This window comes from Thamnophis elegans, chromosome 9 (genome assembly GCF_009769535.1).
Source record: "Thamnophis elegans isolate rThaEle1 chromosome 9, rThaEle1.pri, whole genome shotgun sequence".
Taxonomy (NCBI): Eukaryota; Metazoa; Chordata; class Lepidosauria; order Squamata; family Colubridae; genus Thamnophis; species Thamnophis elegans.
This window is the reverse complement of record NC_045549.1, coordinates 30869763-31013941: the sequence shown is the minus strand read 5'-3', so window position 1 is coordinate 31013941 and position 144179 is coordinate 30869763. Positions and strand designations below refer to the sequence as shown.

Sequence of the window (144179 nt, the reverse complement as noted above, 5' to 3'; positions counted from 1 at the left end):
GACATCAGATAAGCAGAACATGTAGAATTAGTTTTAAACATTAAGATATATTTTCGTTGTAACAAAATGTGTGCATTATTCAAAATGTTGTCTGAAATAATTTCATACCACCCCCATGATACCGACATTGTTGCCTTTGCATGTTTTGCTTCAAATACTAACGGAAGATTTCAACTCTTACTTTTTTTTTTTTACAGCAAAGTGTGATCCAGTCTGTCGACATGGTGGTGTCTGCATACGACCAAATAAATGCTTGTGTAAAAAAGGATACCTTGGTTCTCAATGTGAACAAATGGATAGAAACATCCGAAGAGTGACAAGGGCAGGTATTTTTGATCAGATCATAGACATGACATCTTATTTGCTGGATTTAACCAGCTACATTGTATAGTTTCTGGGACTATTTAGAGACACTACATTTTCAATGGGCATATATTTTTGAATCTTCTCTTTCCTTTTATTTGTAAAGACTGTTTTCCTGCTTTGAAACTCCAATGATTCCTTTGGATGTGTAAATCTGTCTTTATTTTCAGAAATGTACCCATTCACTTACAAATATCTGATTGCATAATTAGTGGAACATTAACATTACATTTTCAGGTGGAATAATTTACATGGAAATTCCACTGGAAGCTACAGAAAATATCACTGATGTCACTATGAATTCTTTGATGTTCTACCAATGTTAATCTATCATTATTTTATTATTGCAATCAGAAAGGAGTTCTGAAATTTTTGAAATAATTAGAAAAAAAAGTACAAAAATGACAAATGGCTTCAGATGACCACTTTTCCATCGAATATTACATATGGCCATTTTTTTCTCCCATTAAAACCTTTTTTTAAAGGTTAAGAAAGCTAATATAGCAAGAGCTACAGGTAGTCAGTGATGGGTTTCAAATTTTTTTACTACCAGTTTGCTTGTGTGCATGCACAACACTTCTGCGCATATGCAGAAGCATCTGGGCGGGTGGGCAGAGTCTCCTGCTGCCTCTACTACCGGTTTGCCCGAAGGGGGAGCAACCCACCTCTGCAGGTAGCCCTTGCTTAACAACCACAACTGGGGCCAGCAACTTAGTCGTTAAGCAAAGCAGTCATTAAGCAAAACTATGACTGTGCTTCAAAATTTTTCTTTGCTTTACTGATCTGTGAAGGTCATAAATATGAGGATTGGTTGTAAGTTACTTTTTACCATTGTAACTGCAAGTGGTAGCTAAATGAGGTAATTGTTAAACAAGGACTGTGTTGCAATTGTTCAAATGACTAGAGAAATCACTGTTACTTTGTGAAAAACATGGCCATATGAATCTACTTTTCCCACTCTAGCTCTATTTCACAACTCCTTCATGCATTCTTATATAGGCAGTTCATTATAAGTTTGTAATCTTCACTTCTATCATTGTAAAAGAATGTTATGCACTTAACTGCTTTACCTAACATAGATGCAAGTTTGACTGTCACAGCTTGATTTCCACACTGTTTTAATTTTATAACAATTAAATTATATCCATATATTTTAAAAACAATAATTCTAAAAGGTCTGCTTTTTATTGAATATCTTATTTAATAATGGGCACTGGGTTTGTTTTACATATTTATATGATTTTATTTTATTTTTTATAATATAGATATCACCTAGATGAACAGCATTGTAAAATACTAAAGTTATATGTTCTTTCACTTTAATTGGAGAGTACAAGAGCCAGCACACTGTTTAATGTATTGTGGACTAATATAGACCTATATTATGATGCCATTCTTTGTTTATAATCCACAGAGTAGTAGTACCAACTAATTGGCCCTTTTAAATACTGATAAAATACTTGCCACTGTATCAGGACTGGCCCTCATATGTTATTACAAAATTCACACTAAATAAAACCTTGCCAATGACTGGTCACTTTAACTAAAAAAAATTGTTTGTGTAAGAGAACATGTATAAAAACATCAAAAAATATTATTGCCAAATATGGTTTAAAATGTAAATGCTTCTTGGAGAATAAACAGAATATTGTTTCATTTTTGTAAATGTATCAATAAACTTGGTGTACATGCTGTATTCATAATTGTTAATGTTTTGATTGATATTTTCTCAGAATTTTAAATGTTATTTCTGGGATACTCAGGACAGGTCAGAGTAGTTCATTCTTGCAGCAGATATTAATTTCTCTTTGTGCTATTGTTTTTACAGAGAAATCTTCTCACACTGAGAAAAGGAATGAATTAGTGTGTTCTTCATACCACAATTCATAAAACACCTGTTCCTATTCCAGTACTATGCAAAGATGTTAAGCAATACATTGCTTGAATGAGGCTTCAGTAGACAAGGAGAAAGCCTACAGGCTGAAATAAAAATATTTATTATATTTTAATAATAAATTTGTACACAGAGTCCGTATGATAGACTGTTCTTGATCAAATATTTCTGCTTAAGCAAGAGAAGAAAATGAGTCCATCCACCTTGGGTTTCAAGTAACTTCCTGACAAATGGAAATTGGTTAAGTGCTTAATTAATCCTTAGTGAATAAGGAACTGTAATTAAAAATATGAATAATTATTATAGTAACAGTGGTTATAATGTATTATTGCAGGCTGACTCTGATCACTGCCAAGCCTTCCATCCTTCCAATGTCAGTAAAATACGGACCCAGCTTGTTGGGGGCAATATGCTGACTGTAAACCACTTAGAGAGGGATGTAAAGCACTATGAAGCGGTATATAAGCCTAAGTGCTATTGCTATTATTACATGTTGTAGATCAACTTGTGCTCTGTTCAGAGAAGGTTCAGAATTAAATGAGCATGGAAACTAAATTACTCTTTTACTCCAGGAAAGAGAATGTTCTTCCAATCATACAAGCACCTCATTGGCTAGGTAGTGTGATAGATCTTGTGATGAACCTTGCAAGTGCTTCCATCTGTAGTTTGATAACGACTCTTTATTTCCATGGCTTTTTTTAATTGTCTTTTTACTGAGTTGCTTCACGAAAAGTTTTACCATTAAAAACATGCCCCAAGAACTATATGTGCACATCAGGCTTTATTATCCAATCTTCCTTTGTTCAATATGGCATTGATAGTAACAGAATCTGAGCTTCTAGGGAAAGAGGCAGCTGCCTAGTTCTGTCAATGCTGGAAGCTTCTATACATGCACTTTGTAGCTTTGCCAGAATAAAAATAAGAGTTTAGAATTTTAAGTAATTGAGTCCTTGTGGAGAACGAAAGGAGAGTTATTTCTAAGTTTACACAATTTCATCCATTTTAAGAAAAAAAAATTTGTTCTTACACTACTAAAATAGTTTAAAGAATAAAAAGTTTATTGCACTAATAAGATACCCAGAAATCATTGCTTGGAGATTAAAGTATTGAAACAAGTAAAAATATAATATCAAGGTTCACCTAGTAACTCAAAACTATAGAATAAGCAGAATCAGTCATTTGCAACTGTCATAAAAATAATAAATAATATCTAGTTGTAGAGCCGAGGTGGCGCAGTGGTTAAATGCAGCACTGCAGGCTACTTCAGCTGACTGCAGTTCTGCAGTTCGGCGGTTCAAATCTCACCGGCTCAAGGTTGACTCAGCCTTCCATCCTTCCGAGGTGGGTGAAATGAGGACCCGGATTGTTGTTGGGGGCAATATGCTGACTCTGTAAACCACTTAGAGAGGGCTGAAAGCCCTATGAAGCAGTATATAAGTCTAACTGCTATTTCTATTGCTATTACTGCTTGTATGGTAGTAGTATAATGTCTATTTTGTAATACCAAACTGGTGTAACAATTCATAAAAAGTATAATTGGGATAAAGACACTGAATCTGAATGTCTAAGTAGGCATTCTATCTAATGAAAACAGAACTTCGTCTGCTAGGTTCTTGGGAATATATAGTTTACTGTGCAATCTCATTCATCTGCAACTGAGATTTGAGTCAAAATGATGAAATGAATATGATCTGTGACAAACTCTGCCATTATGTGCTTGTATGAAAACCACAATAAGCAGAAAGAGACAGAATTTATATTGTAACCTGGTGTATATTTCATAATTTGTCTATCATTTCTATAGATTTTCAAAAAGAAAAGATAGACAAATCATTACAACATGCATTTTATTTATTTATGACTATTCCGAATAAGAAACTACAGTACTTTGTTTCTTCATGCCTTCTGCATGCTGATTTAATAGGATATGGTTTTCAGAATTCTCTATTAGCCTTGTTAAAATTGCAATATATCCAGAAACAATAGTTTGTGAAAGGATGTTGTTCAGATATTAATAGATCACATATTTCAGTTGCCTGATAATGATGTAATGAGGTAGAGGATTTCATGGGAATAGAGTGTGGAAAACACATAGAACTAAATTAAATGTTACTTCCCCCTTCTTTTACTCACTAAAATGGGATGGAGCAATTATTTACAGTATGGGTTGCATGATTTTATTTTAATTTTTTTGCACAAAGATTGTATTGGGCACATTGGAAAGGTCAATCTTACAATAGTAGTGGGATTTGGGGATCATTTTCAAGTTTACGGATATTTAATGATACAACCTATGACATAATAAATTTGCAAATTAAAAAAAAATGGCAGCCAAATATAATTTTAGGGTCACAGCAATCTAAACTTTCATGCCTGCTCTATATTTATTATGCAAATGTATATTTGGCTAGAGCCTTCAATCAAGTTATAAATTGAGATGACTTGTAAAAGTAATTTACCATTCTTTTGGCAATTTACTAGGCAGGATGGAAAGAGGAGACAGAGAAAAATAGTGGCGGCTCATTCTCTTTTGTTTCTGGCCTGGCCTGTTGCCATTGGCAAGTTCCTTTCAACACATTATCCAGATGAATATACCTCAACAGGAAAAAAATATTTTCCACTTCTGCTGGTGGTACAGAAAAAACAATTGCCTACAGCTCATCATAAATTAGAAAATATCAGTAATTTTAATTTCATTGTTGCTTAAAAATGGTTACTACTACCTTTGTCAAATGATAAAAGAAGGAAATGTGCAACAAAAAAAGTAACAAAATCCAATTTCTCTCAGTGATCATATTAAGAGGATTTCTTGATTTTTTTGATAGAAATGAAGCAGAAGTACATAACAACTTTTGTCACAATAGTATTATATTAATCTTTTAAGACACTTCTGATCAAGGACTATAATCAAGAACTAAGAAGAAAGCCCATGATACCTGAAACTTTAGACATCACAATATTCCTTACTTTGTTTACATTTTAAAAGCTCATTAACAGACAGGAGGTGTCCACACAAAGTAGTATATGATGTATATGAACACTAATTTAATGTGACTAATGAAAAGCAATCAGATACTCATTTCTACTGAGTGGAATAACAAACAGTGATACTGAAAAATCATCCATGTACCAAGTTTTAATCTTTACCGAAGAAAACTTGCAATCTTGAAAGTTATCAATATCCAAAATCTAAAGACAAAAAGAGAAGATTTTAATGACCATTTATTATTTTAAAAACTACCAGATCCAGCAGTTATTTCTGACCACACATTTATAGAAATCCTTATTCTCTACATAGCACTTCATTATTCAACTCTTATATATGTACATTATAAAATTACAAACAAAAAATAAGGCAGATTTTTTTCAACGAAGAAAGAAGTGTAATGTGTGGATTCTCTTTTGATGGTCTATTTTAAGAATTCTATATTGTTAATTAATGTTGCTTAGCATATTTGTATTTCTTCTACAACTTGTCATGCATTGTTTTCTTCCTTCACAATAAAATATATTACTTTTTAATCTTTTTAAGAATGTTTGCTGTATCACTCATCATTCCCACTCAAAAATATATTTGGATTTTTTTTTTTTTTGAAGGAATTTCATGGAGAAAAATATGTTTCTATTATATCTTGGATAATTGAGAAAACAAAATAGATATTGTTCAGTGCTTTAATGCTATTCAGTTTCCCTTACTTCAGACACTACCATGGTTTATACATTACACTAAATCACAAATCATAGCCATAATTTGTTGAACAAGCTACATACAATAAATCCTAAATAATGTTTTACAATTGCAATGTCTAGTTTCAAACTATATGCCAATCTAATAGTAAACATTATTTTTATTGCAACGTGTTAAGTCAAACACTCTTGTCATAAACAGCTGTGACAGCATTTAACATTTGAGTAGTCCTTCAATTTATTAGACCATCCTGTTGATGGTATGTTATGCCATACTACCACTCTGCAGCAAACTGTGATTAATAGGGTGGAAATAGTACTAGACAGCCTCAGCTAGCCTGACAAAATTTGTTGGACTACAATACCCAGAATTTCAACCAATATAGTTATTATAGTCTGAATTGTATTCTGCAGATTAACTGAAGGGTGCTCTTCAGCAACCAAGGCTGATAACTTGTATACATTTATTTAAGAGCAAGTTCCATTGAAATTAATACATTTTGGATCCTCTTCTTGCCTTTTGGAAATGTCTAAAGACCTGGCTCTGCCATCTTCTTGGGGCTTATAGAGGAACATGCAGTCATGGGGCTGGTTAGTGCTCTGAAGGCCCTCCCCCATCTTTTACTTAACTTTTAATGTTGACCCTTAAATACAATATGTGTGTGTGTGTCTGTGTGTCTGTCTATTTAGAGTTACAACCCCCGGTATGCCCAAATATGGGAGGAAGGTCATTACTTCCATTCTCTGTCCATCGGCTCGTCACAAGAGACCATCCAGACAGAAACCCAATATTTTTACTGTTGCCTTTTACATGTGTTGTATTTGTGCTGATAAATAAATAAAGGGAGACTAGTATAGATCTATTTCAAGCTATTTAGCTCTCATCAGCTAGCCATACCCTTATTGGGATTCGAACCTGTGCTGTATTGCATCTTAGGCAGATGTGTTAACCACTAAGCCACAGAGTTCGACTCCTTATCAGCTAAGCCAGGGTGAAAGGTATCTATTTAGAGTTACAACCACCGGTATGCCCAAATATGGGAGGAAGGTCATTACTTCCATTCTCTGTCCATCGGCTCGTCACAAGAGACCATCCAGACAGAAAAGGTATCTATTTAGAGTTGTAACTCTAAATAGATACCTTTCACCTGGCTTAGCTGCGCCACCCTGGCTCATAAACAAATGCACTAAGATTATATCTTCAAATGTTGAAAGGTTTCATCCCAACCAAAATAAATGAACAGCTGGTGAAGATAATAAATCAGTTTTTTATCAGATAAAAAGCAATATCTACATTTGTGCTGACTGGGAACTTATAGCAGTGGTCACCAAACTTTCTGGGTCCATGGACTAGTGGTAGCAGTGGTGGCAGCAATGGCCTGGGAGAGGGAATGGTTTCACGTCCATAACCCAGTTCCTACGCATGCGCAAATGAAACTTTCCATGCTCACCCACCACTTGCTTGGACTGGTTCCCAATGCTTGGACCAATAGAATAAAATAACCTTTTTTCAAAATCATAAAGCAAGGGATAGCTTTGCAGTTATATTTAAATTTGCTCAAATGACTAGTTTGTATTCTGTTCTAACTTACCTTTGCTGCAAAGTAAATTTCTTATACTTTCTGTACTATAATATAATATAATATAATATAATATAATATAATATAATTTCTGTACTTTTGTCTTTTTTCCCTTTCATTCTTTTTCTGTATTAACTCTTTGCTATCATATTTAGGGAAAAATATGCATGTGACAGACAATATTTTAACTGGAGACTGAATGTTACTTTGCTTTTCCAGATTGCTTCTTTCAAGAGTTCCCACTGTCATTTTATTATATTTAACTAATTTAGTCTGCACACCGTGAGCTGCAATTTTCATTTACAGTCCCTAGAGGTCTCTATATATCACAATTTGAATCTGACAGTTCAACACCAAATCCAATTTTGAAGCACTTTATTTCAAGCCCACAATAAATGAAGTCAGAACTACTTATAACTTTCTTTAATCTTTAATTATGATCATTATAACTATCACTACCCTATTATCATAGTATGTTTATGAATATGACTGGTAAGGATGAGGACAGTGATAAAACACCGTAAATCTTTATTGATGACAATCCTTTTCACCTTGTTCAGTTGAAGATCTGGATTTCTCCATCAAAATTTGGTATTAGTAATATCACTGGAGAGAGAAAACAATGCCAGCCCCAGAAAACTTGCCACCAAACACTTCAGGAAGATCTTACGATTATTTAAATATCATCAATAATCAGCATTATTTTAGTTTATAGGACAATTCTGTCAAATTTCGAAATACGTCATCATGTTCTCGGTGGCTGGTCAGGTGAAACCACCAGGAGGTCCCACCGCGCCTAGACAACTCAAAGAAAAAGACCGCAGCAAACCGGGTCATCAGTATTGCCAAGAATCAACACGAAGGAGCGGTAGGCAGGAGGGAGACTTCATACTGCCTGTGAAAGGCCGAATTCAAGAGAACCGAGTTGTGGAGAATCTGGGGCGTCCTAATAATCGCAGACAGGAAACTTGGGTGCAGCTCCACAATGCAACACCCGGGCGTCGGAGACGACGAACCCTGGCAGCGCGAGCCTTAACCGCGAAAACAACCACACGCTTCACTCCCATCCTTGCCCTCAGCCCGACTCAGAACGGGTTATCCTCCCACTCAGAGGCTCCGCCCATCCCTGAGCGCGCATCTCTCTCTCTTTTCTCTCTCTCTCTCTCTCTCTCTCTCTTCTCTCCCCGCCCCTCTTTCGATCCAGCCAATCCGAGGAAGAAAATCAATATCCCGCGCTCCCAGTAAGACGATGGGTTGGTCTCCATCTATAACTTCATGGGATGAAAAACTGCAGTGGACAAAGCCAAGGGAATGATTTGCCCTAAGGATCAGCCAATCATAGCGGCCTTCTGCTGCGCGTGGCGGAGAGCGGGTGAAAAGGAAGGTTAACACCCACCAGCCAATCATTCTCCGCTCCGATAGAAGGGAACCAATAGGAAGTCAGGCTTTTCCCCCCAGATTTTTGAGGCGAAGGAGACTTTGTCCTAGACTAGGGAGAGAGGCGTGTTGGGTTTCTTGCGCGCCGAGCGGCGGCGACGCACCTGTCTTTGCGAGCCTGTTAACTCGCGTCAGCACATCTGAATCCGGAACCAGGCATTACTATGTGATGGGAAGAACTGGTTTTGTTTTGTTTTTTTGCTCCGTCCAGCTCAGGTCATAATTTTTCCACAGGCAGAAATTAAAAAAAAAAACGGGGGGTTTCAGAAAATGCTGTTTTCATGGAGAGCCCACTGGAGATCGTTCCTTGGCCGTTCAGATTAAAAGATCTGCACCACGGCTGGAATAGATCGCCCATCCTCTCTAGCCGTGGGATCCATTTCTTGCGGGAGCAAAAAACCTGAATGAATGTCAGCCAAGTGCATTAAAGCAGGAGTCTCCAACCTTGGCAACTTGAAGCCTGGAGGGGAAATCTGGGAGTTGAGGTCCTCCAGGCTTCAAGTTGCCAAGGTTGGAGACCCCTGCATTAAAGGAGTTTATTTCATGTTATATGAAAGGAATGATAAGAAAAGATGAAAATGGGAGAGGAAAAGGGAGATGGTCAAAAATCTGAACCTGGACTGGCTGCATCACTCTTTGGCCCCGGTGGCAGCCTCTTGGCTGCACCTAATGTCATCTGCCCCGATGATGTTGCCGCCTCAAATTCTGTGGTTTCTTCCTCTTCTCAGGATATAAATACTTATGTAGTCGTCAAAGCCTCAGCCATTTCCTCATTTTCCCATCATTTTGCCACAGAGTGGCTAACCCTTAAAAAGTAAACAACCCCCAAACCTTAGTTTCCAATAGGATGCTGGATCATTCATGAACCTAACAGGCCAATGCACCTTTCAACTGGACTCAACAATTGTGGATTGTGGTTTTCTTGGCAAATTATTATTGGATTTTTATTCTGCCTTTCTATTTGATCAACCCAAACTAGCAAATGTACTTAATACCCATCTTTATATTTAGCTAAGTTAAGGCAAAAGTTGGCTAAGATACAGAAGATAGGCTCAAGATACAGAAGGATCTTGGCAGACTTGAATTCCTATTTAACAAAATTAAACTCAGTTGTGAGTAAGGTTTATTTAGGCAAGAAAAACCAAGTGCACAGGTATGGAATAAGTGGTAGTTGGGTCAATAGTAGTAACTGTGAGAGAGATCCTGGAGTCCTAGTTCTATCCCTCTGTTAATACTAACCTAGGAATGTTGGCTTTTTTGACAGCTGCAGGACTTAAATACAAGACAGCAGTGTGCCACAGCTTGCAAAAAAGCCAACACAGTCCTAGGTTGCATCAATGGATAGAATCAGGATCACATGAATACATTTCCCTTGGTAAGACCACACTTGGAATATTGATCACCATGATATAAAAAACATGTTGAAAATCTAGAAAGCGTGCACAAACATGGTTAGGGGACTTAAGGCTAAAACATACAAAGAACAGTTGCAGGAATAGGGTATGTTTAGTTTAATGGAAATAAAGATTAGGGATGATATGATAACTGTTCCAACATCCAGTGACGTGCGGTGAGGTTTATGGCTGGTGAGGCAACAATTTTTTTAGACTTGTGGATGTCAACTCCCAGAATTCCACAGCCAGGCATGCTCAGTTCCAATTCAAAGCAACAGCATTTGTTTTTCTCCTTTGCTAAATAAGTTTCCTTCTTTCTTTTTCTTTTCCCTTCCCCTCCTTCCTCCCTCTCTCCCTCCCTCCCCTCTCTCTCAAACACACACACACACACACACACACACACACACAAACAAAGTTGCACTAGGATTCAGAAAATTTAGGTTTTTCTCCTTAGCCCATGTTAGCAATACCACTAGTATTATTTTGGCTGGCAGGTGTAAGTAGAAGTGGAAATTCATTCTACTGAAAACATTGTTTTTGCTTATGATTGGATAATTAAAATTTCAGAAGGCCCAAAGGCATGGTATTGGAGTGTGACATAGTGCATAAACTAAAGAACTGTCTCAATATCCTCCCTCACCCTCTCAAACACACACAAACACACAAAACTGCACCAGGAGGATGAAGTTGGACCATTTTTCACCCTTCCCAGGCTCCTGAGGCTTTCCTGAAGCCTGCAGAGGGCAAAAAACGGCCCAGTGGGCAAACCAGAAGTTTTTTCCCAAACTTCCCATTGGGTCTTTGGGTGATTTTCACCCTTCCCAGGCTCCGGAGACTTTCCTGAAGCCTGGGGGGAGTGAAAAATAGCCCAACGGGCAAACTGGAAGTTCGTTTCCAGAGAGCCGGGGGAGGCCGTTTCAGGAAAGTCTCCAGAGCCTAGGAAGGGTGAACCACCACCACCCCGTGCAGTGGGAGTGTCACGCATACATGCACAGGGGGATGGGAACAATTTTGACACATCTTTAGAAAAAGATTAGCCATCACTGGTACATGGTCTGTTGCTTGAGCAACGGGTTGGACTACAAGATTTCCAGGGTCTTTTCCAATTCTGCTTTTCTGTTATTCTGCTTCTCATACCTGCCATGGAAGTTACATAATAGATAACGATTCTGGGGCCATTGACCAGAAGAGCAAGGTATGTTGTGAATTTCATGAAATTGAACAACCCAACTACTATTTAACCTGTCCAGTTTTGAGTTTTCAAAATAATCAAAAATATCAGTACATTTGGATATCTTGCAGGGGGAGGGAGGGATTTTGATTCAGAAAGAAAATACTTTAGCTTAGGTTTCTCCAGTGTGATCTTACTGCTCCAAAAAAGGTCGGAACTCATTCCTTAGTATCCTTAAATGGAATAAGTGAAGGCTTGCCAAGAGTGAGGAAGCTCAGAGATAAGCATTAATGGCTTTCCAAATGTTTATTGAAAATATCACAAAAATCCATTGGCCATAAACTGTTTTTTAAATAAATTTTTGAATAGATACCTCAATATACCAATATGCTACAAAAAAGAATTCGAATTTTAAAAGAAATATAAAATTATCTCAACCAATAAACAAACATTATTAGGATTGTGTGAATCACAATATAATAGCCTAAAGCTATTAGAGAATCTGTCTATGAGGGAGATGGGCAGTTTCTAAATGTGATAAATAAATAAATTAAAGTTATACCAGGGATTGAAAATGTGTGTAATTAAGGAATATGTAAGTGCTCACTATTCTAAACTATACTCACAGAAGTCCAAAATAAATAATATTTTTAAATCTTAAAAAATCCAAAATCTCATGAAATCAAGAGAAGTTTTCAAGCTTCATGTTATAATCTTTAGATCTTTATAAAGATTTAAAAATTCAGTACAATTGGCACCAAACTCTAGCAATAATAATTTGGAATGTAACAGAAATAAATAAATAATTTGCTTTAGAATCTGTTAACATGTACAATATTTGATACCCTACAGATAAGCCATGGTAAATATATGCTTTCACTTTTTCAAAGATAAAATACATTTTAAGAAGTTTTTCAAACTTTATAAATTATGAGTTGAGCAAGCAGATATACCTGTGGACCGGTACTGAGCCGTGGCATGCCATAACCGGTCCGTGCAAACAAGCAAAGCCTCATCTGTGGATGCAGACAGCACACAAAATCACGCCCCCTCTTGTCCATGGAAAAAGTTCTCCATGGAACTTGTCCCTGGTGCCCAATGGATTGGGGGCCGTTGTGCTAGGGGATTAAAGCTATTGATTTTTTCACATATCCTATGTGTAGTTGGATAGATTATGTGAAAGACTATACCCTCTCCTTTTTATTAAGACCGGCAACTTCTTCTTAGTATCAGTGCTAGAATAAGTTTGCAAAGTAAACAATGAGTGGGTGTTATTTTAGAAATTCTGGATGCTGCTGAAGCATGTTAATTAACATTAGGTTAATTAACAGTTCTGCTTAAGTGGTATAATTTGGTATAAATTGTCTCTACTACTGTGTCATATTTTTAAGTCATCTTATTTGTGATATATTGTTTGGTTAATTATTTCAGTTCTGCTTAGTCCATATGTAATTCGAGAAGGAGGAGACCTCACCCCATTCCTAAGAGGTCAGTAGGAGTGTGCATAAGTGCACCAGCGTGCCTAATGTCCCTGCCCTACTGTCCCCATGTATTTGTACCCATTTCCTGTGTTCTTATTCATGTTTATTCTTATTCCTGTTATCTTGTACACGAGTGACAAACTAAATAAATAAAATAAAATAAAATAAAAAGGACACCCAATGTTTTTTTAAAAGAGTAAAAGTAGGAACTACTTTCCTCCAAACTGGCACATTCCCTTTAATGATTATTTCTCAGTTGCTTCTTTCATAGAAGTTTCATGCAAATTCTTAAGGAATAGCCCGCCACTCAGGGAATTTTTTATTACATCATCAATGTAAACTAAAGCATGCTAATCTGTTAAACTTGACAAGATGCTATTCATTAATCTTTGAAATAGCACCAGAAATCTTCCAAGCAGAGAAAATTTAACACAGTATCCATTGGTGAAGCTATATGGAAGGTTCCCTTCTCTTACCTCATTCAGTACTGTCTGGGTGGAAAATTAACATCACTGCAGAAATATTTGGTTGAAGGAGAAGGGTAGAGCAACTAATGGTCTTACATGTCTTTCAGTTCATTCCCTTTCATTCCCATTAAACCACTCACTCTAGTTGACAGACAACTGTACCTCATACCTGCTTTGACTTGGGTTAGCAAATTTCTCAGATCCTCATCCATACAAGAGAAACTTACAATTGATGCATGATACATTAAATTTTTATTTATTCTTTCTCTGGAAGATTGCATTATTAACTTGGTAAACTGATTCTAGTTCTGAAAACATAATGAAAATATCAGCTTATACGCTGATCTTAACTACCTATAAGGAAGGTAGGATAATATCACTAATGCCCACAATGCATATGTTACCCATGAAACAATACCATATAATGGGGCCGAGGAAAAGCCCAGTGCTGTTCTGTTGTGCTGCCTACCTTTTATAACAGTACACCCCTTGAAATTTGAGTGGTTCCCAACTTTGCTTGCCTTTCATAAGGCTTTAAAAACTTGATCTTCCTCTCCCATCAAAAAAGTAATTCCATTCTTTGGGGATTCTTGCCTCCTGGCTGCTGGTAAGATGCTTGTTAATAAATCAATTTGTGTTTGATTACAATCAGGAAAATATTTTTCTTCTTCTGGCAGCTATACCAATAGCTTAATTAAATATATTTCTAACAAATCCAGATTTACTCTAACTTGCCAAAATCCATAAAAAGATTACTCTCATTGATTTTAATGGATCTGTTTTAAGTCTGGTTTCAGTTCAGATTCTAAGAATTAGTATCCTTTTTTCCCCCAATACACATATTTACAAATCTGATCCTGTTTATCACTACTGAGTAAAAAAATAATATGTGATTGAGCATTTATTAAAAAAAATATCAACTTTGAAAACATTTGGTCATATAATAGTATTTAAAAATGAAAAAACATACATCATAAAATACATATTATTTTTATTTTATTATTATATTATATTGCTATAAACACAAAAAAATATGAGAAAATGCAACTATTTATAAATTGATCATTTGTATAGATTAAACATAATTAATTGATAAATGAAAAGAAATATCACCAGAATCATGTAAGGAACATATCATATACACCAAATTATGGAGAAACAGACCAAAACAATATGATTTATTAATTAGATAAATTGAATACATATAGAACAAATTTTTTAAAAAGGTAAAGGTTTCCCCAGTCCAGAGGTTTCCGGCTCCAGGGAATGGTGATCATCTCCTTTTCCTAACTGAGAGAGCCAGCATTGTCTGGAGATGCTTATGTGGCCATGTGGCCACCATGACTATATGTTGAGGTGCATGGAACGCTGCTAATTTCCCACCAAAGTGGTACCTATTAATTGCGACTGGGTTGCTGAACCGGTAGGGACGGCAGGCTCACCACGCTGCAGCATGTTTTTTTTTTTTGACATTTTTAGTGGCCTGCGCATTTACAGGCAACTGCGCACGTGCGTGCACCGAACCGGCAGTAATGCCAGCAGCAACCCACCCCTGACTAGGTTGGCAGGAGAAGGGCTAACAAACAAAATTCAAATATCTAAATCAGAGAATATTGTTAATATAAAACATTTCCTAATAGGCTCTTTAAACTGAACTCAAATGAACACCAATCATCAGTACAGCCTTATTTAGTGTATAATGCTTTATAATGCTAGTAAAAAATAAAATGAAGATAAAGAACTAAACCTACCAAACTTCCCTATTTCATAAACAAAACTGCCATGCAAAGGAAAAACAACAATAATTATAAGTGTAAAAAGAAAGTCTGCCAAGCTTGGTATCATTGCCTTTTTCCTGATTTTCTCTTTCTCTCTGGAGTGTGTGTGTGTGTGTCCTGTCCAAATATAGATCAGATAATTCTTTTAATAAATTAGGTAATTATTGTAATCAAACTAAGATAGATAAAGCATTTAAATGGATGGTTCCTGGATTTCTTTCCAATCTCTTAAAACTAACTCCATTCTGGGTCCTGTAATTAGAAGACGAGGAGGGAGTTGCTCAGAATACAGCAGTTGGCAACACACCAAATTTCTGTCCCTACTCCCATAAGGAAGCAGTGAGAGAATTTTTCTGGATTTTTTTTCCTCTACAGCCTAATACGGACAACATTGAACTCAAGTCTTTATTTTGCCATTTCTCCCCCTATACCATTAAACCTATCATGTTGAGTTTCTAGAGAGGTATCCTGCTGTCAGACCAACCAAATCCAAAAATAGCTAAAGACTTATTTGGAAGATTGGTATTTTATGACTGACTATGCTCACCAGAATGTATTACCGAATTTAATGGCTCCCCCTTCCTCACACCCTGTGGCACCCACAAAATCTCAAACTTCCAAATGTGCCTACCAGACTCACAAGGTTGCCTACCCCAGAATTAAGCATTAGTGGGATGGGATGCTTTACAGTTTTGGAAGCTTGATGGGTTACCATTTCTTCTCCTGTGGATTCAATGTGCAGTCATGGAATGAAGAGTAAATTGGTTTGCTTCTCCCTTGGAAAACCCAGACCAAAAGAAAGAATGCTAGTAGTGGAAAAGAAATCAGTCCTCTCAAAAGGAATGCCTACGGAGAGCATCTTGTATGCATTTATTGCTTTATCTTCATACCTTCCAGTGGACTAAAATAGCCTAAGAAATAGCAAGGTGACAAAAGTTTATTACAATACCAGCTTCTGAGCATTATATTTCCCCAAATACCTATGAAGAATGAAAAAATAGGTGAGGTATCCCAAAGTTCTAAAATCAAACAAAAAGTAATCACCCACATAAATCAAACTCAGCATCTTCTGGTGGATTATATTGAATAATCTTTAATATTTTTCTATTCTTCATTTTTCATAATAGATTATTTCTTGATGCAGTGTACTTCACTCCTTTATTATGTCGCATCATATCAAACACAAAACCCCAGGTGAACCAAATACTTTTTCATGCAGCTGTGAAAGGTTGTCATATCACTGCCCACAAACTATTTCTGTTTACAGAGCCAAATGCTGTCATGTTTTTGAAAAAAAGGTCTCTACTGAAACTGAATCCATGTCTAAATAAAGAGGTTAACCATATCTTCTTCTTCTCTCTGTGGCCCTTTGCTTTGATTTTTATCTCAAATATTAATTTTTCTGAAGACCACCCATTCACCTAATACATTCCTTTAAGGTAATATAACCCTGAGATCTCTCATCAACATCTGTATCTGCAGACAAGTTCAGCTTCCCAAGTAGATTGATAGCACATTTCACTGATTTGTGTTTTTTCCATCTGTTGAATCTTTTCATCTGACTGCTAGATATTCTCTAGTTCAAAGCCATTATTTGTACTTCATGGTGTGCACATAAGACAAATACACTCTGTGTAACTTGTTGCTACACATTCGTAATGAATCTATAGTCACTGCTGAAAATAATTAAGATATAATTTGTAACCAATCTTTTCTTTGTGTTTTAAATTTTCAGTATCAGGGATTGGCATGGCATGGACTAACATTAAATTTTAAATGTGAATTGGGGATTGATGCTGAAGTCTCACTCCACATATATTAAGGCAGTTCATCAGCTCAATTTTGTGGAACTCAATCTGGTTTTCTGATGGGAAAAAAAGAGATAATTTTGAAATGCTAGTCATTAACTTCATTTGCCAACATTTCACTATTCTGTAGTACATTAATAATTGAATATCACTTCCACTCCTCTATAAAGTTGATAACCAGCAGCAACTTGGATGGATTAGAGTCGAGGTGGCGCAGTGGTTAGAGTGCAGGCCACTTCAGCTGACTGTTAGCTGCAGTTCGGCGGTTCAAATCTCACCGGCTCAAGGTTGACTCAGCCTTCCATCCTTCCGAGGTGGGTAAAATGAGGACCCGGATTGTTGTTGGGGGCAATATGCGGACTCTGTAAACCGCTTAGAGAGGGCTGAAAGCCCTATGAAGCGGTATATAAGTCTAACTGCTATTGCTATTCAATTACAGTAGTGCTAAGTGCTCCATTTGAAGACCTGAAAAACCAGTTGAAGCACAACTTATTATGGAGAAGGTTTATCTACACTGATTTGATGGCGCATACTCAAAATCATCCTTTCCAATAGAGCAGGATAAACAGACAAATGCTGAATCCTGAATTTATTACAAAAAGACTTAATCTACATCAAATTCCAGCTTCTTGGACAATGACTTCACGTGATGTTAGGCAGCATGAAGGAGAAAAAAAATCTAAGATAACAGCTATGGTTAAATCTGCATATTCTAGGATTCATCCTCTTGAAATAATGCATGACTTTAATATTGTATCTTAAAGGTCTATTCTTGAAAGACTTTGGTTATCATGTTCATCTAGGCCAGGGGTATCAAGCTTGCGTCGTCACAGCAGGACTGTTTTTTTCCTTCGCTAACCAGGCGTGGGCATTGCCAGCATGTGACACATCTAGCCCACGAGCCTCAAGTTTGACAGCCCTGATCTAGGCAGTCAAAAATGTAGTTAAAAGTTCTAAAGTATTATCATAAAATCAGACAATTCAAAAATTGTAGAAATCACCGCCTTCTCACTTACTATTCTTCCTACAACAAAATTTAGAAAGCAGAGCCCTTTAGACACGTGTATGAAAATGTTGCTATGCATTTTCACCCCATGCATCTGAAGCATAAGCATATCTTTTAATGTTCCAACTACGTCAGGGATGTAAAACCGTGATGGCACATTGTTGTCATGTGATATATTGCAACTTCTCCCCACTTTGCTAAACCAGGGGTGGGCATGGCCAGCGCGTGATGCATCTGGCCCATGGACCACGAGTTTGACGCCCCTGAACTAGGTAGCCAAACTCTTCTACTCCTGATACCTATCAAGCTTTCTACCTCACCCAATGTTTTAAATTAATGGGAAAAAGTGGTAATTAGCTGGCTGATTATTGTCAATGACTGAGCACATATAAATCCAACATATTTTTTAGTCTGTGAATGCATTAGAGCACTTTTTATATTTGATCAAGTACTCAGTGGCTAGTCATAATAAAATCATTTGCTTTATTAATCAGGCAGCATCTGGAAGCAGGAACAACAGATAGCGATGGACATTTCAATGTGCCACCATCTAAATGTTTTGAAACTGACTAATCAGGCATTGTGGATGATGTTAAGTTGGGGAAAATGCCTTAATAAAGATTCATATAAAGCCTTACACGTCTTACAGAATCACCTAGTTAATACTGGTAGTTCTTGACTTTTGATTTGATTTGACTTGACAACCTTTGATTTAGTGACAGTTAAAAGTTACAACAGCACTAAAAAAGGGGGACTTATGACTATTTTTCACACTTATGACCATTGCAGCATCCCCATGGTCACGTGATCAAAATTAAGACCCTTACATATTTATGACGATTGCAGTGTCCTGGGGTCATATGATCATCTTTTGCGACTTTCTGAGAAGCAAAGTCAATGAAAAGCCAGATTCATTTAACAACTATGTTACTAACTTAACAACTGCAGTGATTCACTTAACAACTATATCAAGAAAGGTTGTAAAATGGGGAGAAAGTCATTTAACCACTGTTTTGCTTAGAATTGGAAATTGTGATTGTTAAGTCAAGGGCTACCTTTATAATATGCTTGATATAGACAATTTTTTAAATCAAAATTTCATTTTTTGCCAGCCTTCTTTAATTATAATCCTATTGGGATTTTCACTATTAAGATATGCAAGTATGTATTCTCATATGCTTGCTATAGCATTAGAAAAAGTGAAGAGAAATGGATAGTGACCAATTATTATTTTTGGAACTGAGACAGAGTAGCACATTTGTATTACAGTATTTATTTGTTTGTTTGCAGTGGAGGTTACTATGTGGTTCCCAACCTTTTTTTGGCCATGCCCCACCTAAGCATCTCTAAAATTCTGATCCCCCCCCATCCGTGACATATAATTCTTACTTTACTCAAAAAGTGAACTCTACTCATGTGGAGAAAGCCTAAAAGACCATTAACTTGGTTTAAACAAGGTTCAAATTGCCTACATTAAAAATCAAGTTGCCCCCCTATGGGCCATGGGCCCCACATTGGGAACCACTGCTATAGTGGAAAACAATAAATTATAAATATGCTATTTTATATTTATTGAATTGCAAATAACCTAGACTCGCTTTAATATTCTCAAAAAAGTGTTTATGTTGAAGGATGCTTCCAGATAATGGGCTTCTGATTGATCATAAAGCACCATGCTCGCTTTAGTGTAAAAACTAAAAGAATAGAAATTTAATAAAGTTAAAAATAGAAGACCATGATGCCTGGACCACCTATATAAAATATGTGAATAAACAATGTAGTATAAACAATAATGTTCAGAAGCATCCTTAATTGTGCCAATATATGAAACTCTAATGAATCAGCAAATCAGTTGTTACATTAGTAGATAAGATCAATTTAAACTGCTATATATTAGGTCTATAATACCAATGGAAAAATAAATGGGAAAGAGGGGGAAATGAAAAAAAGAGGCAGACAGAAATTTACTGTGAAATTAGTACTACAGTAGATATCCAAGTTTTGCTGAATCTGTATTGCATAGCACTGCATTGTATTATATTATATTCCTTATTTATTGTACTTTAAACATGAAAGTTCTTTGAAAATCATTGGATCTCCACCCAGACTAGCTATGTCCAGAACAGAAAAGGGAGCTATTTGTTGAAACAGCAAAGTCTGATTCTGCTTTTAATCTTAGGGATTCAAGGATTGCTTTGTATCATGTACATTGCCTTTCCATGAAATGGATAGTGGCAGTTATGATTGGCTCCATGTGACTGGAAAAGGTGTTGATAACATGATTTATGAGCAGCCAAGCCCTGTAGCATATATATCCCATTAGAGCACATCAGATAAGGTAGCATTATGCTTCCTACTTAAATGATTGTACACCCATGAGCCTATTTTATTGTTTAGTTGGGGGAAGGAAAAAAAAACTATGGATCTTAATATGATCTTTGATGGCAGGGGAATATAGACCTACTATTTTACAAACATATACTGCCCGCTTAGATAGATCTGTTGGAGCCTGGATATCAAGCTGAGGGAAAAGATGCAAAGATTTCAGGGTGCCGTGAATTCACAATATGGCTTTTCAAAGAAAAAGGAAAAAATATATTTGTTTTATATAGCATGCTGTTTCAGCCACAAATTGTTTTGATCTTTGGTAATTGGTTGCAATCTACATTTTGTTTTATCTTACTAGTTTCACTTTTAGTTTTTGTTCTCTCCAGATGCTGTTAGTTATTCTCTATCCCTTTAGTGCACTTTTATCCTTTCCTCAACTCCATGATTTACTTCTTTGCATTCCCAATTTTAAATTACAGACTAGTTCCTGAAAACTTATACATTATTTAATTGTCAAAATTTTCCCCCAATTACCGTTCACCTTTTGTGATAGCAATTTTGATTCTATCAAATGAGCTATCAAGTGTTCATTATACTATTTTTACCCTTTCCCAGACACATTCTGGGCAACTTACTTAAAATACCTACACAATTTCTCATTCACCTACCCAGTTTTGGTTTTATTTTTACAAAATATAAATGTAATGTGAATAAATGTCTGACAAACCCTTCCCTAGTTTTGTATTTGTATTTAGTTAGTTTGTCGAACATGTACAAGATAACAGGTATAAGTATAAACATGGACATGGACAAGGAAATGAGTACAAATAAATGGGGATAGTATGACAGGGACGGTAGGCACGCTGGTGCGCTTATGCAGCACGACCCCTTTACGGACCGCTTAGGAATGGGGTGAAGTCCACGGTAGGCAGTTTAAGGTTGAAGCTGTGGGGGTTAGAGGATATAACAACAGAGTCAGGTAGAGCATTCCAGGTGTTGTCCGCTCTCTTGCTGAAGTTGTATTTTTCTGCAATACAGTTTGGAGCAGTTTATCTTGAGTTTGTATTTATTGTTTGTCCATGTATTATTGAGGTTGAAGCTGAATAGTTGTTGACAGGTAGGACATTGTACCATATATTTTTGTGTATTATGCTTAGGTCAGACCGTAGAAGCAAATTCAGACTAGCAAGATTCTGTTATAATAGCTTTACAATAAAAGTAGTATTAAACCTACATGATATAAGTTTCTTAGTCTGAACTACCTTGAAAGGCTGACAATATGTAAGGCTCCCTAATTTTCTATGATAAAACAACATCTAACAATCTTATGTTCACCTGAAAATATGGAGGAGTCATGTGTGGTACAAAGCAATATCCCACAGATTTGTAGAGCTGGAAAGGACCTTTTAGGCCATCAAGTCCAAATCTATGCTCAATACAGGAATCCAAATTAAAGCATTTCAGACAGCTCTCAGCCTGCACTTGAACTTTAAAGAAAATTATATAGCATGTCAAATCCTAAGGTATTTGAAAACTCAAAAAGTCAAAGAGTAGACATACTAGTTTCATCACTTAATTTCATACATTTCATACTTCTCTCTAGTTTAATGAAGAAAGAACTTTCATGCCAGTTCTGTATCCACTTAATTGTCATACCAGCCCCACCATTGCTTAAGTAAGTTAAGTTAAGCTTGCTAATCAATATGACACGAGATATTCTGTCAAACATTTTGCTGAACTGAACATATGTCCCACAGTCTATCAAGGAACTTTCCCAATTGAAAAGTTAAATAAGATTAATTTGGCAAGTTTTGTTCTTGTCAAATCCATAATTTTGGGTAATTTTGGTAATATATTGAGTTCTTTATGATCTGCACAATTTTTTTCAGGTTATTAGTGTCTGATTGATTTTTAATTCCCAGGATCCTTCATTTCCTTTCTGAAAATAAAAAACTTGTTCACTCCCAGATTTTTCCAAAACATAAAGACTTAGCCAGAATGTCAACTTTTTTCAGTTCCCTAGAACATGCTTCTGAACCTGTACATTAAATTCATTCTAAGTAAACTGGTATTCCTTAACTATTGTTTCAATCTGTCTGAAGCTTCAATCCTGCTCCTTCATCCTACTCTTCACAATGCACATCAAACAACTGGAGAAATTTCCACATGTACATGTTCCACTCTATCCTTGGCCTTCATTGACAACACTATGTCTCCAACTTAGAAGTTCTGCATTGTGGGGAGTCCAAGACAATGACTGGTAAGCTTGTGGTTCTGATAGTTTTGTTCATGTTTTGTTGTATTGTTTAATAAAATGATAAAGAAAATAAAGCTCCTAAGTGATTAAAAAGATGATTTGATCAAAACTTGAGTCAGTGAATGTCTACATTTATGGCTCAGAGTATGAGGGAACCTGCAATTGCCAGGTGATCACAAGTAGCTGTAGAAACATTGGTTCATGGAAAAAAAATGCTGTATATATGTACATATTAGTAAATTCCAGTTCTATTTTTCTTCCAAAGAAAATTGTAGCAGCCTGAATCTTGCATCCAGCTGCCTTTTTGGCCATAATGAAATCAGGGGTGGTTCTATAGAAGAGGTTCCACAAATCTACAGTGCCGTTTAGAACCGGTTCCAGCTCTCTCCCCCCGCCCATCTGCACATCATCAAGATGAAGAACGAGAGGAGGAATTCTGGGAGTTGAAGTCCACAAGTCTTAAAGCTGTCAAGTTTGAACACCCCTGGGGTTTTTTTTCTAAAGGGTTAGGGGTGCAAGGGTCTTGTAACTTGAGAGCTTTAAGACTTGCGTACTTGAAATGCTAGTTTCTGAGCAAACATTTTTGTTGCTAAGCAAGAGCATTATTAAGTGAGTTTCACCATATTTTACAAGTTGGCAATGCCCATCCAGTCACATGGCTGGCAAGTCACTCCCACTTGGTCACATGGCCAGCAAGCCACTCCCACAAAGCAGGCCACACCTACAGAAGAAGTTCTAAAAAAATTTGAAACCCACCACTGCCTGTAATCCATGGAGCAGAAAAAATGTGAAATGTTAAGAAGCACAATTTTTTACACCTGTTGTGATGAAGGATGGAAGTAACTCCTTTATATGATTCTTTTCTTTTGGTTATATTTTTTTATTGTCTTTTTCTTCCTTTTTCTTTTTCCCCACTATATTTTTCCATTGTCTTCTCTTTAAGTTTAATTTGTATTAGTTTTTACTGTTGTACCTAATTTTTTAAAATAAAAAATATATATTTAAAAAGTTAAGTGGGGTTTCTACATAGCCCCCCAGTTTATGCATCTTGACTGGAAGACATCCTTTGGAATATCTGATTTTGTGTCATATCTTTATTTTTAAATAAAGTGTTTTTTTTGTTCTCTATATATACATTCACATAATTATTTATTTATTTTTACATTCATAATTCTAATACATTTGTGATTCCATCAGGGATGTGCAGTCACTGGAGGCAGGGGAGATGGGGCTTCACCAGTCTCATGAGGAAAAGGAAAGAATTTTTAAAATAATTAAAAAGGCCAAGGTAGTTGCTGCCAGATTCCAAGTCACAGTGACTTTGAGTCTGCTTAGTGTTAACTGTAGAGGGAGGTGAGAGAACTATGGGCCTCCTTTGCATAAGGAATTTTTCGCCTTTTAAGCAAGGGTTAAAAGGTGAAAAATTCCGTATGCAAAGGAGGCACGTGATTCTCCCGCCTCCTGATCTGGGAGCAGCAAATCATGCCTTGCAGTTGAGCGACTGTGGAAAAAGAAATCGTTTGTTGGTCAAGAGGAACCACGAGGAAGGCATCCTTACGTTGGGCGAGTTATTTCGGAGGGCACGGAAGGAGCACCTCAATGGCAGCAGCCTCCGCACGGAGTGCCCAAGTGAGCCTGCTGGCTCTCCCCAAATTTGGTCCTCTGGCTGAGGATCTCGTAGGAGCAGTCTTCCCACAGCAGCTGGATATGCTCGGTGAGGAAGAATTATTCGGCGGCGGGCGGGCAGCAGCAGAAAGGAGTAGAAGGGGTCCTATTCACAGCCTCGATCCCCCCTCTCCATTTCTGAGCTGGGGAGGGGAGGCTCGGCACAGCTCTGACCCAGGCTGGGAGGAGATCGCAAAGGCGTGGGGATGGGAAGTAAGGAGGCTGGAAGTCTGAGGCCGGCGTGTGGCACAGAGGGGGAGCCGAGGAGTATGCCGCCGCCTGGTTGAGGGATGAGAGCTGGGAGAGGCGGTCACCGGCGGAGGTCCCGTTCAGCCCATCCAAGTGGTCCTGGTGGGGAACATCAAAGGGAGGGAAAAGTCACCATGTAGCCAACCGCCCTTGGGGCGCAAGGCACAGGCTTTCCCTTGCTCCAAGCAGCTCGCGTCACTAGGTCTCCTGGTTGGCGGCGGCTCCGAGGCCCCGGCTTGCAACATCTGAGCCTCAAGGCAAGGCACAGCTTTCTCTATTACCCAGCCAAGCCCTGCTCCTCTCCTTCTCCCCCCACCCTGCTGGACAAGCAAGCAAGCCAGCCAGCCGAAGAGCGCAACGCGCTTTGGGGCTCGGCGCGGCTCAACCTTCCTAAGGGCGAGCCTTTTGCTTTCTGCCCTCTTCTGTCTACTCTGGAGCCAGAGCAGGCAAAGCTGCCACTGAAAAAGAGCCCAAAGCGTAACCGAGCAAAACAAAATGAGACACCCTTTGCCTGCAATCAAAGGCTCGGATCGGAAGGCAGCAGGGGAATGGGGGGGGGGGGTATGGCAGAGGAGCTGCTTTCAAGCCATTGGAAAATATATCCAATCCAACTTCTGTGTTTGTGTCTGTTTGAGAGTGAGTGAGTGAGAGAGGGATCCAATTTCTCTGTGTGCGTGTGCCTGTTTGAGAGAGGGGGGAGGGAGAAGAAAAAGAATGGGAAAACGTATTTTACAAGGGGGAAAAATGCTGTCGCTTTAAATCGGAACTGAGCATGCCTGGCTGTGGAATTCTGGGAGTTGAAGTCAAGTCTAAAAAAATTGCTGCCTCACCAGCCATAAAGCTCACCACACATCACTGGAGTCCATTTATAGAATTGTAATATTCCATTCGGGTTGTTTTGTTTACTATGCCTCGTCTACTTTGACACCACCTTCTTCTCCTTTCCTTTTCTCCCTCCCTCCTTTCTCTACTTCCTTCCTCTTTTCCCTTCCTTCTTCCCTTACCTCTCCCCTCCTCTCTTCCTCTTCCCCTTCCTACCCTCTCTTCTTCTCCCTTCCATCTTCCTCTCTTCCTCACTATCTTCCTTTCCTCTTCTTCTCATCTCCTGTCCTCTCTTTGTTTGTCTCCCTTCTCCTTCTTCTTTCCTCCTCTCCTTTCCCTTCCTTCTCCCCTACTTCTCTCTACCTCTTCCCCTTCTTACCCTCTCTCCTTCTCTGCTTCCCTCTTCCATCTTCCTCTGCTCACTTTCTCTCTTCCTTCCCTCCTTTTCCTCTCTTCCTTTCTTTTTCTATTGCTGCAGGTGTCTCTTCCAGCTCTTAATTTCTATTTTCTTGGTTTTTTTTTTTTAAAAAGAATATTTTTCTTTTTTGGTCAGACAAAAACAGACAACAAATAACACATAGAACCTTTTTCAATCACGTACAGCATGTCGTTTGGTTGTAAAGTTTTTGTGCATCACTTCCATAGATACTTTCAAATGTATGTAAGATCACAAATTATCAACTCATTTCAAACAAATTCTCATATCATCAATCCAGTATATTATATAAAAATTATTATAATTATTAAACATTCATTTGACTATAAATTGCTTTTACATCCTTTTGTATGAAATATCCTAAATTTGAGGTAAAACTATATAATAGCATTCCATTCGATAACATTTCATCTTTCTAACATATTCTAAATAAAAATTGATTATATTTAATAACAAATAAAGTCTCCTCTTGTAGTCCTCATTTGCAGTTTGTATAAAATTTCATATCCTCAAACTAGTACCAATATATGTATTATTATCAATATTATTTATATGACTATATATAATACTCTAAATTTAACTAAATTTGACAATTTTTATTATAAACTTTCACTACATCAACCTGTATCTTTCCAGTAGTAGTGCAGTTTTATATCTCGTGTCATTTGTGGAATTAATATTCTGGTTGTTTTCTTAGTGGGTCTTTTATGGACTTCTTTTCGCAGCTTGTTGCTCATTGTATATCTTATGAGCACTCGAAACTTTCCATCTGTTCCTTTCATCAACTTATCTTTGGTTATCACCGATGTTTCAGTCAAGATTTTTCTTCTTACTTCCATCAAATTTTCTCTTTTTTCTTCTTCTGTACTTTGAGGTCTGAGGTAGTAGAGTTCCAGTCTACCTATCTCCCCTTTCCATAGTCCATTCTTACTATTTCCAACCACGTATCCACAATTTTCTTATCTCTTTGTTCCTTTTTTCCTTCAATTTTTGGAACTCTGTTCCAAACTTTCTTTTGATAAATATTCTCAATTTTTCCATCTCCTTTTGTTGTTTTTGTTCTGCGTCATCCACTCTCATCAATTTTCTATGTTATTATTAATATCTTTTGAATTTTAAACATAATCATTTGCAATATTAATGTTTCTTTTTCATGTTGCGCCATCCTTCCAACTTATAAACACTGCCACTATAGCATTTGAGGCTTTTATTGTATTCCAAACAAGTTCATTATAATCTTTCAAGTCAAAACTTTGCCTTCACGGCAAAAACTCCAAAACAGCAGCTGTATAAACAAACCATGCTCTTTCCACTATCACTCTCAATAAACAAACTGAAAGGAACTCCGATGATCAAAGAATGGAAAGAAAATAAAATGATTCAGCCCTCAGCCTTAAAGTGGCAGTGTTACTTTTTCTCTCTCTGCTATTACAGTCCTTTTTAAATAGCAGACTTACGGAGAAAAATTCTTAATTAAAAAAAAACCAATCCGATCAAACGTTGTAGAAAAGCAAGAAATTTTTAATCCACAAGTATATATATAGAAAAAGTAAAAAATAAAAAGTAGAAGAAAAACTGAGCCTTCCAATTTGAAAAATAGGAAACATTTGCAGAACTTCCTTTTGTAAAAAGAGAATTTTAAAAAAAGGATAACACACTAAGTTTAATGTAGCTTAATTTTGCCACTTGTTTTCTTTTGTCTTCAATTTTAATTTAGTTTTAATTTTCTTTGGGTAGTCTCTTTTCTAATAATAAAATTTCCTCACGAATCCGATACACTATTCTCTTCCATTTTCTTTCCGTTCCGGAGCTGTCCCAACTTCAGCAGCTTCAGGGTGGGTTTCTGTCATCAGGAAAAAGAGCTTCTCCTGGATCAATCAGAGACTTTGCAGTGTCCCTGAGATCAGCAGGACATACTCTTCTCTATCACTGTATCTTCGGGACAGTTTAGGTCCAAAAGGACCGCCCAGTGGCAGAAATATCAACTGCGATCTTGGAGCTCCAAGACTGCACGTCGTATTGTCAAAATGTCAGCTTTCTCCTCCTGATTCTGTTTCATATCTTGCTCTCGGTGTCTAACAAATCCCCAAATCTCTGCCTAGGCCCAAGTTATACTTGAAATATATTGGTTAACTCTATTTATTAGAATCAGTAATGCAACATGCTTTTACATTAAACTTTGGCCAACTTAATTCTTCTTTGGAAGTTTGCTCTGTCATAGACCATTAGCAAAATAAAATAAATGTAAAGTAAGTAGTGAAGCAAAGTGGAAACTGCAATTCAGGAAGGTCACGTGCAAGTTATTTGCCAATGCCTAATGTGCTACATAAAGGAAAGATAATAAGAGAGTCCAGATTTTGGTTCTTCATATAAATGCCAGCAGAGAAGACTGATCTTTAAATAAATATCTGATGCATTATCTATCTCCCTTTCTCCCCATTACATTTTCATGATAGCAATATGCCATCTACTATTATTTTAACGTGAAGTTTTTTTCATTTTAGAGATGAATGGTTTTGAACCTTCTTGAAAACTTCAAAAATTTCAAGATTTCCTTAAGATTCCATCGACATAATGCTTTGGATATGTCACACATGAAATGAGGTAATGAAGTAATAGATCAGAAGATTAAAAATATACCTTTATTCCTGTCTAAACTGACAAGTTGTTGCTATTTTGTTTGACAAAATTGTTAAATCTATGCTTATCTCAGGGGAAGGCGTCAAGATGGCAACACATCAACAACTTCTGAAAGAAGCTGTTGGTATGACAGTCCTTACCAATTCTGGCTTAACATAATATCCTCAAAATGCCACCCAAGGGTAAAAAAAAGAACCCTGAGCAGGCCCAGCAACAATATTAGGACTGATAAAACTTACAAAGCTGAAAAAGAAATTAGGATCTGATCTCTCCACCTGAGGCCACCAAAAACGGGAGTAATGGATCTGGTGCCTCTTTCACCTCCAAAGATTATAACAATATAGAACACAGATCACCTCCTCAGCCCTTCAAGACTCTGCCCAAATCATCTCCTGGAGCAGAGAGATAACTTTCTGGAAAAAAACTCCAATAACTTTATCACTAAATCCTTCCAGGAGGATTGCCTTCTCTCTTCAGAAACCTTTTTATATTGCAACGCTTAAATGAAATTGCAGCCAAGGCAAACAGCTTCCAACAAGCCCTGGATCTGCAAATCCCCCAAGGCAAATCAGGGGTTAAAAAGACAGCAGGGACCAGCCACCTCAGCACTTCGGTAGCTGGTGTCTTCAGGCATCCACCACTGTGTGCTCCAGAAACTCTTCCTGGAAATCCATTGGAGTGGCCACAGATGAATGGAACCTTACATAGTTGGGGGGGGTATTTAAATTTAGCAGCTAAATTATTTAAATCTAGTAGCTGGGGCAGAGGGGTTGTGCTGTGAAACAGAACACAGAGTTATGGTTTGATTGGTTGAAGAGTGCTGGCTCCTGCATGAGGCAATCTGTGCTGTGATTGGTTGCTATGGGTTTGGAGCGGGAGTTCCCTTTTTCCCACCTTTTTCTTCTATTATGCTCTGTAATTTAACTGATGATGCGCCTGTTTGCCTGATTATCCAGTTTGCTGTATATATCGTATAGTTGTAAAATATATGTATTTAGATAAAACTACAAGTTAGTGTCAGTGTTTCTGACTCCATTTGGACACCTGCTGTGCAATTCCCTGATAAAGAGAAAGATAATTATATATTTCTTTATTTTTCTGCTAAAAACATTGGAAAAACAATGACAAAGGAACATTGTTATCTTCCCTTCCATTATTGAATAACTTTTTTTAACCTAATGTAACCAAACAACTCAGTACTAATTTAAGTTGCTCAGAATTTATTTAAACAAATGCAAACACATGTTAAGTGGAAATAATAGTTATGCAGTAAAATGGATTAGTACAAGCTCATGTTATCCCTCTGACTTCTGCAACAGGTATGTTTGTGGTGTGTTCAGACTTTTGTTTTTATATTAAAGTTGAAAAAAATACTTTGGTGTTTTTATAAGCAGAGAACTTAGTGCCTTTGTTCAATTTAATTCTGCTGTTTTCAGGTGTTTCCCTAGCCTGACATTTTGAATTTTCTCTATTCTGAAATGTTAGCTATCACTAATTTTATATCTGCAAATTCGATTTAAAAATCCTCATTCAAATAATTAACACAATGTTAAAGAGTACTGCATCCTGAACTATCTGAGCATCATTCTCTAGCCAAATTAATAGCAAGAACTGGATGAGGTTAAAATATTTCTTATCTGGCATATACATAGACCAATGGATGGACTGATTTCATATGAATACGACCATTCATTAAGGTTCTCACTGGACTCTAAATTACTTCCTAGGCTTGATATGTGAAATCAGAAATAGAGAGGTTGAAAAACAATTTAATTGGGCATTCTTATCTTTAAAAAAAACCTTTATGCCCTGAATATTATTTATAGACATATTTTAATAATAAAATATATAATACAATACAATTCAATTTTAAAACATCATTACCTTCAAACTGACTTGATAAATCATGTAAAATACAGTTAAAAAGAGCTAATTTCTATTGACATTACTTATAGAATGTGACTTTACATGAGTACAAAGTTTATATAATATTTTAACCAAAAGTAGCATAATTGGAAGCAAGAAGCCACATGGTATAAACCTGTGGCAAAGATTAGATTTAGGGAAAGAAAATATGTCTGTGTCAATAAAAACCATGATTTGAAGTGCTCTCAGATAGCACACATGGCAAAAAAACTCATTTATGTGATCTTTATATGATGCTTATTCAAGTATAAACAAAATTAGGAACTTTCACATGGTTTTCAGATCTTGCTGAGTTCAATTCCTGTAGTTTCACAATACCATCTGATTAATCTTCAGGTAACATTTGGATTTGAAGCCTTTGATACCTTCTTTTAAGGTGTGAACACCAGATTTTATTTTTATTTTCCTCACCAAAATTTTTTTAAAGCGCTGTATTAAAAAGAGTATATTTAGAAGTATAACTTTAATTAGTCACATTTTAGTTCTATTAAATAGGAAATATTAGTCATGACTCAAGGAAAGCTAATGAAAGTGTTGAATGTTTACCAACAGACATTTACCCTATATTTTCTGCAATATCAATCTTCTATCCTTATGATGGGTGTGATCTTAAGAATAATGTAATTATTATATGTATTTATTCTGAAACTCAAGATAGATGTTTCATTTTCAAAGATGGACTGCTAGAAACTTCAAGCGGGTATTCCTCTTGGGTGGCCCACTACTGATGTGAGATATTGATCTTTAAAGTCAAAGTTCGTTGTGTAAGGTATTCTTTATGGATGAGTTCAAGCCTTTATGAAGTATACTTTCATAATATAGTATTTACATTAGAGCATATCTTCTTTTATAGCAATTATATTTTAAGCAAGATAAGCATTTTTCTAGCAATTATTTTATTATCTAAGATAAAAGAAATCAAACAAATCTTTCAGATATTTCTGGACTATAAATGCAATAATTCCTATTAGTCATGTTGGTTAGTCTAGTTAGAAATGTAGTTTAACATCTGGATGGCCACATTTTGCCCATTCTAGGAAGAGGTTCCCTTAGTAAAATAAATATATTTTAAAAAATGAAGATTCCTATCCTACAGTGAAGTAGCATCTTAGAAAGAAACAAAAATGTAAATTATATCAAAAACCTGCAATTGGTCTACATATAAACGACTTTAATTTGCTTGATCTTAGCTGACAAGAAGTCCAGTGCTCCTTGAAACCACTAATATGGTTCAGTGAAACCTCTGTATTTGAACTGATTCTTATCTAGAAAGGGAATTCCAAAGGAAAGAAAGATCAGCCCAATTCTTTCACTCCATTCATTTATTCATTCATTCATTCATTCATTCATTCATTCATTCATTCATTCCAAACAAATATTTTATTTTTTTCCTTTGTAGTTTTTTAAACAGTAAAATATTTTAAATATAGATCCCTTGATACTGGCAGGCATGCCTAGCACATTAACATCCTAATAATATATACTGTGGCTCACCTTATAAGAAAATCACAATAGTAATGCACATCTGCAAGAGGAGTAACTTTACACACAATTGTGTGTTTCTTTGCTATCCAAAGTACTTTTTGAAAAAGCAGGGTTCAAGACATTTTCCAGCAGTCAGGAAAAAAAAACATTTAAAATATTCATGTATGTGCATCTGCTTTTCCTCCCTACTAGTGCTAATATTGAGATTGACCCATTAAGAAGCAACGGTTAATCTGTTAAATGTTTACAATAAATGATCCCATTTGCATAAATTAGTTATAGAAATGACCTAAATTGGCACAAATTATATAGACTAACATAAATTCAGATTTATTGGTGATACCTTACCACCAAATAATCCATTAAATTTAAGGTTTACTGTAATATCACTGCATTTAATCAAGATTTAGTCCATTGCTCATCAATCAATGCTGTTTATCATCAGTGACACTTTAGGACTACGGTCTTCAGTTAAATTCAGTCATATGACCAGATTATTATGTCATCTTAGTTTGCTCTTTCAGATCATCCTACAGTAGCCTGTAGATTAATTCTTTTCTCTCAGACTTTCCCAAATGTCTTAGCTTTCTTCTGACAAATTCATTATTTCAGAAGAGTTTATTTTATTTATCATATTTAGGGACTTTCCATCTTTCCTACAGAGGGATTCTGGGCGGCATACAGAGCATAAAAACAGTGTATAAAATTTAAATTTTAAAAGAGGCAAGAGATGTTAAAAATTATTTAAAAGATGGGGCAGGGTATTTGTCTCCCAGAATAGGCAGTATTTCTATCCTATCTTCTATGCCTTGGCCCAACAAGAACTGGGCCACTAAAACAAGAAGCTAGCATAAGGTGACCAGATGTCCCGATTTTGGTGGGACAATCATGATTTCTAACAATTTGTCCCGTGTCCCGGGGCGTTTTTAAAAAGTCCCGATTTTCTGGCTTCATGTTGAAAGCCCAGTGGATTTGCTTAAGAAATCCTAACCGGGGCAAGACAAAAGACTTCACTGAAGATATAATTAAAACGTTAAAGCAAGAAAACGGAACCCCCCGCCCCCGCCTTTTTACCTCATTTTATAAGAAAAAATGATCCAGTACCATAGAGCTCCAAGAAATACTTGGCTAGAGAAGTCGTGAGTGTTCCTTCCTGGATTTTCAGGAGGGGAGGGGCACGGAGGTTGGAGGTCGGCTCGTGTGGAAAAAATGGTGGCAAAGTTTCTTTGAAAAATATTTCCCTAGGACTAATAATTTCACCATTTTAATTTGCTCAGTTCTTTGTATCAACATCTACATCATTCTGGATTGACTTGGAGTATCTGCCTGCTGGTAAGTGAGCTGGGTTTTTTATTTTATTTTTTTAATGTATTTTAAAATAATATTTTATTTATTATGCATAGGATTTTTTAAAATAGTTTTATTCTGTGTGGATTCTTTTTTTAAATTGTCTTAGACTATTTAAAAAAAGATTCTATCCAAAATACAAAATACCAGCTGCAGTTATTCACTGAAGAACTGTGGCAAGAAAGGTGGTATAGTGACCAAAGTTACAATGGCATTGAAAAAAGTGACTGATGACCATTTTTCACACTTAGCAACCATTTTCACACTTAGCGACCGTTGCAGCATCCTCATGGTCACGCGATCAAAATTTTGATGTTTGGCAACAGATTCGTATTTATGATGGTTTCAGTGTCCTGGAGTCATTTTAATTGCCTTTTGTGACCTTTTGACAAAATCAAATGGGGAAACCAGATTCACTTATGTTACTAACGTATCAGCTGCAGTTATTCACTTAAGAACTGTGGCAAGAAAGGTGGTATAGTGACCAAAGTTACAATGGCATTGAAAAAAGTGACTGATGACCATTCTTCACACTTAGCGACCATTGCAGCATCCTCATGGTCATGTGATCAAAATTTTGATGTTTGGCAACAGTTACAATTTATATTTGTAAATTGTAGCTATGTTGAAATAAAAAAAATATTACAATACTATTTTTGCGTTATATGAAAATTTTTGTTGCTCCGTATAAAATTTTTAATCAAGCCTCCCCCCCCTCCCCCGGTCAAAGGTGTCCCTCTTTACCAATCTGAAAATCTGGTCACCTGCTTGACACTATGGAAAAAGGGGTAAATTAAAACCTTGAATAGCAGTTGTTTAGGGGCAGAAATAAATTATGGAGGATAGGAAATAGTGATAAAGTGCAATTGAGCTGTGCCATTTGGCTGGAAAAGGAATTCAGAATGAGGTGCAAAACCACCGAGGGAGCATCTACCTCAGCATCCAAAAGTAATGCAAAGAAATTGTCTTTGCCGCATTTTCTGTGGAGCATGAACTAAGTTGATTTAATTGAAGGCTGACACATTTAAGCCCCACTTATTTAAAGGACTTATTCACGTTTTTTAAATCTCTCTTGGCAGCATCCAAAGATTTTAAGTATACTTAACTTTGTATAAACTATGTCCAGTTTAACTTGCAAGTATTTTATTTTAAAATGGGTAGCAGTGTTTATCACATGGTTATCACTCAATGCCAATTCAAGGATTAATAGTAAATCCCTGCTATCAGAAACAGATAAACTTCTTTTAATGACCATGTAGATGTCTATCATCATTTTGATGTATCTATTTTTTTAGAAAAATCCAACTTATCTTTTCCAAAATTTGTATTTTCATTATTGTTATTACCGTAGTACTCTCTGAACACCAGGTGGTGGATAAGAGAAAATAACATTACACATGTAATTTTCCACTTAGAACAACAAAAGTATTATATTTCTTTATAGCATTATAACTGTTTCAGGAAGATGGTTATGAAATCCTTGCATAATTTTTGTATAAAATCATTCTCTAATTCAAACAAAAGAGCGCCATTGATAAAAGCACTAGAAATAACAGATGTCCAACAATCAGATTCTGACATAAATATTCTACTATTAAAAGGTAAGATAATTTTGATTATTTCATCAATCTGGATCCATAGCTTCCCAGCTATCAGAAAGGTATTTCATCTCTTAGGTGTTTCCTTTAGGGCCACTCTTGAGTCACATCTCTATTCTTACATCTGAGTTCATATAGTCATAATTGGTACCTGTACTGATTTGTGTTATATCCAGTGCTCTTAACAAGTGGCAGTACCGATGTCCAGGGATATACAGACAGCGCTTAATGCCAATCCTGAGAGATGTGTAAGTTTTCCTTTAAGTGCAAATCTTTTGGCATATTGTCAGTAGGCACATGCCAACTATATCAACCAATGAAAGCTTACAGTGGACCTAAATTTGTCCCACTGCTTTCATGTATGGCTACAGTAAAAAGATAATTAGACTACATTTTGGTAATGCAGGGAATTGGCAGGAGGGAGAGGGGAGATACATAAAAAAATATATAACTTAGTTTTGAGACTTTACCAAAAGAAAAAAATAAATAAAACAAATTTGCTTAATTGTGTTTAAAAAAATCCTGGCAATATCAGTTGCTTTGCTCCTTCAATCCCCCAAAGTGGGAAGACTAGCCAAAGAAATATCAGTTACAGGGAACCTGCTCTCTGCTTTTCTCATACTCCACCAAGCAGGGGGTGAAATCAATTCCAAGTGTTTATTCTGCTATGACCAGAGAAGTGAAAATAAGGACAGAGGGGTTCCTACTAGGGCAGTTGCCAAGGTTTATGTCTTGTGGACATAATTATATGCTTGCATAATTACCCCAAAGGTAACACATTTCTAGAAATATATAATTGGATAATTAACAATTAAGAATATAATTGATTATTTTCTGGAATCTTAAATTCCAAGTTCTTGGAAGAATTAATTCCATTAAAACTGGTGAAATTTGGTTCAGTAGAATGCCACTCTATTCTGAGGTTATTTTATACTGCATAGTTCTCTTTACTTCATATATAACATATGAAAATATGTGAATTTTCCACAAACGTTATCTTCAATTACTATGTGTAATTAGACATAGGAACAGAACCCAATTCCATTCAAAGAATCTATGGTATTCTAGATACTATGCCACTATAAGTATTTATCTTGTAAACTTTCTACTACAAAGACTTGAAATAAATTGCAATCCAAAAATAATAGTCAAGCAGAAATATACATAAATTAAAATCAAAGAAGCATACACATATCAATATAGGAGAACCAACACTTGCAAAGCAGGCAAACAATGCAATAATAACAAAACCATGTTATTGTTTGCTAAAGTCAAAGATTATTAAAATGATTTAAGCTCAACACTGAAAGACAGAAATATCTGTGTCAAATGAATATTTATAAAGCATCTAGGTTACTTCAATTGAAAATATTCTGTGCTATAGTTACTTACCCAGTTTCAAAGACTTTAGATGATGACATGACAAACAGGACGAGCAGATTTACAGAGAAATCTTTATAATTCCCTCCAATGACTTCGCACCAGGAAACTTTCTGTATTACTTCTGGTTTGAGGCATGTTTATCTACCTATATATCTCTAAAACTGATCCCTTAACCTTCAACAATATACTATAGGGCACAATGTTTTGAAGCAAGATAACTCAATGGGTTAACTTATAGAAAGCATCCAAAATCTGGGATCCATGATTCTCATGGAATTGAAGTTTGGTAAATTTTATAAAACATGACATAGAAAGGATCACAAAGCAGTTTATGATATAATACAAAATATCATAAAATATTACCTGTGCTGATGTTTGAATGTGCTATATACTTCAACACTGGCTATTTTCAAGGCAGATACATATCTGAATGTATCCCTACTCTTCCAGTGAACGCTATACCTTTAGAAGCTCTGCCATTGTTGAAGGCATTGTGGAACTAGTAAGGAAGTATCTTGGAAAGGATGATAGCAGGGAACAAGTGAGGAGGAGCAGGAGAAGGAGGAAGGGAGGTTTCCAATGCTTCCTGCCAACTTCCCAGAAGAAAACTCAATGGAAAAGCCGGCAGGAAGTCAGAAGTTGCTTCCTCTCACACTGCTTTTTTGCCCACCTATGGTTGTTCTGTTTTTAGATAAGGAAGTATCTCTGGACAGCAGGACTAGAACTCAGAAATCTGTAACATCACAACAAGACATTATAAACACATTGAATTTTAAACCTTTATTTTGAAATTAAATTAAAAATTGGGGTGATTACAGTACAAAAATATGTTTTACCTGATTGAGCGATACATCATGAAATCAATTGTTGTACATCTAGGAAATTTACCAATAGAACTTTCTTCAACTGGTGTATAAACCTTAATTTGTCGCATATGTGTATCTCTTCCATTCTGATGATTGGCTAAAACTGCAATCTGAATCATAAATGTGCGAATAGGTTTCTTATGAGTGTCAGTTAAGGGAACATGAATCCAACCACTTGGCTCCACTAATTCAAGTTGCTAGAAAGGAAAAGAAAGGCATGTTAGTGGAAACAGAGAGAAAGAACTAGGTTCAAATTATTTATTATTTATTTATGACTATCATTAAGTGTTGTACCTTATGATTCTTGACGAATGTATCTTGTCTTTTTATGTACACTTATGCACCAAAAACAAATTCCTTGTGCGTTCAATTATACTTGGCCAATAAAGAATGCTATTCTATTCTATTCTATTTATTAGCAGGAGCAATAAAATTACTATCTAATTCTTCAGAAATTTGGCAGTTATAGGTAAGTTATTTTTTAGTATGCTATAATCACCTCCCTTGATAGATGGATGGATGGATGGATAGATAGATAGATAAATATAGATATATAATCCTGTGCTCTCCTCTACATGACTAAGGAATATACAAATCACAAAGGTGAACCTCTTCAATCCTTCATGTTGCATAACTCAAGTTGTTGCATTTTAATGACATGTTATTTTTGTGACACCAGAAGCAGTCACATAGTGGTAAGCCAAAATTCTTCCCATGAAAATACTCCTAATAGACTATACATTGTTTGATGGCTTTGTTTGATAATAGACTATACATTGTTTGAAGCAAGAAACCCATATAATTCCATCCATAATTTAAAATTACATGTAGGATCTCTAATTTTTCTATGCATCAGAAATCAAGAATTATGCCTTGTTTCTTCTGATCTACACACTGCAACAAATAAATCACAGACATTATGATGGTTTGTTAATAGTGCATGTTAACATGTTGTTTTTTTCATAATTTAACCAAAATACTGAAAATTATAGCTTATTGTTGCATGCAAATATGTCCAGTAATATGTTCCATAAATCATATTTGAATTGTAAATATGGTCTTTCAACCACGTGGTCTTGCAGCCACAGAGGTGGCACAGTGGTTAGAGTGCAGTACTGCAGGCTGCTTCGGCTGATCACTGGCTACCGGCAGTTTGGCAGATCGAATCTCACTAGGCTCAAGGTTGACTCAGTCTTCCATCCTTCCAAGGTTGGTAAAATGAGGACCCAGATTGTTGGGAGAAATATGCTGACTCTGTAAACCACTTAGAGAGGGCTGTAAAGCACTATGCAGCAGTATATAAATCTAAGTGCTATTGCTATTGCAATTAAAATTCATAAACTTCATATAGGAGATAGCAACCAGAATGTATAGCATATCCACATGCTCTAGCAAAGTGTTAAAATTCAGATGTTAGCTAAAGACAGAAAAGTGAATTTTTGAATGTAAAAATAAGATATTAATTAAAATAAATAATAAAAAAAGATTGCTTTAAAAAAACATAATATTAAAGATAATTACATTCACATTTACTTAAAAGGAGGTGTCATGTAATTCATTACAATGTGTATCTAAAAGCTGGATACAGAATATATGAAGCACTCTTTTTAATTTAAGTCAACTTTTAAAGATTTGATATCATACCATGATGATACTTTATTGAAATCAATAGATGGTCACAAAATTGCATGTCTCTTGTTTAAATTTATAATTAAATGAATGGAAGGTAAGTTTGCCTCGCAATCTCCACAGCTACCTATATATCTTGAATGATATCTGTAATTGGTTAATGGATGGATTTTTAGTGGAATTGATTGGATAGAAGTCCAGCCAATTTTGAATGAGCAACTTCTCATCCAGCAGTCCCCACCCTGTACTATGATAACTCCCTCAGCTGAGTCCCCTGACCATCCAGATATATTTTTGATGGATCATTGGAATCGCTGTTAATGTAACTGGAATTCCTCATTCAATCAGTGACACCCAACCAGAAAATGCTGTTCACCTATCTATTTATTTGAACAATTGTTTCTTAATACAAAAGTTTTACATTCAAGCATTTTGTATTCCAAAATGTTTTAAATTCATTTATTTCAAACATTTCTGGCAATTTATTACAGATTTCAGATTCAATTTCTGAATAGTAAAATAAAGTATTTTTTTCAGCCTCTAAATCACATTTTGTATTTAATTCACCAAACATTCAAATCTTTGTACTCCCTGCTTCCAAGTCTCCTTTTCTTAGCTGTTGCCACATCCTCTTCAATCTAGTTTTGGATTGGCAGCATCCAGTTAGCTGAAAGATGACTGGCTATTAAAATGTTATGCTTTGTTATGTTGTGTTGTGTTGTTATGTTGTGCTGTTAAATAAACAACTCCTCTTTTACCTCTTCTTTGCAACACTGCTCTTTAGAGCAGAATTTATGGTGGAGAATGCTATTCAGACTCTTACCAGATTTCTTAAAATTATGACTTTAATGGGTATGTTACTCTACAGTACAGTGAAGAGACTTTTCTAATAGTAATATTATCACTGACTCACTGATATCACCTATAATGACAAAAATCAAACTTTTTCTCCTGTATTGGCTGTATCCTCATTGGTACATATGCATAGTTTGTGGGAAATGAATTCTTATCCTGAATTCTGCAACTTCTGATCAAGGTCTCTCACATATTATAATATTAACTACAAAAACCCAGTTTAAACATACTGCTGCATAATTTCAAAACTAGAACTGCCAACACAGAAAGATGCAAATTTTGAGTGCCTGCCATTTCTTTCCTTAGGAAGGAAGAGAACAAGTTAATAGCAAATGATGTACCAATTCCAGCAAGAAAGTGAAGCATATCCAAGAGAAACTTCAGAAATTCCAAATGAGTCAAAAGGAAGAACACCACAGGAAAAGCTTTATGAGAAGCACAGAAGTTAGCTCAGTCAAAGGATTCCCTGTACAGAGACAAGCTCATGGGCCTAGACATATAACGACCACCTAAGTAGGTGACTGTGTGGCCCTCAGTCACCTCCTGTAAATGGTCCAGATATGGATAGTTCAGAACATTAGATCAGAAAAGCTTTCTACTTGCTTAAGAAGCTAAAACAGACATTCCTGAATAGCCCACAAAATAAACCCAGCGCAAATAAATGCTTAATGTGACTATAACTTTAACAACAATTTAAAAGAAAGCATTTAATACAAGAAACAACATTAAAATTAACAGTGTTATGGAAAGACATTGATCAACACATTCTAATAAAGTTTTAAAGGAGATGGGGGAACCTGTGGTTCCCCATAAACTGGTAAACTATAACTTCTACCACTCCCCAGCATGATAGGGGCTAGGATGGCAGCTTAATAACTGTTTTAGAAAATGGAAATTCTGCTTTATGTAGGGCTTCTTTCAGATATGGAAGTAGGATAAAATGTTGTGAGTTGGCTAGAGTTGTGTTTTACAAGTTAGGCAGCTGAATATATTTTTAAATAAATAAATGGAATCGAGTATAGACACCTATGATTATATATTTTGCTGTGTACAGACATAGCAGACAATGGTTGCATAATACTTTTCCCCTGTAGGAAAAGAATGCCATGTATCATTCAGTGATATAAATTAAAATGTGAAAAGTATTAAGGGCATTAAAAATCCAATTTCCATAGAATAATTTCTAAACATAAGAAAACCACATTCCCCGCAAAGTGCTAACTAATATATACAGATACAATAACAAATTCTAGCACTGTTAATTGAATCAAAAAGGAGTTAAATCAATTGACTATCAGCTAAGCTCTTGAGAACTTGATATCAGAGAGACTGTGTCAAGATTGAACTCCTTTGCTTCTTTCAAACCTTATTGCTATGCAACTTGCCAATTAACCGTGTGTGTGTGGAATGGAATGTTGAGATGTTGTGCACAGAGCATGAGAGCCTGGAAACCATCAAGGCCACCACTGCAGGTACTTGAGAAGGAGGTGGATTGTTCTCATAACAAAAGGACATTTCATAATTGGACAATGTGAATACTCAGGGGTTGGTAGAAAGGGAAGCTATTGTTTAACCAAGACTTTTTTTGGGGAAACCAGAACTGGTTTTGATTCTTCAGTGCCAAAATGGTGTATCCAATGAAGTCTTACTTTTGGGAACTGAAAGCTCCTAAGTGTATTCATTTCTTTTGGGTCCACTAGTTGGACAGTTGAGAGACTTTATATGTAATAGTGCTATTTTAGATTTTAGCCATTATATTTTATTTATAACAATACTGAGAGATACATACAATTCTTTTGGTCTATCTTCCATATCGGATATCACTAATAGACTTTATATGATAACAAATCAATAGTTAATTAATTAATCATAATAAATAGTAAATTTAATAAAGTTAGAAATTCATAAAATATATGTTTTAAAATCACATTTTTGTTCAAATATACATGGAAATAATTAGATACATGTACCAATATAAGCCAATTTAACCTGGGACTGCCTCTGTCCTGTAATTCAGATATATGATACATAAAATAAGCACATACCTTATGCCTTATCAAGGTATATGTGGGGGTTTCACAGTTATTACTAGTCTTTTCTCTGATGGTAGTATATTCTTAAGTATATTAGATGATTATTATTGATATTAGATGGATTTGGGAAAGTAAAATATAACCAAGTATTACTGAACACAAAAATTTAGAACAAGATTTACATTCACGCAAAAAGTGGAAATATACAAAAATAATGATTGGCTAAATTTTAAACAATACCTCATAGAATGATTTAATATATTTATTTTGCAGATGATACATCCCTCTAAATGATTGTCATATTGGATTGTTTTAAGAATGACAACATTTTCGGTCTATTGGTTTTATGCTCTTTCAGCCAAGTTTTGCAGACAAAGTGTTCTATACAAACAAAAGAATTTTCTAAACAATCATATGTGATAACTTGCAGCTTTTCTAGAACATTAGTCTTTAATTATTGGAATGAAACCAATGGACTGCACTCTGATCTAAAGTGGAAGACAAGATGGGGTCACTATAATTTGAGCTTAGAGATAATTTTTTCATACAATTCCTCCCCCACTCCTACATTAAAGAGAGATGCCAGATTAAAATATGTCATCACCTGTGGCTTATTTGAATATGCAAAAGAGCTTGATAAACAAAGCAAAGAAATACTGGAGTAGGATTCATGTCTTCATACAGAAGATTCTTAAAATGTACATAAAGGTAAAACCAGAGATTTATTTTTAAGGCCAAATGGACAAAGACCTTGAAAAAAAATTGGAACGTTGATTTTAGCCACAAGAATGCTCTATGCACAAAAATGGAAAGATATTTTAATTCCCACAATGAATGACTGGCTGCAAAAGCAGATGAAGTTAGCAGAGATGACCAAATTGACTGCTTTAATTAAAGAATGCAACTAATTTTGTATCTACTTGGAAACCACTTGTGGACTTTGGGCTTGAGGTAGAAGAAATAAAACTTTGATTTTGGGATTTGCTGATTAATATTATGTAAAAGTAAAAAAGTTGAAGTTGTATGTTATTACCTTATTCTAGTATTAAAAAGAGTTGGAAGTCAATGCTTTTTTAAAAAAATTCCCTTTTTACCCTATACTTTATCCTCTCCTACTTTCCCATTATTTTCCTTTTTCTTTGTATTTTATATTTCAATAAACTAATAAACATGAAAAAGAGCTTGATAGATATGGATTAGTCTGGAACAGATTTTCTCAACCCTGTCAACTTTAAAGAAAGTGGACTTCAGCTCCCAGAATTCTCCACTAACACTGTCCCAGAGCATGGATGTCAAACTCGGAGTGTCACGTTGCTGTCACGTGACATTTCATGATGTTTTTTACCTTCACGAAGTTGGGGTAGGCATGGCCTGCACATGACTCTTCCAGAGTGCGGGCCTCCAGTTTGACACCCCTTTTCTAGAATAACAAAACATAAATCTACAAACGTTTGTCTTTAGCACAAAAAATAATTTTAATTTTTTAATTTTAATGTTTCCTACTAGCATCAGAAAACATTCCAACACTGGCTGTTTTATTTTTCTCCCTTCCCCCTCTCTTGTATTTGGTTAACTGACAGTCCTACTCTGCACTAGGTGTGTGTTATTTGTTTTCAAAGATCACCTATTAACATAAAATGTGTCCATTTGTCCCCTGGGATTATATTAGTATAAGAACTTGGCATAAAACTGCAATGCCTTTTGAAATAATGTATTTCACAGGAATCCATTTCCCTCAATTCTTCAGTGAGGCTTCAACCCCCATTTCTTGTTTTTTTTTTTTTTTTTTTTTTTTGTGGTTCTCAAAAAAAGGTTTCTTCTGAAATTTGGGGTATGCAGCCGATTGCAGTTGAGACCAGGAGGCTTCCCCTGCATGAGATTCTGGCACAGACAATCTATTAGAGTTAAATTATTCTAAACTTCAAAGAATAATTAATTAGTTATTTCTACTATTATACTGCACGCTATTTTTTAGTATTGTGGCTTGAAAAGACTCATGGAAAATACTTTTGTTCTTCTCCAGTCTTTGCATATTCAGTTTGTCCTGTTTTTTATCATTCATAATAGAAAAATACTATGAATGTGTAAATGAAAGTTCATAATTTACTTCCAGAATTGTTTGTTATGTCTAGAGAGATCTCCTGAATATGAATAAAGGAACAAATAAAACATTATAATAAGCTAAGCAATGGTATTAAAGTATTTTTGCATCTGTACAAATGAACAGAAGTATGTTCAAATTTCAGCAGGTGAGAAGAACATTTCACTTCCTTATGCAGGTCGTCCTCAAATTGCAACAGTTCATTTAGGGACCCTTCAAAGTTACAACATCACTGAAAAAAGACCATTTTCCACACTTGTGACCATTGCACCATCCTCATGAATGTGTAACCAAGATTTGGATGCTGGGAAACTGGTTCATATTTATGATGGTTGCAGTGTCCTTAGATCATGTGAACCCCTTTCATGACCTTCTGTCAATGGGAAAGCCAGATTCATTTAACAACCAGGTTATAACCTTAACAGCTGCAATTATTCACTTAACAATTTTGACAAGAAAAGTCATAAAATGGGGCAAAACTCACTTAACAAATGTCTCACTTAGCAACATAAATTTTGAGCTCAATTATGATTATAAGTTGAGGATTACTTGTACTAATATAACAGCATCCTATTTCATTTATAGCTTTTGTAAAATACAAGTTTCCAATTACATATACATTAAAAAAAACATAAGCAAAAAAAATGACCCTGAAGTAAAAGCTGAAATGCTATAATCAAATAAATCTTCGGAGATAGCATGTTATTTTCATTAGTCTAAATGGTGGATTGGTGGAAAATCAGAAAGGGTGGTTCTATCCACTACATATTCTTCTTCTATCTTATCCCATCGTACTTTGCCATTTTCTGTATAAATGAATACACATTTTAAAATGTCTGTTTCTAAAGACTAAGCATATTAATTGTATAGATGAGGAGAGCTCTAACCAGAAAAACCATATGCAAATATTAAGTTAAATGAATATTTCATCTTTTAGCGCGTAAAAAACCAGCTGTAAGGGTGTTACAGCAATATTCAATGATATAAATACCTCAGGTGAAGAATCATTGATGATCTACAAAATAGTAACAGAGTTTTTGTGTGGCAAAGCTGGTACTTTAAATTGAGGAGGGGGCTAGGAAAGTCAGGTTTTTTTTGTTTAGAGACTGTTTTTCCAATTGCATTTCACATTTACACCATCTGTCTTGTTTTAAGAAAAAGAAAAAAGGTTATACATTTTAAAGGTTCTGTTAAAGATGGTGCTGCTGATGAAATGCTCAGTGAAATGTTCTCTAGCTGATTGATCAATTGTTGTTTGGAACTTATAATTAATGATTGTAACTATAATTTATCTATGATTATTACTTGCTGTGTGTATGTACACTATGAGCTTAGGCACCAGAGACAAATTCCTTGTATGTCCAATCACATTTGGCCAATAAAGAACATTCCATTCCATTCCAAATTAGCTTGAAATTCCTATTTCATAAACGTCAAAAGGAAATTACCTCTCACCTTTTTATCTGCTAAACTTTAGACATGGTAGAGTAAAACAAGCATTTTATAAAGAACACTATGGATTCCCATGAATAGATTATCTTTAGCAATTCCATTTTGGTTTTGTTTTAGAACCAGGATTTTGAGCGATCTAAAGCAGTAGTGTTATTTCAATGCCAGATCATTATCTCAGCAATAAATACAGCAACTGTATCAGAGAAAACCATGTTTTTAAAAACTGAAGAGGATATCCTACATTCCAAGCATAACAATAAATTGTAATTGCTTGCATGTTTTCTATTTTTGACCACCTACAAGTTATTCCATTATGATTACACTAACCTGAAAATTATAACCAGCAACATATTTTTGCTTTAGGCAGGTCACCTAACAATAAGGAGATGCCGAAGATTGGAAAACACAGTTTAACTAAATGAAAGCTAACGGAAATGACAGATTTTGTAAATAAAAAAGGCACCAACAGTAGCTTTTTAAAATTACCTTTTCCTACATCTTGTATGGAAATTGAAGAACACTTTTAACTAAATACAAATGTAACTGATCTAGCCAATTACTATATTTAGATCATATTGTCAGACAGCTCTTTTTAAGGTTAATGTCAAAAATGCTTGGTTTAATATTTTTTTAAAAAAAATAGAAGCTAAGGGATAGTTCATTTAAAATGAAAATCAAGCTTAATATTTTCAATAGTTATATGCCAGTATTAAATTATCTTTTCCTTAACTACCACACACGTATAAACAAACATTTCTTGATTCCCCCACCTTTCAAGACAAAAAGTATAAAACAGATTAGTAGAGCATTGCTTTTTTCTAAGAAAGCAAATATATATATATTTATCCAATTCTCTGGAAATTGTTTCTCCACTGTTTTTTTTTAAGACCTTTTTTTAAATGTAATAATGACCACCAAATTTAATAATATTCACTACAAATTTTAAAATGTAAAAGCCAAAGAGACTCAAGTTTTTTTCCCAATATTCCAAAGAGAATTTTTAAGGGAAAAAAATGGTGTGTGAACAGCAGACACTGATGTTCACACAAGCATGCTGCGTGCAGCTCAGCAGGCGGTATTTCTGTTTTTATTGGATTAAGCCCTGGCACAATGGAGCTTCAATGTCATAACTGCTTATTTCACTGCATGCCAGCCTTGAAAACAACAGGTAAAAAGAAAATAAAGCCAAGCACATAAAAAGAGAAAGCTGCACCCTACCTATTTTCAGAGAGTCACAAGCTAGAATGTTCTTAATTCTTCATTTCAAACTATATAATTTATAACCATGACACGAATAAGGAAGACGCACAAAGCAGAAAATACAGAAACATAACGTTCCTGAGGTTCAGTTTACAAGGACCTCACACAAAGTTTTTTTTTGCTCGCTAGTCTGCTAGAAACAGCATTATTTGCTAAAAATGCAAAAGCTGCCAAAAGCTATGGCCCATCTAAAGCAAACATGTTTAAGATGGAAACGGAGAGCCAGTGCTGAAGGAAGCCAGTGGATAGTATAATAAAACTTATCTTAACCCTGCAGAAAAGATTGCTCTTAAATAACTATAAATAAGTTGTGCTCACACATCAATGGTCTGAGTTATGCAAAATACATTATGTTAATAAGAAAAGTAATTAGAAAGTTTGAACGTGATTAAGCTATTTCCCCTCCCCCATCTTTCAAGTTATTGGGAATTCAACACTAGTCTTGGTTCACATGCTAGAACAATGGGAAATTTTTCCGAATGGTTGAATGCTAACCCTGACAAGTGTGGAGAGCCAACTACAATACATTATATGGTAGCATAACCTGCCACCCACGAAGCTGAGAGCACAGCTTTCAAACACATGCACTGAGCTGTAAAACCACAAAATCCCTTATTACATATTGTCTCTCTTATTTTAGGTGAAACAGACCATCATTTCCCCCTCATTACAAATCTAATGGACTTAACTTTTTTTTTCCTGCTAGCTTTCCAATCAACTAAATAATTGTTTTAAATATCAGGTGCGATGCAAATCATTGCTTTTCAAAAGACAAAAACAATCAATAATCTTTCTCTGGCTTATAATGAATCTAAGCATGTTATATTTGGGGTTCTCAGAACTTATTTTTAATTTATTTTAAAAATAGATGCCTCTTCCTAATTCTTTTCCAACCAAACCCAGTCTCTTTCTGTTTGATATTTCTTGAGATTTAAATAGACCATGAATTGGAGCAACTTTATTTAATTCTGCTTTGTTGGAAAAAGGTGTTATGCTAATTTTTTTCACAGCTGTGAAGGATACGTCACTGTCACCATAAAAAATTTTTAAAGGTAAATCATAATGATATGCCAATAGTTTTATAATATTATATAGAAAAGCTGAATTTTTACACAGTAGGATACTTTCTTCCACTTCACAAAAACAAATTTTAGGATACGCAGATGTACTGCTCTACATGTTGGCTTGTTAACGCAAAAATCAGGCATGGTTACAGAGTGACAAACATACTCCACCCTCATTACAACAGAGTGCAATCACCAGCCAAACCCTCATTACAACAGAGTGCAATCACCAGCCAAACTCTGTGATTTCATAAAGTACAAAAGTTAAAGGGGGGGGGGGGAGGAAGGCAAACTGAAATTGGAGTATATTAGTCAAATTCTTAAAAATATGTTCCAAGACGAAAGAAAACTTCTCAATAAATATTTTCACTAAATGTTTTACTAAAGCATTCATGTTTATGAAAAGAGCAAAAGCTCATTCAAACATTTAGTATGTGCACATTTGGTACATGATCTCCTAACCTCTATGTGACTGACTCATACATTCCACATTCTTAAGAGGATGTTCCAGTTTCTTATGGAACTTTTTAACTTGTAATTTTGTTGGCAGAGAAAACTTGTTTGTTATGTTTGTTATATAGTGACAGGGTCAATGAGTCTAGTGACCTATTGGTCATTCTGCCCAAGAGCTCAGCAGATTGTTTGATTGAACCTCTTTAGAGCCTACTATAAAAGAGAATACAAGCTATCTATTAAGACGTAATTAATAACTCTAAATGCAAATTCCAGCAATACACTAGTCTGAATTTGCGTCACTCTTTATTGCTTATAGTTCATCAATACAAACTTTCTGGAACCTCCTGTGCAAATCCAAAATCCTTTTGAAAAAAATATTACATTCTTTCTGGCAGAGAATGCCATACTTAACTGAAGACTTACAATACTGGGATATGGTGCCATTCAAAATCTGCCATACGAAAAAGAGCTTATCTTGGATACTGAAATTCTTACATCATATTACAAACTAAACAAGATGTTCTTATCTTTTTGTTCTGTTTTGAAAATAGGCAATTTGTGATGACCCGGGGCATGGCACGAAAGCAACACAACCAGAGACAGGTCTAACTCCCCTTTATTGCTCCAACTGTGCCGCCAAACATTCCCACATTCACTACAAGTCCTGGAGCAAAGCTCTCACACACATCTTCATAAGCCAAGTTAGCCCAAACAGTAACCAAAGCAAGAAGTTCAGTGAAGCAAGCAAACTGGGCAAGCCCCACAAGACAGAATACAGCAATCACCAGGTGTTGGCATGTGAGGCTCCATAGATTCAACACTTGTTCCCGATAAATATCCCTCCCACCAGCACCTCCTTACATCTCAGTCCTCAGGTGTGCCTTGTGAAAGGGAGCGAGTACTCTCCTCCCTTGTAGTCAGCTCAATCTGCGTTGATCTCACCTTCTCTCTTCCCTCCTTGTTCTAGAATCAGGAGGGGATAGTTCTTGCTCTTCTCATGTCTCTCCTGCTCCTCCCTGTCTGCAGGCCTTGCCTGGACTGATTCTGCCCTTCCCCAGTTTCCTCCGAGGCCTTGTTCCAGCTCATCTTTCCCTGCAGATTCAGACTCCGACAGGGATATGACACAACTATTGAAATGTTACAGGAACAAGATATAGTAACTTCTAATAAATACATCTGGATATTCTTCCCACCTCCCATGGAGAATTGATAATCTAAGAATAAATATACTTTTCCAAAGAATTGAAATTCTTCAGAATGTGTCATAAATTCATTTAACATGAATGTATATTGTGCATAAAGGATCAGAATGAGAAAGCAAGCTTTTATTCCCAATGTTGAAAATAGGGGAAATGAAATCATTATTATTATGGGCCATGCAGATAGACTACATGGTCGTATTGAGAATGCCATAATTAAAAATCTGAATTAACTATAAATCTAAAAAATGTATCAATATATCAATAACTAATTAATTCAATTACAACAACATGAAGAGTAAAGCAAAGTTGTATCCCTGCTCCACTTCTTTTTTAATTTTTACATAATGAATGGTGGTTGACATGGTTATTCTGTCACTGTGTTAGGGATGTGAAGGGCCTTTAGATTCTTTGTTTAATATTGTGGAAAAGAAAAATTGAAAAATAACCAAAAACCCCAAAACCTTTAACAAAAGACTATTCATAGTTGGTATGTTAATGGTAATAATACTGAGCAAGTTAAATGCTTTAGGTATTTTAGGTATTATCTTTCATTTCTCTGGATGCAGAGACCACAGGCTTGGCCCATATACCACAGGTAGGCAGATGAGTGATTCAGCCATATTGTCCTATTAGTCTACATTCTGGCTGCCCTAAAACTATGTGAGGAAAATAATATGTCACAATTATTATAGGGGATTCAACTGGGACATTCAACAAATGGCAGAGTCCAGATCTTTGAGATCCATTATGGAAGAACCAAGATAGAATCAGCTTGGTCTAGTGATTAAGGCACCAGGCAAGAAATCAAGAGACCAAATCTCTACTCCCACCTTAAGCATGAAGGCCTAGCAGGATGATTTTGGATCAATCATTCTCTCTCTGCCCATGATGTCAAGCTCAGTCAACAAACTGATCAGTCAATTCCTGTCACAATTAATAGGTCAACACTTAAATGGATCCCAAAAAAAGTGGACCCTGCACTTGGAAGGAAAATACTAGGAAGAAAAAATATATATTTGAGCCCAGATATGCATCTAATACGCCTTGAAGACCTAGAACTAAGAATTACAAGGACAGGAGCCAGGATCTGGACTGTATCTTTAATTTCTGGCTAAAACTACTATGTAATCCAATAGGTCTTACATTCCTGGTTAACAGGGATAACAGCCAAACTACCTGGAAGATATCCACTACAGAAAAACCGACAGTCTGTGGCTGCCCTAATTAGGCAATACAAAGGATGGGATATTGCCGTTGACCAAACAAAAGTTCACTGGAAAGGATCCTTGATACAGGATCGCAACATGGTTTCAATTTCAATGGAGACCATCTTTTACCACCAAGGCAGACAATTATCACCAATCCTTAACAAACAATATTGTAGAACATTTGCTCTGGATAAATTCAACACACTCCCTTCAGCAAATATTGATGGTAAATATTTTAAAAAATCTCTTTTATGTACAACTTTGCCTCTGTGACTCCCACACCATGCAGAATATTCACATATCCTGTTGCATTGTAATGTCTATTAGAACCTCTACAATGTATTAATTCAGCAATTCCCAGGGAGACGACTACTGGTACGCCTCTTTATCTTCTAGCTGCAGATCATACCAATATTACTACTTCCAACAACACAGCGAAATTGTGCCTTGCTTCTACAAGAAGCAATGAAGTGTCCAATTAAAAAACTATGTTCCTTTGATATTTTTAAAATCTTCCCCTCTTCATTTCCTTTTCTCATAATGTTTAAATCTTTTAACTGCCATTTTTATGATGTATATAGAATTTTATGTATATATGTGTACACATGTACACACACACATTGGTCAAAAACCCACAATAGTTTTTATCGTTCAGCTTGAACTGGCTCTGATGCTAAGCTGTGATACAGTTGAAGAGTTTTTCTAGTACTCATCTAGAATACTGGATACTGGATGAGAAAGAAAAGTAAACGTTTCTTTAAAATAAACTCAAATTCAAATCCTATTGAATCTATGCACACATTGATGTAATTAGCTTACAACAATAGAGAAATGGGGTTTTTTTTTCCAAAAAGAAATCTCTGCAAGTCCTTAATGTAAGGTTGTTGTTTTTTGTCTCAGAGACTTCAAGTCAACCTAAATTTCTGGCAAACTCATGGATAGGTCCCTCTAGTTTTCTTGGCAAAACTGTTTTAAGTGGTCTGTCAATATCTTCTTCTAAGATGTTTTTAACTACTCAGTTTAGGGCTGAAGGTGATTGGCCTGAAGTGATCCTGCTGGATTTCATACTTAAGACAAGATTAGAATCCCCACTCTCAATCCAATGTCTTAACCATTACAAACACAATGCAAATAAATAAAATATGTAAGAAGACAAATGTAGAAGTTTGATCTCTGTTTCTGGTACACCCTTGCCAGCCTTAGCATCTTTGGGCCTGCCGCTCTTTTTGCGGCTGCCACTAAGAGAAGGGGGGGCGGTGGCTAGGGTTTGCGGTAGTGTCTTCCACGAGGCCATTCCGTGTGGATGGCAGGTACATGTGGGGTGCATGGGGCATGTTCCCCCCACAAGGAAATGGTTGGGAACCAGCTGCAGATGTGTTTACATATTTTCAGGGAGGGCTTATTTTTGGGGAGGGCTTATTTTAGTGCATGCATTCAAAAATCCAATTGGGCTTATTATCTGGGAAGGTCTTATTTTCAGGGAAACAGGGTAGTGACACAGTTACTAAGCAGACACATCCTGTTCCTTAAAATCAGAAGTGAAATGGTTACTAAACAAAATGGTTGCTGACATATGACTGTGAAATAGACAGTGAGTGAATGCGTGGAAAGCTGCAAAGATCATTCAGATAAGTCACTGTGCCTCAGATAGGCGGGTGTGAGTCCCCTTTTGTGAAATGGGGCCTCGGAGTTCAGGTGGGCCTTTTTGTTACATACCTGTCTCCCTGCTACATTTCATCAGCCCTGCCGGAGCTGCTGCATCTGTTAGCTGGATTGGCAGTTGATTTCCCCAGGCTTATGATCCTGGAGGATTTCAATCTGCCTTCTATTGGTGAGACATCTGAGTCAGCTCGGGAGTTCATGGCTTCCATGACGGCTATGGACCTAACTCAGTTAATTCAAGACCCCACCCATAATGGGGGACACACGCTCGACCTAATTTTTGTCTCTGGGCAGTGGATGAATGATCTAGATTTAGGGGATATTTCTATCCAACCCTTGTCATGGTCGGATCATTTCCTCATCAGGCTTGACTTCCATACTGCTACCCCTCACCACAGGGAGGCAGAACCGACTAGATGGTTCCGCCCCAGGCGCCTGATGGACCCTGAAAGGTTCCTGATGGAGTTTGGGACTTTTCCTGAATCCCTTGCTCACAACTGGACCGAAGCCCTAGTGGAAGCCTGAGATAGGGTGGCCATGGGAGCCTTGGATTGTGTTGTGCCTTTGCGGCCTCTGACCCATTGTCAATCCCGGGTACTCCCTGACTTACCGAGGAGCTCCGGGAGATGAAACACCGGAAAAGATGCCCAGAGAGTGGTTGGAGGGCCAGCCGGTCCGAATCTGATCGAACACTAATAAGAGTTCATATTAAATCCTATTTAGTGGCGATAAAAGAGGCAAAACGGCAACATTTTTCCACTCTTATCGCATCCGCAGATAACTGTTTAGGGTGACCCACTCCTTACTCAACCAAGGAACTGGGAAAGACCCCTTGCAGGATAGGGCTGAAGAATTTGTTCAGTATCTGCAGGATAAAATTGCTCAGATCCGGACAGGCTTGGACTCTGACTGGGTAGATTCGGGCGAGTCGACGGGGATGAATCTTGTGGAGACCATCTGGGATGAGTTTGACCCTGTGACCTGCAAGGGCAGGGACAGGATTATGGGGAGGCACAGTGCTGCCACTTGTGTGCTGGACTCGTGTCCCTCTTGGTGAGTCTCGGCTTCCCGGGAGGTGACACGAGGCTGGCTCCAGGCGATTACCAACGCTTCATTGAGAGAGGGGTTCTTTCCCACCGCCTTGAAGGAGGCAGTGGTGAGGCCCCTCCTTAAGAAGCCTTCCCTGGATCCAGCTTCTTTAGCCAACTATCGTCCGGTCTCCAACCTTCACTTTGTAGCAAAGGTTGTTGAGTACGGTAGCACGTCAGCTTCCCCAGTACCTGGATGAAGCTGTGTACCTGGATCCGTTTCAGTTGGTTTCAGGCCCAGATACAGCACGGAGATGGCATTGGTCACGTTGGTCGATGATCTCTGGCGGGCCCGGAACAGGGGCTGCTCCTCTGTCCTCGTCCTATTAGACCTCTCGGCGGCTTTCGATACCATCGACCATGGTATCCTACTGTGATGACTTGGGGGGTTGGGAGTGGGGGGGAACCATTTTATGGTGGTTCTCCTCCTACCTGTCGGATCGGTCGCAGTTTGTGTTGACTGGAGGGCAGGGATCAACCCCAAGGCGCGTCACTTGTGGGGTGCCCCAGGGGTCGGTTCTCTCACCCCTCCTGTTCAACATATCTATAAAACCACTGGGTGAGATCATCCGTGATTTTGGGATATGCTGATGATACCCAACTTTTCATCTCTACCCCAAACCACCCAAACGATGCCCTCGACGTGATGTCCCGATGCCTGGAGGCTGTGCGTATCTGGATGGGGAGGAACAGGCTCAAGCTCAATTCCTCCAAGACTGAGTGGCTGTGGTTTCCGTCATCCCGATTTGTGCATCTTGTTCCATCTTTGATGATAGGGGGAGAAATTTTAGCCCCCTCAGAGAGGGCCCGCAATCAGGGAGTCCTCCTGGATACACGGCTTAGTTTAGAAGAACACCTGACGGCCGTGACCAGAGGGGCATTTTACCAGGTTCGCCTGGTACGTCAGTTGCGCCCCTTCCTGGATCGGGATGCTCTGTGCACAGTCACTCATGCCCTCGTCCTTTTTCGTCTGGATTACTGTAACACTCTCTACATGGGGCTGCCCTTGAAGAGCACCCAGAGGCTTCAACTGATCCAGAATGCGGCTGCGCGGGTTATCATGGGGGTACCTAGGTACTCCCATGTTGCGCCGCTTTTAGGCGGCCTGCACTGGTTGCCGGTTGTCTTCCGGGTGTACTAATTATGATCTTTAAAGCGCTCCATGGCTTAGGCCCAGGATACCTGCGAGACCACCTATTGCCACCGGTAGCCTCCCACCGTTCAATGCGATCCCAAAGAGTTGGCCAGGTGCCGTCAGCCAGACAGTGTCGGCTAGCGACCGCCAGGGGGAGAGCCTTCTCTGTGGGAGCGCCTTTCCTCTGAAATGAGCTTCCCCTGGAGCTTCGTATAATCCCTGAACTTCGGTCCTTCTGACATGCCCTAAAAAGTTGGCTTTTCCAGCAAGCCGGCCTGACCTGAACAGAATAAAAGAAATGATTGATTATTGTTAATTTTTATCGAATTTTAAATGTTATTTTTAATCTTAATTGGGGTATTTTTTTTGGATACTCTATTTTTTTTTAACTTTTGTAATATGTGATTTTTTTTAATGTTGTACGCTACCCTGAGTCCTTGGGAGAAGGGCGGCATATAAATCCAATAAACAACAACAAACAACAAGTTCTCATACAGTGCCCTGTGCTTGACTCATTTTTTTCCTACAACATCCTCCCCACCAGAAAGTGGAAAGATTACTTATCTCTTTCTGAGTTGCTTTTCTCCTCAATGCAGCACTTCCCTGAAAAGCGCTAATATAAGTTAAGAAGTTCAGTATTATTACTTTAATTAGTTGATTATAAACCTCAGACCAGATTACCCCCTGCCTGAAACCGACCAGACATTAATCAGTTTCACAATGAAGGCTTTTGTTATAAGGTGTATGAAGGTTGATCTAAATGCAGGAATTTTATATTACTGCTATATTTACAAATGGTTACTAGCCAAGGTAATTCAAGAAGTGGCTATATAACACTGGCCTGCTATCCTACTCTCCTTTTTTCTTACACATCTTCCAACTTATTCTACATCTCTTCCCTGATCGTATATAAAAGAGAGTGAGAGTTTTTCTCGGTTTAATCCTAAAAGTAGGTGCACAATTTCACTATAAGTTACCAGTTTCATATGCAAAAGTGCTTTGTATATGGGTTTCAAGCACCTTTTTTCAAGTGACAAACTTTATTTAAACTTTATGGATTTTTAAACACTTTATTTTCCCTCATAAACATTTTCGGAATCCTAAATATTCTAGGTCTGATTTAAGCAGTATGAACAATTCCAATAAATTTATATATACATTTCATATGTATATTGTACAGTCAGAGAAGAATCTCATGCAAATGAATGTTACTTGTTGCAAGTTTATCTTTGTTGATTACTGAAAACCTAGCAAACAGATAAATATTTCCATTGTTGATGCTAACAAAGAATAAAAGAATAAGAAAATAATTCATTATGGTTAGTTACTTTAGCACTATATTTTTGGGTGCCAAAATGCAGAAAGATTACTAGTGGCCATGATAACAGAATGAGAATTTCTATTGGTATAAAAAAATAATTAACAAGGGTTTACACAGATAAATTTCCAAGTTGGTTCACATGTCAAGGTATTCAAATTACGTTATAAAACAAGAAACTACACACTACATAAAAATTGAATGCTAAAGACACTTTCTTAGAAGAAGAAGCACATTACTAAGTTTTCTTTTGCAAGTGAGAACTAAATCGAGATTAAAATCTTTGAAGATAAGCAGAATTTAAGGCGGGTTTGAAGTTATAATGGATATCCCCAGAGCTACTTAAAATCTAGTTTTGAAGTTCTTACAGCTGTCCCCCTGCAGTCACATTATCACATTTTAGGCCGGAATTTCCAGCTGTTTTCTGCATCCTGTGTCCATGTAATCATGATTTACAACAATTTCTTGCCAGATAGTTTCCAACAAGAATTGCCCATCGGGCCCTTTTTAACAACTGCAGTGTTCATTCAAGGACTGTGGTAGTCATTTAATGACTGCTGCAAAAAGTCATACAAATGGGTGTGGCAATTGTGGTGATCCACTTAATGACTGGCACAACTTATGACCATAATTCCATCATAAATTAGAGTCATAAATCAAGCACTATGATGTTTCTGCCCACTGTTTTTTTCTGAGCAATGTGATTAGGATACAATCATTTTTCCAACCCCCATATTCCTTTTTAACTGCAATTGCCAAAAGTTAGTGATGTGGTTCCAAAATAAATCTTGAATGTTTGAAAAGAAAAATGAAATAACTCAATATTAAGAATGTATGTGTTATAAAAAAAAAGAAAAGTTAAGATATTCCCATATTTTTAATTAACCCCCCCCAAAAAAATTTTTTTTGTTGCACTTAACAACAGAAGTTAATCCAGCTAATCAGCAAACAGAAAATAATAAAAAATGAGTAACATTGTTTAAATTATTTTATGTAATCATATTGGCCTTGATCAGACATAACCCAGGAGAAAAAACTTTAGCAGACATAGGATTTATGCCTCATTTGAAAAACTACCAACTAAGATCTAGGAAACTTCTGGTGATGTTACAGATAAACTACCGTATATACTCGAGTATAGGCCGACCCGAATATAAGCCGAGGCACCTAATTTTACCACAAAAAAACTGGAAAAGTTATTGACTCGAGTATAAGCCTAGGGTGGGAAATGCAGCAGCTACCGGTAAATTTTAAAAATAAAAATAGATACCAATAATGTTTTTGAATATTTATTTCAAAGAAAAACAGTAAACTAGCGGTGTATTCAATGAAATACTTCACTCACCTCATGATGCTGATGTCCCGCTGTGATGATGATGTCCCGTGCAGCCGCAGGAGCGATGTCCCGCCTCCTATGACACACGGCACAGTGATTCCTATCATTGGATCACTGTACCAGAGGAGGTGGGACATCGCTATGTGGCTGCTTGCCATAACAAGGAGGAGGTGGGACATCGTTGCAGAGCGGCAGGAGGGGGAGGAAGGGGAATCGTAAGACAGCCCTGCATTACATTAGAAGGTGAGGAGGGGGGATGGTGCGGTGCGCGCTGCGCGGCAAACTGACACAGAGGGAGGGGAAACTCACAGGGGCACTGGGCCATTCACGAGTGTCACCCAGCGGCATGGCCCCGCCCCTTTTTCTCCTCCATTTCGGGCAAATTTTTCACTGACTCGAGTATAAGCCGAGGCGGCTTTTTTCAGCCCAAAAAGTGGGCTGAAAAACTAGGCTTATACTCGAGTATATACAGTAGTTTGCAAGTAACCAGAGCACAAACAACAGTTAATAATCTGAATTATGCTGTCATGGTTAAGATTAACAGAACAGACTCAAAGGTAATTAATCTGAAATAGAAGCAGAAGTTCTGAATCTTCTTGCTCTATCATAAGATGAGAAAAGAGAGAAAAATATAGAATGATGATAAAATCTAAGTCATTCAGTTTTATTTTCATAATGCTAATTATTTTAGAATGTTAACCTTCTTTATTGGATTGGATTGTTTCATCTTTCATGAAAAGGGGAAACTAAAATATAAGATGTTCCACTTTTAATTAAGTATGCAGACTGAAAGAATGAGAACTAGAACAGAGCTGAAATCTTATGCACATTCTCTTGATAGGTTGGATTGGGCAATATTATTCATAAAATATGCATTTTCATTCATCTTGCTCTTTCTTCATATATTGGATAGATATAAAGAAAATGAAAACCTATACAACAAAATGATCATTAGAAACTCTCAAGCACAGCCCTTGTGATTACATAGATACATCCATACAGTCTTCTTGATAGCTAGTGATTTTACCAGATTCAACACTGATTATTGGTGGGCCGGGGGGGGGGGAGGGTGTTCAATTTCAATCTCGATCAGTCAGGTAGTGCCTCCTCATATGACATTTAACAAGCAGTTACAGTTTATACATTACTGTTTCATAAGTGCAGTAATCTAGTAATCTAATAGTCTCATATCTTGGGCAGGAAGTTGGATTAGAAGACTTCCAAGGTTCCTTCTAGCCCTGTGATTCTAGTTCTACTAATTCGTTGTTAAAAAGCAAGTTGTAGAGAACAGCAAATGTAATAGCACTTGTAAGATGTTTTCTCTATTTAATAAGAAACTAAGACTTTCCCATCATCATTCTTTACTTGCATAAAGGCTAAAATCAATCGGAGACAAATACAGAAGTAATAAAAATCTGGCAGCAGTTGAAAAAATAAAACAGGATTTGACATATCTATGAAAGTCTACACATCAAGATTAAAATTGTCCACTAAAATATAAACATTTTACATGCATGCATGAATAGCAAAGATAGCCTGTAGAATATAATTTCTCCCCATCTCAACCATATTGCTCAGCTTCTATTACTACGGTAGATATAGAAGCATAAATAGAATGATGTTGGTACACGAAGCCAAAGAATTTAAAGACAAGAGTGACATCTAGTGGAATTTAAAGTGGGGGGGGGGATCAAAGAACAGACAGAATTGTACTAAATATTTTTCTGATTTTACTTTTAGGTTTAAAGCAATACTTCCAGAGATAGAACATACACATTATTTTCCCTGTCTCCTCTCTTTTAATTGAAAAATGTGCATTTTACTTCTCTTCTATTTTTTGGCATAGGTTTCTAATATATTGAAATTTTTATTTTGTTTATATTTTAACTTTTTTCTAGTTTAGTTACTGGAGCAATTCTCGCCAATCAGAAATTATATAATCAACAGATGACATAGAAGTTTAGCTAGCTTAAACAATCAAAATCTTAGACAGCAATCAAAACCTTTTCATAGATTCAAGATTGGTATACCACTAGTTTGTGCCAATTATGAAGACATCACCAAAGTCCAGTCCTCAAGTGCACAAGTGAAAATATTAGGCATCTATAAATGGCATCCTGACCCATTTGAAACTGCAGCCCGTTCTGATACTGGGAGATTCTACAAAACAATTTGTGACATAATATGGCTATCAGTTGCTTAAAGATAAACAGAAAATTTGCTTGGTTTAAACACAAAATCCTTTTATCTGCCTACCTATCTATCTAATTAGATTCAACGAGTATCCCTTCCTTTATTGCAGCTACAAAGCTTTTCCTTATATCTCCTAAAATAGCTATGAGAATCAAGCAGCTGTCTGAAGCAGGATTTGCAGGATCTGCTTTCCAAAAATCAGCCAGTCAAAGAGTTCAATTACCTGGACTGTATCCTGTCTGTCGTCTGTCTGTCTGTCTGTCTGTCTGTCTGTCTGTCTGTCTGTCTGTCTATCTATCTATCTATCTATCTATCTATCTATCTATCTATCTATCATCTATCTATCTATCTTTTACTTTCCAACTTTTGATCTGTGAAAATTCACTACCTGTGAATGTATAAGCAGAGATAAGCTGTATTTTGGAAGGATGTACTGTATCTGTAAAATGTTTTTTAAGGAGTAAAGCATACGAACCCGAATTTCCTGAAGATTGTGAAAATTGTTCCCTACTCTCACAGAGATTTTGCTTGGAGTGTAACTTTCATCAGATTTATAATCTGCATAAATGCATAAAGTCTTCACAGTAGTTTTTCTTCTGGAATTAAACAATTACAAAATCAAGATTAGATGATAAAAATGTATCATGGTTAAGTAAGGTTTAGTAAAACAGTACCATTCTTTGGAAACATTGCAAGGTTCAAACAGTAGGTTAAAAAAAAGAATACTGGAAAGAATTCAAGTTTTTCCTATCTGAAATATATACATTACTGTTTCTAAGTATCCTTGGATTCATTAATTATCCCAAGATTCGAATTCTAAGCAATTTTATTTATTTATCTTAGTATTCAAAATTTGTAACCAAATATTTGTAATTTGAAATTTTTAAAAATATAGTTTAGGTTAATTCATATTTTTCAATTTTTATTTCATTCTAAAGTAATGTGTAAACAATAAGCGAGGCTTTTTTTGCATATAAAAAGTGAATGGAATAAAAATACAATATTAAGTTACAACAGTGAAAGAATAATTTGTCCTGAAATACCTGAGATTTTGTGGCCATGAAATACATATCTAAATTATAATTTTTAAAGCTAGAGTTAAAGCAAAAGTATAATTATATTTATTTTCAAAAATTAGTATTTTTTTACAGGCAATGATTAACAAAACAAGGCACGTTTTCTGTTTTTATTTATCAAGAAAGAAGGATGAATATGTACAGTATTTCCCCACATCTTCAACTATAACACTGACCCACTTACCCATGAAAAGGTGAGGTTATGGAATATCTTAATTTTAAAATATTTAAATCTATTTTGCGGGCAATTAAACTATGTTTCTCATAATATTATTTTGAATCAATTCAGTTTTCAGTAGGCTTCTTTTACACTTTCACATAATTTTTAAAAAGGTTGTATTTTAGCTAAACAGTACTGTATATTTAACTACCGTACCGTGAAATTTCACTTAACTGAATGACTTAGTGAAGAGGCGTCCCTTATTGATAAAAGTCCAATAAACCGAAGACAATGTTATCCTAGTGATGTAATTGAAGGAAATTATATCAATTCTGTGGTACAGGTAGTCCTTGACTTACAACCATTTGTTTAGTGACCTTTCAAAGTTACAACCGCACTGAAAAAAATGACTTATGACCAGTTCTCACCTTTTCAACCCCATGGTCATGTGATCAAAATTAAGGCACTTGGCAACTGGCATGAATTTATGACGATTACACTGTCCTGAGGTCATGTGATCACAATTTGACACCTACCCAGCCAGCAAAGTCTGATAAGCAAAGTCAATGGGGGAAGCCAGACTCACTTAGCGACCACACAATTTACTTAATAACTTAAGTGAGTCATATAAAAACTATGGCAAAAAAAAAAGATCTTAAATGGGGCGCAACTCACTTAACATCTACCTTGTTTAGCAAGAGACACATTGGGCTCGATTGTGGTTGTACATCCAGGACTACCTATAGTGATAGGGAGATACTTCTCTGAATGCATCCCAACATTTCCAGTGAGTGCAGGAACATCAGTGCTGTCATTGAAAGTAGAAATCTGGTAGAAAATAACTCTGAAATGATGACTGACTGGGCCTTGGGTTATCATGTGTAGGTGTGTATGTAAATTGTATAAGAGATTTTTTTAAAAAAAATGGTAAATGCATAATAATGAAAAATACTCGTGCATAAATATTCACTACCTGAATTGGATGTTGACCAAATGAGGCTGTGATCCATCAGATTGCCAGTATGTTTCTAGGTTATCATCTCGTAACTGATCCACCCCAAAGCCTATTTTGAATATACAGAAGCAATAGTAGCATATAAGTAGATAGATCCGTGTTTTAGTATTTTCTATGTTTCCAAAAGCGCTATGCTATTAAAACTCTTATGTCTCTGATCTTAAACTGGGTGGAATGGTGCATCATACAGTGAAATTTATAACCAAGGCACCTCGAATGGGCTAACTAAAGAATGTGTCCAAAATCTGGGGCGCATACCCCACATGGAACTGAAATTTGGCAAATTTTATAAAACATTTTATGATGTAAACATTTATAAAACATTTCCTATTGTCAATTCTTGATTTCTGACTATCTTATACAGTTCAATATGGGCTACTTTCAAGGCAGATACACCTTTGAATACCTCCCTGAATCTTTAAGATTTTTTTTCCACTACATTAGAAGCTCTATCACTGTTCAAGGCATTGAGAAATCTGGTAAGGAAATGTCTCTGAAATGATGATCCAAGGACCATGGGTTGTTCAATGGTAATCTAAAAAGCTCTTGCTAGTGAAAAGGAGTAGCGCACATTCTATATTCCTGAACTATTTTCTTGGACACCAAATACCTAAAACACTTAAGTTTGATTGTCACATCTAATTTATATTAAAACCAAAACTTACTTTTTACTTTTAAAGGGAGTTTCTGGCCTGTTTATAAACAAGATGCTTCTGCAGTTTACCTGGTTTACAAGATGAAAGAGACCAAACAGCCTGTGAACCTATTTCTCGAACAGTTCCTGTCCTTTCCAGCTGTTTTGGATCTGCACCAGGGGGAGTCTTGTTAGCAGTGGTCATTTTTCACTAGGGAAAAAAAATAAAAGTATATTTGAATTATTCCACATTCATGACAATAGGAACAGAAAGGAAAATGTTGAAAAGGTTTGCCGCAAATGTAGCAATCTTTGGTTGAAATATTTTAGGTGATCTTCCTCCTCCCTCATTTTTTCCAGCTTTTCTCATTTTATGGACCTAATGGCTTATAATTACTTTAGACTAAGAATAGAAACATATTTTTTGGTTAATAAAAACAAGAACGGGAGTATGTTTAGGAATTTTAAATTTAAAAGAAAATATAAGGGTGGAAAATAGGATTGAGGTTAATCATGCTTAGAATAAATTATTGAGCAAAGGTCTACCAATCCATTAAACAGAACTGGAAGTGGCTGTACTATTTATTGGCTTATCTATAGTCTTTTGTAGTCCCAAATTATTACTTTGGGGATTTTACTGGAGATTAAATATCTCACAGAGTAACAAAAGACTCAAATCACCCAAATTCTATCCTTTATCCAAACTCCCCAAATTTACTTTTTTCATTAGTTGAGAAACATTGATGTAAAGGAACATAAATTAGGACCTAGAACAGGAGATGTGTGACTTTTTATTTTCCCCAGGTAAAACTCAGCAATGGGACTGTCTCTTAGATCATAGCCATAACAAGGCTAAAATGAATAGTAATCAGCATAGTTCCATTCAGAAGTCCTTGACAAAACTGAAATATCAAAAATGCCTATTTTTCTTATATAATTGATGATTCAACCAATTTATTTTATACTTGAAAATAATCAATGATGAATTTGAGTATAACTAAAAGTTATAGAATAAATGAGTCATCCATACATTAAACGTCACAAGACAATTTTTGCTGAAATCATATCACATTATCTTTTTTGCTGATATTCATCTTTAACTTAAAAATAAAAGAATAAAATTATTCTTCAGAGTTAGCTGTAAGTAATAAAAATTAACAGGAATGATTTATAAGATAATTACACAATGGGGAAATTCAGAAAGACCTTTAAAGTATATTAATTACAGCTACTGGAGTGATTTCAAATGTATTAATAGCAAGAATAGTTTCCAGTGCGTTAGATCTTTCCAAACTGTTTTTATATTATTTAAAATGTCAAGAATCTGTGGTTTGTGGCCACGTGTTAATTTTATTTTGGAAAGCCATTTTCCACTTTAATAATATGGTCCTTTATTATTAAGAAACTTCCCATGACATTAAAGAGTTTCCTAGACACAGAATTAGAAAACAAATGTTTAGGAAGTCATAATCAGTTCATCACTTAGCTGTATTATAGAAATAATGAAGGTATTTGTAATTAGATTTCTGTATATGTAGATCATGGTTTACAAGTTTGTTACATTCTGATTCATTTATACCTGCCGAAAATAATCTTTTTATAAGTGAAATAACTTACAGAATACTGGCTTTGGAAACTTTCTCAATAGTTTAGATGTAATACTGAGGCTAAAGAAGGAAAACGGGAGAATATCATGTTCCATGTTATCAAGGGTTACTATAAGGACAAATTCAAGGAACAGTTACTGAATAACTCCACCATACAGCAACTAGTACAAGTCATAATGATCATAAGTGTTTCTGTCTTAATCCTAGGATTGTATATAGACCAGAATAGATCTAGACAGTGTTTTGCAGGGGGAAATTACCCAGAAATGACAAGTTAGACCAGTCAATATGCATCATTTGCAAGGCTTATGCAGCTACTTCAGAACCTATTCCCAGTCGTTTCCGTATGCACTGAAATTTTATTCCCCCCCCCAATAAAACAAATGGTTATGCAAATAACACAACAGATTTAAAAGTTAGAAAATAGAGGCTTCTATACCTTCCCAAGTGCTGCAAAGTACTTATTTGCACACTTTTAAGTATCAGATTCAAAGAGCAAAGTACAAAGAGCAATTGGAGCACCATGCTTTCTCTCAGGTCCAGAACTTGAACTTGTCCAGGGTTGGCAAAGATCTACAGAATATCCAAATTCTAATTAATGTATCTTAATGAACTTCTGTAACTGAAATGTAGATATCACAATTTGACAAGGCATTTCATAGGTTGTCTCCAGCACAAGCTGTCAATGCCATATCTAATTCATTGCAAATATGATTTTGTTTACAAAATGTAGGAAAATTGGGTCCAACAGACTTCAACACTTTAATATTACCATGTTTCCCCGAAATAAGAAATTCGCCTTATTTTTGGGGAGGTCTTGTTTTTGAGGTATAGGAGGCTCCTTAACCTCGGCCCATGGCCTGTAAATCAGCTGATCCAGAGAGGGGCGGAACTTCTGTCTCTGGCAAACTCTTGCCAACCCTAGTGTCGCTGGGCCTGCTGCTCTTTTTGCGGCCACCACTAAGAGAAGGAGGATGATAGCAAGGGTTTGCAGGAGCAGCTTCTGTGAGGCCATTCCGCATGGATGGCAGGTGTATGTGGTATGCATGGGACATGTTCCCCCCTTCGCCTCCCTCTCCCCAGGAAATGGCAGTGACTGGCTGCACATGCATTTAAATATTTTAGGGGAGGGCTTATTTTGGGGGAGGGCTTATTTTAGTGCATGCACACAAAAGCCCAATTGGGCTTATTATCTGTGGAGGTATTATTTTTGGAGGAAACGGTAGTTCTACTGAAATGCTGAAAAATTCTTTTATTATTACAAATAACTCCACTAAGCAACCTCATGTAAAGGAAATGGAGGGAAATTGCTATTTTACAGCCAAAGAATATGGCTAAAATAAAGTTTGCAATTAGTTATATTCTTAGATATCTGTACTTTAATTAGTCAAATTAATAATCTCATTGCAGTTATTTAAAATCACATCTAGAGTGAATGTGTTTTCATAATTTCATTGAGGATACTTTGGAATATCTAATATCTAAATTATTTCTCCTAGTCAAATTAGATTTGACAAAAGAAAATTTGGCTTCCCTATTTCAAGCACACTTGAGGTGTTGTATAGGATAAGAGGCAAAATAATATCTTGAAGCATAACCATTGTTCAAACAATTTTCCTGATAAGATAATGGTAGAATTTGATCACTAAGAATGATCTGTCCCCATGGCTTAAAACAGATTACATTTATACCTTAAATTAAAATATGATCTGTTTATGACTGGAGCTATTGCAAATCATAGGACAGAAACAGTTTTTAAAAATGCCTGTTTTCAAATAAGTTCAGATACAATCTTCTTTTATTTCTTATTCTGATTTCTTACCTTCTATTTCTTACTCTGTTTCCTTACTTGTATGGCCCACTCAAACTTTCTGTTCCCTCTGTATAATTTCTAGAAACCCATATTATATATACTATATATATCACTAAAGAAGCTACTTGAATAAACAGCAAATCGTTTCAAGACCAAAGAAAAAAGAAAAAGAAAAGTTCATTTGTCATGATTCAACTTCCAGACAACTGTAGCTGGATGACAGAGAATCTTCATAGATACATTATATATAAAACACCTTATTATTAACCTACACAAATCCATATGAATATCCCTCTTGTTTTTTCAAGAGGCAACTGGACTTTCTGGTTTTTCTTTTAAGATATTTCGCTTCTCATCCAAGAAGCTTCTTTAGCTGACTGGATGAGATAGGGAATGGAAGGGTTTACACTCCTTGCAGACAGCTGGTCACTTGCATTCTTTTAGCGTTGCCTCTTGAAAAAGTACCTTTAGGACTACATGGATGACTGAGGATCTCCATAGACATCCATATGAATACTACGATAGTACATACCAGGTAGAGAAAAGCACAGGTATAGCAAAGCTACAACTGAGGCTTTTACCTTCCTTCTAATGTTGCTTGACACTTCAGTCAAAGCATCAAGGATGATCCGCTTAGGTGAGGAATATCATACGTTCTACAACAGCTTTCTCCAACATGGAAATTTACGTTTTTGTCTACATTCTAAGCTTTTTAATACTGTCTTTTAAAAATAATAATAATAATACCGAGGGCCATTCCAATTTTTCAGTTTTAAGAGATCCCTTGAAATCTTAATCAGTAATTATATACGGTGTGAATCAAACGAACGCCTGTTAACAGCAAGCCAAAAGGAAGACGGTTACTAAACGTTCTCTAACGTCCAATAGTAGCACGCAGTAAAAGACTGACTTACTCGTCCCGCTACGGTAACAGCGCTACCCACTTTTTGGCCACGCCCTTCCACTCTCCGTTAACTGGTCGCCCGACTCCTTCTCCTCCCCGCCATCATTGAGTTTCCAGACAGCTCGTCGCCAAGTGATGATGTCAGGCAGAGAGAGAGAGAGAGAGAGAGAGAGAGAGAGAGCCACCTCTCGCTTGCACTTCCGGCGTTTCGTCTTGTCTATGGCGCCGTACGTATCTCATCATAGACTTCAATCACTATAGTGTGAAGCGCCGGCTCCTCCTTTAAGGGTGGCGGCCATTTTGGCCGGGTGGCAGTCGGACCACATTGTCTCCGCGTCCACCTGTGAGCCACGGAGGCTTGGGGAGGTTTTTTTCACTCTCGTTCTTCCCGCCTCTTAATTTTTTCGGGTAAGTGGAACTCGTGGTAGTTGGGCCCGGTCTGCTCCTTCTCCAATCAGGTGGAGTCGGTTTGGTGGCTGTAGATAAGGCTGGCTGGGCCGTGACTGTCCAGCTGCCTTGAGGCTTTTTTCCCGTCGCGGTGAAAGAGAGGAAGCCTCGCGGGTGAGAAGGCCGAACAATCCCTAATTTGTACCGATGCGGTTTCATTGATGCCCCTTCTTCACCTCCAGGGGAGGTTTATTTCTTAGCCCTTAACATTTATATTTCGCTTTCTGAGTTGTTCGATGCAACGGGGACTTGGATCGCCCATACAGTCCTTAATCGTCACCACCGTTGGGCCAGGAAAAAATGACGGCCCCGAAGTCTCTCAGTAAACAACAACTGAGTAAGACTTTGATGCTTCCCGATAACAGTCCGACACTTTTTAACTGCAGTGGTATATCCCAATTGAGCCCCTTAACTCTTCTCTCCTGGTAAATTTGGGACTTCTAAGTATACAGTGTAAGAAAGCATTAATTTTCGACGAAGCTCTTTTCCAAGAACCGGCTTTATTCAAGATACTTTTATTAAGGCTTTTCCCCTCCAGCGGTGGCATCCCTGGTTAGAAAATGTCCTTTTTCCACTTAGCTGTTGACTCTTCTCCCTATGAAACCCTTTTGATTTGGCCATTAAGATGGCTATTTTTACCTCTGCTTTTAGATATTTGTTTAAGCTTTGAATGTCTCCTGTACTGGAACCCATGTTTGTATGGTTATAAAACAAGATGATCATGGCAAAGTGATGATGAACTCACGTTTGTTCACCAGATAATTTGTACATTCATATTAGAAATGTGATAAAACAGACAGCATAGTTGTCAGGGTTATTAGGTAGCAGAGATAATTGCTGGTAGTATAATCCCTGGATATTTAAATATTTTTTTCTTTGATCAGAAATGTTTATTAACTGAATCAACATTACAAAACTGCTTTATGAGTCTTGTATTATGCTAATTATCTACAACAAATGGATGTAAACTGTTGTATGTGAATGCTTCCCATGTGTTCAGTAGTTTAATAATTATGGATTGAAAGAATGAACAGATAATTTTGGCTGTCTGGAAATCATGTCAATTGCGGTTCAGCAACATTCTGAATTTTTACTGAAAAACTTTGGAGTTTGGGTGTATGTAATGCAAGATAGCACCTGACAGATTTGGGGTTTGGGTTGTTGTTTTTTAGATTGTGCCATAGCTGCAAATAGTGGTCACATGAACCCAAGAAAAGTTTATGTACCTTTATGCAAGATATTCTGTAAGCGCTCTGCAACTGTTTTCCTTTCAAACACGAAGCACTGCTCAATACTTTGCCTAATATCAGTGTTAGTGTTACAGTTCATTGATTATCCACAAAAAGTCAGTAAAAAACCTGACTTAAAAATATCAGGAAAATTATTGTATTATATTAAAGTTCTATGTATGTTGTGTGGTGAAAAATGTAAAGTTCAACTAGGCTATTAGAACCACATACACAGTCTGCAGTTTGGTATACTTGATCAAATAGTACTGATTTGTTTTGGATTTAGACTTTGATATCCGATATATTTAAGTGCTGTTTGACCAACATATTTTTGCAGAAATTCATGTATGTATGTATATACATTATATATGTATGTATGTATGTATGTATATGTGTCTGTCTGTCTGTCTTTGGCCAGTGGAGGAGGGAGCTGATTGGGTGGGAGCTTGGCTGTGTTCTAATTGGGTGGAGGTGTGTTCTGATTGGGTGGGGGGTTTGTGCTTGGCCAAGCTTCCACCCAATCAGCTCACACCCCCACTGGCAGTTAAAAGGAAGAAACAGCTGCGATCTCACATTGCTCCTGGAAGCATGAAGCTGAGCAAACCAGTCTGAAGATGACGAATGAGACTTCGTCGAAACGTCACCAAGACACTTCCAAATTTACGCGGGAGAAAACCTGAATAATCAAAGACCTACATACAAACACCCGCGAAAACCTCAGGAAAATATATATATTAAGCAAACAAGTAAATAAAATTTTGAATTTTATGTAATTCCAGTAGAAAATAATATATGCAGCTCAGGATTGAGTTGTGCAGTCCCTGTTGCTCTCTGAGCTTCGTTCCCTTGAAAACATTTCATTACCCAACAAGATAACATAAGTCCAACTAGGTTGCCAAGAGAATAACCTAGAGTGCACTGATGATGTTATCTAGTTGGATAATGAAACATCTACAAGCAAATTCAGAGAACAGCAAAGCTCCAGAATTTTGTTTTATAAAATCTTTTATTTTATTTTTTTAATTAAGTTCTGTATTTGGAATATGGTCATGAAATGATGACTGTCTTTTTTTGCCCTTTTAGTGTGTATATTGTGTTCACTTTTTCAATAAAAGCTAATACAACTACAGATCTCATTCCAAATCTTGTCACATGTCTTATCATATAGGAGTATATGAGAAAGAAATGTGGATGAGAGGTACTTTTCAGCTTTAAGCAGTCAGGACATCTTCTGTTAACAATCCCACCATCCCTTGAAGGGTGGAGTCTGCAACTGAATGGAGCTGAGTGTTTACTAGCTGAGTGCCCTTCCTGTCACCAATGAGGAGGTTTTTTTTATTCAGCAGATATAGCCTCATTGTGCCCAGAGACACAAATATCTGCATCTACCTAGGCTTGAACTCACAGCCTCCTGATTGTGAGGCAAGAGCTGCACTTCTAGGCCACCGCACCACTCTTTAAGCAGTCAGGACGGGAAGACACAATGTGCGATCTCGGAACTCTGAGATCGCAGTCAATACTTTTGCCACTGGACTGTCCTTTTGGACCTAAACTGTCCCGAAGAGATGGTGACAGGGAAGAGTACGTCTTGCTGATCTCAGGGACACCGCAAAGTCCCTGATTAATCCAAGAGAATCTCTTCTTGCCGGCGACAGAAGCGCAGCCAAAAGCTGCTGAAGTTGGGACAGCTCTGGAATGGGAGGAATGCGGAAAGAGAAAGTGTGTCCAACTGGTGAGGAAATCTTATTGTTATAAAAGAGACTGCCCCCCCAAAAAAATTAAAGCTAAATTAAATTTGAAAACAGAAGAAAATAAGCGACAAAATTAAGCTACATTGGACAGTGTGTTATCTTTTTTTTAATTTTCTTTTATGAATGGAATTTTTGCAAATATTTCCTATATTTTAAAGTGAACGGATAAGTTTTTCTTCTACTATTTTTACCTATGGATTAAAATCTTTTTCTTTATTTTTATAATACTAGTTTGGATGGTTGTTTTTTCTATTTTGTTTCACTTAAGAATTTTGTTTCTTTTAAGCCTGGAATATAAAGAAGATATAAAAGGAATACAAAGAGGATTGTAATATCAGAGGGAAAGGAAGTAACACTGCCACTTGGAGGCTTGAGTCCTGGAAACATTGCCCTTTTTTTGCTTTGATCATTTTGACTTTGCACTTCAAGGTTCTTCAGCTTGTTTATAGAGAGTGATAAGGAGAAGAGTATGGGTTGTTTATACAGGTGCTCTTTGGGAGCTTCATTGGCAGCTGGAGAGAAGTGAAAACAAAGCCGTGTTTTGAAAGATTATAAATTAACTTGCGTCAAATCTAATAAAAAGTTTTGAATGCTAGCGTGGCAGTGTTTACCAGTTGGAAGAATGGCACAACATCAAAAAGAAACCTTAACATTGCAAAAGATTATGTTTGAAATTCAAAAATTATTAGAAGTAACAGAAAATTGAGAAGACATTGGAAAACATAGATTGTAAAACAGTAAAATATGATGGAAAAATTGAAGATGTTTATCAAATGGAAAAAGTGGAGGTTAGAGTCCTAAAAACTGAAGGGAAAAATGAACAAAGAGACAAGTTAATTGTTGATACCAACAGTGAACTGAGCGTGGTTAGAAATGGAAAGAATGGAATATGGAAAGGGGAGATAGATGGCCAGAAGCTCTACCCCAGATTTCAAGGTATAGTAGAAGAAGAAAGAGAAGAATTGATGGATCTAAGGAGAGAAATTTTGTCAGAAGCACTATTGATAACCAAAGATAAGCTGATTAAAGAAGCAGATGGAGAGTTTCAAGATTATATAAGATATACAACAAGCAACAAGTTGCGAAGAGAAGTCCATACAAATCTTATTAAGGAAACAACCAGAAGACTAATCCCACAAATGGCAAAAGACATAAGACTGCACTATTACTGGAAAGACACAGATTGATATATGAAAGCTTATAATAAAAAATTAGTCCAATTTAGTTAAATTTAGAGCATTATGTAAAAAAAAATGAAGTGATAATGGATATAGTTAGATAAATAATTGATAATGATAACAATGTATACATATGTATTGGTTTGATAAGAGGAAATTTGATATAAATTGCAAATAGTGATTAAGAAAGGAGATCTAGAAACTTTGTTATTAAATATAATCAATTTTTTTATTCAGAATATGTCATAAAGATGTAATGTTACCGGATAATAATGGAAACAGTTAACTGAATGCCATTATGTGGTTTTTCTTTAAATTTTGGAATATTTTATATAAAAGGGGGTAAAAACAATTATAGTCAAATGAAGGTTGATGTATGACAATAGTAATGTATATATAAATATGTTTGATTTAAAATATATAACTTGATATGAATTGTAGGTGATGACTGTGGAAGGGATGCACGAACGTTTTTTGTAACCAATTGACACACTTTCTACAATTTGTAATGGAAGATGGTTTTTTTGTGTTTTGTTTGTGTTTATTCAAAAATTTTAAAAAAAATATTTAAAAAAAGCAGTCAGGACATAAGCTATTGAAAATCATAGCTTAAAAACTGAACCTTTTTTTTAAAAAAAAAACCCTGATATCATAGTCCATATATTGCTTATATTGCTGATAAGGAATCAGATTTGTATTCTGAAGAGTTTGGTATTAAATAATTTAAGAGGCACTGAAAGATTAAGGCTGGTTTTGGCTTTTCCCACAAAAATCAATGCAAGAGTGAGATGAAACACCTCTCCACCAAGCATGCTTGTTCTTTTACTTTACTATATCATTGATATTTGTTGTTCTTCAGTGTCTCCTGGATATTTATTATTTCTGTTTTTTTTTTAAATTATAGAATCATCATTTTGGAATCCTTAGTTTGTGTATGTGCATCATCTGTAAATCCTTACTATGGCTGATAAACTAACAAGAATTGCTATTGTGAACCATGATAAATGTAAGCCAAAGAAATGTCGCCAGGAATGCAAGAAGAGTTGCCCTGTGGTTCGAATGGGTAAGAAATGCAAGGTCATTTATATAAAACTTTTTTAATTAAAAAAGGAAAAAACATTTAGTCATATTTTTCAACTATAAAGTCATATTTTAAAATATCTGATGTGTTTTGTAATATGTTTACTGATTTTTATTTTAAAGTTAAGAGATACATGCCTAAGATACTTAAATTCAGGATTATTTAAGACCATTTACAAAATTTTATTGTGGTCAGAGATAATACTGCTATGAGTAATTCTTGTTCTTTCTAAAAAAAATTTATTCAGGAAAATTGTGCATAGAAGTAACATCACAATGCAAAATAGCATGGATTTCTGAAACATTATGCATTGGTTGCGGTATTTGTATTAAGGTATGGATCATTAATAATTGAAAAATACCTCTCTTTCAAATAGGACAGTTCCAAGTATGGATGTTTTTCTTTATTTTTTTCTGTTGGGTAAGATGTCTTATTTTTTGTGCTGCTTCTTTGCTCCTCCCAGAAGTTCAAAAGGCTGGTGAAAGGCTTTCATTCTGCATAAATGTAAACCACAGTTTGATGTTCCACAGTGCTCTTTTACCTTTGTGGATAGGTAACAGGTGATTTAACAATTAGGAAAATTGATTGATTTATCCTTGATAAGTAGCTGTGATTTAGGATTAATGGATACTTTTAATAAGCAGAAGATCTTCATTCTGAAATGAAAGCAGCTGTCTTTTTCTCACTCTGTGCTTGGTGGTCCACTTTAAACTTCTTGTGGAATATTATAATAATGATAATACAAAATTAAATAACCAGAAAATAACAGCTAGCCAGCCATTTTCACTATTAACTGGGAGATCATGCAAAGAGAAGTGGTTTAGCAAACATCAATGGCTGTGGTTTACTATGTCATACTCAATTTATTTATTAAGTATAGGTAGTCCTCAACATAATTGAGCCCAAAATTAAAGTTGCAAGTTGTTGCAGTTGTAAGCAGGTCACCACATGACTGGACATGATTTATGACCTTTTTGTAGTGGTTAAGCAAATTCCATAGTTGTTAAGTGAACTGATTTTACCCAATAGGCTTTTTTTTTTGCTGGAAACCAGCCAAATCTCAAAATATAATCAATTGGTGCAGCTGTCAAATGGAATCAAAAGTAGCTTTTGAGAAGACATTATAACTTTGAATGGTTGCTAAGCAACTTGTTATAAATTAAGAATAATCTGTAAGCATTTTTAATGTCAACATTAAGCCACGCATCATGTAAATGTAGCACATGTTCATACAACAATGATTTATCGAATCAACCGCTATTCACTGGCTTTATATATTGTATTGAGCCAATAAAACATGATTTACAAAATAATAAGTACCTCAGTGAAAAATAATATAATAAGCCAAACTCCAATAAAGCTTGGCACTATGTGTTGATCAGTTTGGCTAAAAAGTAGAATTGCTATTTAATATAGACTCCTGCTTTTTGAAGAAGATGCATTCTAATTTTGGGGTTTTTTTTGTAAAATTTGAGCTTTTAATTCCTGCTTCTTTGCTCTCCCCAATTATGGTTGCTTCAATGTCCAAATCATGACAATTATTTTATAGATTAAATTCTGTATATTTTTGGTATTCTGCTTTGAAAATGAAAAATAAACTTTCCATTCTACTTCTACGAGCAACTTCAAAATAAATTTCATTTAATTTCTCCTAGTGGCCTATTATAGTCTTAAATAAAATTTATTTATTCAATTTCAATTTATTTATTTCTATTTCTATCTCAGTCTATTATACAGTATAAAATTATATCATCTTCATTATTAATTGTTTAAAAAGAGAACTGCAGGCAAAATGATTTTTTCTATTAATTGTAATGTTTTAAATGTATAAACTTATTTTATTTTACAGAAATGTCCTTTTGCAGCCTTGTCAATTGTTAACTTGCCTAGCAACCTGGAGAAAGAAACAACTCACAGATATTGTGCCAATGCCTTCAAACTTCACAGGTATCTCTCTACTACATTTCTTAAAAAATAATTATGACTATGAAGTAATCACAATTGCGTATTTTATTTGCGTCATTTTGTAAAACTTTGCTTTATAGCTTAAGTACAACTTTAGGATAATTTATCAATATACTTACCCTGTTTCCCCGAAAATACAACATGTCATGATAATAAGGCCATGCCATATTTTTTAGGTGGGCAAAAATGTAAGCCCTCCCCTGAAAATAAGCCCCCTGGACAACCCCCCCTCCAGCCAGGCAGAGCGCCACTCACTGACCTAGCAGTATCCCAAAGGTGCCAAGCGGCAGGAACGGGGTGGGGAGGCAAAGGCTCACGTTGCTTGGCGCCTTCGGGATACCTCTAGGTCGATGAACGGTGCTGTGCCCAACTGGAGAGGGAGGTTGCCGGGGAGGGGTTGCTCTCTTGCGAGCGGGCTCATGAAGAGCCGGGCACAGCCTCAGGGTCAAACAGCTGTTTTGCGCTGTCGCAGCAGCACTACACAACAGCCATGCGGTGACCATGGTCACGAGCAGCCGCCAGGCACAGCACCATTCACTGACCTAGGGGTATCGCCAAGCTGCCTGTTTGCCGCCCTCCGGCTCCCACGGCTTGGCGCCTTCGGAATGCCCCTAGGTCAGTGAATGGGGCTCTGCATGGCTGGAGAGGGGGGGGTTGTGCGAGCAGCTTTTCCGCTCCCTGCTCGTGCACCTACCAGCCTCACGATGCCCTTGTTTAACTCTCCCTGCAGAGCCAGGGCATCGCCGCCGCCGCCCACCACCACCACATGGCTTTTTCTGCAGCTTCCAAAACATGGAGGTAGGATGCAGAGTCTTCCAGAAGTTGCCACTCTGGGAATACGCTCTATGGTTGTACCCTCTGGGAGTACACTCTGCCTCAGCCAGCCCACAACCATAGAGCGTACTCCCAGAGCGGTCACTGCCAAAAGACTCGGCTGCGGATCTCTGGAGTTTGGAAGCCGGAGAATAGGTTACGCTCGGAATGCCGCCGTGGCGGCAGCACACTCGCCCTGCAGGGAGAGCTGGGCCAGGGATGGTGAGGTTGGGAGGCACACCAGCTGGGGATGGAACAGGCACTTGCGCAACCTCCCTTTCCAGCCGGGCAGAGCGCCATACACTGACCTAAGGGTATCCCAAATGCGTCAAGCCGCAGGAGCTGGGGGGGAGGGCAGAGCACCATGCAGCTTAGCGCATTTGGGATATCACTGGGTCCGTGAGTGGCGCTCTGCCCGGCTGGAAAGGGGGGTTGCCGGGTGGCTGCTCGTGAGCATAGTCACCTCATGGCTGGTATGTTGTGCTGCTACGACAGCGCAACACAGCCGTTTGCTGTGCCTGGCTCTTTGGGCACCCACTTGCAAGAGAGCAGCCACCCGACCACCCCAAAACAGTAATCCCCTCCCCAATAATAAGACCCAATCAATATTTTGGGGGTCAAAAGAAAATAAGACCCTGTCTTATTTTCGCGGAAACACGATATTAGATATCTACTTGGATTTAATTAATTGGATGTTGATGATTCCATGTAGTATTGTCACATTCCTAAGAATGGTGGTAATTTATGGAGCCAATATGCACATATTCTTTATATGAAACAATTATTCCCTCTCTGTCAAAGTAATATCATGAGAATAATTAAACCTAATTATTCCATAAGTTACCAGTTTTCATATTATGATCAGCAGAATTTTAACTACTTTGTGGCTTTCTGAAAGGCTATCACTGTCAAGCAGTTCAAAGAAGATTGTTTGCTTTCTCTTGTACGATTAATGCAATCTTGTTATCGACAAATAGGGTCAGAATACACTCTGTCATAACCCAGTATATTCAAGCAGATTGTAGATTATAGTGCTTATTAAACAATATTTTCAAGAACGCAAGTTTAACAGCAAATGAAGTTTTGTTAAATTTTTTGATAATTCTCCGTTTCTTCTAGACTAGCATGAATTGTTATTTAAGCTTAACCTAAACGTTGCAACTTTCATTAGAAGTGCATATTTACTTCTAAAGACAATGGAACTGGAAAATAAAGGAATATGTAATATGTTGTTTTTTATTATTGACTGCATTTTAATTACTTTATGAAGGTTGCCTATTCCTCGTCCTGGAGAAGTGCTTGGTTTGGTTGGAACAAATGGGATTGGAAAGTCAACTGCCTTGAAAATCTTAGCAGGAAAGCAGAAACCAAATCTTGGGAAATATGATGTATGTATAGCACCTTTATAGTGATCTAATAATTGCTTTAAAGAATTGTAAATGACATTGGGAATGGCCTTGAAGGAGGAAGACCACTACCAAAGCAACAGTCAGATAAGCAGAGGTTGCCCATTTAAGAATCTAATTTGAGGAAATATCTCAGTGATGCCCCTCCTAGTTAACATTAAGATAAAGTGAGGGAGAGAAAGAAGCAAATCCAGACTTGCATGATTCTGTTGTTGTAGCTTTACAATAAAAGTAATATTGATTTACATGCCATTGGTTTCTTAGTCTGGTCTACTTTCTGAGGGTGACCATGATACTCTTTTGAATGTATGAGTGGATAGAAACTAGTAGAGCTTGAAAGTTTGCAGGTTAGTTTTCCCTTTAATTAAGATCTCTTTAATTATATTTCTTCTGCCAAGTCTTTGATCTTTATTAATACAGTTGAGCTTGGCTTTTCAATTTTTTTACAGTACATTATTTTATCAAATTGACTTTATGTTTGATTTTTTAAATATTCACTGTGTGATTTTGTGCTTTCATTATCTTAGTTTTATTATTTTAAATGCTTATATCATACTTTCATCCACATATGATACCTAAAACATTGAATGTATTGAAATAACAAATACAGAATTAGAAAGCAACCATTTTTTTAAAAAGCATGTGCTCCATTGTGCCACAAACATTTCCACTTTATTTTTATCTCTTTTTCTTTCGTTATTTCCAAATCAGTTTTGCAATTCTTTGCTACCATTATCCCCCATTTGTTACCCTGCCTGTGCAGTTTAACGGTAATTCTCGCTTATCAGAACAAAGTATATAATCAAAATAACCATCTGTGGTTTTATTTTCTGAACCATGGCTTTATTCCCATAAACATTTATTTAAATATTTTGTTTAGGACCCCCCTGATTGGCAAGAAATCCTGACATATTTTCGAGGGTCTGAGTTGCAGAACTACTTCACAAAAATTTTGGAAGATGATCTCAAGGCCATCATTAAACCTCAGTATGTGGACCAGATCCCAAAAGCTGCGAAGGTGAGTAAAGAGAGCATTGCGTATCTGATATGCAATGCTCAGCTTGCGAAAGAAAGGGATAACTGATCAGTTATGGGAATGAGATAATTTTCCAAAGCTTCATGAAAGATTTAACCTCACTTGTGTTTGTAGCAAGCTTCAGTTTTGTATAGTTTCTCCTGTGATTTAAAAAAACAATTTGGTTGTTGTCTTATGACAGGGAACAGTGGGCGCAATATTGGACAGGAAGGATGAAACTGGTACCCAGACCATTGTATGTAAACAGCTTGGTAGGTGGTAGTTTCGTCACACATTATTTTGGGAATGTTTACATAATCAATTAATATTTTAAAACATTCTGTTTCTGTTTAAAATAAAGTACATTAGCTGCTAATGAAATATTGAAATATTGTAGAGTATGTTAAAATGTATTATTCACAGTGAAATCCAGAGCTAACAAATTAAACATGAAATAGGCTGAAAACAGGAAGAATTAAACATTTGTGTTTCCTAATCAGGTTGATTTCAGTGGGATCAAAACATAACTAAATCCAATTGAGCTGAAATTATTTAAAATGATGAACTATATCAAAATAAATTTTGTAAAGTATTTTTAATTGAGTCCAAAACTGAAAGCAGGAATTATAAATAGAGACATATTTCAAAACAAACTTCTCCAGCAATCTTGTATCACCCACACTATTAGCTTTACCAGGTAGACTACATAGGAAACATGACCAAGTAAGCTAATTCTGCTTTATTGTAAAGCTACATTCACAGAATCTTGTAAGTGTGCAAAAGTGCAGTTTTTCTGCCATCACCTTTACAGCCCGAGAATTTATGGAGGGTCCTTTCTGAGCTGCTTGCTCTGCCCACACTATGCAGCTGCAGTCTATGCTGCTTTATCTGACCCTTCTCTTGGCAACATTTCCTCACCTCACCTCGCAAGGTCTTTCCAACATACTACTATACGTAACATATGCCTCCTCAAAGGTTCTAGTTTACAATGTAATTTTCAGACAAAGAATATCTATGCTTTAGACGAACGAAAAAGTCACGTAGGTATCCCATTTCCAATTATTACTTTAAAGTATTAATGTCATAGTTTTGAATTGTACACAAAAAGGTATTGTAAAATCAGCATTAGCTGTCCCAGAAGTCTTGATTGCCTTCAGCAGTCTAGCATTTCACTCTTTAGCAACTGAAGATTTTCAGCATGATTTTCAACACATTTCAGTGACATAAAGGTAGTCCTCATTTAGTGATCATAATTGGGTCTGGCAATTTAGTGACTAAGTGAAACTGCAAGTGTGCTTATGATTTTGTTTTAGCTCTCCTTTGTTTTACAGACCTGCAAAAGTTGTAAACCTGAGTTGTATTTTTTTTTTCATTAACACCATAATTGCAAAAAAGATGCTAAAAAAAGCAATCACTAAATGAGAATCACCTGTTTTTGTATAAATATGTCAATGCCTACATAAGTTGGACAACTGCTGGTCAAAGTTGCCATTTGTTTATTTAGAACCAATCTTTAGTCCAGACTTCAGACTGAACTACAACGGTTCCTTATAACTCTACCCAGATGAATTAACTCTGTTTTGCCTATCTTTCATTTACTAACTCATGTCCAGCCATTCTTAAATTTCCAGGAACCACTTCATATCAAATCTTCTATATCTGTAATCTGAAAAATACATTAAAATATCCAATTAAAATAATCTCATATTCCACAAAATTGAGGTTTGAAGGAGATTTTCTGGAATTATGGGATCTTGAAGGAGAAAGAACAGAAAGTAAAAGAAATCAAGAAAAATAGTATTTCTTTTACCAGCAAGAATTGCTATTTAGGATTCAGTTTTTTCTATATGTTAAAAAATGGACCTATGCAATGGACCTAACAATGCAATGGACCTAACCAAGGATCATTTCTAGTATTTTCCTTGAAGGGAATAGTGAAGCACTTACAAAGATGGGAACTTTTGTAGGTATGAACAACAGTTATTTTAGGGAATTTCATGTAAATTAATATTTTTAAATTGTCATCTTTATATTTAGCACATGGTAATATATATTTTGGTATTTTAAAAAAATCTACTTTTATAGATTTATCTCATCTAAGAGAACGAAATGTTGAAGATCTATCCGGAGGAGAACTTCAGAGATTTGCTTGTGCTGTTGTTTGCATTCAGAAAGCTGATATGTACGTATTTTCAATCAAATATTTTGGTAATATTACTCTTGTCAGAATATTTTCATTATTGTTAGAATGAATAGCTATGTCCTGTGATTATGATATTAATTGAATAAGAGTTATGGCAGCTTCTTCAATTTTGCTGATATACAGGTAGTTTCAGTTAAAGACCACTCATTCAGGAATCATTTGAAGTTACAACTGTACTTTATTATTTATTTAGCATATGATGAGAATTATGACAGAAGAGAAGTAAACATACAAATGCACAGAATGAGTGAGTCTTGCAACTGGTCCTTGAAGTTCCAGCAACCTTGCAGTCATGTTATTATAATCTAAGTACTTGGCAATTGGCTCAGACTTAACTATGGTTGTAGTGCCTTATGGTCATGTGATCATCATTTGCAACTTTCCCCAAGCAAAGTCAATTGGGAAGCTGGCAGGAAAACTGCAGATTGTCCTTGCTTTTTATCCTGAGGAGGTCTAATGTGAAGTACAAAATCCCAGGATCTTGAACTTCATAGCATACGCTTGGATTGCAACACTCCCTCTCCTATGCAACCACACTCATAGATATTTTGCTGAAAATGAATTGGTGATTTTGGGATTTATGCTTAAAAAGTTACGTTTATGGGAAGAAGGGAACCCAATATGTAATTTGGGAGTGTGGAAATATTAATCATTATGTTTTTAACAAAGAATACTGGAATTCACTTCTTTAGTTATATTTCTTTTTCTCCCTTTTCTTTTGCAGTCTGTAATTTTTTCTTTCATGTTTCCTTTTCCTACTTTTTATATTTCTATAGTTTTTTTAATTGTAGGTGAAAAAATTAGTAAAAATTATATTTAAAAAAAAACAGTTCCAAGGGATTTACATCCATCCCCTGATTCTCAAAAGAACCAACCGTTTTAAGAATCAAAATACTAAGATTGGTCTAATCCATCAAAATTGTTGTTATGCTATACATTTGTAACTTGTGAAACCTATGCACATGCTCAAAACACCTTTGAATTATGTGGAGTACTTTTGCTTACTGGAATTAATGGTGTATTTTTTTAGGGAAAATATTTTTTTAACGCTGATGAAAGCCTGTCTTCTTTTTTGGGGGGAGGTAGCTTCATGTTTGATGAACCTTCCAGCTACCTGGATGTTAAGCAGCGTCTGAAGGCTGCTGTTACTATTCGATCTCTAATAAATCCAGACAGGTAAGACATTTATAAATGGACACCTAAAATCATGTGAGTTGCATGGTTTTTTTTTTAAAAAAATCCTTCTCACAATAAAACTCCTTGAATTATTTTTGCCCCTTTTTTGTTTTTATTTCTTTGATATTATCTATATCTTTAACTCTTACCTAGATTAGTATTATTTCTTTCCTTTTACAAACAAAAGGACGTAAAGAATCCTCAAACTAATGTTTGTAAAATGAAGTTGATAAAACCCTGTAGGATAGAAAATGATATTCACACATTTATTTTACATGAGTAAAATATTGTACCTTGATGTTATGTTTACTGAAATGTGAAGAAAAGCTTAATTGAAATTTCTGAACTTTTGGTTCTTTACTTTTTTATGTTCTAGATATATTATTGTCGTAGAGCATGACCTGAGTGTCTTAGATTATCTCTCCGATTTTATCTGCTGCTTGTATGGTGTGCCAAGTGCTTATGGTGTCGTCACAATGCCTTTCAGTGTAAGAGAAGGTAATTGTTGTTCAGACTGTTTCTTTCATCTGTCCTGGATATTTTTACAAAAACCCTGATGCAATAAATACATTGACATCTATATGTAAAATGTGTAGTAGTGTATGCCTGTATCCTAGGAAGTATGTTCTTATAAGTGAAAGTAAAATAATTCTCACACTTATTGTAAAATACTTTTCACACGTACTATCAGCCTGCTGCTTTGGATTACTTCTGGCTGAATTGAGAACACAGGTTTGAAAAAAACTGATATGGTAATTTGATCAGTTGTGAAAATCAATTTTTGTCTCTTGTCCTTACCATGCCTATGATATGGTACTATAATTGTATAGTTCAATTTTTCCTTTCTTAATTGTTTCAGTAAAAGGTTATATGATATGAGCACTTCAAAATGAAGAGCTTGCTGCACCATGTTGAAAATACTCCAAAAGGGGATAAAATGCTTTTATGATAGATTTTGCCTTATCTTTATGTATCCAAATGTTTACTTACCTATAAAAAACCTGTATTACAAGATCTCATTTCCAAAACAGCAGAACTTTTTATGTATACAGGTAATCCTTGACTTACAACAATTTACTTAGTGACCATTCAAAGTTACAATGGCATTGAAAAAAGTGACTTATGACCATTTTTCACACTTAGGATTGTTGCAGTAATCCCCATGGTCATGTGATCAAAATTCAGATTCTAAGCAATTTCATATTTATGATGGTTGCAGTGTCCCAGGGTCACGTGATCACCTTTTGTGATCTGACAAAAAAAGTCATTGGGGAAGTAAGATTCATTTAAGACACTGAGAACTTTGGGGGCATTTTTTAAATCTATTGTGACAATTTCTCAGGGGTTGCCACAAAGAAGAGGGAGTCCAGCTATTCTCCAAGGCACCTGAGGGTAGACCAAGAAGCAATGGGTGGAAACTAATCAAGAAGAGAAGCAACTTAGAACTGAGGAGAAATTTCCTGACAGTTAGAACAATTAATCAGTGGAACAACTTGCCTCCAGAACCTCCAAGGTCCCTTCCAACTCTGCTATTGTATTGTATTGTATAATTTCACAATATTAACTAAAGCTTCTTTTCTTACAGGCATAAATATTTTCTTAGATGGTTATGTCCCAACAGAGAACTTAAGGTTTCGAGATGCATCATTAGTTTTTAAAGTGGCAGAGACAGCTAATGAAGAAGAAGTTAAAAAGATGTGTATGTATAAATATCCTGGAATGAAAAAAAAGATGGGAGAGTTTGAGCTGTCTATCGTAGCTGGAGAATTCACTGACTCTGAGATAATGGTGATGTTAGGAGAAAATGGTGAGTTTTAGTTAAAAGAAAATAAATGAGTTTTTATTAGAAGGCCCTGCTTGCTTCTGATCTTATTTAAATGATATTTAGTGTTGTGTAGTGATTATTTCCTTACTGTTGAGAGATGTGTAATAGAACCATCTGTAAACTAGCCCATTTGAAGATTTGACATCTAGATTGCTTCAATTGGACAAATCCTGTCAAGGTGATTGAAGCAAAATCTTAAAAAGTTACCTGAGGTTACTTTGATCATGTGGCTCTTGAAGAATTTGACATAGTCCTTGTGATTGCTAATTCAGATATCTTTTTATTAGATTCATGTCCCTCTGGCTGGTAAGGACTGCCCTTGAGGTGATGTGGCTGTACAGTAGTGTCTGCTTTATTGGAGGAGCTGGAGGTTCCACCTACCCTGAAGGAGGCAATAGTATACCCTCTCCTCAGGAAGCTGTCACTGGATCTCACAGTCCAGTAGTTGTCCAGTTTCCAGCTTCCTAGTTTTGTACTGAGACAGAACAGTTGGTTCTGTTAGTTGATGATTTCTGGAGGAGCTGGGATGAAGGTAGTACAATAGAATTGGTTCATCTTGATTATTCAATGGTTTGCAATACCATTGTCCATTGTTTCCTTCAGGATTCTTTTAGGGATTAGGAGTGATGGGCCTGTGTCATGGTAATTGTTTCTCCATGGTCAGTCCAGTCAATGAGGCAGAAATTAAGTTTGAGGCATCTGATATACGAGATGCTTCAAGGTGTAATACTTTCGTCCCTCTTGTATTAGCATATATATGAGTAAATGGATGTGGTTCTATAAGTTCAGGACTGTGCATGTACTGTCGGAAGAGAGTGCAGTTCTAGAGAGGGAGCAGCAGACTATAACAGACTATGTGTGCTTTGTTTTTAAGATGGACATTATCAACATTACTGCTTTTTAAATAAGATTTTTCTATTTTTTTAGGAACTGGAAAAACAACATTCATTCGGATGCTTGCAGGGCGACTTACTCCAGATGATAAAAGTAATGTTTATTTATTGATTCAGCATACATTTAAAAAATAATTTTCCATAACTTAGATTACATATAGTATATCTCTTTCAGGTGAAGTACCTGTTTTAAATGTTAGCTATAAGCCACAGAAGATCAGTCCAAAATCTACTGTAAGTGCTGCTTCATTTTTTTTTAATTGTGCTATCCATTAATCAGAGTTACCAGGTTTCCCCCAAAATAAGACTGGGTCTTAAATTATCTTTTTCTCCAAAAGATGCATTAGGGCTTGTTTTCAGGTTATGGCCTGTGTGGGACGGAGCTGGAGGATGAGGTTGGCACCACCTGTGCCCTGTCACCTGCGGCACCAGCAATGAAGAGCACGCAATCTGGACACACACTGTTGGCTGGCTGCCCCATGGCCATGGGCAAATACAGACAATGGGACAGAGTGGGTGGGTGGCCACATAATACATCTGGTGGGTTGGATCGTGCCTCCCCCCTGGGCCACCCAATCCATCCACACGGTACATCCAGTGGGCTGGATCACTTTCTTCCCTTGCCTCTGCCTCCGCTTGCTGTTGCTGCTGCCGTGAAGTGAGGTCCCACCATCCAACCTTGTCTGGTTACACCCAGCTTAACTAGGGCTTACTTTGGGGATACGTCTTATATTATTAAAAATCATGCTAGGGGTTATTTTCTGCTTAGTTTTGTGGAAACACTGTAGTAGACATTTGATATGGGGGTAGATACATGGCTGGCATTCCATATTTTTGAGATGACTTGCCTATTTTATGGTGTCTGAAGAGTAGTGATAGAGTAGTTTGCCTCCTGCTCCTATTCTGTCTAATAGTCACTAATTAGGTGTTAGATTGTTATGGACTGTGCACCCTAACAAAAGTAGTAGGGATAATATAGTAAACTCAATTCAGTGTGCCTAATTCTAAATATTATCTAATTTGAATAGGGAAGTGTTCGTCAGCTACTTCATGAGAAGATTAGAGATGCTTACACACATCCACAGTTTGTGACTGATGTAATGAAGCCTTTGCAGATTGAAAATATCATTGATCAAGAGGTATTATTCTTGTGTTACTATGGTTCATTTCTATGAAACTTCCCTAATTTACCAGCTAAACATTTAAAAATATGATTCTGCATTAGGTGCAAACTTTATCTGGTGGTGAGTTGCAGAGAGTTGCTCTTGCTCTTTGTCTCGGAAAGCCCGCTGATGTCTACCTAATTGATGAACCTTCCGCCTACCTGGACTCAGAGCAACGTCTGATGGCTGCTAGAGTTGTCAAACGGTAAGCTGACACTATTGTAGACAGAGAGAAAGAGCATTGGTACTTACCTGAAATGCTTCTTCTAATAGGATGGAAATGGCATCCATACATGGGTTGACACTGTCCTCCCTCTGATTGGACTGAGTCTGAATATTAATTAGTAAATGTACTATATAACCCACCCCTGTGAGTGTTATCACCCAGTTTCCGGCAAAGTAAATGAAGACACAGACTCCACGTGTTATCCCCCCAAAAATACATCTTTAGTGAAACAGGTAAACAACACAACCGTACGGGCTCAACCAAGCCTGATAACACTCCAATCGCAGGTAACACAGGGCACCTCCAAAAAAAGAGAAGGGATGGGGCTGGATGCTATCTCCACCCTATTAGAAGAAGCATATCAGGTAAGTACCAACGCTCTTTCTCAATAAGGGTGGAGATAGCATCCATGCGTGGGACATACCCAAGCCAGGTGTCCTCGAGGGAAGGCGACTGTTCCAGTAGTTGAACATCAAATCGTACCACCTGCAATACTCTGCAGCCGAAAGCAGCCTCTGCCGATGCAAATTTATCTAACTTATAGTTTCTAATGAAAGGCTATGGGGATGCCCAAGCCGCTGCCCTACAGATCTCTTCCAGAGAAGCCTGAGTAGCCCACGCCACTGTGGTGGCTGCACTCCGTGTAAAGTGAGCAGTAATACCCCCTGGAACTTCCAGCTCCTGTACTGCGTAGGCTGCCCCTATACAACACCTCACCCATCTGCCAATCACTGTCGTAGAGATCTTCCTGCCTAAGGATGAAGACAGAAAAGATACAAAAAGTGCCTCTGACCGTCTAATGTCAGATGTGTGTGATGTAAATCTTCAGCGCCTGACGGACATTGTGCCACTGCTTCTTAAGCTGGTGAGTCGGGTTGGGGCAGAAATTAAGGAGCACCACCACCTGCGACCTATGGAACCATGACCCCACCTTTGGCACAAAAGAAGGGTCCAGTCTAAGGACCTCCCTAACGGAGAGAGCGTGCAGTTCTGAAATCCTCCTGGCAGAAGTTATCGCCACCAGGAAGGCAACTTTCCAGGTAAGTAATTCCATGGAGACCTCTCTCAAAGGTTCGAATGGTGGCTTGGTTAGAGCCCGAAGGACCTTAGTGAGATCCCAAGTAGGGTACCGGTGTACAGCTGGTGGCCGAAGGTTGGTAGCCCCCTTAAAAACCATGGGGTGTTGTGAAATGGCCTGGCCACCCCCCAGGTAAGAATGATGCCCAAGGCCGCCACCTGCCTCCTGATGGTGTTGGGAGATAACTCCTTGTCAAGGCCGTCCTGTAAAAATTGCAGGACTTGAGGGATGGCGGAGTCCTCAGGAGCAATCTGTTTAGGCAGGCACCACTTACAAAAGATTCTCTAGGTGGCGTCGTAAATGCTTACCGTCGAGGGCTTCCTAGAGGCCTGTATGGTATCAATAACCCTGGCAGAGAACTGATCCCCTCTTAAAGCGAGCCGCTCAACCGCCAGGCAGCCAGCTGGAGCCATTGGGGCTCCGGGTGCTGTAGAGCTCCCTGGCAGAGGACAATCTTGTCCGCTGGAATCCTCCAGGGACTCTCCACCGACAATGTCTGAAGGTTGGCAAGCCAAGGACACCTCAGCCAGTGCAGAGCCAAGAGGATGACCTCTGCTCTGTCCTCGATCCTGCGGACAACCCTGGGGAGGAGAGGCACTGGGGGGAAAGCATAAAGGGGGCCACGGGCAGCAAAGAGCATCCATTCCCTCTGCTCCCAGTGTGCGGAATCTGGTAAAAAGTCTGGGGAACCGGTATTGGAGGGGCTGGCGAACAGATTCACAACTGGGACTCTGAACCGGTGAGTAATCTCCTGAAAGAGAGAAGGGAGCAATTGCCATTCGGCCTGGTCTACTGTAGCCGTACTCAACCAGTCAGTCCGCACAATGGTCTCCCCTGAAATGTGCTCGGCCACAAGGGAAAGAAGGTTATTCTCCGCCACGTTCCCAGGACATAAGCCTCTAGCATGAGGTCCCTCGATCTAGTGCCCCCCTGCCTGTTGATGTGGGCCTTGGCTGTGATGTTGTCTGTGAGGACCAACACGTGTCGGTCCTCGATATATCGGTGAAATTCCAGCAGAGCTAATATAATGGCTCAGAGCTCCAGCCAGTTAATGCTCCTGCTGGCTTCCTCCTGCGACCACTGACCATGGACTATATGTGTGTCCATGTGTGCCCCCCAACCGTATAATCTGGCATCGGTGGTGAAATGACATCCTTTGTCAATGGATGGGGCGTGCCACCAACTAAGGGACTGACAGACCTCCCTGGTGAGATGCACCTGTCTTAATGACGTGCTGATCCTCTTCTTCTGGAAGGGCAGCAAAAACCATTGGGGGTCCCTCGTGCGTAGTCTAGCCCAGGGCACTATGGAAATGGCCGAGACCATCTTTCCAAGGAGTTTAGATAAGATTGCCGGTGAAACTCTCCTACTGTTGATCACCTCCATTACCATTTGTTTAAGGCTGGCAGCCCACTCCTCAGACAAGAAGACCTGCCTAGCCCTGGAATCTATCCAAGCTCCAAGATGGAGAATCCTGATGGTAGGTATGAAATGGCTTTTAGCCTCGTTAATGGAAAACGCATGGGCCTGCAACACCTGTGTAGTGATGTGGAGGTCTGCTCTGGCTCTGGCCGGAGAGGTGGATTGTACCAAGATGTCATCAAGGTATAGTTGAACCCTGACAGGCACCACCCGTAAGTCAGCCAAAACCTTAGTAAAGACACGGGGAGCCGAAGAAAGGCCAAATGGATATTGGTAATGAGAAGAACCATAACAAAAACGTAAAAACTGTCTATGCTTCTGTTGGATGGGTATGTGTAAGTACCCCTCTGTGAGGTTAACTGAGGTAAGGTAATCATCCCTTACATCTTCCAAGATGGTCTGCAAGGAGTGCATCTTAAAACGTTTATACACAATAAACCTGTTCAACCATTTCAAGTCAAGGATGGCCCTCCACCCTCCAGAGGCCTTAGGAATGACAAATAACAAGGAATAAAACCCCAGGCGGATTTGGTCAGTGAGTACCCTCTGGATCGCCGCAATATCAAGGAGGTGCTGAATAGCCTCCGTCAACAACAACCGCTTCTGGGGGTTACCAGAAATAGGACACTGGCAGAAGGAACTGGGAGGGTGGGAAACAAACTCCAGGTCAGACCGAACCTGACCGTGGCTCTAACCCAGGCATCAGAGATCGTGGCCTCCCACTGGTCAGTGAAGTGCCGTAGCCGCCCCCCAATGGGGGCCTGATAACGGTAACTGATTAGGATTTGCGGTAGTATCGGTTACCACCTCCGCAAAAGGGATGTTTCGACTGCCTCCCCCCTTTGCTGCCGATACTGCTGATGTCGAGCGCCGGGAGAATCCGCCTTGCTGACAGAACCCTGATGGGGGATAATCATTTCTAAAGGAACCCCCCCCCCCCGTACTCTTACCTGAAGGATTGTCTCTTTGGGTAGGGGTCAGCTCAGATGAACCCTTTCTTTGGGTTAGAGGGCAGGATCTTATGCTTGTCCTTGCCCTTGATCAACAGAGGTGTCAATGAATCCCCAAAAAGGCTTCCCCCTTGGTACGGCTCCGACACCAGGCACCCTTTGTGTCTCAAGTCAGACACAATAGGAGGCATTGTCAGAGCCATAGGAGCCTGCGGGAGGCCACCGACGAGGCCATGGCCCTGGAAGCGAATCAGGTTGTGCTCAATGTGGCATCAGCTGAAAACTGAACAGCGGCGATCATCTTATTAAGGTCCTGCTGGGCCCTGGAATCTCCTGCGGGGATATGTTCCTGCAGTTGCTGCAGCCAGAAAAGACTCGAACGTGAAAACAAGGAGGCCGCTGTTGAGGCCCACATGGCCCATGCCAACACTCAGCAATAGCAGTTAGACTTATATACTGCTTCATAGGGCTTTCAGCCCTCTCTAAGCGGTTTACAGAGTCAGCATATCGCCCCCACTGTCTGGGTCCTCATTTCACCCACCTCGGAAGGATGGAAGGCTGAGTCAACCTTGAGCCGGTGAGATTAGAACCGCTGAACTGCAGATAACAGTCAGCTGAAGTAGCCTGCAGTGCTGCATTTAACCACTGTGCCACCTCGGCGCTTGATGACCCCGCTGTAGAACCTGATCGGCACGTCTATCCTCAGATTTGAAGATGTCTTCCTGGGCACCCGGGAGTGTGGTGTTGGTATGCAGCGCCGCTACGGGAGCATCAGTGATCGGCCAGAGGAGGTTCTTGTCCAGTTGTTCAGCTACGTTGTAGAACCTTCTACCTTTGGTCAATGGCGCCAGGCCTGATGTTGCGGCCCACTGGCGCCTCACCATGTCAACAAAAAGCTGAGGAGTGGGTATGGTGTCAGCTTTCACCTTGTGCTCCTTGAACAGCACACTTGCCAATGGACCTTGTATCGGGGCCGCCGGAGCCTCAGCCTGGACCTCGAGGTCAGAGGAGGCCTTGACCTTAGCCAACAGAGGTTTGAACAATGCTGGAGGGAAAAGACCCACGCAGGTGGGCTTATCTGGTGCGGCGCCTTCCTCCTCCAAGAGGTCAGCGTCCCTGATCTCCCCCTCCTCTGAGGCAGCAATGCAGCAAGCAAGACAGGCAACTGACCTTCCTGGCAGAGCCCCACCGAGGTGGGAGTGAAGGTGGTCTCCGCCGGCCTGCACATTGGTCTTGAGGTGGTGCTGCCCCAGAGGCCAGACGTGTCAATAGGGCTAAAAGGCCCATGGATCACCTCCAGTTGTAATGGTGGCAGTGGGCTGGGCTGGGCTGACACGGCCAGAGCCTTATCGGACCGTTGGGGGGAAGATCCTGAGTCATCCCGGTTCTTGTCCTTGAAAGAGGACTTGGTGACCTTCTTTTTTGAGGTCTTGCCGGAGTAAGAGCAGCGTTTGCTCAAGGCCTTGTCCCCTGATTAGGCCTGAGGGTGAGGCTGTCCAATGGGAGACATGGGGCTCTGTCCTAACGCGAGCAAGCCGCCAGTTTGACTGGTGGGCCTGTTGGTCTCTGGGTCCAGTTCAAATACGCTGCTGTCAGCCATATTGCCACTAAAGGGAATGCCAATTCAAAATGGCGACCGCTACGATGCAGGCTACATCCACTGGCTCAAAATGGCGTTCCCGCCTTTTTTGGGCGGCACTCTGGGCCCCGATGGAGAGAGGCTTCCGTTCGCTGCCTAGCTTCAGCTGGCTATATTGGGCCACCGACGCCTCACTCGGAGAGATTGCTTCCACACCGCAATCTTTAGAGGCAGGAGGCCTTCGCCCGCCTAATCTGCAACATGCACGCTCCTTCACTTCAAGCCCAGCATGTGTAATGCTTCTCGGCCATAAAAGACAAGCCTCGTAGGCGACCTGCTGGACAGCTGTCAGACTGGGTTCTTTGACCTTGATTGTCTCCCTCTTTCCTCTCTTGCAATGCGTAGCCAGATCAAAGAGTTTGTCAGGAACATAGGCCTGTGGGCCAGAGCCCCGTGGCCAGAGAGACACAAGCCCCCAGAGGAGTTTGTAACGATCCTTCCAACAGATTGTCTTCCACTGCGATAATGAGGATGGAACTTGTCAAATCGGTAAGTAGAAGTAAATAGATAGCAAATACATGCAAGGGACAATATGACTGTCCCAGAGTGGACTGAGTCGGAAACTGGGTAGTAACACTCACAGAGGTGGGTTATATAGTACATTGACTAATTAATATCAGACTCGGTCCAATCAGAGCGAGGACAGTGTCAACCTATGCATGGATGCTATCTCCACCCTTATTGAGAAATATCTAGTTTCTGAAGGCGATTGTAATTTATGAAAAATCTGATTGCAAAAAATTAATAAACTCTCTTCTATTTCAGTTTCATTCTTCACGCTAAAAAAACTGCTTTTGTGGTAGAGCATGATTTTATAATGGCCACCTACCTAGCAGATCGTGTCATTGTCTTCGATGGAATACCATCCAAGTGCACAGTGGCAAACAGGTAAGCAGGATGGATAGAAAAAAAAGAACTACTTATGCTATAATGAATTATTTCTGCATTCTTGTCTTATTCTCATTTTTTAATCAAGCCATTTTGTATTTTACACACACACACACACACACACACACACACTTTAGAGTACGGGCAGTTCTTCTAATAAATAAATAAAACTGGAAGTAAATAAAAATTAATAATGACAGCTCCAAAAACAATAAACACTTGTGATATATTTTCAGTGTATTATATCAGAGATGACTTTGCAGTTGAGCACTAGTTCAGAATAATGAAGATTAAGGTAATATAGAGTCGAGCCAGTCTGGTAAGGCATCAGGCAAGAAGCTAGGCAACTGAGTTCTAGTCCCACTTAAGGCACAAAGACCCTTACTTTTAGGCAGTCACTCTTAGCTCTAGGAAACAGGCAGTGGTAAATCACTTTTGAAATCTTGTCAAGAAAACTGCAGGAAGTTGTACTGGAGTCAGTGCTAATTCTACTGCATGTGCACATACACATACAATGCATATTTAATCAAGAATCTTACTTAGTGACAATGTCTTGCAAAAATATCCTAGGAATATTGAAATTATACAGATATGGAATGCTAAAATGGGATATGTAAATTAATTAACTAGTCATTGTAAAGTCAACAAAAAGGCTGACATTGATGGGGACAAATGAAAATAAGGAACTACATTTTTCTATAGTTTTATGGCTATGAAATTAATACATTCTGATTTCAGTGATTCTACATGTGGATTGGATATTTTTAAGGAATATATGGATTAACTCTCATATGCTTTACATAAAAGTTGTTTATAATGAGTTAAAGGGGATAAACTGTATAAAATATATGTGTGCAAATATGAGGTGAGGAAATCAGATTGCATGTAGTCCTCAACGTGAGATATACCTTGGGAAGCTTGAGGTAGCGCCAACATTCGGCCTCTCTTGGCCTACCTTGGGATTACCTGAGGCATCCCATGCTCTGCATAATGACTCACGTGTTCATTTAACAATTGCATCCAGGAGACCAGGATCATTGTTAGGCAATCATGTGGACCATTCAGTTATCACTTTTCACAACTTCCGACCAAAATGGGCAGGTTCCATTATAGGTCTGAATCGAGGACTCTCGGTAGTATTGAAGTCAAAACCATGTCCATCTTCTAATTGTAGTTGCAGTAGGTAGAATTTCACAATGTTTGTAGTGTTACACTAGCTGAACTCTACATTGAAGTGACATTAATTTAGATTGAGATCATTCTAGGAAGCTGCTCAGAAGAAAAATAGTCAGGTCTGATATGAGGGATACTCAAGATGATGTATCTCTGTGGATTTGGGTCTGCATATGAAGAAAGGCATTGAAAAGTCCCAAAAGTACTTTTTCAAGAGGCTACTGGACTTTGTTTTTCCTTGAAAACCTTTTGCTTTTCATCCAAGATGTTTCTTGGGTAAGAAGCGAAACGTCTTCAAGGGAAAACAAAGAAAATCTAGTTGCCTCTTGAAAAAGCACTTTTGGGACAACCATGACCTGGATAACTGAGAATTTCCATAAATATTCTTGAAAAGGGATGTTAAATCTTTTGTCCATTACCTTTGAAGTTAATAATCAAATCAGATAAGGTGAACACACTTTTGTATCATGCAAAGGTGTTGTCAAAGAATTTTAGGAATGTTATGATGGGTATTAGAGGGAATGTATTAGATGGGTATTTGGCTGCCATTGTGTAGATTAGAGTGAAGTGCTTGCAGCTTGATCTCAACCATGGTTTTCTATGGTTCCATCATAAATAGTGTAGGAAGAGAATTGACAGTAAGCCATATCAGCAGCTATTTGCCTCTCTCAAAAGGAGAATTTGACTAGGATAAACTAAGGTAAAGTTGTCTCAAGAGTTGTTTTAATTTGGAGGGCTTGACGTCGCAACGACACAACATGCAATCTTGCATCTTCAGGACTGCTGTTGTTATCACTGTTTCTGGATGGTCCTTTTGGACCTAAACTGTTCTGATGGAACAGTGATAAGAGAAGGGCATGTCCTGCTGATCTCAAGGGCATCGCAAAGCCCCTGATTGATCCAGGAGAAAGCTCTTTTTGCCAGCTACAAGAAAAGTAACCAAAATGGCCAAAGATTGGGACAAGCCTCTGAAACAGAAGCTGTGCAGGAGTGTGTCAAATTGGTGAGAATTTTTTTTATTATTAGAAAATGGAAAACCCAAAAGAATTAGAATTTAAAATAAAATTGAAGACAGAATGAAAACAAGCGGCGAATCAACTCTGGTCTAAGACGATAGTGTTTTCTACCTTAACTTTATTTGTTTTCTATGGATGGACTCTTTACAAATGCCTCTTACTTTTAAACTGGACTGGTCTCTTTTTCTTCCTTCTTCTTCTATACTTTCTCCGTTTTTGGTATTCATGGATTAAAAGCTTCTTCTCTCGTAAGACTGGGACGCAACGTAATTTTTACAGGTTTTTTTTTCCCCCCTCTCGGACAGAGAGGCAAAAACAGATGGAAAAGAGGTAACACTGCCATCTAGCGGCTAGAGGCTTGGCAATATCTGATAAAGCTATCAGATATTGAAAGGCACAGTGGAAAACATTTTGTTGATACAGGTGTTGCTTTGAAGGAAAGAGAAAACTTTGATTTGAAAAACGCCACTGAATTTGTTTGACCTAAAAAGTCTCGGATGTTTTGGCAGTGTTTATAACCTGGAAAATTATACAACGTGAAGAAAAAAAGGCACTAACTTTGCAAAGAATTTTCTTAGAAATTCAAAAAGTTTTAATAATTACAGAGAGAATTGAAAAGAGATTTGAAATTATAGATCAAAATACAAAAAGTATGGGGACAATGATGAAGTTTGAGGACAGAGCTGAAAAAATAACATATGAAAGTAATAAGAAAATTGTTGACACTGACAGTAAACATAGCGAAGGGAAATGACAGGTGCGAAATACGGAAAGGAGAAATTGATGAATCGGATCTTCATTTCGGATGTCAGAAAATAGATGAAGAAAGGAGAGAAAATTTGGCAGAAATAATGAGAGTAATCTTGGCAAAAGCACTAACGATAACAAAAGTGAAGCTGATAAACAGAGCAGATAAAGGGTTTTGAATTCTTATAATGAACAAGTTCTTAAGAGAAGTCCACATAAGACTTATCAAGAAAACATTTAGAATACAGACTTTACAAATGGCAAGAGATATTGGACTACACTATCTCTGGAAGGATACAGGATGATGAAATGAAATGTCACAAAATTTTTTAGTTAAATGTAGTTAAATTTTGAGTGCTATGTACAACGTAATAATAGCTATAGTCAAATAAATGATTAATAATGATAAAGCATTTATATATACTGGATTGATAATACGAAATTTTATACAATACTGTAAGTGAGATTGGGATGATATTGAAAAGCCTTTTTATAAAAGATAAACAATTCTATATAGAATAGATTAGAAAGACTTAATATCATTGGATTATTTCAGGATAATGTAATAAAATGTTATAATATAAATTTACTTCAAATTTAATATGCCTTATGTTGAAAGGATGTAATAATAACTGGGCTTAATGGATGCTTAATAAGTATAACAATTTGCATACATGTATATTAGATTGATTATACTAATAATGGGGAAAAAACATGGAATTGGAAATTATTAAAGAATGTTATCAATGCTAAAATGATTGAATGACTTAGAATAGGAGGAAGCATAATAACAATGTATACAAAGGTATCTTGATTGTCAGTATATGAATTTTGATAAAATTCAAGTGAGGACCACGGAAAGGACACAGAAAGACTTTGTAACCAATCAACACACTGTAATTGAAGAGGCTTTTATGTGATGTGTGTTGTGTGTTTGTCTGAAAATTAAAGTTTTATTTAAAAAAATAGTTGTTTTAATTTACGTTCAGTTAGCAGATTCTCATTTCCTAACTGCAGGAAAAGAAATACAGTTGTCTGATGGAAGAGCACAGAGCATATTTCTTAGTAATTTAGACTAAATGGATTCTAACGCAGATGTATCTTTATAAGAAAAGAGTTGCACCACAAAGGAAGTTTAGTACACTTAAGTAATTTGTTACTGGGAAACAGATGTACCCTTTGTAGTTTGCAAATTAAACTGTTACATTGTTTGGGCATGTTTGGACACAAATTGGAAGGAGGCTGATTTGGTATTTCCACAAAGTGGAAGAGCCTGGCTAGATGTTGAAAGGGCTTTCATGTCAGTACTTACACTAATTGGAACTATGGAAAATTCTTTCCCACTCCTTTCTTTCAAGGTTTGGGAGGTAGTTATTTTCTAATCTTTGTGGAAGAAATATCTGAATTCTATTACATTTCACAGGCCTCTTTGCCAGCTCTGCAATTGATTTTGAATCCTTGCACTTGGACAATTATTATTTTTTTGCCTCCAGTAGTAGCAATTAAGGAAGGGGAGGGTTGTTTCCTATATTATGTCTAGGGACAGGAAAGATCACTGAAGTCCCTTTTAGGTTGGAAAAGCTCTATAGGTATATTGAAAGCTGGGTAAAATCACTTCAAAAAAGAATTTTACAAGCCTAACCAAAATTGGGAGAGCGGGCTGGATGTTATGTATGCAAGTAATCCTTTTCTTATCTCCTTTTTCCTGTTAGTTCATATCTCAGGTATGCATTGCCCCTAAATAGTTGCCAGCATAACAGATTTCTACTAGACTATAGCAAAATGCGTGATGAATGCAATTATGTGTGCTTTGTTGTACATAAATGCTATTTAATATGTGGCAAACTGTAGATGGCTTTCATTTAATTAGAAAAGTTGTTTATTGTCTAAAATGTAATAATTATAATAATTGCCAATTTTCTTTACAGTCCTCAAACTCTTCTGGCTGGTATGAATAAGTTTTTGTCTCAGCTGGAAATTACTTTCAGAAGAGATCCAAACAACTATAGACCAAGAATAAACAAAGTCAATTCAATCAAGGTAGGAATAGTCATGAGAAATTTTATTTTTTTCTTCTCATATACTTACCGCATCTGCAAAATGTTGGGTGGTGGTAGTGGAGGGGTTTTCTGTAGTTATGAGTGTTAAGTAAGCTCATTAATAGTGTTTTTCTCTCCCTAGGACGTGGAACAGAAGAAAAGTGGAAATTACTTTTTCTTGGACGATTAATTGAAAAATAGTTCATTGATTTAGAACAGTGAAAACTTTTGTTACATGAAATACAATCAGGTTTTAAAATATAATGCTCATTCCAGTGGTTAAAAAAAGTAAAAATGATACTCTTTATGTAACATTTACTGCCTAAAAGCAGTGTTAAGAGTACCATTTTTTTGTGCCTGATATGGCCATCTTTTGGGTGTAATAGTTCAAAGCAAATACAGCTGATGTCATAGAAAGAGACTGTGTTTTTCACTGTGGTTCAAATATAACTTATTAACATACCAAATGCTGGCATGTTTCCAATTTTACTTTTATAAGCTGTTTTCTGTATAGGGTCATTTACAAAAAAGGTCATCATACAAATTAATATTATAAAACCTGAAAAATGAGAGGTTCCTGAATAAATGCCCATCTAAAGCTACAGCAGTTGTTTTTAATGTTAATGACTCAGTTATGGTTAAAATGTTTATAAAATTTTGAGGAGCAAGAGTACTGAGGAGTTCCTACGCTATTCCTGCTACCCGATTGCTTATAGTGGAATACTGGGGTGAGTAAAAACTGTGCTATAAACAACCTATCTAATGGAATTTCATTAGCCATTCACATTTTCACATATCAGCAGATATGCTGCTTCTACTGATGATTTGTGCGTTCCATATTTTGGAATTCTAGTATATTTGATTCAAAGTCAGACTGAAAACCTAATGCATGGCTTGAATTTTTTTTTAGAAACACAAGATTGTAAGGCCTGGTGATTTAAAAAACACATTTGAATTAATATCTTATACTAGAGTATTTTACAAATCATCTAATGTGTACCTTCACTAGATTAGGTCTGGAGGTGGATATTCTTAAAAAAATCCTAAAAACTTTACTGAAAAAACAGAATTGGTTACAGGTAGTAATCCTCACTTAACAATCACTTTATTCATCAAATGTTCAAACTTACGATGGCATTGAAGAGGTGGTATCCATTGCAGGGTCATGTGATTGTGATCTGGGCACTTGGTGACCAATTACAGCATCCTATGGTCACATCAGCATTTGCGACCTTCACTGCCAGCTTCTGACAAGCAAAATCAGTTGGGAAGCCAGCAGGCCACAAATGATGACCATATGATGCCACGCTAAACGTCACAGGATTTGCTTAATGACAGCCAGGAATTGTCTTGATGCAGTACAATCATGTGACATTGTGCTTTACAGTGTGGCTTATTGACAAGTTCCAGTTACTTGATAGTAAGCAAAAATTAACTAATTGCTTAATTTAGAAATAGCTTTACTTCCAAGGGGTCCATTCTAGTGAGGAATCTGTTAGGTCCACAGTTTCTCAGCGTTAATATAATAGTTCAACTACTGCTGTTCTAGAGGCCTCGTTTTGCTCTCTTTCTATTGAGCATCTTTTTAATTTGCCATCAGTTAGTTTTAGGAGCAACAGTTAAGTCAGATAATTTACTTGCAAGTACTATTTTTTTATTGGAGGAAAAGTCATGATTGGTCTGCACAAAGACGTTTTTGTAAATAAAGGATTATACAAAGCTCCTTTTCTACAATTCAGTTGTAAATTTCATATCCATTTCATTTTGGCCATTTGTTTTGTGAATAGAACTTTAACCATATCAATAAAGCAAATACAAAAGTACAATAGATACAAAAGTACAATAGATACAAAAAAATAGGACATCTTCATGGTAAGTCATCACATCTACAGTCCGATCTAAATATTCCATCCTCTTCAAAGTAGCCTTTGATACAAGGAATATAGCTTTATTAGGGATGTGCAGGTTCCCTGCAAAAAGACAATTTCTCCGAGATGTTCCAGTATTTTTTAGCTTTTAAATAATCTACGTAAGTAGCCCTTTCTGCAGAGTACAATTTGCATTCAAAAAGGATAGGCCCATTGTCTGGAGTTGGTGTAGACTTACTCAACCCAAGATACATTTCAGATAATAGACCAGTGATGGCAAACCTTTTCGACAATGCCCAAACTGGAATGCACATGTGTGCATGTGCGTGCGCCAGAGCACCAGAAACCCAAAGACCAGCTGACTAGTGTGCATGTGCATGCCGGCCAGCTGATATTCGGGTTTCTGGCAAACACATGTACGCTGGCCAGCTGGTCTTTGTGCATGCCAGACACCTGAAGACCAACCATCTGGCGCATGCGTGCCTGTTTTTTGGTCATTTTGGGGCCAGTTTCAGGCCATTTTCCAGCGCCCACAAGGAACATCAGGAACAGCTGGCGATGGCGCATGTGCCCACAGAGAGGGCTCTGTATGCCACCTCTGGCACATAGGCTCACCATCACGGTAATAGACTATCTGTTCCAATAAGGAGGCATTTATATATTCCCATGGTTTTGCGCCATATACGATCTTTGGAACTATTTTGCTGTTACGTAACTTTATGAATGAAAATAGAGGACTCAAGTATCTTACGACATTTTTAAAGCTGTAGCTCTTAAAATGCAGGAGCCAGGAACTGTCTGCAAAAAACCCTAAGTATAGTAACTTAATCTCTATGTTGTGTATCCAAGCTCCAATTGGATCCACTTATTCCCCCCAAAAACTAGATAGTCCACAACTTGCAACAATTGAGCCCAAAATTTCTGTTGGATAGCTTATTGAGTTTTGCTCCATTTTACCACTTTACTTGCCAGTTAGGTGAATCATCGCAGTTGTTAATTTAGTCATACATGCCAGTTGCCAAGCATACAATTTTTTTTAATTGAAAATTTTAAAAAGCTTTTACAAATATTTATCTCCCTCCCTCCCCCACCCTCCCCACCCGAGCCCATCTCCCACCCCCAACCTCCCGACTTCCCAGAGCAAATACAGGGTATAAATTTTTAACAATCATATTCTAAAATAAACTAAAAGAAACTTAGCTTCATCTTTCATTTGTGCTTTAACTCCTCTTTTGTTAAGCTAACTATAAACAAATTATATCATTCCTTTCTTTTTCAGTCATAAGCTATCTGGAATTTCTTAGTCCCGTATTTATTTTGAATATAGTCAATCCCTCTTCTCCACTCCAGTTTATATTTCTCATCTGAGTGATCCTTAAAATATGCTGATATTTTAGCCATCTCTGCTAAGTTTGTTACTTTTAATGTCCATTCTTGAATAGTAGGCAAATCTTCCTTCTTCCAGTATTGCGCCACCAACAGTCTCACTGCCGTTGTTAGGTTCAAAATCAAATTAGTCTCTATAACAATACAATCAGTAGTTATACCTAACAAGAATAACTGAGGGGTAAACTTTATCCTCTTTTTAAAAATATTTTGCATAATCCACCATATTTTTATCCAAAATGCTTTAACCTTTTTGCAAGTCCACCATATATGGTAATATGTAGCATCAACACAATCACATCTCCAACATTTAAGTTGCAAATACGGATACATGCAAGCCAATTTTTTAGGATCTAAATGCCATCTATAAAACATCTTATAAAAGTTCTCTCTCAGGTTTTGGGCTTGTGTAAATTTTACATTTCTTACCCATATCTTTTCCCAAGTGTCCAACATTATTGGTTCTTCAAAGTTTTGTGCCCACTTTATCATACAGTCTTTAACTAATTCTGTTTCAGAATCCATTTCTATTAAAACGTTATATAACCTTTTTATGTGCATTTGACTTTGATTCCTGATTTGTTTTAGTAGATTGTCCTCGTCTTTCATAATACCAATTTTCTGATCTTTTTTCCATCTGGCCTGCATACTGAAACCATGTTTGGATTACCTTCTCCTCTTTTAGTACATTCAAGGGTTTTAACTGTAATACACCTCTTTCTGTAGTAAGAAGCTGTCTATATGTAGTTACATCATGTTTTTGTGCTGTACTTACGTTCTCTATTGCATGTCTGGGAATTGCCCAGATAGGTATCTTATCATTTAATTTATATTGATATTTTTTCCAGACCCGCAATAAAACATTCCTTAATATATGACTTTTGAATGTCTTACCCACCTAGTCATATATCAAATAAGCATGCCAGCCGTATATCAAGTCATGCCCTTCGATATTCAGTAATTATCTTCTGTTGAATTAATCCAGTCACTATTATTGATAAAACTACTGCTTCATAGTATAGTTTTAAATTTGACATTTTCAAGCCTCCTCTCTCATGTACGTCTTGCATTATTTTAAGTTTTATTCTCGGTTTCTTCCCTGACCAAACAAATTTGTTAATATCCTTCTGCCATTCAAGCAAATTTGCGTCTTTTTTAAGTATTGGTATCATTTGAAAAAGAAATAGAAACTTAGGCAAGACATTCATTTTCACTACTGCTATTCTTCCCAACAAAGATAATTGTAGTTTTTCCCAATTTTTCATCTCTACCTGTATTTATGCCATAATGGCTCATAATTATACTTATATAGTTTCCCATTTGAAGTTGAGATATGAACTCCTAGATATTTAACCTTCGTAACTATTTCACATCCTGTTATTTTTTCTAACTCTTCCTTTTGATTAGTATTCATATTTTTAACTAACATCTTTATTTTCCCTGGATTTATTTTAAACCCAGATACTTGGCCATATTGATTAATCATATTCATTAAAACCTTGGTAGATTTCCCTGGTTGGGTTAAAGTTATAACCAAGCCATCCGCAAATGCACGTAATCTATATTCTTGGTGCCTAATCTTAATTCCCTGTAAATCATCTGACCCCCGTATTTTATTCAGCAATAAATCCAGGGTTATAATAAACAATAATGGTGATAGGGGGCAACCCTGTCTTGTACCTTTCTCGATTTTAAATGATTCTGTTAAACTTCCATTGACTTATAATTTGTGCTGTTTGTTCCTGATATATAGCGTTGATTGATTGTAAAAAATACTCTCCTATTTGCATCTTTTGCATTGTTTTCATTAAAAATTGCCAATTCACTTGATCAAATGCTTTCTCGGCGTCTAGAAATACAAGCGCTGCGGGGACTTGGTTATTCTTTCCCAAATATTCCAATATATTAACAATTTGTCTTACATTACTTCTCATTTGTCTCCCTTGTATAAAACTGGTTTGATCATTATGAATCAGTTGCTGAGTAACCAACATCAACCTATTCGCTAGTATTTTAGTAAAAATTTTATAATCTATATTGAGTAGTGATATAGGCCTATATTTTTTTGGTTGACTAAGATCTTAATCTTCTTTTGGTATCAAGAATATGAAAGCTGTTCTCCAAGATGGAGGTACCTTTCCTTCCACTTGGATTTTGTTAAATAATTCCTTAAGGGGTTCTACCATTTCTAATTGTAAATTTTTATAATAAACCAATGTCAAGCCATCTGTGCCCGGTGCTTTCCCAGCCTTTAACTGTTTAATTACCTGGAGGGTTTTCCCTAAAGTTATTGGTTGATTCAATCTCTCCCTTTGCTCCTCCTTAACTATAGGTATTTTTTCTTTGTCCAAGTATCTATATCTAAGTCTTGTACTTTATCACCCCTGTAAAAAATTCAAGGAAAACCTTTTGGATCATATCCTGTTGATAAACTTCCTTCTCTTTATAATATATTTTTGGAATATTATGAGATTTTTGTTTCTTCCTAGTCATATATGCATTGCAGAAAGTATTATGTTTTGCATATAACAAATTAGTAGCCATGTGGTCTGACATCAGCATGTTAAATTGTGCTCATAATAGGGTAATTGCTTCTTTAATCTTCTTGTCTCCTGGGTTTAATATTAACTCCTGCTCTTTCTTCCTAATCTCTTCCTCTAATTCCTTTCTTTTTTCCCCGTCTACGTCTATGTAACTTATTTAAATTTATTAGGACTCCTCTCATGTACGCTTTACTTGCATCCCAAACCATTTCCATAGATGTACCCTTATTCATGTTAAAAACAAAATATTCTCTCAACAGCTTTTTACATTCATTGACATTTTTCTCATATCTAAATAAATTTTCATTTAACCTCCAACACCTTCTAGATTCCTTCCCAAATTCCAATTCCATCCAAACCGGGTTGTGATCTGTTAAGGCTCTGGAACATATCTTCGTCTTCTTTACTTTGGAAAGCAAATAATTTGTTGTTAATATAAAATCAATCCTGGAAAAAGATTGATGTCTATCAGAAAAGAATGTAAAGTCCTATTCCTTTGCATTTTTCTCGCCATATATCGCTTAACTCCATATCGTCCATCAAAAAGACTTAGGTAGTTTTGCTCGTGTATGAATGTTTTGCAGAATGCCCTTCTTATCCTTCTTGGTAGCCAAAACTCCATTCCAATCACCCATTAATATGCAGGATCTATAGTCCCATTGTATTAACTTGGTATGGAGCATCTTGTAAAATTTGTGTTGTTGATTTGGAGCATATATTCCCATTAAGAGTATCTTTTTCCCTTCTAATACTAGTTCTATTGCAATATATCTTCCTTGGGAGTCTGCCTCAATTAGTTCAGCTTTCATGTCCTTTCTTAAATATAACTATACCGTTTTTCTTCTCTGAGGCGGAGGCTACAAAGTGTTGTCCAAGTCTTGCGTTCATCAAATATTTCTGGTCAGTTGTTCTAATATGTGTTTCTTGCAGGCAAATTATATCATTCTTGAATTGTTTCAAATAATGGTTTGTTTTCTTCCTTTTCTGTAGTGAATTTAAGCCATTGACGTTCCAAGTTAAGAATTTAGTTATCATCTTTAGCTCCCTGAAGCTTTTTTAGAGCCATCTGGAAATCCTGTAGTTTGGTTTTCAGCCTGGCTCCTCCCACCACTTCTGGGCTAGAATCTGTGGCTTCTTTAGCTGTTGCGTGAATTTGTTGGAGAGCTTGTTGCTTCTTTAACTCTTGTTCCATACGTCTAGTGACCACTCGGGTTTGTCTTTGCTCCTTGGCTCCTTCTAGTTCCAGTAGATGTCCGGACTTGATCCACCTGCAATGATCCTTGAATTTCTTGCTGTCTGGTCTGACCTTCCTGCTCTCTTTCTCTGGGTCCTGGAGGGGGGGGGGATGTCCAGCCTTCAGTACATTGCTGTAAAAATCTTTAGCCTTCCAAACTGAGTTAAGATGATATCTTTGTCCCAGGTAGTTGGCCACTATTCCGCCTGGAGCTTCCCATCTGAACTGTAGCTGACGGTTTTTGAGTTCATCCACTAAGAATGTATAGTCTTTTCTAGATCTCGACATTTCGGGTGGGATTTCCTTCAGAACTATCACCTTCTGGCCCGCAATTTGCAGCTTGGTTTTGTAAGACTCTTGTAGTATCAAATTCCTCATGTCCCTTGTGGCAAAATACACTACAATGTCTCTTGGGATTTGTTTCTGTCTGGCAAGCCATGAATTAACACAGTTCACCAAGAAAAGCGTGCGCGACAAAAGCACGGCGAGAAAACCACAATGTCAAAATCGCGCCTACATAGGCGCACCGACAAGAGCGCCGACAGAAGCGCACCATCAACAAACAACGCAAAACAATGTAAGAAACCTAACCCTTACCCTAATCGGGCTTTTGTCGGTGCGCCTTTGTGGGCGTGCTGTCGATGCCGCGGTTTTGTCGGCACGCTGTTGTCAGGCGTGCATTTGTCGAGTCATGAATTAACACGATATATCTTGTCCATTGCCAGTCAAAGCCCCCTCCTGGCTGGCCCAATAATTGATCAAAGGCTTCTGAGAAAATCTCCTTCAGGTTTTCTTGGTTTTTCTCTTTTAGGCCCCTTATTCTCAAAACAAAATTCCATCTGTCTATACTGCAACATTGTAATTTCATTCTCTGCATCCTCAACCTTGCCTTGGACTGCATCCATTTTAGTTACCAGATTAATATTAGAGTCACTAACTTCTTCCACTTTCTCCTCCAATACTGAGACATAGCCAGATAAACATTTAAAGGCTTCTAAAATATCTTCTGATTTCTTGATTACGAATCTGCACCAATCCCAACACTTCTTCCGAAATCTCCTTGAAAGCAGCAGAAATCTTTTCCTGAATTTTAATTTCCATCACGGCTGCATGGTCTTTTAAAGCATCATTTAAAACTCTCTGCAATATTTCTTGAGTCAGGTTCTCCAGCAGGAGGGCAGGTGTGGGGGCAGCAATGACTATAATTTAGTTGTCGGAGCAGGGGAACTCCCTGCGCTCTTGGAAGTTATAGTTGTTTTAGCTTGCTTTGAAGCCATTTCCTCAGCTAATCTTATCTTGCACCCAATTAATAAGTCCAGACAGACCGCTTGTTCCAATTATTACTCTGTAGCTTGCTAATAAATCACTGCTGATTTAGTGATCTTTAAGTAATTTTAAGCTCTGTGGTAGTTTATAACATTACAGCACAACCCCGCCTTCAAAGCTCTTCAGCGCCATCTTTATCTTTCTGCCACGTAGTTTAATAGAAAGAATTTTTAGAAAAATGGAGTTAAAAGTCTGTTAATACATACAATTGGAAGTTCTCCGGTATTTTTCTGCCTGTCTTGGATTCAGGTATAAATCAATCGTTGAACAAGGGGTGGACATGTCTCTTTGTTTCTGTCAAAAGGCAGAATGAGTCACAGGCGCGGAGTTCGCCGAGTTACGGGGGGGGGGGTGTTTCACACCTTCCACTCCCAGGATTTATCTCCTGGGGGAGGTTAGTGGAGCACTTCCCAAGCCCAGCTACTCACCCCTCCTTCACCCGAAGAAGAGGTAATCAATCTGTCAAACAGCTGATGAATGCTGTTTAGACAACGCAATCTCGGGACTGGAGCTGCTAAAAAAAAAAAGCAGCTCTTCAGACAACGCGTCCAAACCAGAAGTTTGCTACTCTGCATTCAACTACCTGAATATCAAATCTAAAATTAAGGTACAGGTAATTCTCAATGTGGAAGCATTTGTTTAGTGATCATAGTTACAATGGCACTGAAAAAAGTGATTTATGACTTTTTCATGCTTTTGACTTGTAGCATCAAGGTCATGTGATCAAAATTTGTATGCCAAATCACATGACCTTGATGCTACAAGTCACAAGTGTGAAAAAGTCATAAATCACTTTTTTCAGTGCCATTGTAACTATGATCACTAAACAAATGCTTCCACATTGAGAATTACCTGTACCTTAATTTTAGATTTGATATTCAGGTAGTTGAATGCACAGTAGGAATGAAATCTGCACAGAGCTGCTCAACCCTATCCTGAATATATGGCATCAATATTATGGCATCTGCGTAAAGCAGAATGTTTATATGTTAATTTTAGGCATATGCATATCTGTTGGAATTTGGGATATTGTTAATGTACAAATTAAACAAAATGGGAGCCAGTATACATCCTTGTCTGATCCTTTTATTGATATTAATTTTCTGTTAAGGAAGTACATGTTCCTGTGTGTGTTATTAGTTTTGAGTATAATGCCTTAATTAAAAAGATGAGACTGGGCTCCATGTCAGATAGTTAAATTTCTTCCAAAGAAGGTCCCATTTATTGAATTAAATGCTGCACTAAAGTCTATAAAAGTTACAAAGAGTTCGCTCCTTTTAGCTATATATTTTTCTTTAGCTATATATTAGATGACTCAATATAGAACAATTATGAATGGTAGAGTGACCAAACCTAAATCCAGTTTGCTCTTTGAGTAGCAAGTTATTTACCCAGTCCTCAATGTTGAATAAAAGTTATTTTGGCAATTTGTTTTGTGAAAAATCAAGACCTACCTGCATCCGGCTCCAAATATACCCACATCATTTATTTTGCCAAAATTAAATGAACACGGTAAGACTTCGCAAGACAAAAATATTCTTAGCCATATGAAAAATTGGACAGCAAATACCCGAGAACTGACACACACCCTGAGTTTTTAGTTTAGCTTTACTATCTTTTAGTTGATGATTATAAATAAATTATCCCAAACATTTAATATATTTTGAAGTGGCCAGATTTCTCCCTAGGTTATTTTTAGCCTAGTTGCTCCATTCATTCTGATGATGATGCACTTATCTCTACATCCAAGATCAATAATATGTGACATGAGTTCCTAAAAGTTTTAACTAGTATGTTTATTCATAATCCAAGGGAAAGTTTAGCTTTGCCTCTTTTAAATTGCAACCTTTCATTTGTATATTTTATCTACTGTAAAAATAAACTTGCAATACATTTTTTTCTGTCAGAATAGAAATGGATAGGATCAAAATTTGATGTTAAAATCTGATATATAAGCACTATCCCTTTTTTATAGCTGCCACACCACTGGCTTCCTCAGATAAGCTGTATATTTGGGGAAGGTGCTGCAATGAAAGTAAAGGAAGACTATCAACCATTTGAGGAAAAATTCAAGAAAGTATATAAACTAAATTAGCATAAAGGCAATCGTGATGTTCTCTAAGCTTCATATTCTATCTGTAATCCAACGTATGCATGTGGATTCTTCCAAAATGTGGAATTTACTAATCCATCTAATTTGCACTTCTGGGAAATGGACCAATTGATTAGAATATATGAGTTTCTGCCTGAGAGGGGTAACAAAGGGGGGGGGGTGTATTATTTTGGAACAAAGGATAGAAGAGCTAAGTCAGTTGAATTTTCAATGCACAAATTATTTCAGATGATGACAAATGAAATCTTAAAGACTATCCACTGCTTTTTGTTTTTTAAATGGTAATTTTTTTTAACAAACATTTATTTAAAATTTCCTTACGTTTCAGGGAGCAGTGATTTGAGCTGCAGGTTTAACTTTCAATTAGTTTCAGTCCAAAACTTAAGTGACTTCTGGTTATATAGTACATATAGAAGTTGATGGATAAGCCAACAGTTCAAATTTATATCAGAAAGGGCAAATGTTTAATTATACAACCTATGTGTATATTAAGGGAATTTATCAAATATTACTCAATTCACATGATCAAACAGTATGGTAAATGTAACTCACATTCTATACCACACCCACGCAGATATACGCACACACAGTGACAGCTACACAAATTGGTTTTAGATATGAAAAAATGAAGTATAGGTTTGCAATACCAAAGGAAAGCACATACACTGACTGTAAAGTTAGAAATCACACTATAAAAACCACATTATTTTTTAAAAATATATCCCACTTTTTATAAAACAACACAACCATGTTCAACAACAAAAGAAAAAAGCCTCAATAACCCACAGTACAAGACAAATGTAGTTTAATCTATTTCATGCATCTCTCCCATAGTTCGTTTGGGGAATTTTCAGTGCAAAACGATCTTAAAAGTTCATTTGTAACATGTGTAAAATTATTTTGGAACTGCACGGCATCTACTCATATACATATTTTCGCAAAGGCACTATTATAGTCATTCCTGCATTAGGACTCTTTGGAAGAATTCACCAAACTGAGCATACTACCACTTGATATATGGAGATTCTTGATTGTTTTTAAATAGTTCAAGAAATATACACGCACGCGTGCACACACACTACCACTATGGATAAAACAAAGTAAACCATCTTTAAGACACAAAAATAGTGATTGCAAAAAAAAATTTAAGTTATTTTAAGTAAAGCAAAATAAAATCTCATACATTCAAGTTTTACAATTTTTTTGAGATGAAAAGCCTTGGATTGGAAATATATCAAAAATAAGTCTAGTGATTTGAGAATCCTTAGACGCAACATACCATACACTATTTGGTGCATCGTTCATTATCAGGTATGAAGTAACCACAGTATCTTTTCACTATAGCTTCTTTCTTTTCTTCTCTATCACATCTTTATGGGGAAAATAAAACTTAAACAAAAACACACTTTTTATGTTTAAAACACTCATATTTAGTCTTAAGAAATTAAATAAAGCAAAATTAGTTTTTATCAATTATCATGTTATAATATCTAACCACTTAAATTTCTGAAAGGCCCCAACATCTTTGACAAAACAAAAAGAAGATTTTGATCTTTAAGAAAAGCCTTAAGCATATATCTCAGCATTTATATGCATGCTGAATGTCTGGATTTTGATAGCTAAGACAACTGTAGCCCTCGGTGACTATCTCGTATGTTTGACCTTCTCCTCTCATTCCGATATGGCCTCCCTCTGAAATTGCGGTGATAATGCGAGCCTTCCCCTCTATTTCCAGTAGGTGACTCTTTCCATGGTTCCTCATTTTTTGGATGCTGATAGCCTCCTCTCCCAGGTAGATAGCTCCTTTCACTTCTAGGTCTTCTACCACCACCATAAGTTTGATTATAAAATTGTTTTGATCTGCCACTTCTAAGCATATCAGATACTTCATGCTCATCTTCAGAGCTCTCTTCCCTTATCCGTGGTACTCTACTTTCCTCCCCACTTGCTGATATAAATGCATTAGTCTTGTTACTCTTTTCTTTATGGCCAAGAACATTTTTAAATTCAGTTTTTGAAGTTGATTTTTGTCTCTTGATGTCCTGCTTTTCCGTGGGAGAGAGGTTTTGGAGTAGAGATTTTGTTTGGGTAGCAGGTGGGATAGCAGGACTGGTCTGCTGATCCTTAGGCACTTGGGCTGAGGTTTTATTTAGGATATTACATTCATTCTTGATGGCAGTTTTAGGGAGAGGTATGCTTTGGAGATTTCTTTCAACCTTGTTTTTCTGAAGTGGCTCGGCACATTCAGCAGCTGAAACTGAAGAAGTTTCCTCCACAGATACGGCCATATCATCTCTCTTGGCCTCCTGTGGCACAACTTGCCTCATTCCAGAATTTTCAATATAACCTGGAACAGGATATCCATACCAAAATTGAGGGAAAACTGATGTAAGTGGTACAGACCCTAAAAATGGATTCTGCCCAAATGGAGTTTGTGGAAATATATTTTTGCCTCCTAGGGACTCCTCATAACCAGCATGTAATGCTTGTGCTGGATTCTCAGACTCTATGCAGACAAGTCCTTGATTTTCAGGCACTTGGGTAGCATGTATAAACAGAGGCATGGGTGAAGACATAGTATCAGTCTGCAGACTTTGGCCATCCATTCTGACGTCATTTGGTACATGGAATGGTCCATCTATTTGTTCATTTTCATTCTGAGTCAAAGGTATGTCCTGCATCCAAGGATGATGAGAATACATTGCAACTGGCACCTTTGGGTACATTCTACAGGCATTCAGGTAAGCTTGGTGTAGAGGGTACAAATAGGAGTGCGGCGCCCACATGGGACAACTGTACGCCTGAAGAAATGCAACGAAGACAATTTTCATTACATTTTAAAAGTAGATTAGGTCAGATTATTATTTTACAAATTATTACATTTTAATGCATTGTTTTATTCCATGCATCAAATAATTGTTCTGGGCTGAAGATGTGGTCATATAAATAAATACTAGTACTCTCTATATTTGTTACAAATATACCAACTATTAATAAAAGCATCAAAAACCCAACATCACATGCTCTGAATGGACACACATGCAGAAAATCCATGGGAGCTATGCTGAGAAGAGCCAAGTCTTGAGGTTTCCATACAATTTACAGAAGTAGACCATGCTGTATTCAAGATAATGTAAAACTAAAGCTTGACTCCTATTGGTTTCTTTAACACCCCTTTGAAGTCTTCTTAACAATAAGGAAGTAGAAGGCTGTTGCCTTCTGCTGAGATGCTTTAAAAAAAACTCTCCAGTCTAGCCTACAACGTTGATATTTTCTGGAAATCTCCCATGTAAGCCCTCATAATATTATCCAGTTTCCAACATTAACTTTATTAACATGTTCTAAGCATTGCTTAGTTTATTATTATTCTATGGTAATATATTTTATTTAATTATACATATGTGTGAGATAGGGGTAGACAACCATGTGCCTTCCAAATTTTTTAACTACAATTTCCATAATCACTGTTAAATGCCCATGATGGGTGGAGCTAATGGTATTAGTCCCAAATATCCAGAAAGTAATTGTCTTCTCCCCTGAGTTAAACAAAAACTAAACAGTCTAGGTTTACTCCACTGCCCTGAGCTAATGTGAAATAAATGTGGATTATAATGATTAGGTGCCTAAACCAATTTTACCCACAAGATCTTACTTGGTAACTGTTGTAATTTTTTATTTCTAAAAGTATCAAAATCTTGGGACATTTTAATAGAATGCTGGCAAGTTCTGTAGAGCCAGTTTAGCGGTTAAGATGTTGGCCTAGAAATCAAGAGACTGTTCTACACCTCCTTTCAGCATGAAAGCTGACTGGTGACTTTATGATAATCAGGCCAATTTATCTCACTAATTTGTGTGGACAAAATAGGAGGCAGTACTAAATATATTCACAACCTTGGGTTTATAGTCAGATTATAATAATTAGTTTGCCATATCCTCAGCTAATTATTCTAGCATTACAGTTTTTAAACAATACTTTAAAAATCATTCAGCTTTTCACACAATTTTATAGAACAGAGAATGTTGACAGTTACCTTTACACCAAGATTGAAGAAAAATCTGAGGATATTTTTATCTTCATGAAAAGAAACAAAAATATTGTTATGTATATAAATTAAAACATAGAAATTCAGCAATCAAAATGTGTTCATATTTCTAAAGCTTTAGATTGTGATGTGTTACTGCCAATACATTATAGAAAAAAAATTAAAAGAATTACGTCTCTTCAAAAAGGCGTGTTATATCTTTTATATAAAATAATCACAGTATAATTTATGTTTCTGTGGGTTTTTTAAATAAAGGCATGGGAGGGATAAAGAGTTAAGCACTCACAAATAGCAACAATCTTGTACACATCACTGATGGAAAGTGCTTTGATTATTTTCACAAACTGCAGAATATTTCTTTTCTTAATATTATACATAATGTTGCCACATGACATTTTGTCCATCATTGTTTTATTTCTAGATCAAGCTGATCATATATTGCTAGAAGTGGAATATACACTAAACTTATTCACAGGGATTGATCTTCACTGTATGCTCATTACTGTAACAGTTGGAATTAGGAAAGAAGACATTAAGGATAAATTAATAAAGTTTAGTAGCTTTGAATATAGCATGTTACTTAATTTTTTTAATTTTTTTCCCTCATAGTTATTTACTTAATACTTTTGGTGATCTAATCTATCCAATAAAATATACATCTATTAAATATTTAGCTGCTCTCCAACCCTTATTTATAAATATTTAGGAAGTAAATTAGGATCAGAATTCTATTGTCCAACTTGTTTCAACTACCAAATGAAAATTTAGCTTATTTATTCTCATGTTAAACTGTAAAAATAGATAACTAGATGAGACAATTTCCTTCATAGAATAGACATCATCTTCATGCTTGTTTCACTTTAATGGAGTTTTATATATACAGCATGGAGAGCACTTCTCTGTAAAGATGCCAAGAGTCAGACATGACTGAACAGTTGAAACTACTACTAAATATACAGCATTTCCTACTGCTGTCACCACTTACACATACACACCCACAAACTTCATTTGATAAGGAAGGGACAACTCTCTTACCATTTGGTAGATCTTCTCCTGTACCACACAAAGAATATGAAGGAGTAATAACTCGTTCCCCCTTTTCATTAATTGGGAATCCAGGGTACAAGGGATCCTGATAAAGATTCAGTGTTTGAGGCATAGGTATTAAAGGCTGATTAACTGTTTGGAGTGTCAGTGGAATGGCAGCAACTGGACTGGAGGCTGCCTGACTCAGAGTTGAATCTAATCCAGGGGTTGGTTTTGGTATCACAGATGACACAGAAATTTGGGATGGAACACCTAAGACATTGTCAAAGAAAAACACAAACAAACATAAATCTAAGCAACTAAAAGAGAAGCTATTATTCTCAAATTGTCCAAGGCAGGCAGAGAAAAGTACAAATTCAATCAAAGCTATTATTGAAGGCCCCAAGAATCAGAATGTTGGCAGAGCAGAGGGTGAAATGTAGTATAAGCATGGGCAATACTTGTATTTTTCAGCTGGGAAATATTATGGCCTTTATGGATAATAATTTCTGTATTGCTCTTATAGTTACTTTTATTATATATCACAATAAATGCATGTGAAATGCAGAAATATATATAAGTAAATGAATAAGAAATCACAATATCAAGAAAACACACAAATACACACACACACACACAACTTTAATTTGGCCTCTGAATACTGAATATTGGTTAGTATAATAGTACTAACGATCTTTTATTGCAAAACCAGTTTGGGACTAAAAGAGTTTTTCCCCTTGCGAACCTGTTAATCCGTAGTCTGTTGATTCACTTGACCAAGCTGGCACAACATCTGGTGCAGAAGGCACAGTGGGAGGCAAATGTATTTCAGGAACAGTTGAATACAGGGTAGCATTTATACCTGATAAAGGTTCCTGTAAAAATAATATGGACTTTTAATACATTTTGTAATCATTTAATATATGTTAAATTAAAACAATCTAATTCGATTTTAAAATCCAAAAATTAATTCTGCAATTTTATAGTCCAATTCTTTCTACGGTCCCTTTGAGTTGAACCAGTCTTGCCTTCTGGGAAATATGCAGGAAACATGGGCCAAAGCACGCAAAATATCATTGACAACATTTGCATTCCATGATCAGTTGCATATACAACATCCCTACTGTAAGGCAAATTAACAGTACACATTACACTGTCCTACCATCTTTAGTGAGGGCAACTCAGTTTGAAGTAGCTTAATATTCACCCTCCCTTCCCGCATGCTTCATTGCTCCACAAGAAAAATATTTAAAAAAAGAATTCTATTTGATTAGATCAGAATATATTTTCCAGCATCCAGCCAATTTCTTGGAAATGTACATGTAGCAGGAAAGAAATAAACCTTCACTATTCCTATCATTGAACAAGATGATTCTATAAAGCTATAATAAATTGGCTTTCAGACTGAACTGAGAGCAGACAGGTCATTTGCTCTGCTTAACTGACTCCAAAGGCTTTTACACTGAACAGTGCTGAATTTGTCAAATGTCAGAAATCCAATAAAGCTACAAGGTTGACAAATGCCAGATGTTGTGGATCTTGGTACCTTTCATTAGACATACTGAATATCCGTAATTCAGACATATATCTTTAGTGAACAATTCACATTCTATAGATTCTAGTAATTCTGACACGATTGTTGCAATATATTTTTAATGGATTGTACTTAAGATTCCAACTGAAGAAATATGAATTTTACCAATTTGCTTAAAACTCAAGTTTTGAGACAAACTTCAATTCAAGTGATCTTTCCCCTGAAACAGCCACACCAATTTAAACATACATCTCTTACCTGCTCAACTGGCTGTGAATGAATATTTCCATTGCTTGAGGGAGATGATATAACTGCAACAGCTACATCCTCCTTAGTGTCCTGCAAATTAAAAAGAACACTTGAGGGTATCTATTTTGCAAAAGAAGAAAAGATGATCAGAATGCATCACAGTGCACCATGCTTACCTTAGACATTCTGGGATCCAGCTTCTGATCTGCAAGAATCTGCTCAAGATTAGACACTGCAATAATGTATAAGAAAGCAGCAGCAAAATTAATGAAATCACAGAATAACAAAAAGCAGGTACTGCAACTTTCAGATGTTATAAACTTCTATATCATCTCTAGCCAATATAGCGAACAACACGGGAACCTGAAATCTAATGATCTAGATGGCATAGGCTTATTCATCCATGCTCTGAAAATACACCAAGATTTTAGGATCTCCAAACCCTCCAGTTTGTGTTATTGTTTTACTGTGTTATCTCCTTTATTGAACAATATATTAATATCCTTAATATGAAAATATATTGGTCGTCAATCCAAAGAAATCCCAATATATGACTTTATTCATACCTTTTTCATCATTTGCATCTTTATTTTTTGTCACCTGTTCTTCCTTCAAGTTGCCAATTCTTCTCCCATTAGGAACTTGGGATGTTTGCCATGCAGAAGTCTCATTAGTCTGTGTAGCTACTTGAGACACAGGTGTATTCTGAAATAATTGAATATGAACCTGAGAGAGCTCCTAATTTTACATGAAAGTCCTGGTCACAAGAGCCATAAAGTGGTTTTAATCAAAATTTAGGTAAATATGTTTCCATAATAAGTTTACCAAACCTCCCATTAAGATGAGGTAACATTAGCAAAATTAATTCTGAGTCTTCACTGTTTTCTTCTTAAGAAAAGTAACAGGATTTCTCAGATGTTGTGTTCTAACAATAGTGCTAGGAATTGCAAGCCTAAAAATTATCTTCTTGCTTTAATTTATGTATTATTAAAACTCTGTCACCTTCATTTGGGCAAAATAATGCATCATTGGGCAAAATTTTTTGAATCAAGGTATCTTGAAGGGAATAAGTTAAAGAATGATTCCAAAATCCATGACCCATTACTCCCAGAGCATTGAAATTTCAAGGGTCTTCAGATTGGGCAAAGTTATGGCTGCTACAGCACTGCCACATGATCATTGTTTCCAATAGTCACGCCAGTTTCTCACAAGCAAAATCAATGAGAAAGCCAGCAGAAAGTCCCACTACTCTACTATCTGCCCATAATCACTGTGTATCTGTTTAGGTAAGGAAACACATCCGAAATAATGACCCAGGAAATGATGGGTCATCTAATTAAAATCCAAGTCAGGTAATTTCCCCCAAAGTGAGAATGAATTATTAAACACACACTCTCAAAATGAGCAACTGTCCCTGTTGAACTTTCTTGTATTGAGTCCCAATCCAAATCATTTGTTCCTGTTCTGAATATATAATCTCAAAGTCTAATTATCTGCACAATGGTCAAGACCTGAAGAGCTATAAGTTTAAGTACTTTTCTTCCTTAACCTAGCAAACACTCTGCATCACAAAAGTCCCTGATTTTTAAAGCCAGAATGAAGAATATGTGGAAATACTAATTATTAAACAAAAATACTTGAACAAATACCATGAACTATTGAATGTGTCCAGTCTATGAACAAAACCAGGAAGACCAGGTTGTAGCTATGTTCCTTTACCATATTTAACTTCATTCTAATGAATATCTGAAAACTAATTTCTGCCCAAATTAAGGGACCAATTGAATCTAGTGAATTACTAATAATATAGTGCAAGATTTTTCTTTTTCCCTACAGCACAACATATTAGTGTATGCCTTGAATGGCAGTATACCTATCCAATCTCTTTTGTGTTTCTTAACTGAGAAAAAATGATAATATTTAAAGGGAGGCCCATTTCTAGTTTTAGGAACGCAGAGCATATTGTTGCCAGCACCATTCTCGCTTATTTGTCTGATTATCAAACTGGTATCTCAATGTGCACTGGATCTGTCCAAGAGCCTGCGCTGTTAATAATGACACCAAGCCTTAACATGGATATTAGAGATGAGTGTAAAGTTATTAATAAGGGAGAGCTGTCCAGTATAGTTACATAAGTTGTGCAGCTCTTAGATGCACTGGCCTCCAATATGTACCTAATTAAGCTGGGTGCTGGTGCCAACATTGTATGAAGGACTCCCATGTTTTGGGGGCGAAAACTTTTTAGAATATGGTTTACCTTATGAAGACATTTTAGGATTGGTGCAGATCTGTACTATCCAAGTGCCATCAACTGGCAAAGCAAAATATATCAGGTAATATTTCTCTTTCATTATTCACTAGAACAGAATAATAATGTACTGTAGTCCAGAATACATACAGCCCAATGGCAAACCCAGCACACATACCAAAAGTGCAGGGAAAGCTTCTTCATCCTGGAACTGGATTTCATAAAGTGAATTAACTTCATCTATAGATTGTTTCTCTTTATGTTCTTCTGGAGAAAGACCAACATTACAATTCTTGTTTCGATGGTCCAATTCTTGCACTGTCTCACAATCTGTTTTTCTGCGGGGAGGGGGGGGGGAATTACATCTATTAAAACTGCAGCAGTTTCATTACTCTTTTAAAAAGTAAGTATTTCTTTTATCCAGTTTTGTCTGACTCTAGGAGGCGGTGTTCATCTCTATTTCTCAGCTGAGGAAGCCAGCCTTGTCTGAAGACACTTGCATGGCCATATGACTAGCATGACCATCTGCCAATGTGCACAGAACACTGACCTTCCCACCAAAGTGGTACATATTTGTCTACTTGGATTTGTTTGCTTTCAAATGCTAGTTAAACAGGATCTTGGGCAAGTGATGGGAGCTCACTCTGTCGTGCTGAGTTCAGATCTCGAACCCAAGAGACCCATCCACAAGAATCTGGCCAATTAACAATCCAAGCTAAAGTGGTGCTAGATAAGGATCAAAGGAATTCATAGTGGGGACCGATTTGGGGGTCACTTGGTGGCTGCGCAATTATCCCAAACTGATGACATGTTTAACCCTGCCTTCCAGTTTAGCCTGCTCATCTCCTACATTTCATATACTTACTTCAGACAAATAGCTTTGGATGCTTCAATTTTTCTTCCAGGTTTAGCTAGAAATTCTTGTTTCTTCTCATTATCTTAATAAGTCCTATATTTTGGCTATTTTTGTTAGCTTATGACTTTAATAATAGTCCTTAAATGGTCAAATTGAGATATGATTACATCCTTTCTGATGTATTAGTAAAGTAACAGGAATATTTTCCCTTGTCTTAGTATTTTGTAAGTTCCTATTTAGTTCTTACATTTTAAGAGAACTAAATAGAATAATTCCTTTTTCTTTTCTATCTTCTCTCTTAAGTACAGTATTTTGAAAAAGAAATTCAAAATAAAATGAAATGAAAAAGGATAGAAAGGGCAGTTAGGAACTCCTCTTATAAAATGTCAAGTTGTAGCTAAAAAAAGCATGAGATATTAGTCACCTTACAGCTTGCAGAGGGTTTCTGCCTTGAGTTTTGTGATGAGCAGAAGATTGTTGAGAAGACACCCCCAAACTGGGCAACTGATGCTGTCTTGTAATTTGCATTTGAGGAGGCAAAATTGATGTGGTTTTTATTAGCCTGTTTGGATTTTTGGAGCCTCTGCAATCTGTATCTGGAAGACATATTTTTTATCAGTTAATCCAAAATAGATCAGCAATAAAGTCAGTAGAATTTAAGTTAAAAACACGTACCAGTCTGAACATTTTGCCCATGCACCGAAGTGTGTTTTTTACTTTTCTTTCCTGGTACTGTGCTCCAGATTTCCAAAGGAGTTGCCTGTGGAAGAGGTTTAATGTTTCTTAGCAGTACTGAATGCCTGATGGAAGAAAGAAGAAACAACGCTTCTGTGGTAATTTCACTATTGCACTGAAAGCATTAGTAAAACCAAATAGGCTATCAACAGAACCTATACATGTCATGGAACATAATTTTCAATGTCTGTGTGTGTTGTCTGTGTGCTTAATTTCTATAGCACAACAGAGGCATAGTGGATAAGGATTAGGAATAGGAAACCCAACTTCTAGTACACGCTTAGCTGTACAACAGAGTTGTTTTTGTGGAAGAAAACTTGAAAGAGAGAATGTTATATTTGCCATCCTGAATACCTGAATTAAAGGTGGGATATAAATCAAGTAAGTAAATCACCTTCAAGTTGTTCACGGTATTATTTTAACACTTTAAGAAGAAGGAAAGAATATAAAGGAATATTAGATTATCAATAATTAAAACTGTCCATTTTAAACAGAAGTCATGTTTCTTTCAAATAGGCAAAAGATTATTCACTCCTCTCCACTGTTTCACTATGCAACACAATGTCACTTCTTTCCAAACAGTGTTTACATTGCTATTACTAACAGCAAGAATCAGAGTTAAACCCAGTGAAATTTTTACTGAAGGAGCAACTGAAATACATTACAGTATGATAAACAATCACTGCCATTTTCTGGAATGCAATGCCCTCCGTCCTGAATCTAATGGCTCCAACTTTTCTTTAAAAACACGTATTTGACTGATTTTTAACAGATCTATATTTAATAGTTTTCACATTTAATATATTTTATTATTAATTTCATTTGTATCCTGCCTTTATTGTTTTTATAAACAACTCACGGTGACAAACCTACCTAATGCTCTTTCATCCTCCTATTTTCCCACAACAGCCCTGTGAGGTGAGGTGAATTGAGAGAAAGTCACTGGTCCAAAATAACTCAATTGGCTTTCATGCCTAAGGCAAGACTAATAGCCTTCTGGTTCCCAATGCCTTAACCGCTAGTTTTTAACATAGTTCCATCATTTCCTGCTAGACTTCAGTTTTATATCTGCTCCAGTAAATAAGTAAGGGTATAAATTGCAAAACAATTTTGTTAGCAATAAAGTAGAACTATTAAATAAATTCCAAGAATTTCCCAATAACTGTGCATAAAATGTGTTTTACTGAATGTAATTAATATAAGTATTCATTTTAGTATCCCAGATTTATAGTTACATAGTAAATACTATCACATGCAATTATCAAAACACACTATTTACTTCTAAGAGAATATAAATTTAGTAATTTTGTGTATTACTTAAATATTAGGAGTTTTAATGGAAATGACACAATGAGTCAAAAATACATAGTCCTTTCAAGAATCTAATTCAAAACATTCTAGCACTGAATATTTATTTATATTCAAACTTCCATCCTGCCTTTTTAATGCACCACTTACAAGTGTCATTATCTATCTTTCATTAATATTTTGCAAGCCAGACAAAATCTGACCAAACAGAAACCAACAATATTCCATTTTGGATAGCAAAATGTGTATACTTTAGGACACTACATTGTTATATTACAGATTTGGAGGGGATCTTGTGTGGTCATCAAAAATGTATCTCTGACCTCCATAAATCCTTCTAATATGTGAAGTAAGAAAGTCTATAATACTTCACAAATTAGGTTATCCCACAGTATTTACTATTCCACCATTCACCCCAAGATAACTTACTTAATACCAAGTTCTTCCACAAAAACAATAACTGGTCCATCTGCAGATTGGACGTCTTGAATGTGAGCATTGTAATACCTTCCACTATCCTCTAAATATACCTATGGAGAAATTAAAATAAAGTGTATGCAAAAGGAAATACAGGAAAGAGGTTTATAAATCAAGATTTGTTTTAAATTCACTGTAATTTTAGTGCCATGCAGGCAATTCAATGATGTAGAATGGTGAGAAATTAAGGAGAGATTAAGTAAAGTATTTCTTTAGTGATATAGCACTTTAAACTCTGGAATTGATTGCTACAAGTTGTGCCAATGAACATCACTTTAATTAAAAAGAAAACAAAACTAACAATGAATACATGTCATGATAATTGTAAATTAACTCCTTACGAAGCACAATTTAAGATGCTGCTGTTGACCTCAAAAGTCCGAAGTATCTGAAGATGTGATTATCTGAGAAGCCATTCTGAAAATATTCTTATAAAGGAGAATATTTGTAGCACAGGGTTGAAATGAGGGGTCCTTGGTGCTGTCTGAGCTTGCTTGTTTTCTTGCAGACATTTCATTACTAATTACGTAACATCATCAGAGCTAGAAGCTTGGCTAGTAGGCCCATGAAAAAGGGGCCTTCTGAGTGGCTCCCGGCTATGGAATGTAGAAACTATACAATGTTCAGGATGCTCCAAAGCCATCATATCTGGGAGGACTGGGAGTTATCAACCAGGCAAAATGAGACAATGAACATAATAAACAAATGGCTGGATCAAAAATGGAGCACAAGATAATAAGCCAAAGTAGCACAATGAAATAAACGGTGGGCTTATCAACATTTCATCCCAGAGAGGCAGTGCAAATTTAATGCAACAGCAAATTCCCCTCTCCCTGTATCATCATGCCCGACCTCGCTCCAGACACATTTCTTTCCTTGCAAAACTGCTCTTAAAAGCATATATCCCTGATGGGGGGAAAGTGGTAATCTAAGTGAAACACTATACATGATGCTGAAAAATGAAAGAGCTGTTAAGCAGAGTTACTCAGATGTAATGCCACCTACTTTACATTTATCTCCAATTGAATACTGCATGCCAGCAGCAATAGAAAAATCTTGTTTTTGCTGATCTGCAAGCACAAAAAGAAAATGCATTATACTATACACTTAGGTGAGCACAAAAAGCTGCTCAGCTTCCTCTGCCTTTCTTCCCAGAGTAAGTGATTCCAGCATTAGCTCCTTACCTATTTTTGACTGCCGCCAGACTTCATATTCAACATTTTGGTAAACTAATGGATTAAGGGAACGAAGAACTTTTCCAGGCAAGCTCAAAACATTGTGTGATTTCCTAGGTTTATGAAGCTATTGTGCAAAAGGATAAAGAATACTTAGAAAAACAAGTGAACAATTCTCTACAGGATATAAAAGAATCTGAAGCAAACTCAAGCAATAGTATATCGATTATTAAATCAAAACCTTACAAACATGCATACAAAATAAGAACATCTTCATGTAAAAATTTCTAAGTATTATTCATAATTGTTAAAAAAAGCAAGAGCCCAATATTTATGACTTGATAAGCATGTAATGCAAAGCTTATCAACTGCATCATTGATTTAACAACTTCAATAGTTTCTTTTCTGGTTATATCTGGGTAAGCTAATTTTACTCTCTGAAAGGCATATAAAAAAAATTGCATGTGGCAAATGCTCAAAGCAATCTGCAGCATAATCCTTTATGTGTTAATTCAGAAGTTCCATCATATTGAATCTCTTCTTCACTGTAATAGGAGTTTGTTGAGAAATCTAGCCTTAAAACATAATTATGGGCTTCATTCTCATTAATTACAAAGCGGTTAAACTTCTCTTGCCTTCACTTTAATCTTCTGTTTCTACCATTTTATAGTACAACCTTTTCAAGTTAAGTTTTACTCTTTAAATCTTTCACATCAATAGCATCAGCTGCATATTTTAAAGTTTGTCCTCACTTAATGATGGACGCAACTTCTATCGCTAAGTGATGTGGTTGTAAAGCTTGATGTCGCATGACCAGGCCACTTAGCAATGAGAATTCCAGGAGTCCCCAGTTATCATCTTTAAATGTAGACCACACCAGTCATTAAGTGAAACATGACATGGTCACGACTTAAAACTTCCTGCCAGATTCCCCATTTACTTTGTTTATGGGAAGTTCAGCAGGGAAGTTTGCAAATCATGTTCCCCATGATTATGGGATGCTGCAAAGATTGGAGATCCAGGCTGATTGCTAAGCATCTAGATCATGATTATGTGATCACTGGGGCTCTGCAAGAATTGGAACTTTTAAGGACCAGTCATAAGTACCACTTGTTTCACACTGTCATAAGTTAGAACAGTCACTGAATGAGTGGTTATTAAATAAGGACCATTTGTACATTCTTGTTCTGATGCATTCCTGTTGTGGCTCGGTAGGAGCCTTTGGAGCTGCTATCAGTGTGTGGTTTCAGGATGCAGGATTCAGGATTCAGGAAGATAACAAGCAGCTGTGGCTCGTTAAGGATCTCCTCCTGTGGATAAAAGACTGATGGTGCCACGCCCTAGTTGCAGAAGTCAACGTTCGTTCCTTCGTTCATTCCGTTCCTGTTCTAATCTAGGTTCCCAGCTTGTGTTCATGATTCAGAGAAACCACTTGGATAAGTGATTTGCTTTAAATAAACCTGATTTGCTGTAAGAGTTTGTTTTTGCATTTGCTGTTAACTTTTTGCCAGAGAATTTATCTATGTTTATTTTGGGCTCGCAGCCAGCAAAAGCCGGGACTGATAAGGACATTCCTTTGCAAGTTGTGTGTGGCTGTCGTTTCTGAACGAGCAAGGAGGGGGGTCAGAACACATTCCTATATTCACACGTTTAAACTTCTTTAACCACTTCTCAAATAAAGAATTCAAAGATGTTTTTATATTAATTGCAGATCTATCTTGGGATGTAGTCTGAATTGTATACTGCCCTTTATAATTTCTCTGTGGGAGATCATTTTCAAATATTGACTTTAAAAAATACTCAATTTTTTCCCAGCACTGGATATTTTATATATAAATACTGAAAAAAATGATTTTTTTTACCATCTGCTTTCCTTTTTTAAAATAAAATTTGTTCTATACCTTGCTAAGATGGATCTACCTCCCAAAAGAGAGGGGCTTCTTTCCTAAGTCACACACAACACTGTATGACCAGGAAATGAAACTATAAAATTTATTTTATTTTGTTTTTACTTGCCAGTAAGGCTCGTGGGCTCTGGGGTATTAGCGCTCTTTCTCATCTACTAAAGCTATTATTAAGAGTATACCAAGTAAATTGTTCTAGAAGATAGGTAGTAGCAAGTATGATTCCAAGTTACAGTGGATTGCAAAAATTCAAGAAGTTAATAAAATCACCCAGAGTCACACTACATAAGAGAATCAGCCACAGACATTGAATAAATAAGTAAACAGACTGAAATAAAATACCTTATTGTTGTTTGTATAACTTGATACGGCCTCTTCACTTCTGGACAAAGGAAAGATACGCAACAGAAACATTTCAAAATCAAGGAAGAACTCTGTTTTCATTTAAACAAACATTATTGATGTTCTTTCATAAGCACTCTTATGAAAGAAGTAAACTCTGAGGAGCATGGTGATACAGTGCATTTCACTCTGGGCAGCTTCAATAGAATGATATTCTATGAAGCCAGTACTAATCCATTGTGACTATAATAAACATATGCACAACCAGTTGAATATTAACCTTAAAAATTGTTTTGGACAGGGACAGCAAAGGAAGCTTATGCATCTCAATGGTTCATCTCAGCAGTTCATATATAGCCCCCATACCGTCAATTATGCCCCACCCCCACCCCACTGGCCATCTCAAGTGTTGCTGGCTTAGTGGTAAAATTCAGCAACTGTTTATTTTGTCACATTTTTACCCACTCAATTTCGTTGTATTTAAGTACAATGACAATAAAAATTATACTTATTTACTTATAAAAGTGACTCTATGTGGCATATTAATAACATTATATATATATATATATATATATATATATATATATATATATATATATATATATATATATATATAATTTTAAAACACAATTTAAATTAAAATTAAATAGAAGTCAAAGACAAAATGGCAGCAAATCAGACAGAGTCCCTCAGTTAATTATCATATAATCATCCAACACCCTCCACTCTATCACTTCATGTTTTGAGGGCCTTCCAAAAGGCCAACAGGGTTGGAGCCAGCCTCAACCTCAGGGGGATGACAATTTTAAACCCTATTCGGCTCACAAGCTGTAATGTCTTTCTGCATTAACTCTGACATCAACAGAAGAGATACTGGAAATGAAAACAAACAGGCAATAAACAGACGAAAATCTCTCCTGGCGCAGTGGTTAAATGCAGCACTGCAGGCTACTTCAGCTGACTGCAGTTCGGCTGTTCAAATCTTACCGGCTCAAGGTTGACTCAGCCTTCCATCCTTCCGAGGTGGGTAAAATGAGGACCCGGATTGTTCTTGGAGGCAATATGCGGACTCTGTAAACCGCTTAGAGAGGGCTGAAAGCCCTATGAAGCGGTATATAAGTCTAACTGCTATTGCTATTGCTAATCTGCAATCTTTATGACTTCTGAGAGTTGCACTCTCAACACATTTGAAATTCCAATGCATTTGAAAGCTAGCAAGTGAAAGAAAACTAGCTGTAAATCTAGGTTTAAGATCATATCCTATGTATGTGTTAACTGGGCAACTAAGGCCTATGGTGTCAGTAAAAATAAATGGCAATTGATTAGCTTGTAGTTCAGCATGTTCACCTGGTTTTAAAATGGAGCAGCAAACTATTTCTTATTTGTAAACTATTAAATTTCTGGCCATACGAAACATCACTGTGCAAGAGCTCAACTATCAATTCAAATGCCCTCTAGGATACTATTGATGGGAAATATTAGAGCTCCTGCCTCACCCTCTGAGCCAAGGACACAAATTCTAATTTCATTTTGATCTAGTCGAGAGTGGGTTTTTGCACCAGTAACTGGATTTTCAAATCAAATCATATTTGTTGCTAAAATAATGCAAAATCAAACTGTAGGTTTAATATGTATACATGCTTTCTACATATGCAATCTATCAAGTTGTCAAGATCTATGGTTTATGGAGATATACAGGCTGGCTAAAAGAAGGATATGATTGTATCCTTTGTTGATTAGTAGAGTGAAACAAGGCCCTAAAGAACCATACAAACACAAATTATAAGAAGGGAGTATTAATCCCCTATACCAGTGATGGCGACCTTTTTCATCTCGGGTGCCCAAACTTCTGGTTTGCGCATTGGGTTGTTTTTTGCCCTCTGGAGGCTTCAGGAAAGCCTCTGGAGGGCGAAAAACAGCTGAAATGAAAGCCAAAATCAGTTGGCCAGCATGTGCACAGGAGCTGACAGGGCAATGCCTCGCGTGCCCTAAGAAATACACAATTGCCATAGGTTCACCATCACAGCCCTATACCTCATCCCTCCCTTTGACCAAAATTGATTTCTGTAACAATTTAGTCATAATATTTAGCTAATTTATATACAATGGTCTTCCTCAATTTGACATCTTATAGATATCTTTCGGGTGAAATTCCCATTAATACTCAATAAACATGATAATGCGTGTAGGTTTGAGGAAAACATACTATTTCCTCATACTGTTTTGCTTTTCTGTACTTTATTCTCTCTATAACTGTAGAATAAATTGTATCTGTCCTACCATCTTAACCTTTAAACATGCAGGCTTACTTACTCTAGGTCTTCATCCTCTGAATCAAATTCTTCGCTGTTTCCTCTGCCATTCTTAATCAAATCATCATGGCTCAATTCTTTTAAGACTTTATTCACATCAATGTCAAATACTTTTTCATATAGCAATTCATACAGAATAGCTAGTTAAGACACAAAACAAATACCAATAGGCATTTATCACAAACATACTTTAGTTATAATTAAAATAAAATAAAAACTCTAAAAGGGACTAATGACAAAACTGAGGATATTTTAAAGTTAGGCAGCAAATATAATTTTCCAGAGGTTAAGCAGCCGGCACCCTTCAAAAATTATTGCAGCAGTGATTTGGGGAAGTGGCTAGACATGTACATATATTCTGTTAAGGAATCCAGAACTACATTTGCATAGCATTTAGATTTAATAAGGAAAATTTATTCCCATTTTGATGTACAGTACCTTTCTGTCTGTAAGATATTTAAGGGTGTTAATAATTTAAAATAAAATGTAAATAATTAAAAACATAAAAATATTTAAAATTATTATTTTGGGAATCAAATATTTTATTTGATTGTAATTATTTGTACGTAATTTTAGATTATTAACTCCCTTGAATGATTTATGAGAATGTTGCAAGCGAGTAGAATTGAAAATGGAGAGGCAGATTTATCCTCTCATAAAAAGGGAAACAGAGACGGCTAATTATTAACTGCAATTCCCTAAGAAATACACTCTTTACCTCTGGGAATAATGCTTTGTATAGGTTAGCACAAACATTAACTTCAATTACTCTGAAAAACTTCAGCCTATGTTCAGGACTTTTCATTTCCAAGCTGGCAAAGTAATTTACAGTTGCAGCAACAGATTTGAATCCTGGAGTATCAGATCAAATACTCAAAATGTGAGTTTCATATCGCGTTCATCTAAAGCACTTCCACAAGTTTCAATTTCCATTGAATTCCAACCTATCATACAGCATTTCCAAGAGCACTTTTTGAAGGCTCTGGTATTCAAGATGATGAAGAACTGGAATTCTCCAGACAGTTTTTCAGCTCCCAACTTATATCCCAAACTAAGTGAGATTCTCAATCATTTAGGTCATGGTTGTTCCAAAGGTGCTTTTTCAAGAGGCAACTGGAGTTTCGGGTTTTTGAAAAAGCACTTTTGGGATCCAAAACTAAGGGGTTTTTTTTGTTTTGTTTTATTGTTCTACCATTACTTATAATCAGTTTTACAACATCCACTTGGAAATATTCATGGAGATAAAGCAAACAATCAAACACATCAATTTTTACGCTACGTTCATTTTAGGTATGGTACACACCCGTACATATTTTATTAATAATGGTATTTAAACATTTTAAACTACAATTCCAGCTACAACATAATTTAGGGAGGATAACTTAAATGTAGGAACTCATCTTAATACATTTTATGGATACCCATCACAAGGGCTACTAGTGCATCCAATTCGCTTCTTTTTCATCATTTATGTTACTTTACAGATTTTTTTATTAATTTTATTTGCCATCTATCTCACCATGGGGGCTACACTAGGCAGCTTACAACAATAAAAATGGAGAAATGAAAACCGTAAACAGTAGTAAAATAATGGAAGAGTGGAACCTTGGAGGTTAGATGTTCCAGAGGCTGGGTGCTACAGCAGGGAAGGCACTACTGATCCCAATAGTAGGAGTTCTTTAACCGATGGGATTTGCAGTAGCATTTACTCTGCCAGCATTTACGTTTTTGCCTGTTAAAACTGCCGCACCACATATAGAAACATGCAACTATGTGAAGAATTCTCTCTGATTCCACACTATGATTACGTTTCAAAGTTGATATATCACATTAATACTTACACTGACAAAGAGCAGCCTTGATTGTGTAGTCTATAGGGTAGACAATATCATAGTGATTGCCATTTGAAAAACACAGCAATATCTAAAAAGGAGCACAAGAATACTTATGGCATAATAGTTAGCAAATTTACACATTGACAAATTAAAGACTAGCACAATACTTCCTACATGACTTCTGCAAAAAACTCACAATTCTTCCAGTTATATGACAAGCAAGATCTATTACAGTTGGATTCACCTTACCTTGTCGGGAAAGCCATTTTCAGTTATATAAGAAGGAGTGAAGTTTGGTTCCCGATATATTATAAAATCTTTTCTAGAAAACATATAAAGGGAAAAACCATCTATAAATCACAAGTGTTATTATGAAATGGATAATAAATAAAAATAGAACAGACTGGTCTTGACAGAAATTGTGTAGGACTCTTTGTTTAATGAGTTTATGTAATTCAGGAAAAATATCTTGTGAATTCTGCAATGGCAACATGTAACTTAACTGCAAGGCTCAGGTCAAGTAGCAGGAATTGACAATGGTTATTAGATGGAACAGGACTGCTTAACAGAACCTGATATTCCTTCCACTCTTCACACCGTACCTAAGTTTCTCCCATATCTGCTTCTAATACTTCCAGGTCTGTCTTAAAATTGTCAAATAAAGGCCAGAAGATAAATAAGGTTTCTAAGGATCTTTAGCACAGCAATATCCCCGCTAAGTTTATTCTGCAAAGTTCCCCAAAAGATCTATTAAATGTGATGATCAGCCCTCAAGAAGCCGTGAACAAGCCTAGCAACAATAATCACACACAACACACTATTTTCTCCCTTCACACTATGCTTGCTCTGCCTTAAGTTCCCCGATTTCTTCCTTAAACATAAGGTTACAATATATAGGTAGTCCTCAACTTATGACCCCAATTGAGCCCAAAATTTCTGTTGCCAAGTGAAATACTTCTTGAGTTCTGCCCCATATTATGACTTTTCTTGCCACAGTTGTTAAGTGAATCACTGCACTTGGTAATTTAGTAACACGGTTGTTAAGTGAAACTGGTTTCCCCACTGACTTTGCTTGTCAGAGTTGCAAAAGGGGATCACAGGACCCCTGGACATTGCAACCTTCATAAATATGAGTCAGCTGCCAAGCATGTGAACTTTGATCATGTGACCATGGGGATGTGGCAATGGTCATAAGTGTGAAAAACGGTCATAAGGGACTTTTTTCAATGACGTTGTAACTTTGAATGGTCACTAAATGAACTGTTGTAAGTCGAGGACTACCTATAATGCATTATACATTATATGGCACTTTGGTTTTATACATGCATCTGTATTTCCCGGCAATGTTAGTAGCTTATATATTTCAGCAGTTCTAATAAAAAGACTAATCAACTCTAGCAGCAATTATACCGGAAAAAAGTTTGTCGATATGATCCTTCCTTTATTCCTACTCTTCTGGCCTTGTTCCCCAAGTATCTTGTTGTGGGACCTGATTTCTGAAGCTAGAATCAGTTGGAATTGTTGCTATTGTACCAGCTTCCCTGCTATACAGCAGCCTCCCTGTCTAAGCAGCTGAAGGCCATCCCATAGTTGGCGGTGGAGTTCCATAGACTTATGATCCTAGAGACTTCAATCTGCCATTCCTGGGTTTGGCCTTGAAAGCAGCCCGAGTTCACAGCCACCATAGGCTTTTCCCAGATCATCTTGAGTCCGACTAGAGGGTCACACACCAAATATATTTTGTCAGATCATTGGCAATGTGAGCTAATGGGAAAAACTATCACTATTCCCGCCCCCCCCCCCCCCCAAACATGGTGAGATCACACCCTGGTGTCCTTGGGATTCTCTTATGCCTCTTGCCTCCAAAAAGTTTGAGCATTATTTTGAACCTTAAAGAATTGTTTCTTACTTGAACATAAGAGAAAGAGCACTTATTTCAACTTGTCCAACCCATTCCTGTAGTAGCAAGAGAAAAAATATTGTAAGTAAATAATAAGTAACATGTAAATAACCAGTGAACTTCCCAAAGGATAGTTAAGAACCCTTAAATCATTAGCAAACAGCAATAGTTAATACTTTGGTTTAACCTTTCTCAATTACAAATTATAGGAGATATGACCCAAATTGTAATATAACATATCTAGATGGCTCCAGATTGGGAAAGGTTTACTTCATAAAGCCTCAATAAATGTGCATTTTTTTTGCAACTCAACAGTATTAAAGTTTTTGTAATTTCAAAGAAGTTTTCATGAATTTTTAATTTATTTAAAATCAATTATTTCCATTTTTAGCATATGCTCCTTATTTTTCCTGAAACATGGCTGCCTGGTATTCAAAATATCCTGTCCCAAAAGTTTAGGTTTAGGTTTAGGTTTATTGGGATTTATATGCCGCCCTTTTCCCTGAGGGGACTCAGGGCGGCTTACAACCACAGGGGGGGGGGGTGCAAGGTCAAAAACAAAACAATATGTGAACAAAGAAAAGATAGTAAAACACAACTTTCATTCAACAATCAAACACTCGGGCGGGTGAATTGGAAGCCTATCCCCAGGCCTGCTGGGAGAGCCAGATCTTGAGGGCTGCGCGGAAGGTCTGGATAGTGGTGAGGGTACGGATCTCCATGGGGAGCTCGTTCCACAGGGTCGGAGCAGCAACAGAAAAGGCTCTCCTCCGTGTGGTCGCCAGTCGGCATTGACTGGCAGATGGGATTCGGAGGAGGCCCAGTCTGTGCGATCTAATTGGTCGATTTAGGGAAGTAGTCGGCAGAAGGCGGTCTCTCAAGTACTCAGATCCACTACCATGGAGTGCTTTAAAGGTGGTCATCAGTACCCTGAAGCGCACCCGGAGACCAACAGGTAGCCAGTGCAGCTCGCGGAGGACAGGTGTAACGTGGGCGAACCGCGGTGCGCCCACTATCACTCGCGCGGCTGCATTCTGGACTAGCTGCAGTCGCCGGATGCACTTCAAGGGCAACCCCATGTAGAGCCCATTGCAAAAGTCTTGATCCATAACCTTATAACCTTATTAAATTGTTCAATTCCTGCTTTGCTTATACAGGCAGAAATGTATCCTAACTGTCCCTATTTTTGCTCTCTTTTAGAGTGAAGGCCCTATCCAACAATACAACCCGAGAACAGAACAGACTGTCTCTAAGCAATTTAACCAGAGAAAATAATCCCCGACTTCAAATTCCAAATACTACCTTTTTTATGTGAAACAACAGTGAAAATTCAACTATAAGGCTTAATGTATAATGCAAAATATTAAAAACATTGGCCTTGTCTCCACCACCAATGATGCTGCAGTTCAAATATGGGAAGGATTAACTGCATTCTTATCCTTGCCCAATAAGTAGAAACATTAATTTGAAAAGCAGTATTACAGACAGAACAATAGCATGTTTTGTTCCAGTACTAATGCTTTCTACTCTTCTGGCTTCTCACTTCCTTCGAGGAGTCAACAGAAAAGAATTATCCCACCATTACCTCAAGGGAGAAGCTCGAAAATAACTGAACTTCAATCATTCCAATTACCATGAACACCAGAGCCAGAATAATACACTCCCTCAGTGAGTATCACAAATGGACTACCATTCTCCCTATTTTAAATTTACAGAAGCAGATAAAAATCTCCCTATGAGTTTTATTCCTCCAATCCCCAATTCTACTTGCAAAACTAGGTGGAGAAGCTATGGGTTGTTCAATCGGTTGCATAAACAAATTACATAGTGAGGTACTTTAATATCTCTACCACAACACATATTAAGACCTGTGATTCTATACTCAGTCCTACAAGGCTTTGAGAATGAAGGCCATCCTCAGTTTAGAGGAAAAGCTGTTCTGTATGAGGGAGCTGCCACCCAGAACACCCATCGGGCTCCCCTGCTCACCTCCTGATAGATGGGGACTTAGCACAGACAAAATCTATATAGGAAATATGGTCTTGTTAGATACCCAGGAATTATTAGTCAGGAGTTTTATCCTGATAATAGATTCCCATACCAATTGCCTTCATTTATCTTATTATTTCTAATTGCCCACCAAAAACAGTTTATTCACTAAGTCATTTTAAGTTTCTAACAAGAGAAAAGATATGCCAAGACCCATCTTACTGCTTAAGGTTCCTTATGTTTTCACATGCACTATTTATTATTTTTGTGTATTCTGTGAGGTTTGTCTTTCTTTTGCAAGCTATAATAAACAAATGGCTATAAACAAATCTGTTTCCAAGAAATGTACATGTTTTGTGCAGCTTCAAATCTCTCCCTCAAACACTTGAAGTAGTGGCTACAGATAGTCTTTGACTTAACAAGAATTCTGAAGTGACAATGGCACTGAAAAAGTGACATGACCATTTTTCACATTGACCATTACAGCATTCCCATGGTCACATGATCAAAATTCAGACGCTGGATAATATATGACTCATAACTGACTCATATGAATATAAATATATGAGTCACGTACGGTAAATAAATATGAGTCAGTTGCCAAGAGTCTGAATTTTGATCATGTGACCATAGCAATGCTGTAACGGTTAATGTGAAAAATGGTCATAAGTCACTTTTGCAGTGCCCTGTGGTCATGTGATCACTTTCTGCAAACTTCTGACAAGCCAGATTCACCTAAACACCATTGTTACAAATTTAACAACTGCAGTGATTCACTTAACAACTGTGGCAATAAAGGTCATAAAGTGGGGCAATATTCACTTAACAACTGTCTCGCTTAGCAACAGAAGTTTTGGGCTCAGTTGTGATCTCTATGTCAACGACTATCTGTAGTCACCCATGCATTTTACTTTTTTAACCATTCTTTGTGAAACTGTTACATGTACTATTCAAAGAAAGTTCATTTGTGAGATTCAGTCCTTAAGGAAGTAAGAAAACCCAAATGTTATATATGTGGTTAATTTGATAGTACATACCTGTGGATTTTCCAGACGCTTCAGATATTCCTCAAATGACCCCTCTATAAACTGTTAAGCATGAAAATGAAGAGGTTTTAATAGCAGTGTGATGAAACATCCATTTTTACTCTTAAGTAAAGATAACAAGGCTCAGTTCTGTAAAAAGATTTGATCAGAGACTCTTACTTCTAATCTTCAAATTGTGAAGACATGATTTATCATAAGTAAAACTCCAGAAATTATATACTTCTGACTAGCATCTATGAATGCACCAGGTCATATATTAACTTCCTTTCCATAATTGCAGGCTGGTAACTCAGTAGGAGACATTGGGATATTGTGGTAAGCCTCCAGGCTCTTTACAAACTTAGTGATTTTCAGATGTAAATGGACTTCAAATCCCAGAATTCACTATGGCTAAGAATTCTATGAGATGAGGCTGCATACCTGCAAGTTGATAAATGCTTCACTACAGATATTTTAAAAATTTGAAATAGTGCATGTATCTTGAATGCATCCACTTCTCATGTTTCCATATACAAAGTCAATACATTTATGATATTAACCACATTTCAAGAGATATATATATTGTTAGAACATAATGTTAGCCACTTCTACACTCAAAGCATTCTTAAAAATCTAATGAGTCCTAATGAGTCCCAGAAGGTATCCAACTTCATAAAAGGTAAACGGTTGATGAAAACCTTAATTACTCTGGTACTCACCAACGTGACCCGTCAAAACCGCGGAGGACAAAATCGCGCTCGACGAAAGCGCGCATTTGACGTCATCACAGCGCGACGAAAAAAATTAAAAATTGAAATAAAAATAAAATTAAAGCAAGCCGATTCACATAAAGGTAAGAGTTAGGTTTAGGGTTAGGTTAAGGGTTAGGGTTGGGTTTAGAGCATTAGGGTTACGTTTAGCGTTAGGTTAAGGGTTAGCGTTAGGTTTAGCGTTAGGTTAAGGGTTACGTTTAGGGTTAGATTTAGGGTTAGGTTTGGGGGGGTTAGGGTAAGGTTTTCGCTTTATTTTTACATTTTTCGATCACAGCGCGATGTTTTCGTCGCGCTGTGCTGATGTCAAATGCGCGCTTTCGTCGAGCGCGATTTTGTCCTCCGCGGTTTTGTGGTGGAACCACTCACCAAATGTTTTGGGCCAGAATTTTCATAGATCAAAAACAGCACTGCCACTAGGCATTTTAATGGGAACTTTGGAAGTTGAAATTAACCGTAGTTGAAAGTAAATGAATAGTCTTGGGATGATGTATACAGCATGTAAGAAATAGTTTTACTGAACTGCCTGATACTGATGTGGCACAGTATCACCTATCAATTATATAAACCTTGGTTAAGTGACAAGTAGTTGAATTTACCTTACATACTAAACCAGACAACATGGTTTAGCAACTTCAGTATGCTAAACCAAAATAAGCAAACAAGACCATGGATTTTTCATGGTTATTACAGACTTTATGCCCAGAGTTAGTTTCTTCCCGTAAAGCAAAACAAAAAAATTGAACATCATGTGGTAATAAACCTGTATGGCTTATTTAGTACATTTATATTTTGTCTTCTATTCATTATAAATCACATTTGACACAAGGAGTAACCAAGAAGTATGTCTATTCAGGCACTACCCATAGATCCTCTTAGCTGGAATAAAATGCCTGTCATAAGCAAATTGACCATGCTTTTTCTCAGAGCATAATAAAAAGGAGATGTGCTTAAAAGGTTCAGAATGGCTTTAATAGTTATCCATAATATAATAATGTTTTACCGCTTCAAATTTCTCTCTGTTTTTCCACAGATAGTTTATACAGGCCATCCTAACATCAAGATGCTGAGACTGCGAGTGGAAAACCTGGAAAAAAGTTATTTAAAAAAGAGTTCCAAGTTTATGTATATTTATTTAGAATTTAAAATCTAAAAGTTGTTAAAGTTAAAAGATGTTAAATTAGAGCTAGAATTCAGCTTTAATTTATAAATTAAATTGTTCCTGCCAATTTCAAAATAAGCTTTTTAAAAAATGATTATTTAAAATAACATATCCAGAAAAAAAACATCTGGGTCCAATCTATATTTTGGAAACAATATTTTTTTTATTTCAACAATATTTAGTTGTTTCATTTTTCCAGGAAATTAAAAAATAAAATTATCTCTTACCTTTCGGAACTGAGACTGTCTTTTCAACCACCATATAGGTTAGCAACAGTTATGTTTATAATGAAGCTAAGTAAAAGACCTAATTCAAAGAAATTATGGACCCATCTTAAATCTGTTATCATTCCATGCAACTAGTCACAGAAATATCTAGACATAGATGCAGTACATATCAAATCAATTTTGGCACTTTTCAGATGAATGTATTACAGAATTATCAAAATATAAAGTGTACAATAATGCAAAATCTCAAGAAACGAATATCTGAATTTTTAAAGTTCAAGAATCAGATGAAGATACTTAAAAACTACTTATTCTTTATAGAATAGAGAGCATGTTGATACATGTTTTGCCTGATTAATGAATCACCCCTGGCCTAGATTGTGGTTTAGTATTGGGTTAACCTGGAAACAAGGTTTCTCCCTTAGAAACATTTATTGACATTTGAGGAGAATCCAGAACTAGTGACCCAATCTACTGCAGGCAATATAAGGACAGGCAATATAATGGCATTCACCTATTTGGGACTACAGCTCCCATAATTTCTGTTCTTGTGCTGGGTTTAAAGAGTTGGAATTCCAAGCAACTTGAGGAAAGGCAGTTGCTTATCTCATAAATTCCACAAACGACATGCAAGTCAAACCAAGGACTTCCTGATGAATATTAACTTTTCTTGGGAACCATCCTAAAATATGGAATGGAACTGTATCTACATGGAGGGAAGTATGCAGTGGAGTACCCCAATGCTCTGTTTTAGGCCCAGTACTCTTCAACATCTCTTCAACATACTCTTCAACGTGAGAGGGATCTTAAGAGTCCTAGTGGACAACCATTTAAATATGAGCCAGCAGTGTGCAGCAGCTGCCAAAAAAGCCAACACAGTTCTAGGCTACATAAACAGAGGGGTAGAATCAAGATCACGTGAAGTGTTAATACCACTTTATAATGCCTTGATAAGGTCACACTTGGAATACTGCATTCAGTTTGGTCGCCATGATGTAGAAAAGATGTGGAGACTCTAGAAAGAGTGCAGAAAAGAGCAACAAAGATGATCAGGGAACTGGACACTAAAACATATGAAGAATGGTTGCAGGAACTGGGTATGTCAAGTTTAATGAAAAGAAAGACTGGGGAGACATGATAGCAGTGTTCCAATAACTCAGGGGTTGCCACAAAGAAGAGGGAGTCAAACTATTCTCCAAGGCACCTGAGGGTAGAACAAGAAGCAATGGGTGGAAATTAATCAAGGAGAGAAGCAACTTAGATCTGAGGAGAAATTTCCTGACAGTTAGAACAATTAATCAGTGGAACAGCTTGCCTCCAGAAGTTGTGAATGCCCCAGCATTGGAAGTCTTTAAGAAGATGTTGGATAGCCATTTGTCCAGAACTGTATAGGGTTTCCTGCCTAGGCAGGGGGTTGGACTAGAAAACTTCCAAGGTCCCTTCCAACTCTGCTATTGTATTGTATTGTATCTCAGACCTGATAATTCCTCTCTGATCATCAAGTACCACTTTCATATCAGAATCCAATGTTATGTGGGTGAAAATGAAAGTATATCAATATTCTGGAAAGCTTTCCATTCCTGCCTTTTTTTAAAAAATGCTTAGTCATTAGGGCTACAGAAAGCTAGCCTAAATTAAAGCAACCCTTGGGGCATCCATTTATTCAAAAGGCCAGACATCCTGCAGGCTGCATTTAAATGCCAGTTGGGACACACAAATACTCTACAAGTCTGCCCAGGAAAAACAAAGCCAATCATCTTCAATGAGTTTTGCACTTTAATAGCAAAGATTAAAAGCTTTAGATCCCTTGCATTTTTTTCTTGCTTTGCACTTTGCATATCATTCACACGCTATGTATGCCCGGTGAAATTATTAGACTTTAATGGATCAGAGTGCAAAATACAAAAATAGCCTCTTCTCCTCCCCCCTACTTTTTTCTGGGCCAACACAATGAATCACTTTTTTTTTTTGAAACGGGGAAACAGAAACTTAACGCCAAAATAACTTTCTGGGTGCAAAAGCAAGTTTTCAGTCTCCCTAGAAACTAGGGTAAGCAACGATCTGGAGTGGCTGCAAGAAGGAAGGCCTGGAGAATGAGCTTCCATCTCGAATTTTCCATCCCAGGTGGATTTCTCCTCCATAAAGCGGCTACATCCTAAGTGCTCCCTTTTCGCCCTGCCTGGAGTGAGCCCAAAGCTAGAAGCACAAAACTTCCCGAGTAGCCATCTCCAATGTGGCGGCAGTTTGTGATAGCCCACAGCCGGCCCCGCTCAGCCAAGACCTCCTTATAATTATTATTTATTGTCAGTGTACAACATATATACAATGAGATTGGTTATTATAACCTTCCCGCCTAACGGGAATCTCGATCTGCTGCGGCCTACGGCGAGCCAGGATTCGCTTCCTCGCCCATCCAGCCGTTTCTTCGATTATTTGCCCCCTCCCCCAGCCTCTCGTCTCCGGAGAGTGATTGGCATTGGAGTGTAACAACTTGGCAGAGGAGCCCGAGGCGTCCCCACCCTACCCCGGCCCTCTGACCCGAACGGGGGCTGCTTACGGACACCCGCACATTTTACCTGTTCGGCCACCGCTCGGAAGAGGCACGAGCCGTCCTTCGCCACCCGCTTGCGGTACAATCCCTGAGATTGCAAGTAGCCGTCCATGGCAGCCTCGGCAGGGCTCTCCACGCCGTTGCCCAGGCGGCTCTGTTGCTCCTGCTTGCTGCCGGCCGTCTCCTCCTCCTCCATGTTTGTTTATTGCTCCAGAAGCGGCAGGGAAGTTCCCCCCCCCCACTCCTCTCTTTAGTTAGCCCCACATGGTTGAAAAAGAAGCTAGACGGCTATAGAACACAGGGCGAGCGGCATGGAAAGCAACCCGCCGGGAAGGCGAAAGGTGGTTGCCAAGGCGGCGGCTAGAGCAGCGGGAGGCGCCGGACTCACGTTTGCAGCTCGCATGTGGGACTCTTGAACCGGAGACCTGCTTCCCCCCCCCCCCCCACCACTTCGGCCTCCTCCTCCTCGGGACACCCGCCGGGCTTCTAACCTCCACAAATCCCAGCGCGCCCTCCCTCCCCAAAACGAAACACGCGGCGTTTCCAGCGAAACGGACAGCCCTTAAAAAGTTTGTTTTCACTTTCAGAGCCAGGCTGGCCAAGGCTTTCTGGGAGTTGTAGTTCGAGTCCAGCAGGAAGTGGCAGCGGCGTGAAGGGAGGGGCGACGATCCCGCCCCGCTTCTTCCCGCCTTGTCTGGCGGGCTTCCCCACCGAAGGGGAAGCGAGCGGGCTGGCGGGCGGGAGCTGCTGAGTTATTTGGTGACCTTGGCGCTCCTTGTGATTACTTTCGTGTGATTGGTCTAAGAAGACAGGTCTAAAAAGAGCTGATTGCGGCGGAGTCTTGCATATCCTGCGGTTGCCTTCTCATACACGAGCGCAACCAAGAGTAACTCGGCTGTTTATCTCAGGGGTCTCCAACCTTGGCAACTTTAAGCCTAGTGGACTTCAACTCCCAGAATTCCCCAGCTAGCAAAGCTCATAACAAGCTCATTCCCCAAAGCTGGCTGGGGAATTCTGGGGGTTGAAGTCCTCCAGGCTTAAAGTTGAAGGTGAAACTCAAATACTTTGGCCACCAAATGAGAAGGAAGGACTCACTGGAGAAAAGCCTAATGCTGGGAAAGATTGAGAGCAAAAGAAGAAGGGAGGACAGAGAATGAGATGGTTGGATGGAGTCACTGAAGCAGTAGGTGTGAGCTTAAATGGACTCCAGAGGATGGCAGAGGACAAGAAGACCTGGAGCAGAGGTCTTGCTGGCTGGAAGTTGAAGTCCACAAGTCTTAAAGTTGCCCAGTTTGGGGACCCCTGGCCTGGAGGGACGTTGTCCATGGGAAAGTGATGGGTCGGACACAACAAACAACAACAACAAGGCTTAAGGTTGCCAGTGTTGAAGACCCTTGGTTTAGCTCAAAAAAAAAAAAAAAAGCCCACATCCCAAGGGTCCAGTTCAGCATTTCTCGACCTTGGTTGTTTGAAGATATGTGGATTTCAACTCGACGCATCTTCAAGTGACCAAGGTTGAGAAGACACTGATCCAGCTACACAGAACACATGGAATAAAAAGACAGCTCACCTGTCTTCATACATTTCCCCCTCTTCCATTCAGTCGTGTCTGATTCTTGGAGCCTGCCTGACAAATCCCTGCAGTTTTCTTGACAACAAGAGGCTAGTAGTTAAATATTTAAAATTGTAGTTTTTGTAAGGCTAGTTATTTTCTGTTCTTCAAAGCATATGTCATAATTGTTCACCCCTGAGTTAGAAGATGATACCTGATTACCAGTGACGTGCAGTCAGGGGAGGCAGGGCCTCACCACTGTCGTCATGAAAAGAAAAAAAAAATGTAAAAGGAAAAAGGCTGAGGTAGTTGCTGCCAGAGTCACAGTGGATGACTCTGCTTAGTGCTTAACTGTTTAAAAAAGCCTCTTAAAAATGCCCTCTACAGGAGGAGGCGGGAGAACCATGTGCCTCATTTAATCTATGATCACTTGAGCAGAGTTAAGCAAGGGTTAAAAGCTGAAAAATTCCTTATGTAGATGAGGCACTTGGTTCTCTCGCCTCCTGTAGAGGGCACTTTTTTTAGAGGCTTTTTTAAACAGTTGAGCAGAGTCATCCATTGGGGACTCTGGCAGCAGTAAATCCAGCCTGACCTCAGCAGTTCTTGCCTTTTTCCTTTTACATTTTTACATTCTCATCATGGCAGACAGGAGCAGAGTTGAATCCTCTGTGAAATAGCTGAAAAAGGTATGTGGGTCGGAGGGATGGGGAGGAATTCAAAATTAATGTAATTTGTAAGTAATTGTATTATTGTAAGTAATTTGTGTGTGTGTGTGTGTGTGTGTGTTTTACCCACCTCTGCTGGCGTACAGGCTGGCACTTTTTTATGTCAGACATAGCGGCAGGGCTTTTGGACATAGCAGCAGGGCTTTTGGACATAGCAGCAGGGCGGCTTTTGCCTCTAGTGCCAGGGCAGCAGGATGGCTTTGGTTCCATCCAGCACTGATTCTTTGAATTTTTCCATAGGTCCTCTCTGCTCTGTTGGTCTAAGGAAATTTTTTCTCTAATGGCGGACATAGTGCCGAAGCAGCCAAAAGCCTCTTTCTTGACAGCGGGCAAAAGCCGCTTTCAAGAAAGAGGCTTTTGGCCGCTGCGGCGCTATGCCCGCCATAGATGCGGGACGCGTCCCGCCTCTATTGGCGGACATAGCGGCGGGGCTTTTGGACGTCCAAATGCCTCTTTCTTGACAGCAGGCAAAAGCCACTTTCAAGAAAGAGGCTTTTGGCCGCTCCGGTGCTATGTCCGCCATAGAGGCGGGACGCATCCCGCCTCTAATGGCGGACATAGTGCCGGGGCTTTTGGACATCCAAAGGCCCTGCCGCTGAGTCCGCAATAGAGGCATCCCTATGGCGGACACAGCGGTGGGGCGTCCGAAAGGAGCGGAGGGTGAGGGAGGGTCCCGCAGAGCACCACTGAACCAGGAGCGCTGCTGTGCGGCTGCTGGGCTCGCTCCTTCTGCGGGCAGTGGCGGCATCTGCGTTCCGCTTGGGCCAGGCAACCACGATGTCGGAGGTGCAGCTGAGCCCCCGTGGGGAAGCAGGCGAGGAGGCGCTGCTGGGCTTCATCTGCCGCCTGCAGGACACCAGCAGCTTTGGGCCGGGGGGCTCCGGCAAGCGCGCCCCCAAACTGGCCCAGATCGGATGCAGCAAGTGCGGTAAGAGAGGCGGGGAGGGGGGGAGGAGACCCCCCCCCATAATGGCCCTTCTGCAACTTTGCCAGCAGGGCGGGGGACTTGAGACTGCCCCTGTCCTCTCCTCCTGCGGGACGCCTCTTGCCGCTGTGTCCGACATAGGGCGGCTTTTGCCCCCTTGCCTCACCAGCCATAAACCTCACCGCACGTCACTGCTGACTACAATGATATTTCCAATTTTCTCTTCATGTCTCCACTTAGCAGTGGATCCTCCCTCCATTTCTACTGAACTATATTAATATATGTCATCTTAATGCAAGCAAACCAGTCTTTTGCAATCATAACCACAATAAAGCCTTATAGTGAAACTAAGAATTTCACAGTAAAATTCTAGTACTGGAATTGTATTTTGTGGCAGTACAGTACTTTATCTTCTAGATAAACTATTCAATTTTACTTCTGTTTGACTTTCTAAAATGAACACAATATAAAACTCCATGTTGGTTTCCACCAAGAAATCAGTGTAAATTTCACTTAAATATATATTTCAGGAGTCCTTGCTTCTAGAAGCCTTAGACAACCTTAAGTACTCAATGGGACCATTACTCAGCACAGTTTAATTCAAATGTCCGTAATCTATTTTTTAACTTCTGTATGCATTGACTTCAGTGTAGAAATCTTAATTTTAACGTAGCTCCTTTTTCTTGTGATTGATTTGTTGACATCTGGCTTGATAAAAAGGTTTGAATTGCTTGTAAAGCTATCTTAGGGTATTTCCAGTGGCCTAGGCTAGCTCTCAAAGGTTTTTCATATGGCTAACTGCTTTTCATGATACTGTACTATAGTTTCTATAATACTTAATAGACCCTAGATGGCACCAAAGTCCTACAGACTAGAGCAAAAGATAAGAAATATAGTTTAAACTCTTTAAATTTAACAGGTCTTTAAGACAATTAATACTATGTTTTAGTCCTATTATTTAATAAAACCTCAAATATATTGATAATTATTTAATTATTTTGATTTTTGTTTAATTTTTATATGTACATATTTTAAAATGCTCAAACCAAAATAAAACATGCTATCATATCACAAATGTAGACAGTACCAAAATAGAAGAATTAGTAATCATATATAAATTCTGTATGTCATCAATTTCTGCACCTTGGCAAATTAAGATGTGTAGCTGGAAATTCCGGGAGTTAAAATCCACACATCTTAAATTTGACAAGATTGAAAATTACTGATATAGAGCAACAAGGCAAGCAACCTTTGAAGCCATGTTCAGCACTTCGGGGTAGGATTCTTATTTATTTATTTATTTTGGTTTTAAGGAAATTTGTAAGAATTACAGGTCAAAACAATTTTCAGTTTTTGTTTGCACAACTTGAAAATCACTTGTTTTGATGTCCAGTTTGATAGTTTCATCTGGTAACTGCAAAACTGAATTGCTTTGAGGACTTAAACTGTAATTCTAGAGCCTGACTACTTGCATCATTCTTTTTCCAATCTAAAACCAGTTTAGGACCATGAATATGCAATATTTAATTTTACTTTATATTTTCCCCATACCTTTCTAATGTCACTGTATTTTACTTTGCTATGCACTGTGCTACGCTATGATATGCTTTAACAAGTGGTAATGTTTTGGCTATATTCTAGTTATATTATGCCAAAGAAGCAGATGAAATGTCCAATCCAATAAAGTCAGTTATAGTTTGTTGCTAAGCAGTCAGTCTTCAGCAAAGTGAGAGAACAAAGGGGTTAATAGTGAATAGCTATGACTCATTTTTTGTTTTATCATTAGTTTGATGTAATCATAAATTCCTTTCTTGTAACCTTGATGTGGAGTCACTTAAAATTTCAATTATACAAAATTATAACACTTTTTATGTTTTTATAAACACTTTTTATAAGTATTTTTCTCTGGAGAGAAAAATAATTCGTAGTATGATGCTATTTAATATTTATTTTCAGCCTTCCAAGTAGACCAGACAGGAAACACAATAAGATGGACTAATTCTACTTTATTATAACACAATACATTACATTAATACATTAAAAGAACCTTGCAAGTCTGAAAGTACACTTCTACCCCACTATCTCTTTTTAACTATCTGATAAGTTTCTTTCTTTGACCATTACTCAGTTACAGGGTCCTCCCACTTTTATTTGGTTGTTCCTAGACAGCATCTCTTCCCCTCTCCTTCTAAGGTCATTCATACATTCCAGTACGTCGATGTAAGTATCTATGTAATTTTTACCATGTAATCTTTTTATATGTCACACTGGAAACAACTGAGGAAATGGCAACCCAGAAATCTCTGTAAATATGCTAGTTTATATTTGGGTTAAAATTGTTTGCAGAGATATTAATACTATTATGCAAGTTGAAATGCTGAGAAGTATATTTTTACAGTAATGCATATTAAGCAGAGTACTGAATGTGCCAATGGAAATCTAGATCCACTTCATTACAAAAGGTATTTGTAAATTAGCACCAAAAGCTCATTAACTCATCCAGTCTTAGTGACATGGCATAATTACTGACATAGTATTATTTCTCAATGTATCATTTTCTCAGTAAAATTTTCAGTGACATTTCTATTGTAATTGTTCAACATGTTGCAATAGCCATCCTTATAATTGCATATTGTAATATAAAATAGGGCTAAGAACCAATTGCAACACTAAATGGAGATATCTAGGAGTAAACAGTTAACTAATAATAACAGCACTATGCAGCCTATGCATATCTACTCAAGTGTTGCGGGTTTGTTTCGAAAGGCCGTGCATAAATTGCACCCAGAGCCAGCTGGTGGATTTCAGAGGTCTAATTTTAAAACGTAATATAATGCAAGATTGTAATCTGTCCAGACCAGCCATGCCAAAATTTACAGCAAGAAAAGCTCAGACAATATAAATAATTATTGTAAATGTATATTTTTTTCTTAATTCACCTTTTTAAGCAAATGATATAACACATGTCATAAAACAAACTGGACTAGCTTTCCCCAACCTGGGATATTCCAGATGTGTTGGATGTCCAATCCTACATTTCCTTGCCAGAATGGGCAAATATATGCTTACTAGACATTGTAATAGCTTGGCATCCAAAGTAGAGAAGACTTAACTAATTTTTGCTTCTGTTCTCATTGTTATTATCCCTATTTGAATTAAAGCCTAAAAAGACTGCTTTCTAGTAATTATACAGGAATAAGATTTTATAACCAGATGTGTTCATAGCCATCTCTGGTTCTGACTTTGTTTTAATTTCTATTTCTGTTCTAACAACTTACTGTATATACTCGAGTATAAGCCTAGTTTTTCAGCCCACTTTTTGGGCTGAAAAAAGCCGCCTCGGCTTATACTCGAGTCAGTGAAAAATTTGCCCGAAATGGAGGAGAAAAAGGGGCGGGGCCATGCCGCTGGGTGACACTCGTGAATGGCCCAGTGCCCCTGTGAGTTTCCCCTCCCTCTGTGTCAGTTTGCCGCGCAGCGCGCACCGCACCATCCCCCCTCCTCACCTTCTAATGTAATGCAGGGCTGTCTTACGATTCCCCTTCCTCCCCCTCCTGCCGCTCTGCAACGATGTCCCACCTCCTCCTTGTTATGGCAAGCAGCCACATAGCGATGTCCCACCTCCTCTGGTACAGTGATCCAATGATAGGAATCACTGTGCCGTGTGTCATAGGAGGCGGGACATCATCATCACAGCGGGACATCAGCATCATGAGGTGAGTGAAGTATTTCATTGAATACACCGCTAGTTTACTGTTTTTCTTTGAAATAAATATTCAAAAACATTATTGGTATCTATTTTTATTTTTGAAATTTACCGGTAGCTGCTGCATTTCCCACCCTAGGCTTATACTCGAGTCAATAACTTTTCCAGTTTTTTGTGGTAAAATTAGGTGCCTCGGCTTATATTCGGGTCGGCCTATACTCGAGTATATACGGTATGATACCAGCTCACATTTATAGACTTGACATTCTGACCTAAATGACCATAGTAACAAGCTTTCTAACAGTATCTTAAAATCATTTCATACTGAAAGTTAGAAAGTCACCTGAGAAACTAACATTTGTTATCAGTGGCTCATAAAAGAGCCATATTTATAGAGAAATATTTATACCTGTTTTTTTTTAATTAGAAGAAAGGAATTTCTCAGTTCTTTTTCAAAACCAGTTATTCTTCAGGGTAAAAAAACACAATAGGACCTTAATGGAGCAGGTCAGCAAAAGTATGCAGAATACATAAATGCTTAATAAGGGACAAACACTTTTTGTGCTCATTGCTGGAGTGGCTTCCAAAGTCACAAAAAGTGTAAGCTTTCATGATCTCCACATTTCTTAATCGTACAAAATGTTATAAAACATTTTGGAATGAGCAAAGCAGAAAGGAGAAAATAAATATGAGTTCCATCGGAACACTATATGGCAGGGTGAAAACACACTGTAGTACCCAGCAAGCAAAATAACTGGTGGTGTGGGTGGCGCAGCCTCACGGTCCCTGGCCACCCCCAACCTGCTGGCAGCCATGGCCCAGGAGCTGCAGAGAGTCGGGGGGGGGGATGTTGCAAGATGCAGGCTGGGGGAGGGAGCTGAGCAGTGGCTTGTTCTCCGTGTGCTTGGGTTTTTCTCCATTCCAGGCTTCTCCAGAAGCGGAGAGGGCTGGTTTTTTAACATGGCTTTGCCTGGTAGCAAGGGGGGAGCAGGAAAAGGTGTAGCCACTAGCAGAGAGAGGAGAGTATGAAATTGGTGCTTCTGGGACGAGGGGAACCAGGAAGCATCTGGGTCGAGATTACCCAGCCTCTCTTCCTCTTGTGGCCACATGTGTAGTTGCAAGGCAAACCCGTGTTCCCTGCCACTGCCAGGCCCAGTTGCAGAGGCCAGTATGCACCAGATGGCATTGACGCTAGGCCCGGCAGAAGCCAAAAAGAGGGAGAGGGCTGGAGACCTACCAGGAGCATAACTCGTGCCAGAACTTCCAAGGGTGGCTCCAGTACAGCTGTTGGTGGCTCATGGCATTAGTCACGTGGCTCAGATGCTAAAAAATGAAAATAAAGGCTGAACAGTGAAAGGGAGTGAGTGAGCCTCCCTGCTCCCGCTCCCCTCCCCTTGGGTGATGTCACAGCATGAAGCGGCTCTAGTAAGCTCAAGTGAGCAACTGGGCAGCGAGATAAACCGCCTGGCAAAGAGAGATTGGGAGGGAGGGGCAAGGCTTCAGCCGGTTTTCCAAACTGAGTTAACAACAAGCTCTAGTGA

At 37.4% G+C, this 144179-nt stretch overlaps 4 protein-coding genes across 10 annotated transcripts in view; 2 read left to right on the top strand and 2 right to left on the bottom strand.

Moving 5' to 3' along the window:
• Positions 1-465, top strand: part of HHIP (hedgehog interacting protein) — a 91513-nt gene extending 91048 nt beyond the window's left edge. Inside the window, exon 13 of the mRNA XM_032224535.1 lies at positions 198-465. Coding sequence (XP_032080426.1) covers positions 198-391 — 194 coding nt within the window. The 3' untranslated portion in view covers positions 392-465. The remainder of the gene's footprint in view (positions 1-197) is intronic.
• A 36502-nt stretch (positions 466-36967) lies between these two features.
• ANAPC10 (anaphase promoting complex subunit 10) lies at positions 36968-66404 on the bottom strand. 6 transcript variants are annotated; one of them, XM_032223729.1, is made up of 5 exons: positions 66310-66404; positions 62036-62156; positions 61270-61360; positions 59536-59656; positions 36968-37265 (listed from the first exon to the last, which is right to left on the bottom strand). In XM_032223729.1, exons 2-5 carry the CDS (start codon positions 62148-62150, stop codon positions 37035-37037), a joined length of 558 nt encoding a protein of 185 aa, XP_032079620.1. In that variant the 5' UTR covers positions 62151-62156; positions 66310-66404; the 3' UTR covers positions 36968-37034. The 6 variants fall into 6 exon arrangements, with proteins under 6 accessions (XP_032079620.1, XP_032079617.1, XP_032079616.1 ...); XM_032223726.1 differs by having other exon boundaries at positions 66280-66397; XM_032223725.1 differs by lacking the exon at positions 66310-66404 and adding an exon at positions 65947-66273.
• Positions 66405-66559: 155 nt separating this feature from the next.
• On the top strand, positions 66560-96194 carry ABCE1 (ATP binding cassette subfamily E member 1). Its single transcript, XM_032223724.1, has 18 exons — positions 66560-66677; positions 71779-71937; positions 72203-72288; positions 73805-73902; positions 76004-76121; positions 77020-77157; positions 77357-77426; positions 79240-79336; positions 80444-80533; positions 80910-81031; positions 82119-82340; positions 83286-83345; positions 83427-83485; positions 84280-84390; positions 84477-84619; positions 90495-90617; positions 95482-95593; positions 95735-96194. The coding sequence occupies exons 2-18, from the start codon at positions 71835-71837 to the stop codon at positions 95780-95782; spliced, it is 1800 nt and encodes a 599-aa protein (XP_032079615.1). The 5' UTR covers positions 66560-66677; positions 71779-71834; the 3' UTR covers positions 95783-96194.
• A 10306-nt stretch (positions 96195-106500) lies between these two features.
• OTUD4 (OTU deubiquitinase 4) lies at positions 106501-136167 on the bottom strand. 2 transcript variants are annotated; one of them, XM_032224087.1, is made up of 21 exons: positions 135756-136167; positions 132794-132877; positions 131033-131083; positions 128016-128062; positions 126356-126428; positions 126113-126194; positions 124273-124411; positions 121960-121999; positions 119723-119840; positions 119544-119608; positions 118491-118591; positions 116694-116818; positions 116443-116614; positions 115341-115500; positions 113481-113619; positions 113091-113146; positions 112924-113004; positions 111877-112006; positions 111141-111404; positions 110094-110134; positions 106501-108863 (listed from the first exon to the last, which is right to left on the bottom strand). In XM_032224087.1, the coding sequence occupies exons 1-21, from the start codon at positions 135924-135926 to the stop codon at positions 107682-107684; spliced, it is 3321 nt and encodes a 1106-aa protein (XP_032079978.1). In that variant the 5' UTR covers positions 135927-136167; the 3' UTR covers positions 106501-107681. The 2 variants fall into 2 exon arrangements, with proteins under 2 accessions (XP_032079978.1, XP_032079979.1); XM_032224088.1 differs by lacking the exon at positions 132794-132877.
• Between the last annotated feature and the right edge of the window lie 8012 nt (positions 136168-144179).

Bases quoted from the DNA above. Each gene is read 5' to 3' on its own strand.
- ANAPC10 (XM_032223729.1), bottom strand. From the start codon at position 62,150: ATGACCACTGCTAACAAGACTCCCCCTGGTGCAGATCCAAAACAGCTG. The intron at 59,657-61,269 runs GTAGTGAATATT...GTTTAATTCCAG, and splicing joins TTGGTCAACATCCAATTCAG to AAGAAAAACTACTGTGAAGA. The intron at 37,266-59,535 runs GTTCGTATGCTT...TTTCCTTTCTAG, and splicing joins ACAATCTTCAGGAAATTCGG to CAACTTGAATTAGTGGAGCC.
- ABCE1 (XM_032223724.1), top strand. From the start codon at position 71,835: ATGGCTGATAAACTAACAAGAATTGCTATTGTGAACCATGATAAATGT. The intron at 76,122-77,019 runs GTATGTATAGCA...TATTTTGTTTAG, and splicing joins CAAATCTTGGGAAATATGAT to GACCCCCCTGATTGGCAAGA. The intron at 84,391-84,476 runs GTATTATTCTTG...ATTCTGCATTAG, and splicing joins AAAATATCATTGATCAAGAG to GTGCAAACTTTATCTGGTGG.
- OTUD4 (XM_032224087.1), bottom strand. From the start codon at position 135,926: ATGGAGGAGGAGGAGACGGCCGGCAGCAAGCAGGAGCAACAGAGCCGC. The intron at 128,063-131,032 runs GTATGTACTATC...TTGCTACTACAG, and splicing joins AGCGTCTGGAAAATCCACAG to GAATGGGTTGGACAAGTTGA. The intron at 116,819-118,490 runs GTAAGTTATCTT...TTCTTCCATCAG, and splicing joins GTGGAAGAACTTGGTATTAA to GCATTCAGTACTGCTAAGAA.